The sequence below is a fragment of the Stegostoma tigrinum genome, chromosome 20, assembly GCF_030684315.1.
Source record: "Stegostoma tigrinum isolate sSteTig4 chromosome 20, sSteTig4.hap1, whole genome shotgun sequence".
Taxonomy (NCBI): Eukaryota; Metazoa; Chordata; class Chondrichthyes; order Orectolobiformes; family Stegostomatidae; genus Stegostoma; species Stegostoma tigrinum.
The window spans coordinates 9,195,670-9,339,848 of NC_081373.1; the positions used below are offsets into that span (position 1 = coordinate 9,195,670).

Below are 144,179 nucleotides of genomic sequence, written 5' to 3' on the forward strand. Positions count from 1 at the left end.
TTTTTTTCAGCCGCTTTCAGGCTGGACTCTCTTTGTGAGCCAGCGGTCGACGAGCCTCCCATTTTCCTGACTTAGGGAGTGCGCTTTGTGTTGAGAGATAATGGGAACTGTAGATGCTGGAGAATCCAAGATAACGAAGTGTGGAGCTGGATGAACACAGCAGGCCAAGCAGCATCTCAGGAGCACAAAAGCTTACGTTTCGGGCCTAGACCCTTCATCAGACATCTGATGGAGGGTCTAGGCCCGAGATGTCAACTTTTATGCTCCTGAGATGCTGCTTGGCCTGCTGTGTTCATCCAGCTCCACACTTTGTTATCTGCGCTTTGTGTAGGTGCCTTTTGGTGTTGGAGCTTGAAGTGTACAACTTCTGTGCACAAAGTGGCGCCAGCGGCTGGTTCTGTTGCTGGCAGCAGGCAAAGTGTGCCCCGGTTCTCACTCAGGATCAGCGGCTGGCTCCTCATTATGACGGCAAACTGCAGGTCCCAAACTGAACCCGGACAGTACACACGACAGGCTCCCGTCTCCGGAAGGATATGATAAAGAGAAACTCCAAATGAACTTTACATTATCCCATAGCTGATGACTGCAGGGTGTTCGTTAACGCGTTACCTTACCCAGATCCTATCCCGCATTCCGAAATAGACAGATCTTTGCGGATATCCCTCAATTACATGGGGAGATAGTGGTACAGCGGTAATGTCCCTAACTCTGGGTCAGAAGTTCGAGTTCGACCTACCACAGCGATATAGTATAACCTCGCTGAACATGTCGTTTCGGGAAAGTATCCCCTTCAACTACAATCGCTGGAATTAAAACAAAACTGAAGCATTATTATTCTCTGGGATATTATGGAAACAAAGCACCACGAGCCTATTAAGCATTAAGCAGGCCCTTCAGCCCAACAAGTCCACACCGTCCCTTGGAACATCCCATCTAGACCCATCACCTTATAACCCACACACCCCTAAACACTACCGGCAATTTAGCATGGCCCATCCACCTAGTCAGCACATCTTTGGGCTGTGGGAGGAAACCCACGCAGGCACGGGGAGGATGTGCAAACTCCACACAGTTATCCGAGCCCGGAATTGAACCCGGGTTCCTGGCGCTGTGAGGCTGCAGTGCTAACCACTGAGCCACCGTCCTGCCCAGAAGCGCTCTTTCTTGCAGTTGGATGCTCCTTTTTCCCATCATCAAATCACGCGTGTTTTTTTTTATTTTAATTTATCATCCACCACCAATAAATCAGCTGTGTCTTCTAAGTGATTAATTTACATGCGAAGCTCGTTAGGGGTAATATGGGCCACCAAAGGTGAGGGATTCATCCGCCCCAATTCCCTATTTTATTCTCTACCGCCAATTTTTAAGGATCAACCTTTGCTGTGGGTCTGAAATCACATGTGGGCAGATTCCCTTCCCTGGAGGGCGCACCTGAACCAATGGCATATGGCCATCATCAAACTAGCTTCTCAATTTAAAACCATCACAGTGAGATTTGAACCAACGTCACCAGAACATCAGCCTGGGCTCTTGGTTACTAGAACAGTGCCATTACCAGTCTGCTACCGCATGGGCACATGGAGATTAAAGGAGCACATGGAGAGCCCAACATCACCGCACGCTTTATAGCTATTTTCTAATCGACCTGTTCAGTCCTGGAACAAATAGGATTTAAACCCAGGTCTCTTGGCTGAAAGGTAAAGACACAACGGCATCATGCCATGGAGACAGTAAGAACTGCAGATGCTGGAGTCGAAGACAACAGTGTGGAGCTGGAAGAACACAGCAGGCCAAGCAGCATTAGAAGAGCAGGAAAGTTGACGTTTCAGTTCAGGACCCTTCTTTAGAATTTATTGAAGCAGAGTCCTGACCCGGAATGTCAGCTTTCCTGCTCCTCTGATGCTGCCTGGCCTGCTGTGTTCCTCCAGCTCCACATTGCCCATCATCCCATATTCTTGATATATTGGGCGAGGGATCTCGTAAGCATTGCATCTTGTACTCCAACAGCCCTGACATGGCTTTATGTAAAACGGTTGTGAATGAAGTGCCTCCAGTTTGTAAATAGAATTAAAACAAAAACAGGTTTCCTAATATTTGCAATTTATATCTGCCCTAGGCGTCTCCTTGCGGCTAAACTCTTGTACCATGAGTACTATGTTTGCTCGAATTACAGTCAACAATATTCCGCGCCACGTTTTGCGCGACTCGCACTTCAGAATCATTTGCTGGATTGCATACTGTCTGAGACAACCACATGAAACAATTTTAGATTGCAATCGCTATAAGGAAAAGAAAGCTCCCAGACGTGGAGCAACAGCTCAAACTAATAGTTCAACGTGATTTCTAGTAAGAGATGTCGCTAATTCGTTTTCCTTGTTGTTGTTGGGTGGTGTGCTAACAAAAGTAATATATCAATCTAGACACATTAATTTATTAATAGTCGACTGAAATTAATTTAACGCCTTGGCCAGTCCAGTTAAAAGGGGGAGGGTATTTGAGCATATTTTGTTAGACAGTGCCTCCATTTACTTCAGCCATGAAAAATGGGTACAATTTAGAGTTTATTGCACACGTCTAATTGTCGGAGAGAGATGATGGTAGACCCACTCCCTGAATCATTTTATAGCACGTTGAGAGGATTTCAGGGAGCATTTAAGAATCAGTCAGGTAGAGGTAAACGGATTGAACGCTAATTCTGTTTCTCTCGCCACAGATGCTGAGACCCCCCCCCCAGAAACTTCTGTTTTTGTTTCTGATTTCCAGCATCCACAGTTCTTTGGGGTTTTTTGAGTTGGCACTGGGGTCACCTCTAGTTCCAGACATTCTCTACAGAATTTCAGACAGCAAACTGGATTTTCTTTAAACCAAAACCCCCTAGCCATGTTATGGCCGATGCTTCATTGACAATAACCATCACGTAGGTCAGTCGAGCAATGGCTTAATTGCAATGAACGCATCCTTATTATGCTCAGTCACCACTTCACAATACCGAGTTGTAGATGGGCAAATCATTATCTTATTGACTGACCATAAAACTTTGGAGAAATATCCCCATAGATTGTTCCTGTTAATGTAATTTCCTGCTGCCCCTGTGTGTGTGAACACGCAGCGTCCAAAACTTGCTTTCTGCTGTTGAATGTCCGCCCACTCTTTCGAAATTAAATGAGCTGTTGAATAAACAAGGGCAGCTGGTTTTGTTCTTGGCGATTGAGAAAAACAGGGCTGGGTTCCCATTGTGAAACAGGACACACAATCGAAAAAAAACTTCGCGCAAAATCTATAAATAATTTTTAAAAAATCACGTCAGCAGCAATTCGTGGTGGTTTAAGGGACAACAAAGTATGCGCACTGTAGGATGTGCAAAGGAGAACTTGGTGGTTTGGAGAAAGGAGATGGGGTTAGAATCGGGGAAGGTGTGAAGTTAACAATTTTGCGTTTCTGTCAAATGGACAGATCAAACTTTTTCTTGTACAAAACAGGCAGGAGAGGCTGGAGTTTTAGGAAGGATCGGGTAAGATTGGGAAGCGACCATCCTTATCGACCCTTAGTTCGAAACTGACGGAGAGGAAGTTTTGTAGAAAATCGCTGCGCTTATTAACCAATGCTACTTCAATCGGTTAGTTTTTTTTTAAAGAAATCTTTACAAGGGTTTCATTCAAGGCGCAGTCACACTCCGGAGCCGAACCCCGACACAGGACTGATGTATCGTTTTATTTGTTAAATAAGGCAGGCTGTACCGAAGGGAACAGAAGGTTGAATTTAAGCTCGTGCTCATCTGATCTAAATAGCTGATACACTGACGGGTTGATTGCTGCACGTTGCCCGGACCAGCTCCAGCTGCCTTGGAGAAAACAGTGCTGTTTTCTTCCCGCGAATATCGAGCAGACTGTATTCCGTTGTCGTCCTGGCTCCGTTTTATTTTTTTAAAATAGTATTTTTGAAAAGAGAATGCGCATTCAATGTATATTTTCCGCGCAGCTCAAAAAGAACGTAGGCAGTTGCATAAGATTAAATAAAAATGATACCACTTCTGGTACTCTTTATCTGATATTCAGAGTTGGGAAGTGAAAAGGCTTGATTCAGAGCTGCCAATTCGGTGAAGACGATCACCGAATAAGTACACTGGTTTAACGTTTCGGGTCCGGTGACCCTTCCTCAGTTCTGAAGAAGAGTCACTGGACCCAAAGCGTTAGCTCTGTTTGCTCCTCCACAGATGCTGCCAGACCTGTTGAGCTTTTCCAGCAACTCTGTTTTTGTTCCTGATTTACAGCATCCACAGCTCTTTAGGTTTTTATTTAAGTTTCCTGGTTTGTTTAATCACGGCACTACATCAAAGAAATGGAATTCCTTATGGCTTCGTGTATCAATGATTAATACAAATTACCCCGCCCATCTGAACGAACCCCACAGTTTTGGGGCTCTAAAATCCACCAGTGGGTTATAAATAACTGGATATTTATACTGAAATAATCGGATCCACTCAGAAATTAGAGGGCTATAAGTTTAACAGAATCAGACGTTAGCCAATTTCTGGCGAGACGAGAAACGCCACATTTTCATTCTGAAAAAGAGTCGAAACATTAACTTTGTTTCTCTCTGTCTTTCTCTCTGCACAGATGATCCCAGATCACTTGAGTTTTCTTAAACTTTTCTGTGTTAGCTTCAGATTTTCAGCATTCGTAGTTTTTTTGTTTTTATTTGCCCCACTCTCAAGTCTTTTCTAATCACCAGAATTGATTTCCTAAAGCAAGTCCCTTTTTTTGTTAATCGCTATCTGTCCGTCTGTAGTTTTTTTGTCGACTTGTCTGTACTTATCCGTTCGTGGCCACCTGTTTATCCATCACCAGATCCATTTTACATTAGGATATTGTAGTTGATCCACATCCAATACTTAGAGGTAAAGTTACACACAGTCGAGTTTTAACACGGAAATCCTTTGAAAAACGTGGAATCTGTTTAGTTTTGATCATCGGGGTGTATGCTTACTGCGTAATTAATTACCAAACATTCATAGGCATTTGTTTTCATAAGATATGTTGTGTCTTTTCTTCCAGTTTCATTTAACATATGTCGAAAAATGGTAGAGGGAATCATTATTGGTGCAATAGCAGAAACTCTCAGCCGATCTTCCAGCTCTTTGAAGAGACAGGGAAATTGAGTGAACCTCAAAGCCTCGATGATCATTTATCAGAATATTAGAGTCACAGAGTAATAGAGCTGTACAGCTTGAAAACAGAACTTTGTGCCCAACTCATCCACGCTGACCAGATATCCTAACTTAATCTAGTCCTATTTGCCAGCATTTGGCCAATATCCCACTAAACACTTCCTATTCATATGCCCGTCGAGTTGCCTTTCAAATGTTATAATTGTACCAGCCCCTAGCACTTCCAGTGTGATCTTTGGTAATTATATCAGATTTACAATAACAGATCATTCATGATTTGAACCATACAGTAAGAGAGACTGTGCGGCTCATGTAATTATTAATAATCGCTTCCCAAGGTGGCTCAGAAAAGAGAACTGCCGACGAGATTAAAAGCATATCTTCCACAGGGGGAAAAATAGTTATAACATGATGTAGATAACAAAGTGTGAAGTTGGATGAACACAGCAGGCCAAGCAGCATCTCAGGAGCACAAAAGCTGACGTTTCAGGCCTAGACCCTTCATCAGAGAGCTCTTTGCTGGAGGGTCGAGGCCCGAAACGTCAGCTTTTGTGCTCCTAAGATGCTGCTTGGCCTGCTGTGTTCATCCAGCTTCACACTTTGTTATCTTGGATTCTCCAGCATCTGCAGTTCCCATTATCTCTGATAACATGATGTAGGTTTCTCTAAAGCTGTTATAATACCGTAGCCCCAAGAAAGTGTTAATCTCAATGTTGGACGTTAGATTGTCGGTATCTGCGTATCTGTAAAAGCTTTTCGCCCAGATGTTGGTGGGGGTCTGGAATGCACTGCCTGGGAGGGTAGTTGAGATGAGAGGACTCAAAACGTTTGAAAAAAGGACTCGGATGAGCACTTGAATTGTCATACTGTCATAACTATGGGCCCAGTGTGGGAAAGCGGGACAAGTACAGGCTGTAGTTCATTTTTGATAGTACAGACTCGGTGGTCCGAAGACACTCTTCTGTACACTTTCTATAAGACATACTTGGATATTAGTATGATATGGGGATGGGGTTGGGGGAAAGTATGCGTGAAGTAATGGTATCATGGGGTTCTGTCATTGGTCTAACAATCTGTTAGAGTTCAGGAGAAGGCGTTGGATGCACGAATTCAAGCATCACCATGATAGCTGGGCAATTTAAATTGGAACAAAAATAGTTAGTATGACAATGGTGACAGAGAAACTACTGGATTGTCATAAAACCCCGAGTTTCTCGAGGTTTGTTCTGCAATGAAGTCCCATCAAATTTCGCTGAAGTTCATACCTATGTGGCACCTATTCTCGTTTTGAAATGCTTCAAATCTATTCCCACATTTATTCCCCACTGGAATGCAGAAACTCGAATAATGTGCTTCAGGGAAGGAAATCTGCCGTTACCTGGTCTGGCCTGTAAGTGACTCCAGGCCCACAGCAACGTGGTTGATTCTTAGCTGCCCTCTGAAATGGGTCTAAGGAATTATGCAATTGTTTTAACGAAGCACACTAGCAGCTCGTCCATTTACGAATGTTTTCCGTGAATGAATGTTTTATTTGTGTGCAATATGTGTACGGTTGGACGTGTGAGAGAGCTCTGATTCTGAGTACGTGTGTATATGAGGAAATAAATTGCGGCGTGTTTGTGAGATATGTGGGTAAACCCGTGTGACATATGGGTGGATTCGATCTATGTTGCATTGCACACACACAATTCCAGACTCACTCAATCACCTCAACATCCAGTAGTGAATTGTACCGTCTTCTCGTGCGCTGTAACACGATCTGGAAATTATTTCAACCCAGAGAACCCATCTTTTCCCCCAGACATCCGAGTCTCGACGTCCCAGTGAAGAACGAATGTGCGAACCGTTTTGACTCATTAGCACATAAGAAAGGACGCTGCATAAATGCAGGCATTAGAGTCAGGGAACTTTGACGGGTCTTCATGACACAGTAATTCTTTAGAAACGAGTTATTGCATGCAAGTTTGCTGTCCTTAGCTTCTGTTTTAACATTTGTCAATTAAATCAATGCATATATAAACACGCAGGAATTTAGAATGCATCCTGGCTTCCATACGTTCTCAGATAATTCACTTTTACGTAAAACTACAGACTCGGGCACACATTTACTTTGTATTATAACTGGAAATCTTATGAAAATTATTTTTAACCAAGTACGTGCACGTGTACGAATATACAACACATTAAGTTCTGATATTAAACATAAATCGGCTAAATTGATCCATGGAATCGAATGGGAATATGTACAGCTTTGACCAGACTCGCGAGTCCAGATCAGTTTAGTTACCTGTTTCTACTTGTGCACAAGCTGGAACCCGCTAATCGATAACATTTATGACTGATCCCATTGTTCACTGAATCTGTTCATGTCTATAAACAAACAGGTTACATCTTCCCAGAAATAGAACGAGGAATGAGTGAAAGGAATCGGAAAAAAAAGAAACGCAGAAAATGAAAGCGTTTTAAGCAGCGTCCGCGGGATTGTGAGCTTTGGGTGGTGGGAGAAGAGTGTGTGGGTGAAAACGTGTGAGTATACTGTGTGAACTTTATTAGACTCTCATCCAAATCCCAGGAGAAAAATGGGGCCCACGGCAGATCTGTGAACATGGAGGATAAATGTAACGCGGATGAGCGCTCAATTAAAACTCAGGCTGACTCAGCGCGTTTATTCTCTCAGCAGTGAAGATAAAACCATTCGGCAGAGGTCAGGGTCAGGTTTATGTTAAAACCTACATTCAGCTATTGGTTACCTGAGAACAGCTGGTCGAAATGACCTGTGTCTGAGCCCCGGGAAGGCGAGAGACAAATCCATTCATTGACGAACGCGGCCAATAATTGGCCAATGACCAAGCTATCAATATACCAGGGATATCTAAGGAAGGTTCCGAGGAAGGGTCACTTAACCCGAAGCGTTAACTCTGCTTTCTCTCCACAGATGTTGCCAGACCTGCTGAGCTTTTCCAGCAATTTTCCTGATTTACAGCATCCGCAGTTCTTTCGGTTTTTATATCTATTTCGCTGTTCGGTTGACTGCTGTCCAAAGATAGTGTGTTTGGTGAAAAGTCAAGTTTGACCTGCATAAAAATATTTAAATGAATTGACATTTTAAAGTTCACTGATGCCATTACTGAACAGATATTGCTGCTGAAACTCAGCAGCTCTGCCAATATCGGAGGAGAGGAAGCGGCGTTAACATCCCGGGTCCTGTGACCTTTCTGGGCTCAAGACGCGGATTCTTTTTCTCTCTCCACAAATGCGGAGTTTCTCCAGCAATTTCTGTTTTGGTTTCAGATCTTCAGCATCCGCAGTTCTTTCTTTTGTCCCAATGATGAATGGCGTGGCGATATTCTTCCAATTTAATGGAAAGTAATCTGTCTTGAGGCTAAAACTCATCCCGCTCTAATACCCGGCTTCTAAAGATACGATTGATTATTTACGGGGTGTGGGCGCCACTGGGTCGCCCAGCATTTATCGCTCACATCCTGAACTGCCCTTCAGAAAGAGGAGTTGAGCTGCCTTGCTGAGGCGCCGCAGTTCTTCACAGGTAGCTGTACTCACAGTGTTGTAACGGGGAACCCCAGAATTGACTGCAGGTACAGAGAGTCACAGAGCTGCATAGGACGTAAACAGACCCTCTGTCCAACTTGTCCATGCCGACCAGATATCCCAAATTAATCTGGTCCCATTTGCCAGCATTTGGCCCACATCCCTCCAAACTCGTCCTATTTATATACCCATCCAGATGCCTTTTAAATGTTGTAATTGCACCAGCCTCCTCCGCTTCCTCTGGCAGCTCATGCCACACACGCACCACCTTCTGCCTGAAACAGTTGCCCCATAGGTCCCTTTTCAATCTTTTCCCTCGCACCTTAAACCTATGTCCTCTACCCTTGGACTGCCATACCCTGGGGGAAAAAAAATCCTTTACTATTCACTCTATCTACGCCCCTCATGCTTTTGTAAGCCTCTATAAGATTGCTCCTCAGCCTCCGACTCTCCAGGGAAAATAGCAACAATCTTAATTGTATTACAGTCTGTAATTCAATGCAAATCATGTTTCAAAGCGTTGGGTGTGAAAATGAAATTTGTCTGAATTTTTAGGGTTATTATTTTGGCATCTCGCACCTTCCTCAGAAATCTTCGTAAGGCGCATTTCTACCGCACAGCTTTAAGCTTCCAACCTCCTCCTGGCGTGTGGAAGTCTCAACAGGTGCTGCACAAGAACGACTTTGTGAACGGCAGCTCTTTGGGTTCAACGAGTCTCATTCTTCGAGCCTATGCTCTGCCCATCGCGGGACCCGAAAGCTTTCCCAACGGGCTCAGCGTCGAGAACGACCATGTTGCTTCGACATGTTCAGAGGCTAACTTCGGTTTGAATTTGAGCCTCGCTGTCGACTGCCAATGAAAAGATTCAGTTCAATTAGTTGACTCTCAAGTCACACCAAATTGTGGGGACAGTGAGAAAAGGCAACTGGGTACTATCCAAATGCAAGGCTGAGGATTCAGTCATACACTTCAAACCCATTCACTACTAGGGTCAGTAAGCTTTAAACGATGAGGGTGGCGACAAGTTCATCGAAGGCTTGGCACTGCTTGAGATGGCACAATCACTGGTGATTAAACCGTGTAATGCTCAATATGTATCTCGATATTTCGAGATCCTGTAAGCGCTCAGTTTGATAGAGACTGTAGAATTGAAACGCGATGTTTTAAAGGTACCACCTCCTGGTGCTCGAATTAATACTAATAAATAAAAACATATCAATTAATAACCTGTTAAAAAGATCCATCAATATCAGCTACCGACAGCTCAAGACCTCCCAATATCTCATTGAGGGAAACACGTTACAGATCGAGAAACCTAAACTTTCTCGATTGATTTGAGCATTTCCAGGTCGTTACGGTTTTGCATTAGTGAAACCCATGAAAGTTTAAAATAATTCTTTCAAGTTTTGTTGCAATGTTCGCCTTCGCTACTCTACTGAAACAGAAGAATAGTTTTGGATATATCTGCTGCTTAATGAAAATCAAATGTTTCAGGCACCCATTAAAATGTCGTTAAATGTTGCAAAATGAGTAAGTTGCGTCCCTAGGGCATGACCATCGAGAATGTGATATTCGTAAATGTATGCACGTGGGCCATACAAAACATATCCATGGTCTAGTTACATACAAACCTCACTGTGAAGGGTAACTTCTTCAGGGTAGGCATGCTTAGAAGAGGCTTCGCAGTGGGGTTAAAATTGTTTCAGAGATAGTAGAAGCTGCAAATGCCGGAGAATCTGAGATAACAAGGTGTGGAGCTGGATGAACACAGCAGGCCAAGCAGCATCAGAGGAGCAGGAAAGCTGATGTTTCGGGCCTAGACCCTTCATCAGAAATGGAAGAAGCAGAATCCTGAAGAAGGGTCTAGGCCCGAAACGTCAGTTTTCCCGCTCCTCTGATGCTGCTTGGCCTGCCGTGTTCATCCAGCTCCACACCTTGTTATCTCAGATTCTCCAGCATCTGCAGTTTCTATTATCTCTGCACAATATGAAGTATACTTGTTAGAGAGAGCACGGTTACAGATTACTCAAACTGAGTGCATACGTTAACTCTGGTTTTCACTCCGCAGATTCCGCCAGACCTACCGAGAATCTCTGCCACTTTTTTGTTGTTCGGATCTCATTCAGTTTGCTTTTATTATCGCTATGTTCAAATTGGCCGCTGTGTTTCCATTATTACAACAGTGGTTACGTCTCAAGTCCTTTTTTTTCAGTTGGAAAGCATTGCAGAGTGTACTAAGATAACACAAGGAGCTTTATAAATGCAATTGCTCCTTCCTGTGATGCACTGCCACAAATAATAATGTTTCGATTAAAGTCTATTGGCCCACAATTTATCAAAACATCAGAAAAATTGTCATTTGTAATAAAGCACCCTTCTTCAGGACTGGATGTGGGGCTAGGGGAAGTTGCAGTTAACAGGGGGAGGAAGAAGAGCAGGGAGGCGGAATGGCAGTCATAGGTGGACACCAGCAGTAGGTTCAACCTGGTTGGTCGGTGGGAGAGATGAATCCCAACTGGATTCCTCCGTCCCATTGACCAACCAGGTCGTATCTACCAACAGTGTCCACCTATCACCAGCATTCCGCTCCCCCCCCCCCCCCACTAAATCTGCATCTTCCCCTACCCCCACATTCAGTCCTGAGGAAGGGTAATACCCAAAATGTTGACTTCTCCTTTACTCCAGATGCTGCCTGGCCTGCTGTGTTCTTCCAGCCTCCTGTTTGACTGCCTTGGATTCCAGCTTCTGCTGTTTTTTCCTTCTTGTCGTTAAAGGAGAAGAGCTCCTCGCTGTACGATGGCGCAGGTTCCGCTAAATTTCACTATGTTGCAGGACACTCTGTCTCGTACGCCCAAAGATCTGTGTGAGTGGGAGAATCAGCCTCTTCCGTCATAGGAGGACCCCAACGGAAAACCGTCATTGTCAGTAGATGACAACTTCAAACTGAGTGACAGCCGACGGTGACATTGACGATGAATATGCTGGCATTCCCAGAGCGGTTTGTATGTAACTAGACAATGGACTGGGATTCCCAGAGCAGTTAGTATGTAACTAGCCCATTTACTGGCATTCACAGTGAGGTTTGTATGTAACTAGACCATGGACTGGCATTCCCAGAGCAGTTAGTATGTAACTAGTCGATTTACTGGCATTTCTAGTGAGGTTTATATATAACTAGACCATGGACTGGCATTCCCAGAGCAGTTCGTATTTAACTGGACAGACCACGGACTGGGCTACCCAGTGTAGTTTGTATGTAACTTTACCATATACGGGCATTCCCAGTAAGGTTTGTACATAACTAGACCATGCCAGTGCCGAAGATTTTTTTTTGCACGAGTTCACACAGGCGTTTCTGTTTGGAAGCTAGGCCCACCCACAAAACTGACCATAGGCACAAGTCAAATTAATCCCCATGACGAGTTTCCTTTAGTTGCAGCCTGGCTGCTGGCCTTGGGAGTGATCTTTTTTGTTAGGATGATATAAAGGTTTTTAAATGTCTACTTTTTGAACAACGGCTAAGAAACTGACGCTTACACCTGAGTAAACAGCAACTGTATTTGCAAATGAAAGCAAAATTCGCCGGATGCTAGAGATAGTAAATAACAGGATCAGGAGTAGGCCATTCAGCCCCTCAGACCTGTTCCGCCATTCAGTGAAATTGTGGCTGATCTGTGATCTAACTCAACGCACCTGCGATTGGCCGGTACTTAAACAAAAACAGCTTGCTCAGATTTAAAATTAACAACTGATCCAACATCTTTTTTCACCCCTGAATGAGAGTTCCAAACCTCGATCCTTTGTATGTAGAAGTGCTTCCTAACATCTCTCCTGAACGGCCTGGCTCGAAATTTTAGACTACGCCAGTCTGAAAAACAGAAAGTGCCGGAGAAACTAAACAAGTCTGACAGCACCAGTGAAGAGAGAAACCGAGTTAATATTTCGAGGGGGATATAATTCCCTGTTGGGAAGAAGAGTCATTTTGGACTCGAAACTTTAACTTTGCCATTCTACAGATGCTGTCAGACTTGTTGAGACTTTCCAACAACTTCTCTTTTTATCAGTTTCTTAAAACCAGTTCACTCACAACCAGTGAATTACATACTCCACTTAAAAATACTTACGTATTTTTATATAGTAGGAGCTGCAGATGCTGGAGAATCTGAGATAAGGTGTAGAGCTGGATGAACACAGCAGGCCAAGCAGCATCAGAGGAGCAGGAAGGCTTCAGAGATAGTTGGAATTGGAGATGCATGATAAACTCGTTTTCACCTGTATCAATGGAACTGCACCATATTAGCACGTTTAAGCGCATCAACTAATATTTGCTATTTGTTATTGACAAAGCAAAAAATAGTTCTAAAAGGCTGTCCCAATGGGTTGTGTCATGGGGAAGGTTTATACTCGGTGGTGTGGGAATAAGTGAGCGGAAATTTGAGCAGAACATTTACACTTCGCACTTCATATGAACTGGGGACACGGATTGCACTCAACAGAAACGCTTGTCTGTACCACAATTTGATTTGTCTAAGTTGGTTTGGAAATTTTCTTATGCACAACACAACTTTTATTTTCTAGAAATTGCATTAAATCAGCAAGGAAATTAGGATTGAAAAGTGTATTTGATTTGTTGTGTTCTCCAACGTGTTCTTCATGTTTTGACGAATCTAGCATAGCGGTAAGGAGTCTTTACCGAACACCTTATTTCTAGAGACAACAAGATGTAGAGCTGGATGAACACAGCAGACCAAGCAGCATCAGAGGAGCAGGAAAGCTGACGTTTCGGGTCTAGACCCTTATTTCTAGAGATTTGATTATCATTGGGTCTGCCCCTTGGGTCTAAAACATGCCCTCTCTTTCACGCGTAACAATTAAACAGCGGGAACCAGAACCTAATGAATCGACAGGTGGAAATATCTCCTCTGTGGATATACCCCTGCCTCATCGCAGCGCGATCTGAGCTTGGCCTCTTGACAGTGCTCTGGCTTCTTGGAATCTTGGGCTTCAAAGTTTCATTGTGGATTTGAGTAGACAATCCAGTCTAAGACTTCAGTACGGCACTGCATTGTTGGTACGTGGTTTTTCAGACGAAATGTTAAACTGAAGACTGGCTACCTTGAATAGTATTTCTTCTGGGTCTGGACCAACATTCCCTCGCTCAAGGGACATCACCCAGTGGCCGTCATATATTTCGACTACACAGTAGTGACCACACTTCAAAAGTAATTACGGGCAATATTAAGACACCCAAGGACAGGATAAAGAGCAATAGAAATGAACGTTTGTTTCTTAATAATTCCCTACACAGCCAGCATATTTTCCATATATATTTGACAATGTTCATTCCTGTTGACATTTTAGCAGCCCAGTCTTCTTTACGTTGTTGTAATCTACTTCACAGCTCCAGTTAGTCTTCGTTTTGAGCATTCTATTGCTATTCCTGGAATCTCTTAGACCTTCGAGTGGCTCGGGCAAATCTCTCTCACTAAACACAGGGTGCAAGACAATGTATGGGACCTGGCCGTTAAAAAGAAGAGATTTATTTCAATTTTTACGAATCTAGTAATCACTAAAAATGAAGGGCTCTTGTGGCACAAAGGTAGTGTCCCTATCTCTGAGCCTGGAGCTTTGGGACCATTTGCTCCAGAAGCGTGTGATAACATCTTTGAGCGGTTTGATTAGAAAATATCTATTCAGGAAAAATACGTATTTCCAATTTGCACAAATGAGTTTTGTAATGTTTACAATCAATGTCTTGTTGATTTGGCTTGAGAAGATGTTGCATTTATCACGATTGGCGGTTTTCAGTTACCGTTATATTCTTTGGAATTGCCCATTGCAAAAAGAATATTCGCAATTTCCTCATTGGCTGGTCGATTATGATAAAATTAGTCCCATCTGGTTAAGAAGAAAACAGAGTGAACTTAGTGCTTGATTTCGCTGTTTGTAATTGGTATATGATAAATCACCGTGAAACAAAGTAATTTATTTCCATTCACTCCATTGCATCATCACTTTCTCCATTCTCATTACTTTTAATATCTCATTCCACTGCAAGTTAAACTGAATCTTATAATTCATGAATATTTCTAAATATATCAAAATTAATCTGATATTAAAAAACTAAATCAACTCTTAAGACATTATCAAAAACTGCGAAATCATTTTGGCTGATATCGGCGATTGCATAGCATGATTATTATATTTATCCGTCTGCTGTTTTAGGAGAGGAACTATCACATGTATTGAAATGGAATAAAGCCTCTGCTGAAATATCGTATGCAAGTCTTTAAGCATTCACCAATATCGTTTGCCGTGACCGCTTCACTCAGGAGTAACATTCTGTGTGCCGACTACCAAGCCTCTGCGTGTCTCACTGATCTACGGTACGATCTAAGGTCAAATTTCAGGGCAGCACTGCGGAGTTGAAATGCACGAAAAAAAAGTATACAAGTTATGTCGATGTACGAGCTCCCCGGACTTCTTCGGAATAAAGTACCATGAGACCATGAAGTAACACCATAATAAATAGGAACAGGAGTAGGCCGTTCGGCCCTCAGATTGCTGTACTATTCAGTGGGATCATGGCTGATCTGATACTCCTCGCTTCCCTGTCCCCTTTCCCCATAGCCCTGATTCCCCTACTGGTCAATCATCTATCTCAGCCTTAAATGTGTACAAGGACCCTGCCCCACAGCTTTCTGTGGCAAGTTGTTCCAAAGACTCACAGCCCTCTGAGAGAAGAAATACCTTCTCATCTCAGTCTTAAATTGGCGTCCCTTTATTGTGAGGCTATGCCCTCTGGTTGTAGTCTCTCCCATGTGGGGAAACATTCTGTTAGCATTTGCCTCGTTAATAATCCTGTATATTTCAATGAAGGGTAAATAGGTCTGAAAGTGCATCTCAGAATGTTTTTTAAAAATCGATTTCCAGGCTACAGTATTACATTCCCCACACAATCTTCTGGGGAAATCACACTTCTGCTATCAGATGAAGATTTCTTGTTCCTATCAGTCCTTGTATTCGTGTTGCAACTTTGCTATTAGTGTGAAACTCACCACTTTGCATCAAGGCTAAATTTGGAGTCAATCTCTGGCTCGACTCCAGATCCAAGTAGATTTAGATTCCTTGGAAGGGGCATATCCAATGAACAGTTTAGAGTTGATGCAACCAGAATGCGGGATCTAAATGGGTTTTAAATTACCCAGGGATCTCTTGTAGTTAATGTAAATGTTTTGACAAGACTAAAGCTACTGCTTGCGCCGTCTAAACATCCAACACTTAACAGCCTGGGACAGGAGATGTTGCATTTAAGTGTCAAGCACAGTGCTCCGTCTAAAACAATAGTAATTCAGTCGCTATGAAAGGTTGACTAACTCACCAAAATGACCATTGGCTGTGGGCCAAGCCTGTATTTACAACAACAACCGGGCAAATGAAAGCTGATGGATGGTCTCAAGCGCTCAGCTAACCGAGTTCAGCACTTACTTAAAGCAAAATTGCCTCACAGATTTTGCAGCCTGAGTTCAATAACAAAGAAAACGGTTGACAAGACAACTCCAAACCAGTCACAGGAACATCTGCAGTAACCGGAACAAACTTTCTGGATAATTAGTTCCAATATATTCCAATCCAGAGTAATGCTCAATAGCTGGTTTTGCAAATGCTAATAATTCCTCTTCGGTAATAACGTGGGTGAGTGGACGTGTCAGGTCAGATGTTGTAATCTGTTACCTTAGTGCCAGTAGACCAACTTTCTTAGGAAGACGGTTAAAGGGGAAGGAATTAATCTGTCCAACTCGGAATCGGTTCGGACAGATGAGAAGGGGAGTGGTGCCCCTGACGGAGGAAACACCGTCAAAAACCACGAGGGAGTGCAAAATGAGACAATGAAGGGGAACTGGAAGAATCTCAAATGCGACTTTAAATCCATGCTTAAGATGTACGGAGGACAATGATGAGGCTTCGATCACAGGAGGACGACGTCGGTGAAAGAGTGTGGTGAATGCATGTATTAAGCAATACCTCTGCTTGAATCCTGAAGGTTTTGTTAAATAGTTGGAGGTGGTCACAACAGAAAATAGATGTGGTTTGTTTCTGATGAGGAATTACAACAGCGAAACTCAGTCTCTGTATTTAATCCCACATAATCTCACTTAATAACAGGAGAAGCAATGCCAAACTGCTATTTATAGTGAAAACATTGACACATTCTTTTTGAATACATTTACAATGTTGCCACACATGGCAATCAAAGTAGTTCCACTGCTTCGGGATTTATTCCAATTTTTGACCAAAATATCTTTCTGCCTTGGCGAAAATTTGAAAAGGAAATAAAAAACTGGCTTTTGTATGGCACCTTTCCTGACGTGAGCAAAGCCACTGAAATATTTCTGAAGTGGTTCCGGAGTTTTGATGGAGGAGCATTAACAATTATTTCATGGACAGGGTCCCCACAAACAACAATGTGTGACAGTGATGAAATGGGACGAATGACTATGGCTGGGATGATAAGTAGTCCCGTCATGCTGACCAAACAATGTCATGGAGTCTTTTATACCTATCTGACGGGACAATCAGGACCTTATTCCAAAAGCCTCACCCACCGTCATCACAGCCACACTCCATCAGGAGTTCAACGGAGTGGCAGGCCAGGCTTTAACCTCAGGAGCTTGAGTTGACCTGTGATCTTCTGAGAAGACATTCAAGGGAGGAGCTAAAGTAGGCCATTCAGCCCATTGAACATCTCTGGAATTCAATGAGATCATGGCTAATCTGGTAATCCTCAACAGCAGTTTCTTGCCTTTCCCCAAAACCAACCATAGTGCTACTGTTTTAGCCACAGCTGAGAATGTACCCAATAAGTATATAATACACAGATAAGGAATACGTTTAGGGTGGCACGGTGGCTCAGTGGTTAGCACTGCAGCCTCACAGCACCAGGGACTCAGGTTCGATCCCAGCCTGGGGCAACTGTCTGTGTGGAGTTTGCACATTCTCCCCCTGTCTGCGTGGGATTCCTCTGGGTGCTCCAGTTTCCTCCCACAGTCCAAAAGATGTGCAGGCTAGGTGGATCGGCCACGCTAAATTGCCCATAGTGTTCAGGGGTGTGTGGGTTATAGGGGGGTGGGTCTGGGTGGGATGCTCCAAAGGGCAGTGTAGACTTGTTGGGCTGAAGGGCCTGTTTCCACACTATAGGGAATCTAAAAAAATAGGTATTCTGCTCCTCTGCTCATTTGTCTATGGTTGGCCAACCATCTGTGTTTCCTCTTCAGTTGTGGAAATTGAGTAAAGTTAAGGAGGAGATGGCCAGAGTTTTAATTAGTAATGGGTATAAAGGATTATGGGGAGCAGGCAGGAATGTGGAGTGGGGGCAAAGATGAGATCATGTTAAATGGTGGAACAGACACAAGGGACTGAAATGCCTACTCTGCTCCTAGTTCTGGCATTCTTCTGTTAAAAAAACCTCCAACTCCAACTTCACTGAGCACTGTGAAAAGGGAATAATAAGCAAACAAGATGGTTTCACATTGCTTTCCCTATGGGTGTGTAAAAGAAACACCATTGTTCTTGGTGAAGAATCCTCAATCAATTATTTTCTCCTTTGCTCTTTGGACATGGGTGTCTCTGGGTAGGCCAGCATTTAATGTCCATCCTTAGCTGTGTTGTAGACCAGGCCAGAACCCCCTCAAAATATTTTAAGAAGGTGGCCTAGATCCTAACTTTTTCTCATTTTAAAGGTAAATGTGAAGTAGGTGTTCCAGGTGTGATGTTTCGGGCTTAGACCCTTCTTCATAAAAAATGTGCTTTTATTTCATTTCTTTTCTGAAGAACGGTCTCGGACCAAAATGTCAGCTTTCCTGCTCCTCTGATGCTGCTTGGCCTGCTGTGTTCATCCAGTTCTACACCTTGTTATCCCAGATTCTCCAGCATCTGCAATTCCTACTATCTCTGAAACATCCCATAAACACGCACCTTGCGAAGAAGGTAAATAAAACACAGATTCTTACAGGCAGAGGGTACAATGTCCAGACAGATTTCAGAGAAAGTCAATTAGGAAACATTTACAGAAGCTTGCACCCTTCTGTTACACAAAACCTCTTATGACTGCTCCAGCTAAAAAAAACCTGAACTGGCCACTCATTGTTAAACTGTAACTCCCCAGACTCTTTTCCACCCCTGACTTTACAACCTCTCTTCAAAACAAACCAAGGACAAAATAACAGTTTTAAAGTGACAACATTGCCACAGCTGTCATTGCTGATTGAGGTTGCAGCTCTTCCAACATCAGTACCGAATATTTTATAGTTTTGCTCACGATCATGGCTTGTAAACCTGAAGGTGGGACCACTACCTGGGTGTGGGTTGGCCTGCAAAAAGGCAGAGAGGACCACTGAGGTCTTTAATGATGCTGTTACTGTTATACAAGTATTCATGTGAAGTAGGTTAGTTGTCTTCTCCAATGTATCCATTTTACAATTTTGTTCAAGTATCAGGATCTTAGATCAAAACAAACATGAGTCTTTTCTGTTCTTTTCATATAATTATATGCGAAGTTTAATTTGAGTGGAATACTTTCCTAAGTGTAGTTTTAGCTCCTAATGCTCCACTGAGTCATTGGTAAAGTATTTCAATCACTGGAGACCAATTATATGCCTCCAGTCATGTCTGCAGTGTAAAACCAAGACAACAGGTTTAATACGATAAGCTAATGGCAATGAGATGAGATGTAAATTGAAAAGAATTTTGACTTTATAATTTTGATGGGGAAACTATTTATATGTACATATTAAATATTTGCAAAGGAAATTCAGACATCATTGCATTAACAAAATTCAGCATGTGGGTTATTTATTTTGATCAGGAATTAAGAATATTTTTTAAAAACTTGCATTTGGAAGTTGGCTTTACTATAAGAAATCTCCAAGGTGCTTTGTTGACAGGTATGTGGAAAAACAGGAGTCTCACTCAAAATAGAGAGCTTGCAGATTAGCTCAAAGATGTTGGGTTTGGGATGACTTGTAAACAGGAAAGAGGCTGGAAAGATGAACAGGTTATGAAGGAAGCTTCTAAGATGATTGGTCAAGAAACCAAAAGCTCTGGTAACAGCACAAGGAAAATAGTTGTGATGGTGTTAGTCATGTCAGTTACACATGAGGTTGAAGTCAAAGGCTACTCAGTGAACTTAACTGTTAGCGGAATGAGTAAAGGTCATTCCCCGTTTTTCTCAGCCATAATAAGTATATTTAACTATGACAGCAACACTAGAACTGTAAATAAATTAAGTGGACATTAGTGCTTTGAAAGAATAGAGAGAAACGCAAGTATCCACAGGACTTATTATAAGTTCAACAAAAACCATGCTGAGGAAGGGTCATCAAGCCCAAAACATTAACACAGTTTTTTCCTTCACGGATTCTACCAGACATGCTGAGCTTTCCCAGCAACTTTGTTTTTGTTCCTGATTTACAGCATATGCAGTTCTTTCGGTTTTTACTTATTATAAGTTGTGGGAGACATAGCAGTTTGGATCAGAAATTGGCTTGCTGAAAGAAGACAGAGGGTGGTAGTTGATGGGAAACGTTCATCCTGGTGACCAGTTACTAGTGGTGTACCGCACGGGTCGGTGTTGGGTCCACTGCTGTTTGTCATTTTTAAAAATGACCTGGATGAGGGCGTAGAAGGATGGGTTAGTAAATTTGCAGACGACACTAAGGTCAGTGGAGTTGTGGGTAGTGACGAAGGATGCTGTAGGTTGCAGAGAGACATAGATAAGCTGCAGAGCTGGGCTGAGAGTTGGCAAATGGAGTTTAATGCAGACTAGTGTGAGGTGATGCACTTTGACAGAAGTAACCAGAAGGCAAAGTACTGGGCTAATGGTAAGATTCTTAGTAGTGTAGATGAGCAGAGAGATCTCGGTGTCCATGTACACAGATCATTGAAAGTTGCCACCCAGGTTGACAGGGCTGTTAAGGCGGCGTACAGTGTTTTAGCTTTTATTAATAGAGGGATCGAGTTCCGGAACCAAGAGGTTATGCTGTAGCTGTACAATACTCTCGTGCGGCCGCCCTTGGAGTATTGTGTACAGTTCTGGTCACCACATTATAAGAAGGATGTGGAAGCTTTGGAAAGGGTGCAGAGGAGATTTACTAGGATGTTGCCTGGTATGGAGGGAAGACCTTATGAGGAAAGGCTGAGGGACTTGAGGCTGTTTTCATTAGCGAGAAGAAGGTTGAGAGGTGACTTAATTGAAACATATAAAATAATCAGAGGGTTAGATAGGGTGGATAGGGAGAGCCTTTTTCCTAGGATGGTGACGGTGAGCACGAGGGGGCATAGCTTTAAATTGAGGGGTGAAAGATATAGGACAGATGTCAGAGGTAGTTTCTTTACTCAGAGAGTAGTAAGGGAATGGAATGCTTTGCCTGCAACAGTAGTAGATTCGCCAACTTTAGGTACATTTAAGTTGTCATTGGATAAGCATATGGACGTACATGGAATAGTGTAGGTTAGATGGGCTTCAGGTCGGTATGACAGGTCGGCACAACATCGAGGGCCGAAGGGCCTGTACTGTGCTGTAATGTTTTATGTTCACTTTTCTACTGTTCTTAAGCTTCATTTATGGATCTATTCCAATTCAATTACACTCCACTCTGATGTTTGTAAATTCCTCATCTCAGCAAGTCATCATCAAATCTAATTTGCTACTAACAGTTGTTTGTCCTAATCATAGTAATTAGTCCCTTTCTGCACAGATGTTCTGAATAATGTTGTTTCATAATATTTTTGAATGATATTTTTCTTCTAGTATAACTACTTATTGAACCTTACAATACTAAAGGAAACCATTTGGCCCATTTGCGTCTGTGTAGCTCATTGAAAGAGCTACACAATCAGTCCCACTATTTTCACTCTTCCCCATAGCTCAGAAGTTGCTTTCCTTTCAGCTATATATCCAGTTCCCTTTTGAAAATTACTGTTGAAGCAGCTAATTATTTATTCACTATTTTTAAATGCAACCTGATATCCTCTGGCACTCCTCCTGAACAGTCTAGAATCTGTAGCACTGTTATGATGTTTAGTGACTCACCTGGCCGTTTACTTTTGGATCTTTTGGTCAGCTGAGTCCAGGCAGGAAAGAATCTAAATAGGTTCTAAGGTCATTCAGGGATTAATTGTTCCTGTGAGAGAAAATTTTAAATTGGTGGGTGCTGTAAATTTCAGACTGTAAGTCAGTTAAATAAAACCATGGGGGTGAAATTTTCCTGGGAGTGCAATACACAATGAGCTGGCAGCCTGTTTAATGTTCAGTCCAACTTTCCAATTCACAATGGCAATATGTATCTACATGTGTAATCAGCATGTCTGCCGCTCTTAGTTTGAAGTTAAAGCAGAGAAATAGATATAACCGATGACCCGAAACGTAACCTCTGTTTTTTTCCTTCACAGATGTTGCCAGATCTGCTGAACCTCTCCAGCAACTTTGTTTTTGTTCCTGATTCACAGCATCCGCATTTCTTTTGTTTTTTTTAATAACTCCAAGGAAATTCCCAGCCACATTCGTCTGACTGGCTTTTATGTATGTTCTGAATTCATTGCTGGCTTCTATACATGGGAGATGCTGCTGTTTCAAAATGTATAAATCCAATTTTTTGTGTGTTTAAAACAGACAAGGGGATTCAGCAGATTCCATGAACATTTTTAACCACCTGACTTGACACCCATAATGATAAGGTAATTCATGTTGATAATGAAGGTAATGCCAGTTACTGAGATGTCGGACTCTACTCCATTCTGTGAATTGGTTTGACACCTGAGAACACAATTATTCCACCACCTTTTGCTTCTAATAGTAAAGCATCTGTTACAGCATAAATAGCGGTGCCAACACCCCAAAACATGCTTGAGTCTCCAGGAATCAAAGAATAATCTCCAGTGAGGTGGTAAAATTCTGGTAGCATTTCATTCAAATGCTTTGAAAACTTTTGCCTATTATTATAAAAGTATAGGAAATGAGACGGGGAGGAAGAATGTTTAACTGTACAGAGTGGTTGAATACGGAAGGTGAGGCAATTAAATGTCAAACTTGATAATTATGTTTAATTAAGTATAAATAATTAAGTATTAATGTTGTCCAATGAGGCAATTACTCAGTCTTATCTATTTCTGACGGGTAGTGACCTAACATTAATCTACATCCCCTCTAAGGGAAGTCAAAGCCAATTGGTCTGCTTGCCAGTTGGTGTGCACAGATTATTGAGTGGCTGAGTGGTCACGCATCTTAAAAGGAACATTGGTGGTGATGTCACTAGGCTAGGAATCTAAACAGCAGATTGTGAAATTTCAATTCAATAACAATTCTAGAGTAAAACGCTGCCATAATGACAATCAAGTGAATTGTCATAAAATCCCTGGCTTGCTAATGCCCTTTAAGGAAGGAAATCTGCTGTCCATGATCAGTCTGGCAGGCATGTGACTCTCGACTCATAGCATTGCAGTTGACTCTTAACTGCTCTCTGGGGAAATGAAGGTGGGTAATAAATGCAGGCATACCCAATAACACCAATATGCCACGAACAAATTACAGAAAGGCAACGGTTGAAGGCTCAATGGGTTTCACCATGTTCAGTGCCATTTGCAATGACTCAGATACTGAAGTCATCCATTTCGAAATGCAGCAAAATCTGGATAATATTCATGCTTGCCTTGACAAGTGGCAAGTAATGACAGCAGCACTCAAGTGCCAGGCAGTGACCATTGCCAACAAAGGACAGTCAAACCATTGCCCCTTGATGTTCAATGGAATTACTATCACTGAATACCGCACTATCAACATCCTGGATGTTCCAATTGACTAGGAGCTGAACTACACTGTGATGGTGAGACAATTGGAGAGTATTCTCGCACACTCCAGACTTGTGCCTTAAAATTGGTGGATAGGTATTGGTCAGACAGGAGGTAAGTTGCAAATATAGAAATTTCTGTAGAAATTCAAAAGGTCTTGCGGCATCTATGGAGAGAAAGCAGAGTTAACGGTTTGGGTTCAGTGACCCTTCTTCAGAATCGATTGTAGCTAGGAAAAGGTTAGTGTGTATGCTGACAATGGAGTTGGGGAGGGGGAGGATTAAGTGACAGGTGGAGAAGGAGCCAAACAACAGAACAACAGTTGGACAGACAAAGCATTGGTTAAAGGTCAGCCCAGGAGAATCAAAAAGTGCTAATGGTGACTGTTAGTGGATGACGATGGGTTGGCTATGATAACTGCACATGTGGTGAGAAGGTCTGGTGTGTGGGTGTTGGGGTAAGCACTCGAGAGATAGTTCTCAAGCCTTAAACTATTGAACTTGGTATTGAGCCCACAAAGCTACAGAGTCCCCAAATGGAAAATGAAATGCTGTTCTTCTGGCTTGCACTTAGCTTCTCTGAAGCACTGCAGCAAGCTGGAGACTGAGATGTCGGCCAGGGAACATAGTGATGAGTTGAAGTGGCAGGCAACAGGAATATCATGGTTATTTTTGCAGACAGAACAAAGGTTGCCTTCCCAATCTCTCTCCTTGCCTGAGGTGTGAAGATCCTCAAATTAAACCACCACTGGTCATCTCTCTCTAATGGAAGAGCAGGAATATATTGATTTTGTCTTTAAGATGTCCCACCTCAATTGACTAGGAGCGTGTCTTCTATGAAAGACTGCACTTTAATTAGCGCTGTGCTTCCTCAGAACATGAGTATGAAGACTCCATCAACAGGATTTACACCACAATCTTCTAAGCCAGGCATCAGTTATTGACCTAAGAAGCCACAGAGGTGTTGCGACAAGGCTTATCTTAGCACTCTTAGCATCTTAACACTCAGCTGGTCATAGAGAAAACCAAATAAAAATCATAGTGCTGTGGGTAGTGGTGATCTGAAATTTAAAAAACACAAAATGTGCTGGAGAAACTCAGCAGTCTGACAGCATCTGTGGAGAAAGAAACACAGAGTTAACATTTTGAGTCCTGTCAAAGAGGTCTGCAGCACAGAAAAAGGCCCTTTGGCCCATCAGATGTGTGAGTCAAAAATAGCCACCTAACTATTCTAATCGTATCAGAGATAATGGGAGCTGCAGATGCTGGAGAATCCGAGATAACAAAGTGTGGAGCTGGATGAATGCAGCAGGTCAAACAGCCTCTTAGGAGCTCAAAAGCTGACGTTTTGCACCTGGACCCTTCATCAGCTTTTCTGATGAAGGGTCTAGGCCTGAAACGTCAGCTTTTGTGCTCCTAAGATGCTGCTTCGCCTGCTGCATTCATCTAGCTCCACACTTTGTTACCTAACTATTCTAAGATCATTTTTCAGCACTTGGCCCATAGCCTTATGTGCCTTGACATCACAAGTGGCAGTATGCATCCCCTTCAGAAATATAAGCACACCACTGCATTTAACGTATCAGGCCTATATTTAACTGAAGTCGTCTATTTTTATTAATAATTATATTCTACAGGAGGAAGATAAGCTTTTACACCTGCTTTGTTTCAGGAAATGTGCTCTTAAGTAAATTAAACAAAGCTGAAAATCAAAGGACCCTTTAATATGTGACTTAAATTTAATTTTAAATATTCTTTCATTTGTTTCAAAGGTTTGCTGTACAATATCCCATGGTGTTCAAATGCACATATTTGTATCTGTTTCACTCAGAGATTGGTGTCTTGTAATCCCCGTGAATTTGGCTGATCAAACAACCAAGTTTTGGTGTGGAATGAAAATCAAGAATGAAAACACTGGGACCGAGGCAGTTGGATTGACTCCAAGGCCAGCTGTACTCTGGAAAGAGCAATTTCTACCTGCATCTAGAGACATGTTTGTCACTGTCCTGAGGCAACGAAAAGGGTTTCTTACAGTCCCCAAAAAATCTGGAACCTAGGAATTGGAAGAGTAACTTGACCCCAGCTGTGGTGCAGAACTCACAAATCATAATGGTGTACTGGAAGTCAATAACATGAGTTTGCATTTTTTTGGAAAATTAGGGAATTGCCTCATTTCACTTTCTGGGCACATTTCTTCCTCTTTCAGCAGGCATGTCTTAGGATAACCATTTTGCACTTGACACAGTAACCATTTGCTTCTGCCTAGAATAATTTCTTCTTTCCCTCCAGAATATTTTGCACCACCACCTCCAACTTCGAAAGAAAATCCTTACCCTGGGATATCTGCTATCTGCTACTGAGGATTCCTGCCCCTTTATTGGCAAAGATTTTCATTCCTATCCTTCTCAGGCACTCACTCACTTCCCGTTGTCAGGAATAAACAAAACAAAGAATTGCAGATACTGAGGATCTGAAGCAATGACAGAAATTGCTGGAGAAACTCAGTAACATTCGTGGAGAGAGAAAGCAGAGTTAGCATTTTGAGCCCAGTGACCCTTCTTCAGAAATTCTGAGTTTCTCCAACAATTTCTGCTTTTGCCCAAGTCTTGTCTGTTCCTATGATTTTCAGATTGCTTTCCCTCGGGCACTTGCTCTGTTCCATGCCAAGACTTGCCCTGTCTGCATAATGCCACTGCACTCTCCATTTTTACTCCTTCCCTTTTTCTTGAGATGATGTTCTTCTTTCACTCTCAACCATCAGAATACATTTTCTCCTTTCCTAGATTACACACTTCTCTCTCTCCCCTGTGAAACCTACTTCCCTCCAGGTATGTTGTCAGGATAATATTCTCTTATTGCTTTATAATTAACTACCTGCTGGAATTTCTTTAAAAATCAATAAATGTCGATCACTTCAGGCAGCATCTGAAGCAGCAAGTTGGGTTGAAGATTCAGATATTTTCTCAGAAAACCCATAACATTAATATCTTTCCTCTATCAGCTGACTATTGAGCTGTACTACACTTCTTATATTTCGTGTTTAAACTTACATTTCAAATATTTATCTTTTGTTTTATCTGAAATCTGAATGTGATTAAAAATGTGATAAAAACTATCTTTCTAGAAACATATAAACCAAAAGAACTATTGATGCTGTAAATCAGAAACAAAAAGCAAAATTATAGAGTGAAATCAGAGTTAAATTTCAGAACGAGGAACACTTCCTCGGAACCCCAATCTTTCTAGCACTTTTAATATTAACTTTCCTGTGAGATATTTGATGGGTCTTATTTTTGACTTTAGCACTCCTGGTGTAGAATTTTTGTGTAAGTTGGAAAATTGTCCATACCTACATAATGTTCCAAACATTCATTCAATGGATGGAAAAGTATCCACAGAACCCATCAGCATTCCGACAACGTGCTGCTGGAATGAAACAAGTTGTGCTGAGGAAAACTAAAGGCAATAGTTTATCCCAATGCTCTTTGTTTGTTGCATTTCAAAGTGTGCCTGTGATAATGTGGTTTGTATTCACTTCTCCATCCTTAGTGAAATATTTCCCCTACTTAACCTCCCACAAGCACTCCACATCTATTGTATCTCCTCCAAACTCTTTATCACTCAATTCTCTATCCCCATGTTCTCTCTCTCTCTCTCTCTCTCTGTCTCTATCTCTCTCTCTCTCTCTCTCTCACTCCATCCCACCCTCTCTTGATTCTGATCCCATTCTATGACCCAAACTTGCTTCTCCAGCTTCTGTTGCAGTTTATTGCTATTTATGAAAAGTACTTTCCATTGATATATGCACAGTTTGCTCCCTTTGTAGTCTTCATGAAACCAAAAGCTTCTCATTGTTTCAATATCATTTAATCATTTCTGTTAATTGCTTTAGAACAGCATTGAAAAGAGAACTGAAAATACAGCATCTAAGGAGAGAGCAATAGTGTTGACATTTCATGTCTGTGATCTTTCATCAGTGGGAGAGTGCTTGGCGAGACAGCCAACAAGGAGACATTGGGGAAGACAGAATAGAGAGAAACTTTGAGGGAGTTCCTTCAGACTGACAGTTGAAGCCCACACTTGTCTGCAACAGTTCCAGTGCTAGTTTCCCACTGTGTATTTCTGATTCCACAAGGTTTATGGGAATTAATTCTTTGATTGATACATGCCAGGATAATCTCTTCACTGAACTTGTATCACAAAGTGTTTGATTCACCCTCACAGCCCACGGAGAAACATCAACCCTACACAGGAAGATTAACACTTTAGCTGTCAATTGAAGGATTAATTTGCACCTGGCAGAATGAGGCAATGAACACAAACATCCTTGATCATTTTTAGTGTTTGGACTGCACAGCACTACAGCTGGAGGAGGAGGAGTAGTTTCAGGACAGTTGAATTCTTACTTTGTGTAGCTAAGACTTTTTCACTAATTTAAAAAAGAACATGTCTCCAGAGCCTTTCACCACATCAGGACAACCCAAGGTGCATAATAGCCAATTAAGTACTTTTGAAGCATTGTCACGTTGATAATGCCATGACCAATTCACACACAGCAAGCCCCAGTGAAAAGCAAGGTGATAAACCTTCACATAATCTGTTTTAATGCTGGTGGTTGAATCAGAAACATTTGACAGGACACTGGTGAGAAATCGAGATAACAAAGTGTGGAGCTGGATGAACACAGCAGGCCAAGCAGCATCTTAGGAGCACAAAAGCTGACGTTTCGGGCCTAGACCCTTCTTCTGATGAAGGGTCTAGGCCCGAAACATCAGCTTTTGTGCTCCTAAGATGCTGCTTGGTCTGGTGTGTTCATCCAGCTCCACACTTTGTTATTTCAGATTCTCCAGCATCTGCAGTTCCCATTATCACTGGTGAGAAATCACTTGCTCTCCTTTGAAATAGTGGTACGGGATTTCTTACGTCTATATTAAGAGTTGGTGTAACATCATATGTAATGCCATAACAAGGTGTAGAGCTGGATGAACACAGCAGGCCAAGCAGCATCAGAGAAGGAAAGCTGACGTTTCAGGCCTAGACCCTTCGTTAGAAATGGAAGAAGCAGAATCCTGACGAAGGGTCTAGGCCCGAAATGTCAGCCTTCCTTCTCTTCTGATGCTGCTTGGCCAGCTGTGTTCATCCAGCTCTACACTTTGTTATCTCAGATTCTCCAGAATCTGCAGTTCCTGCTATCTCATATGTATTGCACTCTTTCAGAACTGCACTGAACATTGATCCCCAAATGTTGTAGTTGATATATTCAGCCTTGGGACAAGTTAACAATCTGTTCAGTGTGTGGACTACTTTGCACTGATATTTTGATTTTCCCATGTCTTCCCTAGCAGACAAAGTATAAATGGGGCTTTTAGACTCCACTTGGAATCTGCCATTGCCTGTGCCCAACATCCTGGATTGGATGTCATTATCTGTTCACAACAGACTCAGTAGCACTCCCAGCACCATTAACAACCCAAAATAAAGGCAATGAATTATTGAGCACTGAAGAAGACTTAGGTCCCTCTGCTGTCCTGAAGCTTCCAAAGGGTCGTCCCCTGAAACCCTTACATACACCCCAAACTATTGGTAGATAAGGCATCACAATAACCTAAAAGAAAAGGAAGCCTGTACCACATCTCCTTTCTTTGAGTGAACATGCATCATCCCATCACTGACTCTGTGCCTCATTTGATGGTTCTGTAGTCTTTTGGGAAACGTGGATTGATTATAAGGAATTGGGCCGTAGATCTCACTGGCATTTGATAAAGAAGTGATCTGTCAAAGATGGAGGTGGGGAATGAGATATCTTCTGCTTGAGATGGTCGAGCCAATCCTGTTTCCTTATCCTCTGCTATTCACCTTGCTTTCCAGTGGTATAGTAGAAGAAAATTCATCCGAAATTGTTTGATTTTGAAATGCATTTTGAGCACAGACACTCATTTAATGGCCTATCTGATGTTAAAACATATATTCAGTGTCTGGTCTTTCAAGAAATAAGCTCTTATTTATCTCAATGGTGACTGCATGTTGCTAAAAAGCAGATTTGGAACATGCATGATCTCGTTTTGATTTTAAAACACACCCTTTAAATATAACTAATTACCAAATCCTTACTGAGGAAAAGAAATGCGTGATAAAGTTCCTGTACAATATATTAAGATGTCTTACTTCATTAAAGGTGCTCTATAACTCCAACTGTTGTTAAAGTCTTTTATCTCCTCATTACATTAGCTTATTATAAGTTTTTGCTGCAATTACATTTCTTCTATATTTGTAGCTTATTTTCTTCAAATGATAGAGGAGGGGAGACCTTATGAGTGTATTCGTATTTGCAGAAGATCTAAAGAAGTGACTTAAAAGTATCTGGAAATGTATCAGAATTTGCAGAAGATGCTTTTGAAAACCACTCTACTAAATTAACATGTACCAATTTTACATGAATACATTAATGCGTACGTTTCTATTTTAAAAAGAGATCCTGGAATTCCCTCCCTAATATCCCTGTGGGTGTACCTATACCACATGGACTACAACAAGCAACCACCCCAACGCCCACAAATGGAGCTGCATCAGAACACTACTTAAATGAGCCACAACACATTGCAGCAACCCGGAACTACACAAAGCAAAACAGGAGCACCTATATGGAGTCTTCAAAAGAAACAGATACCCAAAAAGCACAATCCGCCTTTACCTCCGAGACAGACCACAAACGGGAGACATAACTTGACCAGACTCACTAATCACCCTACAATACATCAAAGATATTTCACAGATGACCACAAGACTACACAGACCCCTAAGTATCAGAGTAGCCCACAAGCCAGCAACCACACTGTGACAATTATAGTTCTGGGGTGATGCTATACATGTGGTAGCATCTCAACCAATCAGAATTCACTTGCTGACCAATCAATGCCACTCTCTTTAGCACATGAACGTAAAGGATCCCATACCCAAAACTAGCAAAACTGGGGTAATATACAAAATACCATGTGAGAAATGCTACATACGCCAGACCAGAAGAAAACTGACAATACAGATACATGAACACCAGCTAGCCACCAAGAGACATGACCAATTCTCACTTGTCTAACTACACACGGACAATGAGGGACATGAATTCAACTGGGACAACACATCGATAATAGCACAAGTCAAACAGAGCTATGCTACGGAATTCCTGGATGCCTGTCTTCCAATCAGAACTTCTTCAACAAAGACATTGAATTAGGCCCTGTGTATAGATCCATATAGATCCTGAATTAAACCACTGAGAAATAAAACCAGAAGTAATACCAACCATGCCAGCAAACAGAGGAATATAAATGCCAAGTGGGACAGAACACCGAAGCTTCACGAGAGGCGCACTGACGATGTTACCCAGCAGGGTGACGAAACGTTTGCAACCAAACCCACCAGCTCGACAAGTATGTCTACTCATCCATAACCCAAACTAAAAATCTTCCCAAAAGCTTTAAATGGAGTCCAACAGTTAAAGAAGGCAGCTCACCATCACATTCTCAAGGGCAACTGGGGATGGGTAACAAATGCTGGCCCAGCCAGTAAGGCCCAATCCTCACGAGTGAATGAAAGGAAAAAGCACTGAGCTAATTGAGGTAATTGTAGATCAGTTACTTTAACATCTATGGTCAGGGCAATTTTAAGTTCAACATGGAACTAGCAGCAGGGAAACAGATCACCCTTCCATTCTTCTTCATCTTCTTGTTGACATATGTTTCTAACCTTTTCTCCCTCATATTATTGATTTAAGTGTACCTATGCTGTTTACTCCAGATATAACACTGATTGTGAGTTATACATTGTTATGGACTCATGGTTTTGAAAGGTTTGACACCATATTGCACACAATTCAGAAAATGAAAATATTCATACAGGTTATGGAGATAGTGACATCCTTTCTGAAGAAGGGTCTTAGCCTGAAACATCAGTTTTCCTGCTCCTCTGATGCTGATAGCCTGCTATGTTCATCCAGTTCTACACTGTGTTATTTCATACAGGTTATGTTTGTTTTGAGTGGTTTTCATATATGTACACAGTATGTCACAGTTAGAGGTTTACCTGATGGCTATTCATATTTACTGATATTTACTACTTAAACCCAGGAGATAAAACTCATTAAACTGGCACCTTAAATCCCACTGTATTGACAAATGCATTATACTTAGTTGGACTCAACCAGTCTAATAAGTCCCAGCATGTATTCTCCATTCAGAATTATATCATGCCAAGCTGATTTCCATCAAAGCATGATTACTATGTATCTTAATAAAGATAATTAGCACTGTCTACCATGAACTTACCTACATACAGGTTAAAGTACTCATTAGGATTTCTGCAGTTCCACGCATTGGAAGTTGACTTGATGGGCAATTTTGTAAATAGGGGTCAAGCCATGTTCATCATGTAAGCTTGATGCTAAAATAGGGTGCACCAAAGCTCTTTCTGTAGGATGAAAGTTACCCTAATATACTCATGAATGGGCCTAACGCCACCACTTTTGAACCTGTCCTACAAATTTAAGCAACAGGCGAATTGCTACAATAAGGTAAAAATACAAGTGATGGTGTTTGCACACTTTTTTTAGTTATTTGTTGTATTTTTGGTTGCACTTCACTCCCACAGTCCTGATCTTTGGTCATCTAGTGCAGATGAGTGTGGGCAGATTGGAGGACCTCCTCATGGGTCTTCTCCTGGGCCTGGATAGGCTGGCTATGAGCATATCCAGGCAGTGGGCTGTGGAGAAGGTCATTTCTGCTGACTGTCTGCCCTCTTCCGCAGTTATGTTCATGGTTATAATGCAGTGTCCATCAGTGCTCTTGATCTCTTTAGAAAGAGATGTGCATCACGGGGGGATAGAGTGCTTTCTTTCCTCTTCCGACACCATTTTAATTTCGTCCCTTCCTGCTCTCCATTACCACCTTCCTCACTTTTGATGGTTTGTATTGCCCACTTGGCTTTGCATGTAAACTTCTAGTTGGCAGCACAGGTGATTACTGATGGTGGTTCATAGTTAAAAATAAAAAATAATCATGGTGATTTGGTCATGGGAAGGTCATTTGGCTGTCTGTGGTAACACGCCTAGATATAGACAAAAAATAAAAAGGAGGGAAAGAAAGTGATATGAAAAGAAAGACAGAAATCACTTTGAGCCAGGATGCCAGGGTTCAAGTCCTACATATTCCAGAGGTAAGTCATAACATCCTTGGCCAGGTTAATTAAAGAAAAAAAAAAACACAAGTGCTATTTTCTACCTAAAAAGGGGTTACTGTCAAGAGAACAGTGTGCTGACTACACAACTGATTAATGTAATATATCAATTATAGTTCTGGGGTGATGTTATACATGTGGTAGCATCTCAACCAATCAGAATTCACTTGCTGACCAATCAATGCCACTCTCTTTAGAAGAATAAATTGCTAGCCCCTTGGAAATTTGGTTTTCTTCAAACTGTCCTGATGAGTACAAGATTAGATGCAAAATATCTGTTTTCTTTCAATAAGAAAAAAATATATAAGGCAGGACACATCAATTCAAGAATTCAAGAGAGTAATCATCATTGATAAACATCAAGATTGCATGAAAAGTTCACATAAGGGTGCCATGTACATGAGGAAATGCAGTGGATGTAGTGTACATTGACTTTAAGAAAGTGACAAAACACAAGGGAGATTACTGGAAAAGACTAAAGGATACGGAAATAAGAGCAGAAAGAATACTGGATTAAAAACTAGTTAGATGGAAGCTCTGATGAAGGGTCTAGGCCCAAAACATCAGCTTTTGTGCTCCTGAGATGCTGCCTGGCCTGCTGTGTTCATCCAGCCTCACATTTTATTATCTTAGAGAGATTTAAAAGTAGTTTTTCAATGGCTGAAAATGGGTAGATTGAAGAGTCTCCTCTGGGGCCACTTTAAATGCAGAGTATTTTAATGATTTGGATACAGGGCTAGAACAATAATAACAATTTACTATTCTGTAGTACCTTTAAATGCAGAAAACATGGAACGGGTTTGAAATTTGCAACTGAAACCAAATTGCAGTTTCAGTTAATTTTTGAGATAACTCTGAGCATAGTCAAATGGGTTAAAAATGCCAATTTTAATTCAGTGTCAGTAAGGGGATGCATTCATAAAACAATGACATTTTTACTCCAAATAGAAATAGATTTGGGTTATGGAAGAGCAAAGTGATTTGAAAGTCCAGGTTAACAGATAACAAAAAACATCTGTCATCCTTGAAATGATAATACTGCAAAAGGAACACTCGTGGAATTCGATGATTCATCACAAGCAAAGTCCAGCAGGAAATTATGAAGCTATATGGACCTTCAATAAAACATCAGAGTACCTTGTGCAGTCTTGAAAGTTATACTCCAGTGATAACTGCATTTAAACTGAATTCAAGTCCACACATTTATATGAGAACTCTAGTTCAGTTAGCCAAATTCACATGCCAGTGATTACCAGCTCCCCACACTTATATGAAGCAATTCACTCCCAATTAACTCTTAATTACTATAACCTGTTCCTTCATTCCATTAGATCTCAGGTATTCCTTCAGATCATATAGGAGCAAATTACTGCAGATGCTTGAATCCTTACTGAAAATAGAGCTCTGCTGAAGAGTCATCTAAACTCAAAACGTTAGTTTGTTCTCTCTCCTTGAATGCTGCCTGACCCACTGTGATTTCCAGTTTTTTTTATATTTGTATCCCTTCAGACCATATTCATTGAAAACATTGAACCTCTCATTATCAAAATAATAGTGAGATCTTAGAGAAGCACTGATTCACTGAAGTGTTTCTTATTGTGTGGAAATACAAAGCAGTATTGCATGACAAAGACCAATGCTGGTCGATTAGCACAAAGGTGATGGGTAAACAAGACTGGTGCAAGTTAGTAAAATGTGAGGCTGGATGAACACAGCAGGCCCAGCAGCATCTCAGGAGCACAAAAGCTGACGTTTCGGGCCTAGACCCTTCATCAGAGAGGGGGATGGGGTGAGGGTTCTGGAATAAATAGGGAGAGAGGGGGAGGCGGACCGAAGATGGAGGGAAAACAAGAGAGTTGCAGTGGGAGAGAGATTCCCTGAGGGACATGAATAGTAGAGTTTTAGATAATCTCAAATTTACAAAGTGGAGAATGTGGGAGGCCATTCAGGATTGCATTGGAATCATCAAGTTTAGTGGCAACAAAGGGATGGATGAGAATTTCAACAGCAGTTCACTTTTGGTACGGATAGAATCACTCCCTTTGGAAACCAATTATATTCTCATGGACTCTGAAGCAGAATGTACAAATCCCTGGCACCAGCGCATTCTCAAGAAAGTGAGATAACAAGGTGTAGAGCTGGGTGGACACAGCAGGCCAAGCAGCATCAGAGGAGCAGGAAGGCTGATGTTCAGGCCTAGACCCTTCTTCAGAAAACCTTTTTTGGAAGCATGGTATAGGCCCGAAATGTCCGCTTTCCTGCTCCTCAGATGCTGCTTGACCTGCTGTGTTCATCCAGCTCTAAATCTTGTTATCTCAGATTCTCCAGCATCTGCAGTTCCTACTATCTCTCAAGAAAGTGAGCTTTTTTATTTTTTGTGAGGCAAAGTAATGAGCATTGACATTTCCAAACAATCAATTACATATCCATACATTTGCAGACAAGCAAGTTATACCAGTTGGATAGTGGTCAAGATAGAGAATCTTGGATGATTTCTTTTTCTTAACCCTTGCTTTAAATTAATTTTTGAGGAAGGGTCACTGGACCTGAAACATTAACTCTGTTTTTTCCTTCACAGACGCTGCCAGACCAACTGAGCTTTTCCAACAACTTTGTTTTTGTTCCTGATTTACAGCATCCGCAGTTCTTTCAGTGTTTATTGTTCCACTATCAGCCTAAGAATGCAATGAAGTAACTCAGGGAAGACCCAGGGCTGAAGGGCTGGATCTTACGGTTCTTTGGCTAAGTCTGAGTTGTGTTGAGTTTTTTTGGAGGACTCCTTGCCAGGAGGCTGAATGGGCTTTCTTATCCACATCTTACTAAAAATCCTTCGTTAACTGCCTATGCCTCACTCCTGTGGCACTTTTTACATCCCATAACCACCCCACCTTACCACGTGTCATTCCCAGAACAACTCACCACTCTGATTTGCTTTAATTTATTACTGTGACATGTCCCAAGTTATAGTGAAATGTATTGTTTTGCATGCTAATCATACCTTACATAAGTACATCAGGGTAATAGAACAGAATGCAGAATATAGTGTTACAGCAACGGCAAATGTGCAGAGAAAGATCAACTCTAATATATGAGAGGTTCATTCGGTCAGTTCAGTCTGATAATAGCAGGGATGAAGCTGTTCTTGAATCGATTGGTATGCATTTTCAAACTTTTGTATCTCCTGATCGATGGAAGAAGGTGGAAGAGAGAATAACTGGGGTTGGAGGAGTCTTTGATTATATTGGCTGTTTTCCTGAGGCAGCGGGAAGTATAATTGATTGATTGATCGATTGGTTTATTGTCACGTATACCGGAGTACAGTGAAGAGCTTAGTTTATGAGCACTGCAAGCAAATCACAGTAAGCAAGGATGTACAGACAAAAGGTTGTTAAAAAAATACTTAGGCAGAGACATACAGGTTACATTGCGCAGGGTGAGCGCTAGTCAATAAAAGACAGGCTAGTTTTCATGATGGACTGGGCTGTATTCACAACTCTCTCTAATTCCTTGCAGTATTCGGTGCAGCAGTTGCCATACCAAACTGTGATGCATCTGGATAGAATGCTTTCTACGGTGCATCTACAAAAACTAGTAAGAGTCACTGTGACATATGGAATTTCCTTACTCTTTTGGAGGAAGTAGAGGCATTGATGCACTTGTGACTGTTGCATCAACTGACCAGGACAGATTGTTGGTGATATTCTCTCCTGGGAACTTGATGCTCTCAACCATCTCCACCTCAGCATCATTGAGGCAGACAGGGGCATGTTTTCCATTCCCCTTCCTACAGTCAATGACCAGCTTCTTCATTCTACTGACTTTGAGGAAGAGATTGTTGTCTTTTCAGCATGTTACTAAGCTCTCTACCTTATTCTTATACTCTGTTTTGTTGTTTGTGATCTGACCCAGTACAGCGCTGTTATCAACAAATTTTTAAATGGAAGGGACTCAGCACACTCAATGCATTTCCCAAAATTCACCAATTTGCTTGCATCTTGACATCTTTAAAAGGCTGCTGTGCACCTAGACAAGTCCAGATTTACCCTGCATGGTGGCTGACACCTGGCCTGGACTTGGTAGAAAGGGGGAATTCAGCGCCTGACTTTGCAGTCAGTGTTCCAGGAGGAACTGCCAGATGGAATGGTGCCAACATGGGACTTTCTCTCTCCCCAGGGAGAGCAGTGGAGGCTGTAGATCATGCCGGCCTGACCTGAGGTTCCCACCCATGTTAAAGCAGTCTCAGCCACATGGAGGAATGCCCAGTATTGTAGGAGGATGGTCAATGTCCTTCTCCACTCCAGAAGTGGAAGTGCCACCATCTTCTCTCTGATACCTCACACTCACTCCTTTGTTGGTACTTTAAGCATCTCCCTCAATGCTCCACTACTACCACTATTGTCTGCCATATCTTCTCTCACTCGCTGTCACCCAGCTCAATCCTTGACACCAGTAACCCTACGTGACCTGCCTGCTCACTGACTCATGACACCACCCAACCTGCACCACCGGTAATAGCTAAGCCAATAGCTTTCTTCTTCCACAATACCTATTTGCCTCTCAATCTGTGAAGAAAACAGACCACAATGGGACTGAAAGACTCAAGACAATTGGTGTTCTGCCTGACATGTGGCTCCTTACCCCTCATGAGGAGAGTATCCTAACTCTGACCATGCTGAGCAGACTCTGGATTAGTATCAGAGGCTGCTCTTGACCTCCTGTGTTGAAATTCACTGAGCAAAATTATGCTGTCAATAGCGACAAGCTTCCTGGGGTTTTGTTGGTGCTAAAAGGCAAAGCTGTCAGCAGCAAGGTGGACTTGTCACCTCTGGCTGAGGGTGGTAAAGAACAAAAAAGCCAAGGCAATGCAATGCAAGGCAGGGATGCTGTGAATGTCCAGATAAGATCAAAGTGAGTGAATGCCATGAAGTGAGAGAAGACACCATGCAGCCTGGTCTGATCCACGAACTGGGTATATGCGTCCGAGTGCAAAGTGTCGTTGCTACAGAATTACTACTGAGAGCAGCGCTGAAGCATTGTATAAGTAGATCAGAGATGAGTCATAAGGGTTCTTAGAGACTGACAAAAGTCAGGTGCCAATGTCTGTGAATGTGGGGTGCGAATGGCCAGAGTGAACTGACATGTTGGGGAGGTGATAACATAGTGGTATTACTTAACCCAGAAACCCAGGTAATGTTCCAGGGGCCCAACTCGAATCTCATCATGGCAGATTGTGGAATTTGAATCCAGTGGAAAAATATCTGAAATTAAGACTTTAGTGATGACAATGAATCCATTGCCAGTTGTTGGAAAAACCCACCTCGTTCACTAATATGCTTTAGGGAAGGAAATCTACCACCCTTACCTAGTCAGGCCTATGTATGACTCTAGACCCACAGCAAAGCCATTGACTTTAAACTGCCCTTTGGACAATTAGGATGGGAAACAGATTCATAGAGATGTACAGCACAGAAACAGACCCTTCAGTTCAACTCATCCATGCTGACTAGATATCCTAAATTAATCTAGTCCCATTTGCAACATTTGGCCCATACCCCTTTAAACACTTGCTCTTCATATACCCATCTTGATGCTGTTTAAATGTTGTAATAGACCCACCTCCACCACTTCCTATGGCAGCTCATTCCATATATGCACCACAATCCATGTGAAATAGTTATGTCTTAGGTCCCTTTTAAATCTTTCTTTTTTCACTTTAAATTTATTGCCCTCTAGTTTTGCACTCCCCTACTCTGGGGAAAAGACATTGTCTATTCACCCTATCCATTCCCCTCATGGCTTTATGAATTTCTACAAGGTCACCCCTCTGTCTCTGATGCTCCAGGGAAAATAGACACAGCCAATTCAGCCTCTCCCTGGCACTATCCTTATAAATCTTTTCTGAACTCTTCCAAGTTACACAACATCCTTCCTATAGAATTGGACACAGTACTCCAAACTGGCCTAACCATTGTCGTGTGCAATGGATCTCCCAACTCTTATATTCATTGCACTGACCAATAAGGGCAAGCATACCAAGCACCTTCTTCACTATCCTGTCTACCTGTGACTCCACTTTCAAGAAACTATGAGCCTGCACTCCAAAATCTCTGTTCAGCAACACTCCCCAAAGCCTTATCATTAAGTGTATAAGCTCCGCCCTGATTTGCCTTTCCAAACTGCAGCACCTCACATTTACCTGAATTAAACTCCATTTGCCACTTCTCTGCCCATTGGCCCATCTGATAAATATACCGTTGTAATCTGAGTGAACATTCTTTGCTGTCCACTACACCTCCAGTTTTGGTGACATCTGAAAACTTACTAACCATATCTCCTATATTCACATCCAAGTCATATAATGCTGGCCTAGATAGTGACACCCTCACCCTATGAATGTCATGGTGCCTGGGCATGGGAGGTCAAATGAATCAATTGGCTGTGGTTTCTTTGTCACATTTTCCCAATATCTAGCCTGTTTGGTGAGTTTGTTAAAACGGGAGTCTGAATAATAATCAAGAGAATTGTGACATTAGGAAGGCATGTAACCATCAATCATGAGCCTGAATTGACTGCTGTTTACTGAGGATCTCGCCAAATGCTTGTGAAAAGCATAAAAGTTGGAGTGAAATGATCTCAACTTTGAGATGGGCCTCATCACATTTGTCTATCTCACACCCTACCATAGTCCACATCGCTCAAACTCTTATGGGTTACACTACTAATATTTCTGTCTATACAGATCGATATTGGGCAGGAAATTTATGCTTCCATTGGAAGTTCTAGCAGTTATTTTTGCAAGGAAATAGTAAGACTGAGCTATGGACCCAAAACTGAGGAAACTTTCAGGAGGAATATTTTTAAGAACATTATCTGAACCCTTTGCTACTTCCTTGTCCTGCTCAATTCTAATTCCCTCACTCTCCTTAATCTGCTTTTGCCACCACTGTCTTCCCAATTCCATTGTCTTTCTTTCCTCCATACTCTTTTCTCAACTCTCCCTCTCATAGCTTACATCTCTTTCTCCCTTTCTGGTTGCCTCCTCCTTCCCCGCATGTTTCCTCTAACTCTGCTTGGCTTGAAAAATTCAAACAAGTTGAGATCATCTGTGAATAACACTGACTAGCATTTTATCAAAAAATACTGTGAGCAGCATGCATTGATTTGGCACTAACGATCCTTTTCACTAACGATCCTATATTTAGTTGTATTTTTCTGTCAGCATTTCCCATTCACTTTTGGGAAGCAATTGTCACAATTTACACAAAATTAAGTTTCTGGCTGTGATAATAAAATGTGAGGCTGGATGAACACAGCAGGCCAAGCAGCATCTCAGGAGCACAAAAGCTGACGTTTCGGGCCTAGACCCTTCATCAGAGATGAAGGGTCTAGGCCCGAAACGTCAGCTTTTGTGCTCCTGAGATGCTGCTTGGCCTGCTGTGTTCATCCAGCCTCACATTTTATTATCTTGGAATCTCCAGCATCTGCAGTTCCCATTATTTCTGGCTGTGAGATGGCTTTGAGGTTTCTCTCCAAACTCAATTGGCATCTTGGACACACGTGCGCAATCCATGGTCATGCCACATACAGCTTATTATCAACACAATGAAACTGAAATTATTCTCATTCTTTGAACAATCCTTCCAATCTTACTTATCACCAATCTAGTTTCAATTTCAAGCCTCAGCATCTAGTTGCAAATTTGATTGCTTACCTGGGCTTAAGGGTTCAGTCCCACTAACATCTCTGCCTAAACTAGACTTTGGAAAAGTTACTAGAAACTAATTGTTTCAGAGATAGTAGAAACTGCAGATGCTGGAGAATCTGAGATAACAAGGTGTAGAGCTGGATGAACACAGCAGGCCAAGCAGCATCACAGGAGCAGGAAAGCTGTCGTTTCAGGCCTAGACCCTTCTTCTGAAGAAGGGCCTAGGCCCGAAACATCAGCCTTCCTGCTCCTCTGATGTTGCTTGGCCTGCTGTGTTCATCCAGCTCTACACCTTGTTATTCGTTATTACTGAAAACTAAGCTTGCTCCCATTTCTGGTTTGAAATAGAGGGATTTTCAAACAGGGATGAGAATTTTACAATCAGGATGCTAGCTAATTAGGAACCAATGTAGGTCAGTGAGCACAGGGTGATGGGAGAATGGGTCTCTATGAGGGTTAGTATGGTATACGGTTAGCAGGGTTTTTGAGCAACCAAGTTTAAGAAAGGTACAATATGGGAAATCTGCTGGTTGTGAGCTCGAACAGTTAAGTCTAGGGGCAATATAGGAATGAATGAGGGTTTTTCACCATTGCATGAGCTGAGGGGGCTGTGAAAACAGACATTGTGACAGAGGTGGAACTCATCAGTCTTAGTGATGGCATGAACATCTGGTCGGAAGCCGAACTCAAGATCAAATATGACACTAAATGTTCACGACCCTACAGTGCAGTGGTAGTTGGGACATTGAGCACATTTATGGAGGACATTGACATAATTTAAATTAGTAAAGTGTTGATGGGGTATGGAGAGCAGGCAGGAGAGTGGAATTGAGGCAGAGGTGCAATCAGCCAAGTTCATATGGTGGAGCATGCTCAAGGAGCTGAATTGCCAAGTCTTGCTCCTAATTCTTACATTCTTATATGATGAGGCAAAGGTGAACTTATGGCTCATTAGTATTGTTGTGTTCATCTTTAGAAATTTATAAAGCTATCATTATGGATTGGGATTTTCCTTTGTTCATTCAATAAGTATCTTATTAATGAGAAAGATAAGGCGGGGAGAAGAAATCTGATTAGAAGAACACACCTTCGGGATGACAGAGTACAATGAACTCTATAGAATTGCTAGTCCATTGTGCATCTTATCTTCCTTATCAGTGAAGTCAATGGAAGGGATATTGTGCAGTATGTACAATGTATAATATTTCAATAATATCTGGGTTAAGACATCAAATTAAGTCAAGTTGCTGTCCTTGAATGGGATCAAGCAAAGTAGGAATATGACCTGAGATAGTAGGAACTGCAGATGCTGGAGAATCTGAGATAACAAGGTATAGAGCTGGATGAACACAGCAGGCCAAGCAGCATCAGAGGAGCAGGAAGGCTGATGTTTTGGGCCTAGACCCTTTTCTGAAGAAGGGTCTAGGCCCAAAACGTCAGCCTTTCTGCTCCTCTGATGCTGCTTGGCCTGCTGTGTTTATCTAGCTCTACACCTTTTAATCTAGGAATATGACCTGATGACACCAATTCTTTTCTTGTTATAATATCCATCTAAATGCATCAAATTGTTGGGAATACTGTGTCCAGTTCTGGTTGCCCAGTTAGAGGAAGGATATTATTAAGCTGAGAAGGTTCAGTAGACATTTAGCAGAATGTTGCTGGGTACGGAAGGTTTGAGTTATTACGAAAGGTTGGATAGGTGGGGACTATTTTCACAGGAGAATAGGAGGTTGAGAGGGACCTAATAGAAGTGTTTATTCAATTGTGACAGGTCTCGATAGGGTTAATGGTATTTTCCCTAGGATGGGGGATTTCAAAGGTAAGGACATATTTTTAAGGTGAGAGGAGGGAGATTTTAAAAAAAAAACACGAGGAGCAAAATTTTTAACACAGAGGGTGGCTCGTGTGTGGAATGAACTTCCTGAAGAAGTGTGGATATGGGCATAATTATAACATTTAAAAGATACTTGGATAAGTACATGAATGGGAAGGTTTTGGAGGGATACAAGCTATGAGCAGGCAGGTTGGACTAGCTTAGTTTGAGATCATGTTTGGCATGGACTGTTTGAACAGAAGGATCTGATTCTGTTTTGTACGACACTATAATTCTAAGTGAGGGGAGAATATAAATGAAGGGATTAAAACAATGCAAAACAACGGCAGCATGCCAGACCCTGATGGAGACACAAGTGTGCATGCACCATGCAGTGATGTCCTGATACGGATGGAAAGCTCAGATCAAAGTCACTGTAGTATACCTAGAGGACTTTGTAGCAGCACGGGAAGATTAGGAAGAGTCAGAAGAATTAAACAGTGTGGTGCAATAACTTAAGATGCTATTCTCTTGCCTCTAGGACCAGACTAAAAAAAATCATGAAATGCTGCATGTCTGGTGGTATGTAACAGGCCAATCAGTATCTGGCAGATTAAAGGTTAGAGCATTCCCTCATCAGAAACAGGATGGCTAGACTTCCATCTGTAATGGCAGGCTACATTGAGGAGGCAGCACCTTACGAAGACGAATCAGTTGTTGGAGTTCCCAGGTTGTGCAAGAATTTTCAGAAGCATTTCTAAAATTTGAGAGGAATAAAAGAAACCCACAGGCATTTTTTTAAAGAAACAAAACACCCATGGAATGTGAGTGTCGCTGGCTGGGTGAGTCTTTATTTTCCATCCCCAGCTGCTGTTCAGGAAGTGGTGAGCTGCCTTCTTGAACCACTGCAGTTAGTAGACCCTTAAAATCCTTAGGGAGAGAATTACAGGATTTTGACCCATCATGTTATCCTGAAGAGCGCCGTTAGTAAACTGAAGAAACTCGGATTTGTTGGGCTGCTTCATTGCCACTCAATTTCTTTTTATTAATTCAAGGGTGTGGCTTTTACTGGCTGGGCCAAAATTTATTACCCATTTCGAACTGACCTTGAGAAGGTGGTGGTGAGCTGCCTTCTTGAACAGCTGCCATCTCTTTGGTGTAGATAGACCCATAATGCCATATGGAGGGAACTCCAGGATTTTGACCCAGCAACACTAAAGGAATTTCTTTCATTCCCTGGAACTTTTTAAGCAGTGGCTTGAGAGGTTATTTCAGACAGCAGTTATTAATGAGCCATTGCTGCTCTGGGTCTGGAGTCACATGATAAGGGGAATTTTATTTTACCTCCTGAACTACATTAGTGAACCAGATGGGTTTTCATAATAGGGTAATATGGTAACCACTAGATTTTGCTTCAAGATTTTACTTGAATTCAAATTTCGCCATCTGCTGCGGTGGGATATGAACCTTGACCCCAACATTGCTAGTCGAATGACAATACTAACACCTCTCCGTTTCCTGTTTTGTTGAGTTAAAATTACTTGCTGAGTCTTCCTGAAAACTCTGTTTGTAATGTCAGAAAAGGACACTTGGTGAGAAATGAGGTCTGTCTGATTGCTGCACACTGAGCTCTATTGATAAATTCAACATTACATTTAGAACAGTCTGAAATTATTGCCCATGCATCAGGAATATTATTTTAACAAATGAAAAGTGTGAATGATATCTATGCTGGATAGCAAGAGAAAATGAATAAGGAGGAATAATTTAACTATGGCCTTACTTAGAAAAATGGATATTCTAAGAAAGCAATTCTTTGTCTAAAGCATTATCAGCACCAGAATTAACCACATTAATTCAGATACAGAAGTTGGTGGACAACCCCAACAGGTCTGCATCTGTGGAGGGAAAGTAGAGTCAACAATTCAGGTCCAGTGAGGCTTCCTCAGAATACAGATGCTGCCAGAGTTGCTGAGTTTATCCAGCAATTTCTGCTTTTTGTTTCAAATCTTCAGCATCCACAGTTCTTTGTTTCATTACATTAATTCAGGTAATAGCTGACAAATTATTGATATTAATGGCCAATGATAGCTGCAACACACCATTGGCCTAACATTTAACAAGTTGCTTGGTGTAGTACCAAGCCTACAAACAAAACATAGGAACCCCAGAGGAGCTCGAATAGTTCATCCACTGCACCAACACCTGCCACCCCAACCTTCACTTCACCTGGGCCATCTCCAACACATCCCTCACCTTCCTGGACCTCTCAGTCTCCATCTCAGGCAACCAGCTAGTTACTGATGTCCATTTCAAGCCCACCGACTCCCACAGCTACCTAGAATACACCTCCTCCCACCCACCCTCCTGCAAAAATTCCATCCCCTATTCCCAATTCCTTCACCTCCACCACATCTGCTCCCAGGATGAGGCATTCCATTCCCGCACATCCCAGATGTCCAAGTTCTTCCAGGACCGCAACTCTCCCCCCGCAGTGGTCGAGAACGCCCTTGACCGCGTCTCCCGCATTTCCCGCAACACATCCCTCACACCCCGCCCCCGCCACAACCGCCCAAAGAGGATCCCCCTCGTTCTCACACACCACACCACCAACCTCCAGATACAATGCATCACCCTCCAACACTTCCGCCATCTACAATCCAACGCCACCACCCAAGACATTTTTCCATCCCCACCCTTGTCTGCCTTCCAGAGAGACCACTCTCTCCATGACTCCCTTGTTCACTCTACACTGCCCTCCAACCCCACGACACCTGGCACCTTCCCCTGCAACCGCAGGAAGTGCTACACTTGCCCCCACACCTCCTCCCTCAACCCCATTCCAGGCCCCAAGATGACATTCCCTATTAAGCAGTGGTTCACCTGCATGTCTGCCAATGTGGTATATTGTATCCATTGTACCCGGTGTGGCTTCCTCTACACTGGGGAAACCAAGCGGAGGTTTGGGGACCACTTTGCAGAACACCTCCGCTCAGTTCGCAATAAACAACTGCACCTCCCAGTCGCGAACCATTTTAACTCCCACTCCCATTCTTCAGATGACATGTCCATCATGGGCCTCCTGCAGTGCCACAAGGATGCCACCCGAAGGTTGCAAGAACAGCAACTCATATTCCGCTTGGGAACCCTGCAACCCAATGGTATCAATGTGGACTTCACCAGCTTCAAAATCTCCCCTTCCCCCACTGCACCCCACAACCAGCCCAGTTCATCCCCTCCCCCCACGGCATCCCAAAACCAGCCCAGCCTGTCTCTGCTTCCCTAACCTGTTCTTCCTCTCATCGATCCCTTCCTCCCATCTCAAGCCACACCTCCATTTCCTACCTACTAACCTCATCCCACCTCCTTGATCTGTCTGTCTTCCCTGGACTGACCTATCCCCTCCCTACCTCCCCACCTATACTCTCCTCTCCACCTATCTTCTTTTCTCTCCATCTTCGGTCTGCCTCCCCCTCTCTCCCTATTTATTCCAGAACCCTCTCCCCATCCCCCTCTCTGATAAAGGGTCTAGGCCCAAAACGTCAGCTTTTGTGCTCTTGAGATGCTGCTTGGCCTGCTGTGTTCATCCAGCTCCACACTTTGTTATCTTGGACTCTCCAGCATCTGCAGTTCCCATTATCTCTGATAGGAATTTTAAGACTAGGAGTAGATAATTTGTCCCTTTAGAAGTTCTCTCCCATTTAATTTGACTGCTCTTCAACTCACTTTTCTCACCTTTGCCCCACGTCCCTGGGTGCCTGTATGTGACAAAGATTTATTGACCTCAACCTTGAAAGTTCCAATTATCCCAGTATTCACAGACTTTTGAGAGAGTGAGTGCTAGATTTTTGCCGCCTTCAGTGTGAACAAATGCTTCCTGATTTTGCTTCCCAAATGGCTCAGTTCTAAATTTTAAAAATTATTTCAACTGATTCTTCAATGCCCCACCAAAGGAAATAGGTTCACTTTATCATCTGTGCCAAATAATTTTAATATCTTAAACACATTGATCGGACCCACCTCAAAAATCTACACTGAAAACACTGAGGAAGAACATTATAATATGAGAATGAGTGTAAACAAGCCGAATCTCCGTAACCTGTCTTCATAATTCAGCCTTTTAAACCCTGGTTATGTCATATTCAAGCTGCACTGCATCTACTCCAGTGTATTCTTCCTGAGATTGGTCTCCAACACTGAGCACAGTGTTCCAGATCGGATCTGTTTAGATTTCTGTCTATCCCAAGCCTCTGCCAAGGAGCACAGAACATAGAACACAGAACAATGCAGCGCAGAACAGGCCCTTCAGCCCTTGATGTTGCATCGACCTGTGAACTATTCTAAGCCCATCCCCCTCCACTATCCCATCATCATCCATATGCTTATCCAAGGACTGTTTAAATGCCCCTAATGTGGCTGAGTTAATTACATTGACAGGTAGGGCATTCCACGCCCTTACCATTCTCTGAATAAAGAACCTGCCTCTGACATCTGCCTTAAATCTATCACCCCTCAATTTGTAGCAATGCCCCCTTGTACAAGGTGAAGTCATCATCCTCGGAAAAAGACTCTCACTGTCCACCCTATCTAATCCCCTGATCATCTTGTATGTCTCTATTAAATCCCCTCTTAGCCTTCTTCTCTCCAATGAGAACAGACCCAAGGCCATCAGCCTTTCTTCATAGGGCCTGCGCTCCAGACCAGGCAACATCCTGGTATATCTCCTCTGCACCTTTTCCAATGCTTCCACATCCTTCCTGTAACGGGGGGGGGGACCAGAACTGCACGCAATATTCTAAGTGAGGCCGCACTAGCGTTTTGTACAGTTGCAGCATGACATCATGGTTCCAGAGCACTTAGGACAACGATAACAATTTTCAGGATTATACTACCATTTGAAAGAGTCAGAGAGTAATCAGGCATTTTATTGTCTTCCAGACTCAACACAGATTTCAAAAGTTTCAGATTCTTATGCAGCTCCCATTTTACTGATGAATCTGATGTTATTATGTACGCCTCTATAGGGATTAGATTAGATTCTCTACAGTGTGGAAACAGGCCCTTCAGCCCAACAAATCCACACTGCCCCTTGAAGCATCCCACTCAGACCCATCCCCCTATAACTGACACACCCCTGAACACTACGGGCATTTTAGCATGGCCAATCCACCAAGCCTGAACATCTTTGGACTGTGGGAGGAAACTGGAGTACCCGGAGGAAACCCACGCGGACACGGGGGGAGTGTGCAAACTCCACACAGACAGTCGCCCAAGGCAGGAATTGAACCTGGGTCCCTGGTGCTGTGAGGCTGCAGTGCTAACCACTGAGCCACTGTAATAGATATCGATTATGCATTTACTTGTTGCAAAACCATTCCCTTTTCTCTTGTATTATCACTTCTTGTGTTACTTGATCTCTGGTGTATTCCACCATATCAAAGACCTTCTCTTATACCCTGTATCTTTCTTGTCATATTATTTTCCCGCCTCTGGAATTGCTTCTATTCTTCACACCTTTAAGTTTCCAATTGGTAGTGTAAACCATTGGCCAGATCTCACTCTCTTCATTCTGAAGATTTCCCTCGTTTTTCTGTTTTAAAGGACAACAGGGCTATCACCCTGAGCATTTTCTCACCAGTGCCCAGAAGTAAGATGGGAAGTGGTTTGGGGGAGCATCCTTTGCTCTCTCACTCTGTTCAGCCTTAGATTTTGGACAAATCATTGACCAGTGGGCAAGATGCCGAGGTGCTGCCTAACTCCTATGAAATTCCAATTCACACAAGATAAATCAATCAACTCCACTCTCTGAACTTTGGGCCGCACTAAAGAGACCTTAGTTCAAAATATTGGTGCCCCTATATTAAATCAGTATCTCCCACCCATGTTCCTGTCAAACACAATTTCTCACTGCAGTGCAGGATTTGGTGAATCTAGACCAGTCAGAGTCAAATAAAGTTTATAGCCTTCTCCATACTATCTAGACAACACTGAAAGTACATTGTGTATCTATATGGAAAGACTAATTATGAAGTCAGCCTCCATTAGACTTGATGGGGCATAAATTTGTCTTGGGTGATATCACAGACTTTGATGGCCTATTTTGCATTTCATCTGATTATCATTTCCATATTTCACCTCAGTCCCAATTCCCTAATACTCTCAGATAATCCAGTTAACATGCAAACTGACTTCTCACCAACTCCCTGCCTTGAGCAGGATAGAACTCAGTTGGAAATGAATACTCTACACACAAGAGGTGAGTTTGTCGACTGGAGCCTTGGCTGTTGTTGATCGATTGGGTCATAATTTGCCCAGCTGAAGGAGCCAAATGTAACAAAATATACGCTTTTGCTGGCCATTTATTGGCTGTTATTACATGCATGTGGTCTCTGGAGAGATTGTACAATGGTTTCAGGGTATAAATGGACATTTTGAGTAATGTTTGACCATTCTTCAGAACTGGCAGGAGGTTTGAAGAGTTAACTCTGTTTCTCTCTCCACAGGTGCTGCCCAACCTCTTGAGTTTCTCCAGCATTCTATACGTTTGTTTCAGATTTCCAGCATCTGCAGTATTTTGCTTTTACTAAGCTAGAAGGAGATGAAGCCTTGACAATCCTGTCAGTGAAGCCTCATCCATCATGAGCAGTTGGATAACAAAGTGTGGAGCTGGATGAACACAGCAGGCCAAGCAGCATCTCAGGAGCACAAAAGCTGACGTTTTGGGCCTAGACCCTTCATCAGAGAGGGGGATGGGGTGAGGGTTCTGGATAAATAGGGAGAGAGGGGGTGGCGGACCGAAGATGGAGAGAAAAGAAGATAGATAGAGAGGAGAGTATAGGTGAGGAGGTAGGGAGGGGATAGGTCAGTCCAGGGAAGACGGACAGATCAAGGAGGTGGGCTGAGGTGGTAGGTAGGAAATGGAGGTGAGGCTTGAGGTGGGAGGAAGGTATGGGTGAGAGGAAGAACAGGTTAGGGAAGCAGAGACAGGCTGGGTTGGTTTTGGGATGCAGTGGGGGAGGGGAAGAACTGGGATGGTTTTGGGATGCAGTGGGGGAAGGGGAGATTTTGAAGCTGGTGAAGTCCACATTGATACCATTGGGCTGCAGGGTTCCCAAGCGGAATATGAGTTGCTGTTCTTGCAACCTTCGGGTGGCATCCTTGTGGCACTGCAGGAGGCCCATGATGGACATGTCGTCTGAGGAATGGGAGGGGGAGTTGAAATGGTTCATGACTGGGAGGTGCAGTTGTTTGTTGTGAACAGAGCGGAGGTGTTCTGCAAAGCGGTCCCCAAGCGTCCGCTTGGTTTCCCCAATGTAGAGGTAGCCACACCGGGTACAATGGATACAGTATACCACATTGGCAGATGTGCAGGTGAACATCTGCTTGATATGGAAGGTCATCTTGGGGCCTGGGATAGGGGTTGAGGGAGGAGGTGTGGGGGCAAGTGTAGCACTTCCTGTGGTTGTGGGGGAAGGTGGCGGGTGTGGTGGAGTTGGAGGGGAGTGTGGAGCGGACAAGGGAGTCGCGGAGAGAGTGGTCTCTCCAGAAGGCAGACAAGGGTGGGGATGGAACTTCACAAGCTTCAAAATCTCCCCTTCCCCCACTGCATTCCAAAACCAGCCCAGTTCTTCCCCTCCCCCCACTGCATCCCAAAGCCAGCCCAGCCTGTCTCCGCTTCCCTGACCTGTTCTTCCTCTCACCCATCCCTTCCTCCCAACCCAAGCCGCACCTCCATTTCCTACCTACCACCTCATCCCGCCTCCTTGACCTGTCCGTCTTCCCTGGACTGACCTATCCCCTCCCTACCTCCTCACCTGCACTCTCCTCTCTACCTATCTTCTTTTCTCTCCATCTTCGGTCTGCCTCCCCCTCTCTCCCTATTTATTCCAGTTCCCTCACCCCATCCCCCTCTCTGATGAAGGGTCTAGGCCCGAAACGTCAGCTTTTGTGCTCCTAAGATGCTGCTTGGCCTGCTGTGTTCATCCAGCTCCACACTTTGTTATCTTGGATTCTCCAGCATCTGCAGTTCCCATTATCAATGAGCAGACGGATCCAGGGATGACCCAAGTTGCTTAATCAGGGTGTCTTAGCATTTATGCTGTGATGGCCTAATTGTGTTATTGCTGAAATGCTCATCCAGAAAACCAGGTAATGTTCTGGGGAGCTGAATTCAAATCCTGCCATGGCAGATGGTGGAATTTGAATTAAACAGAAAAAAAGTCTGAAATTAACAGTCTAATAACGACTGTGAATCCACTATCAATTGTCAGAAAAATCCATCTAATGTTCTCTAATGTCCTTCAGGAAAGTAAACTGCCATCCTTACCTGGTGCTGCTTATATGTGACTCCAGTTCCACAGCAACATTGACTCTCAACTGCCCTCTCGGCAATTAGGGATGGTCTTTAAATGCTGGCCTACCCAGCGATGCCCACATCCCATGAATGAACTTTAAAAGTCCATTATTTTTACCCAAAAGGTCATTGATCTGAAATGATAACCCTGTTTCTGTCTCCATGGATGCTGTCTCACCTGCTGACTATTTGCAACCTTTTTTTGTGTTTTTCGTTGGGATTTTCAGCAGTCAGAGCATTTTGCTCCTGCATTTTGTCTAGTTTGTTTTAACAGGGAGTGCAAACATGATAATTGTATCCCATTCAGTGAGAGGAAGCAGTGCTTTTAATGGTTCTGTTGTGGAATGTAAATTAAGAAAGATATTTGCGAGTTCAAACACAGCCAATGATTTTACATCCACAATTGACATTGACACAAATGCCTATAGTGTTGTGAAGTTTCAGAGGATGGGAGGAGACATTACTGTTTCAAAACAGAAAAGCAACAAACAGTCATTTAGTCTTTTTCTGAAATATGATAAGATGAAACCCAAAAGAAAACTGAAATATTTTCAAGGTCTAAGTAAAGGATTAGTGCTCATATTTTGCAATTGTGTAGTGAATTGTGCCCAGTTTCACGCTGACTCACTGCACAATTTTTGTAACATTGTTAGACATCCTCAGTTAATAGGACCCAGAAGAATCTCCACCGGTTGCCTGGAACATCACATGACAGAGGCTTGATAAAGATGCCTTGCTAAATGCCTGATTGCTTGGGATGTTTGCATGAACAAGACAAAAAGGAAAAAATGCCAATCACCTGGCTCTTCAAATAACTACTAACACCCACACTACTCAACATTTTAGTGCATACTGGAATTTAATATCATTTAGACTGTACCATAAGTACTCGCAAATAAAGTTAAGTATTTTCATAACTTATAAGAAATTAGAAGAACAGCAGGCCATTTGGCCCTTTGGGCCTGTTCTGCCACTCAGTAAGGTCAAGGTTGATGTTTTACTCAGCTATACGTTCTTGCACTATCACCATATTTTTTCATCGCCTCAGTATCCAAATGTTTTTCCACCTCTATCTTGAAAATATTCAATGATTTATCATTCTCAGCTCTCTGGCGTAGAGGATTCCAAAAGATTCACAACTCTTAGAGCAAAGGTATTTCTTGTCCTCTCAATCCTGACTGGCCGGCCCCATATTCCGATACTGAAACCTGGTGTTTCAGCCTTCAGGGAAATAAATGAGACAGGAATGGACCTGTAGTTATATATCACCTTTCACATCCTTCAGATGTCCCAAAGTGTTTCACTACAGATTAATAACCTGGAAAGCACAGCAAGATCCCATAAACAAGTGAGAAATAACGGGTTCATTTGATCTAATGACCATGTATTCAGGAGATGCTTCCTGGGCAAGACACCAGGAGACATATCATGCTGACTTGAGCAATTCCATGACTACAAATTGGCAGGCTCTCAGTTAGTGCTATGTAAAAGGATAGCACTTGTGATAATGCAGAATTAGGTATCTTCACACCAAGGAAATGCCAGCACAGCATGTGGGCTTGAACTTGCAACCATCTAAATGGAAGGTCAGGGTGCTACTGGTAGACAGTAATTATCCCATGATTTGGGAAACAGAATGCAAGGCAGTCATCTTACATGGGCCAAAAAGCACAGAAATAGGCCCTTCAGCCCACTATCTCTATGACAACCAACAAAACGTCAAACTACACTAATCACATTTACCTGCACTTAGTCCATTGCCTACAGTGCTTTAGCATTTCAAATGATTGTCCAGATACTTCTTAAATGTTGCAAGAGAACCTGACTCCACCTGCCCGTCAGGCAACACCTTCCATATTTCTACCAACAACTCAGATCTCCTCTAAACCATTTACTCCTTACCTTAAACCCCTCATCTTTGACATGTCTGCCATGGGGAAGAGATTCTCACGAACCACCCTGTCTATGTCTCTCACAATTTTGTATATCTCAATCAGATCTTCCCTCTGATCCAAGGAAAACAAACCCAGTCTCTCCTTGTAAACTGAGATCTTTCATCCCAGGCAACATCCTGGTGAATCACTGCTGCACCCCTGCCAGCGCAATGACATCCTTCTGATAGTGTCACTGAGCTGCAGCGCTGCACACAGTATTCCATCTGTGGCCCAACCAGTGTTTTACAAAGTTTTACAGAAAGGGCATAGAACCATATCAGTGTTCATTGTGAGTGCAGTTGGTGAACCTATTTTCAACCATCATCTGTTGCATTGCTCTACTTCATCCAGCGGTTTTTATATTTGGAATAGAGGTAGAGGTATTATTTTCTATATGGCTCACAGTACAGGCATGTGATTAACTAATTGACTCATTTAGCAAGTACTCTCATCAGGTGCAATACAGTTATAGAGTTATAGTGGTGTCGGGCCCAGAAGCAGGATTAAGTGGGATGTTGGCAGATCATAATCTTGGCAGCATACCACATTTGTCTGAATTAAATTCTAGTTGGGAAGGCCCAAACTCCATCTCCCTGCCCTACTGCCAATTGAAGCTCTTATGTCGTTGACCAGTTAAGGGCCTTATCACGCCTTAACTGCAATCACTTCAGAATGTGAAAGTCTACCTGTTTGGTTGACTAATGTGGAAATGTTGCCAGTTGTGTTTGGGTGCGTGGACCTGGGGTGGCACTCAGTAGAGTACAATTGAAGGATTGGACGTGGAGTACGAGGGTGGCCACAGAGAATTCTGGCTTCCAACTGCATGCTCCACTCAACCCCCAACTCCTGAGGCAGCTACCCACCTGAATCTCTCCTAAATGACACTGACCTTGCCAGTGGACAACCCTTCGACCTGGGAGCCTGGAGGGTGTTGTAATGGCAATAGCTGCTGGGTTTCTGGTTGGCTGGCAGCTCTTGGTAGGGCTTTCTTGTGTCTGGTCGTAATTCCAGTAGAAAGCTTGCTAGTAGCTAATCAGCTGCCTGATGGGTGAAAGATTTGATGGGATTTTCCATCCTCATTCGCTTTAGGTTTCCCTCCTCCAAACTCGACAAAAAGGGGAAGATCCCGACTATAAGTTTTACTTTTCCACTGTTCTTCCTTCCATTCCAAAGGAGATTGGCGCATGTTCTGGTTATGCTCAGGCCCTGTCACATAAAATATTCGAATAGTGATCCTATATATAGGAGCTTCAGAGACAACAGCAAAAACTTGGATTTATGTAGCACCTTTAATATAATAAAGCATTGCACAGCACTTCTTAAATCATAACTTGACACCAATTCACCAAAGGAAATATTGCAAAGAACAAAGAACAATACAGCACAGGAACAGGCCCTTCGACCCTCCAAGCCTGTGCTGACACATTTTGCTCTTCCATGCTAAAACTATCTTCAAAAGCAGGATCCATATCCCTCTATTCCCTTCGTATTCATGTATTCATCCAGGTGCTTCTTGAATGCTGCTAATGTGCCTGCTTCCACCACGTCCTCTGGCAACGTGTTCCAGGCATTCACCACCCTTTGTGTGAAAAATGTGCCTCGCACATCTGTTTTAAACTTCCTCCCCTCATACCTTGAAACTTTGTCGCCATAGTCATTGACTCATCCACCTTGGGAAAAGCCTCGTACTTTCCACTCTATCCAGGCCATTCATAATTTTACGAATTTCCATCAGGTCGCCCCTCAACCTCTTGTGTTCCAGTGAAAACAAATCCAGTCTGAAGAAGGGCCCTGACCTGAAATGTCAACTTTCCTGCTCCTCTGATGCTGTCTGGCCTGCTGTGTTCCTTTAGTTCCACACTGCTATGCTAAAATTCCCCAATACCAGGCAACATCCTAGTAAACCATTCTGTATCCTCTCCAAAAACTTTATTGAATAGGTAAGTTTTAAGTTCTTAAATGAAGGAAGGGAGGTAGGGGGCAAAGATATTTAAGGACTGAGTTCCAGAACTTAAGCCCCTGGCAGCTGGAGATGCAGACCTCCAACTGATGGACTGATTAAAACTGCTCAAGGAGCAGGGGTGCGGATATTTCAGAAGATTGTGGGTGAAACATGAAGGCAAAGCGATGGAGGGATTTCAAAGTAAAGAAACAGGGCTGTGTCCACATATATGTACACACACACACACACACACACACACACACACACACACACACACACACACACACACACACACGCACACACACACACACACACACACACGTGTCCACCCATACTTATACACGCCCATGCTACACGAGAAAGGAATATTGACTCAATTTCCTCTTTCTCAACCAAAGAGAGCTGAATCCAATTGTACTGCTCTGACTATGCTGAGCTACCAAGCATATAATAGGCATCAAAATGCAATCTTCCTCCTCTGTGTGGCTCAGAAAAAAAGCACTGAACTTCAGGGAGCACAGTCACGCTTTAAGCAATTAATTCACGTAGATCACAGCCTCACAGCGCCAGGGACCCGGGTTCAATTCCCGCCTCGGGTGACTGTCTGTGTGGAGTTTGCACATTCTCCCCGTGCCTGCGTAGGTTTCCTCCGGGTGCTCCGGCTTCCTCCCACAGTCCAAAGATGTGCAGGTTAGGTGGATTGGCCATGCTAAATTGCCCGTAGTGAACAGGGGTGTTTGCGTTATAGGGGTGCGTCTGGGTGGGATGCTTCAAGGGGCGGTGTGGACTTGTTGGGCCAAAGGGCCTGTTTCCATACTGTTGGGAATCTAATCTAATCTAATCACAGTTTATGTATGTTAGAATACCATAGGAACCTGAGCAACACGGGTTATGGCAAGATGAGTACAAATGTTGGGCAAGAAATTTGGCGAAGTTTATCCCAATGTTAGGAGTAACTTGGTTTTCTACTTCTGTTGAACGATGAGGTAAGTTTCCCGTGGGCAGTGGCAAGTTCCCTACTGAAGGGGATTATTGATGCTAAACATCTTAATAATATTGTGATTCACCTTACTGACATTCAGCTTCCTATCTTTCCAAAAGCACTGAACAAGCAAGGCTTGGAAAATTCTCAACCTGGAAGTCCAAGCATATTCCTGGTGAGGACAGCTCACCTCTGACTGTGAGGACCAATCATGTTGGTCAGCAGCAAACAGTGTCTCAGGGTACGCTCCATGAGCACCAGCCATATGCATTCCTCATCCACGGATTTTGGAAGCGGACATTTGCCAATTCCTCACAATCCTGACAATGCCGCTCTGACAACCCCCCCAACCACCCCCTCGCAGGTTGCTGAGGAAGTAGAGACCTGCACTGCAGGGTGCACGAGTAATCAGCATTGAAAGGCTGTTGCAAGGACACTCCGCGCAGGAACAGGCCCTCAGCTCATGGGCTGGGCCAGGCTGCAGCTCAGGGCTGCTTGCTTACTCTCTTGGCGCTCAATCACTCTGCACCGACCTGCCAGCTTGCAGCATCCCTGTCTTGCCATGCCACCCCATGCCTGTTGGTCAGAGCCAAAGTATCACCATATGGCTATGCTGTTTAGTGCAGATACACAGACAGGATACTTGTTATTTGGGATTTGGCTAGGGCTGGGGAAATGGGAGAATGGAGCTGTTTTTGTGAGCAGTACATCGAGACGTCAATCTAACGCCTACAGCATGCAACACACTGCTGCACACATTTATTCAACCACAAAGCTCTGTCAGAAAGTGGTTGGGGCCAGGCCTCAGTCTCCTCAAGGGGGTACACTACAGTCTGTCGGAGGGTCCTGGTGCCATCAGACACAAGCACAGCCCATACACGATCCAGGGCTGGGCCATGGCCAGTCGTCCACTTGGGCCACTTACGGCCAGACTTTTCTGAGCACAGTCTGGGGAGCAGTTGGTCCTGTAGGGTCAGCAGCAGCAGTGTGGGCAGTCATCACTCAGGGGCCTGCAAACACGGCAGTAAAGGGTCTGCTCACAGGTCTAGGGGCTGCTTGTTGAAATCAGTCAGAAAGCTGGGGACAAGTACACTCTGGCTGTTAATTGTAAGGAAGATGCGAAGGGCAGCAGGCAAGTCAGGGCCATTCGTGTTGAGGGGAGCAAAGGCTGGGGTTCAAAGTAAAGGCACTTGTAGAGGTGAGGTCAAAGACGGTGATGGGAAATATTCAAGGAGGTGTAGGGCACGAGGAACAGCAATGTTAGGTTTCAGCAGCGGGTGATATTGGCAGGGACCACAACTGTGGCCCCAAAAGGGAAAACATGGAGAAGCAAACTGGGCATTAATAAGGTGTAACAACAAAGTTCATATAACATAGAACATTACAGCACAGCACAGGCGCTTCAGCCCTCGATGTTGTGCCGACCTGTCATACCGATCTCAAGCCCATCTAACCTACACTATTCCATGTACGTCCATATGCTTGTCAAATGACGACTTAAATGTACTTAAAGTTGGCGAATCTACTACCGTTGCAGGCAAAGCGTTCCATTGCCTTACTACTCTCTGAGTAAAGAAACTACCTCTGACATCTGTCCTATATCTTTCACCCCTCAATTTAAAGCTATGCCCCCTCGTGCTCGCCGTCACCATCCTAGGAAAAAGGCTCTCCCTATCCACCCTATCTAACCCTCTGATTATTTTATATGTTTCAATTAAGTCACCTCTCAACCTTCTTCTCTCTAACGAAAACAGCCTCAAGTCCCTCAACCTTTCCTCGTAAGACCTTCCCTCCATACCAGGCAACATCCTAATAAATCTCCTCTGTACCCTTTCCAAAGCTTCCACATCCTTCTCATAGTGCGGTGACCAGAACTGTACACAATACTCCAAGTGTGGCCGCACCAGAGTTTTGTACAGCTGCAGCATAACCTCTTCTTTCCGGAACTCAATCCCTCTATTAATAAAACCTAAAACACTGTATGTCTTCTTAACAGCCCTGTCAACCTGGGTGGCAACTTTCAAGGATTTGTGTACATGGGCACCAAGATCTCTCTGCTCATCTACACTACTAAGAATCTTACCATTAGCCCTGTACTTTGCCTTCTGGTTACTCCTACCAAAGTGCATCACCTCACACTTGTCTGCATTAAACTCCATTTGCCACCTCTCAGCCCAGCTCTGCAGCTTATCTATGTCTGTCTGCAACCTACAGCATCCTTCGTCACTATCCACAACTCCACCGACCTGAGTGTCGTCTGCAAATTTACTAACCCATCCTTCTACGCCCTCATCCAGATCATTTATAAAAATGACAAACAGCAGTGGGGCCCAACACCGACCCTTGCGGTACACCACTAGTGACTGGTCTCCAGGATGAACACTGCCCATCAACTGCCACCCTCCGTCTTCTTTCAGCAAGCCAATTTCCGATCCAAACTGCTATATCCCCCACAATTCCATTCCTCCGTATTTTGTACAATAGCCTACTGTGGGTAACCTTATCGAACGCCTTGCTGAAACCCATATACACCACATCAACCGGTTTACTCTCATCTACCTGTTTGGTCACCTTCTCAAAGAACTCAATAAGGTTTGTGAGGCACGACCTACCCTTCACAAAATCGTTCTGACTATCCCTAATCAAATTATTCTTTTCTAGATGATTATAAATCTTATTCGGGGTAGGTGAGTACAGCAGGAGGTGAAATTCAACGAGGTGAGTCTCCAAATGGAGGACAATGGGTGGAAATGGTCCACAGGAGTTGTATGAGTTAAAAGGGACACGGATGCTCAGAAGGGGGTTGGGGAAGGTTGAGGAGTGTTACCTGGCAACTATGCAGGGACCGGAGCTGACAGTGTACAGCATGAGCTTCATTCCCTGCATCACTTCCTGTTCTCTGGAAGCAAAATGCACCTGGGAAATGGCTGGGATAATGCCCAGGCTGAGCAGAGTCAGTGTCACTTTGATGGGTACCACATCTGCTGAATGCTGGCACATTCTGACAAACTCCAGCTTTGGTTCATTTGCAACCACTTCAAGCCCATGACCACTTCCATCTAGAAGGACAAGGGTAGCAGATACATGGGAACACCACCAACTGCAAGTTCCCTTTGAAGCCACTCACCATCCTGACTTGGGAATACATCGCTGTTCCCCCACTGCCACTGGGGCAAAATCCTGGAATTCCTTCCCCAATAGCATTGTGGGTCCACCCACAGCAGGAGTACTGCAGTGGCTCAAGAAGGCAGCTCACCCCCACCTTCTTAAGGGCAACTAGAGGTGAGCCAGCCAGCGACGCCCACATGCCACAAAAAATGAATAGGAAAAAAACTTCATCACCTACTTGTAATGCAGGGACAGTGTGAACGTGCTTAGGGCTCAAATGCTGGTCAAAGGAACATTTCACCACACCACTGGGGCTTGCAAATTGAATTCTGGCGCCTCAATGATGGTGAAGTTAGCAGCAATGACTCAGAAAATGGAGAATGCTGGCCAAAGGTGACCCAGTACTTTGTGCAACTTCCAAGGTCCTGAAGGAAATGGCGAGCATCATCAGTCATGGATGTTTAATGATGGCCTGATTGATGTGGGTTTGAGATGAGATTTAGTGCAGAGCGGGTACTCCGATCTTGATGGCATGTGCTGGCCCCTTGGCCAATGCAGCTCCTTCTTGAGATTGGTGCCCAAGCTGAGGCTGAAACTGAATGAATAGTGGGGGACCTTCCCCCCCACCCCACCCCTTAATGGAGTGCAGCCTGTCACACAGTGTGGAGGAGAGTGTGAGGCTCTTATCTGCAGGTAATGCCACCCCTGACTGATCTGCGGTCAAGAGTTTCTGCCGCTCCTCATGTTCCCAACAGAGGTCATTTCCAGCTGGAGCCTTGCACCAAGCAACTGGTCAGATATTGGTTTTTGTGGCTGCCTTCCTCAGAAAGTGATGCAGGAGGGTGTGGGCCAACAGTATGCCCAGGAGCAGTGAGGACCACCCAGCTCAGCGAAATGGCGTAGCGGCATGGCCCCTCAGGGTCCACAATAGGGCCAAAGTTTTTCAACCCCAACTTTGGCTCAGTGTTGACATAGACTCCGTGCATCCTAGGACAACATGATGGAACTGTGGTGGATGGACAGTTGGAGCTGCAGCAGGACCAAGAGGCTGCAGGAGTGGGAGGCCATCGTCTCCTGATGGCTATGAAGGTGACAGTTACTCCAGACTCTTTCTGAGGAGTGATGTGTGACCTGTGTGGGATCTTGCAGTCATGCACCTACGGATGAATCAGCACTGAAGGGCCATGTCACAACCCTGCAGACTTCATCAACAGAAGGGATTCCATTCAGTTATTGTACACATGATCTGGGATCACCGTTACCACTTCCTTAGGGTGTGCACCCACTACCCTGGCAGCTGCTATGACTGCTACTTTCAGAAGCATTCTTGTGTACCTACTATGTTTGAGGGTCCAGATACCTTACAAGACTAGTTACTGGGGTACAAGGGCTGCCCATCGTTACCACGATTCATGGCTCCACTGAGTAATCCCCTAACTAGGGCATCGCACAGGTACAATACTGTCCCAGATAACAAGGTGTAGAGCTGGATGAACAGGCCAAGCAGCATCAGAGAAGCAGGAAGGCTGAAGTTTTGGGCCTAGAACCTTCTTCAGAAATGGTGAAAGAGACAACACTATCCCATCCTTGACTAAGTCTGTAGTGGGGAGGGCAAAAGGCTGCTGAAGGGCCCTCCAGTACATCCCAGTACACCATGCTCTGCCTCATTGGAACAGGCAACATGGTGGTATACTAGATACTGAGGAACTAGGGGACCAAAAGAAATCTTCCAAGGAGGAGGAGGAGGAGGAGGAGGAGGACCCTGGGCGGGTGAGGAGGAAGCTCTGCTTGTTTGTGTTGAGAGCTACAATGCAGACAGGACCTCAGCTCCAGTCAATGAGAGCTGAGTGAAGCAGACTGTCATTGAACGTCAAATCTCTGTTGGTCATGATGCCAGAATTTGGTTTGCATTGTGGGAGAAAACTGGAGCCTCTACTTGTTTTATTTAAGCTCACTTTTGGTGGCTGCAAGTAAAAGCCCTTGTCTGAAATTGTCCAAAAGCTTGCCTTTATGTGACATAACCTTGCTAGACAAGCATTGTGCAATGGAAATTGAAGACAGAGTAATATTGACTTAATGACATTGTCTAGATGGGTTGTAGCTACAGAAGAGGTCAAACTGTGTGACCTAGTGTTTTAAAAGTGATGATTGTGAGGGAATGGGGTTGTATGTGTAAGAGAGTGTCAGCCATGCTGGTTACGTGCTGGGCGCAGCCTGGCTTCATGACTGCTGCAACGACAATGCTATGATATTGCCAGTGAGGGCCAACACCTGATTGCCAACACTTGTCTGGCACAGCATCCATTCAAAGATGGCAGGGACAGAACAGACAATGGATGCCCACAGTTTGACAAGTTGTTGTGGTCATGGAATGTGGTAACTTAGGGATAGAACTGTGTGAGAGAGACATCATGGGGGCAGGATAGGTCGTTAACGCTGGCCCTGGAGGAAGATGTTGTCCTGTCTGCACATCACTACATTGACCAGGACCACCAGGTGCCCACCCAGAAAGCAGGGTGCCAATTTCACCGAGTGCCACATGTGGGCCAAATGCCAGGAATCATGCAGTGCAATCTGGACTGTCAGTGCTTGCCCCAGTACACATTGGCTTCAAAACTTAGCATAGGCACAAGGGATGCCAGTCTTTCACAGATCCACTGAATGGCAAGTTGTTCTGAGAGTGACAGCTGGTAAGATGGTTTAGGCATGGATGAGAGGTAGTTTATGAGGTGAGTTTGGAAAGGTATGCCAAGAAATCTCACTGGAATGTTGGAAAGATGTCCAAAAAACCCAACGCACCTCTCACTTAGCCAAAAACATATAAGATTTGTCTGTTGTCTTATGGACAATGTTACAGTCTAAATTACCAAGTTTATACGCTAAAGTCTCCAGGGTAGGGATCAGACTCTCTAGATGTTAATCCCTTTTAATATAAAAACATTTCTTGACCATCCTGCATCATATTCATAGGAAGTTAGATGGCCCAGTCTTCACCCTGTGTCAATAATAAGTTTCAAACGATGAGGGCCTGGGAAATGCCCAGTGACAACTTTCTACTTTATCTCCCTGATTTATTTGGGAAGGTGCCTGCCCTCCATTTTCTCCTTATGCTTCCCACAGACAAACAATGTCATTTAAAAACATCACTAATCTTTACCTATCTTGAAGAGTACTTTCTTCACAGCAATTGAAAGTTTAATATCCTGACATGAGGTCAAACAAAAGTTCACCAGATTAAATCCTGGGATAAGAGAACTGTCTTCTGAGGAGGAGATACAAGCCAGAATGGGCTGATCATCTCTGAAATTTAGAAGAATTACAGACTATTGCATTGAAATTTATGTAAATCTTGGAAGACTTGTGAGGGTAGATGCTGCGAGGTTGCTTCCCCCAGGCAGAGACTCGAGAACTAAGGGAAATTGTCTCACATTAAAGGGTCAGACATTTCTGATTGAAGTAAGGAAAAATGTCTTCAGTCAGAGGGTTGCAAATCTTTAGAAGTCTCTTGTCCTGTCCAGTTGTTGAATATATTCAAGACAAAGAATGGTAGACGTTTGAACACTAATGTAATCTCGGCATGTGAAGATCAGGTATGAATTTATTGAGGCTTAGGATAAACCGTGAACTTGTTAAATGATACGTTGTAGCCATTTGGCCTACTCTTGCCTCCCTTTCTAATGGTCTTATGAAAATCCGGCCGTTGTTTTAAATTTCCTGGCCAATTTCCATTTCTCGCTGTGGAAACAATGAACAGTCTTCATTCTGTGCTCAAGGCTTCAGATTGAGAACGCAACAGTCTAAGCAATGAAAGATACAATTCATGTCATACTCCTCAATATTCCTGCACATCATAGTACCAGCTTAGTTCACTTCGAAACACTGTCACCTTTTTGTCACAAGGTTATGCATTCAAGTCACAGTGTAGGATTTTCTCTGATAATGCTTCAGTGCTGGATGAGAGTCAGTGTTGTCCTTCAATTGAAATACTAAACTGAGGCCCCATCCAACTGTTTCCAATATCTGGAGACCATCTCATGGTTTGACTTGAAGAGAAGGAAGATCACCTGGTGAACAATGCTTTCAAGAAAATTTTGATCAAAATTAGTTCATTCCATTACACGGCACTCTCAATGTAAGTACTTTTCAGTTAAGGCAGCATTGGTGTAATATAATCACAACTCCCAGGTGGGAAAACCCAACAGCCAATTTGGAAGATACATTAAATTGAGGATCTAACTGTCTTCTTTCTTGTTGTAGCACTGTGTGAAGAATAGTTGAGTTTTCCTAGTGGCCTAACCAACAGTAACTTCTCCTTTTGTTTGTTCACTCGTGCAATGTGGGTGTATCTGGCTGGGCCAGTGTTTATTGCTCACTCCTTGTTGCCCAGTCGGCAGTTGAGAGTCAACCACGTTGTTGTAGGTCTGGAGTCACATGTAGGCCAGACCAGATAAGGATGTCCCATTTCGTTCCCTGAAGGATATTAGTGAACGAGATGGGTTTTTTTCCCTGACAATTGACAATGGTTTCACGGTCACCAATAAACCTTTAATTCCAAATTCTTTTTATTCAATTCAGATTCCACCATCTGCCATGGCAGGATTTGAACCTGAGTCAGAGAACATTAGCTGAGTGTCTGGATCAATAGTTTAGTGATAATACCACTTGGGCATTGTCCCTCCATTAAAAATTGCCTCCTCATCCAAAATGAATTATTTGTTTGTGGTAACATGTCATGTACAAATTGGCTGCCACTTATCCTGCTTTTTAGCTTTGATTAAGATTTTTAAAAAGACACTTTCTTGCCCTTGAAGAGTTTTGAGATATCCTGGCATGGTCTAAGGAGCTATATAAATACATATCATCTTTTCTATATTCTAAGTACTGAGCTAGGGTTTAATTGCAAAGCTTTCTAGTTCAGAAATGAGGTGATCATTTAGCCATTCAGTAGCAATCCTTTCAATGTTCACTGGAATAGAAAGCCATCAGGTTGTTTCTTTAAAAAACTTCCTAATCAGTGGCAGACTTGCGATACCAGATATTCTGCCACCAACATGCCCCATCAAGACACGCAATGCCCTTTCAAAAGAAAAGTAGCCATGCAGATTATTTACCAGGGTGGTAATTTGTGGACTGACTGCTTTTCCTCTTTTTATAATTTTCATTTTAGAGTCTGTGCACAAGCAGTACACCACCCTCAAAGAATGAAATTGTAAACCTTTACTGTCTCTGCATTGATGATAACATTCTTGTACTGGCCTGCCTAGTGACGCTGTAATTATAACACATTCATGCTGTTAAGTGCAATTTAAGGAGCCAACTTGTTCTCCTGGCTAGCTGCATTAATCCCTGCAATCTTCTTTCTTAAAGCTTTTGAAGAGTTCCTTAAATTATGTTTCTGTAATCACATTTGATTTTTTTTCATTTAAAAACTAAAATACCTAACTGTATGTGTACGGAGATAATGATGTGTTACCTTGCAGGAGTCAGCTGGGGCTCATTGTTCAATGGTGATTGCATCGATTGCAATGAGAGAGAATGGCTTCCGCTCGCGAAATCAAAAATTGAGATCCTGCTAGAATTTAATGCTGCTCTCAATTTTCTCCTGATCACTCCTAAAGGTGTTGGCTTTTGCTGACCTCTGAGAGCCCCCTTAACAAGTCGCCATCCATTAGCTGCGAGCCTGGCCAAGCAAAGGATGGCAAGTCTCTGACTGGAGGGTCTGAGATCTTTGCATGAAAATACAAATGTTCAGCACATTTAAGGGTAAAATCACCACAGTTCTACTGGACAACAGGGTTGTATCACATTAGAAAAAGATGAGTGGTAGTGGTTTAACTTGAGGGTCACCATGCCTCAGGCGAGGGGTGACGTTGAGAAGGAGAGTCGATCATACTGACCTCAGCTGGTGCAGACATTGAACCCACAATGATGGTATTATTGCTTATCACAAACTAGCATCTGCCTAACTGAAGCCCCTACTGAGGCCTACAAAGGGTTCCACAGTCAAACTTGTTCTTTGGTTTGTGCATGAAGAGTGGATTTTAGAGAAAGTGTAAAGAGAAAGCTTAAAGAGCTCAGGAACAGTATCTTCAACAGGGGAGAGGGTTAGAAAAAGAACTGATTTTACAGTGATGCTTTTACATGCCCATTTGACTGGTGAAATAGTTTCACAATGAAACATTTAACCGTGCAGCACTCTCCATTTTTATGTCTATTATCTACAAACTTGGCATGTTTTTCAACAACTCACAAATAAACATGTAATACAGTGCTCGTCTTTGTTGGAGAATTATCTAGAAGCTCGATATAAAACTAATCTTTTGTTTGGAACTAAACCGTGACCGAAAGAGATACATCAAGCCAACTGTTACATTGTTGACTTGCAAAAAGATGCAATATTTAAGAGAATCTAGAATTAAGGGCTCTACAGTGCAGTGAGTAATCACACATAGATTACACCAGCATTTACACAAATATCGCAACTTGTTAAGAAACAAGATTGCCTGCGCAGGCCTTGATTCTAAACAAGAAGACATTTGTAAAGGTACTTTTTTTTTAAAAACATCAAAACCTTATCAGACATATCTTGTTGAAACTTGAGGAAAAAGAAACAGGGCGAGTGCTGAAGAATTACATCAGGTGACGAGGTTAAAAGAATCTGTGAGAGTAAAGGATCAGTTGTGCCACAGACCCTCAATGCTAGCACCTTCTATCTTTGGACCCTTCCCATATCAACGATTTCCTACAAATTAAGTTAATTTTGATTCAATCTGGTAAAAGATTAAAGAAGGAACTTTCATTCGTACCGCACCAAGTATAATCTTTGGACCTCCCAGAATATTTCAGAAGCAATGAGCATTTGAAGAGTTCTTGCTCTTATAAAGTAAAAAAAATGCAGCAGTTAATTTGCACACAGATGTTACCCTCAGACAACAATAAAATAAATAATGGTAATAGATAAAGTGAAATAAATTGCCAGATTCAATGGTGTTGGTTAAGGATAGACATCAGCCCAAACTCCAGGGGATCTTCAGAGGGCAGAGGGGATTGAGACAACGTTTGAAACTTTTGAAAGACAGTGCACCTGATAGTATAGCACTCATTCAGTACTTCACTGGAACGTCAGCTTTCATTTTGCTCTCTAGATTCTGGAGTATGATTTGAACCCATGACCTTCAAGGCTTCAAAGCAAGAGTGCTACCCAATGAATGCATCACTGGGAGAGTGATGCTGTCTTTAGTATGGACAACACTGGTTACAAAAGACAAAGAGCAACCAACAGCAACACTGAAACTAATATAGTATGTAAGGAATGTTGCTTGTCCTTGTGACGACCAAACTATTGCCCCGGCTACTGATCTTGCATCCAATGGAAATTATTTCTCTTTATTTACACTATCAAAATCTCTCATATTCTTATTAAATCTCCCCATAAATGTCAACACTTTTGACCAATAAAGTCACATTCTCTCCACATAACTGAGTTTCCTCATCCATGGAATCATCATATTCTGCTTCTCCAAGTCTTGACATCCTTCCTAAAGTGTGGTGCCCAGAATGGGACTTGTTACTCCAACAAATTGTAGTTCTGATTGAAATTGAATTTCTGATCTACACCTTCCAAAGTGCACTAAATGGGAGATAGAAGAGGATTTATTTTGCAAGAGATTGACTTTGGTAAATATTAACCAAAGTTGAAAATTATCCACTACAGGAGGTCCAAAGGGTTTGTTTGTTCAGAAAACTGTGGTGTCCAGATTCTGCGTTACCATGGGGACTGCACTCTGAATTGATCTCTAGTTTTCAATCCTCAGTGTTAATATTATGAGTCCAATTCTTCTTCTCTGTCTCTTCCTCATGTTTCCAGCCACCACTGGCAGTGTAATCCACTGTCAAGCTCAGAACCCAGCACGCTATGCTCTCCAATTCCTGGCAGAGTGGAACAGCTTTTCCTTTCCAAAGCAATATCCAACATACAGACCTCCAGCCCAGTGGTCTATGCTTTTCGGTGAGTCTTGGCTTTTGTTGAATTGTTGATCTAAACATCCCACAGTTTGTCGGGATAATACAACTCTTACTGCAGAAAACAAGAAAGTTGTATCAAACCAATTAGTCGATGACGAATGAAAAGAACTTGAAGAGAGAACCATATTTTCTCTGAATCCGCAGGCCTAGATATTAAATGGTGCTGTGGCAAATTTAGAAGTGCAAATTGAGTGTCCACCTTAACAATGGCAGGGTTTGGATGAGTCACCTCATTACACTCCATATGTGACTGTCTACTGTATTCATTCAGGCCAAAACAGAAGTGCCCAAAGCCCTTGCATACATCAGTTATGGGTCTGGCTGTGAGTTCCCCATGCCTGTTGAGGCCTCTTTGAAAATTTGAGATTCCCTGAAAACTGATGGTGGTGTCTGCATTTAAGAAAACCTGGTCCCTTATTCCAAAGGGATTGACTCAGTGGAATGTGAGTTCAAATCCTGTTAATTCAATTGGAGCTCAAACTGGGGTGGCACGGCTTAGCAGTTAGTGCTGCTGCCTCACAGCGCCGGGGACCCTGGGTTCAATTCCACCCTTGGACGACTGTGTGGAGTTTGCATGTTCTCCCTGTGTCTGCGGGGGTTTCCTCTGGATGTTTCAGTTTCCTCTCATGGTCCAAAGATGTGCGGGTTAGGTGGATTGGCCATGGGAAATACAGGGTAGTGGGGTGATCTATGTGGCATGCTCTTCAGAAAGTTGGTGTGGACTTGATGGGCTGAATGGCCTTCTTCCATGCTGTATGGATTCTATGAACTAAAAACCTGGTATTGATAAAATGACCATGAAGCCGTTCGATCATTCTAACATTCCCAATGATTCACAAACATGAATCTGGGAGCCAAAACATTGCCGTCAATGCCTGAATCTCCAGTCTCATTCTGAAATGGTTAACTCTTACAGTTTTCTGAAGAGTACTCGGAAGTCACTCGGTTGAATAAGTCCAATAACAACAGCTGATAAACGAGGCTCTATATCTCCATGGGCAACTGGGGGTGGGCATTAAAAAGCTGGCCTTTCCAGGAATAGCCACTTTCTAAGAAGGATTGCTTTTAAAAAAGAACATTGTAATTAAAAAGCACTGAGTGCAATGGTATAAATATCATTGAGCTGCATCATGGTAACCCATAAACATGTTTGCACAGTGTAGTGCCACCTTGAATTTATTAATTGCAATCATAAATTCTTGTTTGCTTACACCCATAATGTTTCAAAATCTTAACAGTTCGTGTTTGCGCTGCTCTCAATCCACAGCAGTGCTGAGAATTAAATGACTCAATCAAACTGTTTACGCTTTGGGACACTGTGCCACGACAATTTGTTTAGAAAAAGGATAGGAAATTGTGCTGCAAAATGTGTTAGCTATCCTTTATTCTGAATTGTTGCTAAGTAGTCCAATTAAATAAAGGAACTTATTGTATCAGTGGGATTAAAAAAGAATGGCAGCACTAGAAGGGTTGGAAACAGATACCGTTCTCAGGATTAAGTAACATGAAGAAATGCTAGCTAATCGTTTTGCTTACATATGTGTGGGGACAGTTTGAAGTGCAGATGCTGAGCCCCACTGTGGCTGGTGTCAAGGGGCAAATACTATTCACACTGAACGATCACAATGAGAGGCCATTTGATTGCATGTGACCAAACTTTTAAAAAACTCTACCATGTTGCTTCATTCTTGATGCTTTATTCTTGCAGGTTGTGTTCACAGCTATGACTTCACTTTGTGGGCAGAAGGGGCCATGGCTTCCTTTGGCGTTAAAATGTTTGCAGAGGATGGAAAGCCCGAACTCCTATTAGAAGAGGTGAATGCCACACAGGGTGTTGTGCACGGCTGCTTTCACAGTAATCCCATCACGGCAGGAGAAGGGAATTCCAGCACAACATTCACTGTCACTCCCTCACACCCTCTTGTAAGTTACAAGGCATTATTGGCTGTTTTTTCACTTAACATGTTTTTCATGCCTCGTTCGGAAGATGATGTATATTTTAGTCCCTCTCCACTTTTTAACACCTCCCCTACAGTTCTTAAAGAAGCAACTCTTGCCGCTGTATGGCTAATGGATACAGTACAATTATCAGTATCTGGAGGTCAGTCCTCACCCATGAGGCTTGATCATATGGCATTCAAGAGCTCCACAGCCAATAGTATCAACAAGCAAAGTAAAGAACAGCTCAGGAACATGCCCTTTGGCTCATCAAGCTTGCGCCAACACATTGATTAGATTAGATTCCCTACAGTGTGGAAACTGGCTCTTCGGCCCAACAAGTCCACACTGCCCCTTGCAGCATCCCACCTAGACCCATCCCCCTATAACCTACACACCTCTGAACACTATGAGCAATTTAGCACGGCCAATCCACCTAGCCTGCACATCTTTGGACTGTGGGAGGAAATCAGAGCACCCGGAGGAGCCCACGCAGACACGGGGAGAATGTGCAAACTCCGCACAGACAGTTACCCGAGGCTGGAATCGAACCGGGTCCCTGGCGCTGTGAGGCTGCAGTGCTAACCACTGAGCTACTGTGCTGCCCAAAGACATCATGCCTTTCTAAATTAGAAACTTTTTGCCCCTATGTGGCCCACATCCCTCCATTCACGTAGCTATCTCTTAAACACTGCTATTGTATCTGCTTCTACCATCTCCTCTGGATAAGAATGACTGTCTTGTAGACATAAATAAGAGAATGACAACATACAACGATATTTTTAAGGGAGTGATAGATAGATTCTTGGTTACAAAGGGGATGAAAGATTATCGAGGCTAAGCAGCAACATAGAGTTGAAGTCAAAATCAGATGAGCCCTGATCTTATTGAAAGGTGGAGCAGCCTCATAGGGATAAGTGGTCCACTTTTGTTCCTTGTTCCTCATTGATGTATGCCATTCCCTTATACCTAAGATTTCTAGAAGTCAATCTGATGATTATCTGAACGTGCAAAGACACTAACTAGGAGGAGAAGTCAACCACTCTGTCTCCCATGACTGCTCTCCTGTTCAATAAAATGGTAGCTGATATGTTTGTATTTCTAATTCCAAGTTCTGATCTATCCCAAAAACCTGGCCTACCAAGAACCTAACGATGTCTTTGTTAAAAGAACACCCATCTCCACCACATTCTGAGGCACAATTCTCCAAATTCAGGACGGCAGATTTTTTCCGAATCTAGGAGAGGTTATGTGGCCATCATCTCATTATTACCAGCAGAACATTGCTGCCACATTTCCGGCATAACAATCACACTTCAAAAATATTTCATTGGCTGTAAGATACTTTGGAAGATCCTGAGGTTGTGAATGATGTTATAGGAATGCAAGTTTATTTTCTTTTTTTTTAATCAGGATCAACAACACTTTAGATTTAGGTTTTATTGTCGTGTACTCAGGTACAGAAGTACAGTGATAATTGTATAATGTCGCCACACAGAGCATCTTCTTAGGTACCAACACAAAGTAGTAAGAGAAGCAAGAGTTAAAAAGTTAAACATAACTTCAAAGAATGGTAGAAAAGTAAAGAAATAGGTAATAGTTTACATTAAAGTCTTTTGTAGTTTAAACTAGGAAAATAAAGATATAAGTTAAAAATTCAGCAGTCTTTGATGAGTCCTCCACTTAGCTCACTCTCATGGGGAGACCTCAGCTCTCTGTTTTTGATGCCATCGCCACAGATACTGTCACTTCTGCTGGAACTACTGCCTCTCTGATCTCCCTTGGTACCTCGGGAACATGCCCAGGCAGGATCCACTCGCACACTGAGCCAAGACGCTGCCAGCAGCCACTGAGGCACTAGGCTGAGAGCCGCCATGAGGCCTGGCTGGGATCCACGTGAAGTACCAAGGGACCAGGCTGGGGCCCACCAAGAGCTGCCAAGAGACCAAGCCAGGATCCACCACGAGCTGCTGAGAGACTAAGCCAGGATCCACCGTGAGCTGCTGAGAGACCAGGCCGGGATCCACCACCAGCTGCTGAGAGACCAAGCCGGGATCCACCACGAGCTGCCAAGAGACCAAGCCTGGATCCACCGCCAGCTGCTGAGAGACCAGGCTGGGATTCAGCACGAGCTGCTTAGAGACCAGGCCAGGATCAACCACGAGCTGCTGAGAGACCAAGCTGGGATCCGCCATGAGCTGCTGAGAGACCAGGCCAGTATCCACCACGAGCTGCCGAGAGACCAAGCCGGGATCCGCCATGAGCTGCTGAGAGACCAGGCCAGTATCCACCACGAGCTGCCGAGAGACCAAGCCGGGATCCGCCATGAGCTGCTGAGAGACCAGGCCAGTATCCACCACGAGCTGCCGAGAGACCAAGCCGGGATCCGCCATGAGCTGCTGAGAGACCAGGCTGGGATCCACCGTGAGCTGCTGGGAGACCAGGCCGGGATCCACCATGAGCTGCCAAGAGACCAAGCTGGGATCCGCCATGAGCTGCTGAGAGACCAGGCCGGGATCCACCCCGAGCTGCTGAGAGACCAGGCTGGGATCCACCCCGAGCTGCTGAGAGACCAGGCCGGGATCCACCCCGAGCTGCTGAGAGAACAGGCCGGAACCCACCACGAGCTGCTAGATCAGCTGGTAGACCAGGCTGAGGCCTGTCACAGGGGAGATGAACACCAGGATGGGGAAAACACCAAAAAGAGAACGAAGCGAGAACTAATAGAAGGAGCAGAGGATCTCGGGTTGGAGCACTTTATTCTGATACCATCTTGACAGGAAAGTTATGATTCTTTCTCTCCTTTGTTTGTTAATCATTGTGGTTAATCCACTGTTAACACCTAATTAAATGAAACCAGTCATCATGTTTGACACACGATGAACGAGTGAGTGAGTGAATGAATGATTTATTGTCGTATGTAACTGGAAGATACAGTGAACAGTGTTTTGTTGTCACAATCTGGTGCCATTTTGAGTTACAATAAGCATAAAAAGAAATTACTTCATTAAGAGTTCATTTTCTTTTCAAATTGGGGTTTCAGACATGGCTTCAGGGCATCTGCAAGGTCTCTGCTAGGTGTTCTGGTCCTCAAAGCGTCCTTGCTCTGGGAACAGAAATGATGACGTGGATGCCCAAATGAGTGAAAATCCTAACTCCCTTCAAGTGTACTTTGTGTTTGTTTGATATAGAAGCATATCTTGGAGAACACGCTGCATTTACCTAAACCCAGAAAACTGGTTGAGACAGGTCAAAGTTTAGACTCATCTTTGCTGTCTTCCTCCACCCTACACTATCACCTCCGTGAGTAATAATGACCCTAGTCCAACAATACTTCCTCTTAAAAATTCTCATGCTTGTTTTCAAATTCCTCCATGGCCTCGCATCTCCCTGTCTCTCTAATGTTGACCAAGCCTCCGAGATCTTTATATGAGGGTCCTCCTCTGACCCCTTGTACATTCCCTATTTTCAACATCGGCAGCTGTGCGATCGAATACCTTCTTGTTGCTTTTTTTGACCTTGATAATCTGATCTCTCCCCAGGTGAGGAACTGGGATTTTACAAGCAGCTGCCATTCCCAAGAATCTTCTCTCTGCAATTAACCTCTAAATGACCTTCGGATATCCTGACTCAGGCTAGTTCCCCACAGGGGAAACCAAGGCCAGCATTGGGCAAATGAGATTAAATTAGATTTGTTTATCAGCTTTTAAGTATCACAATTACGGTCTAAAACTCCAAACTGCCACCCTGTGATGCTGCTACAGCATTAATAAAACCTTAGCAGCAAAATGTTAAAGAGTATGACGCAAAAGTGGTTGAAACAGACAGGAAGGGTCATAGGCTTTATAAATGGAGGTACAAGAATACTGAAGCAAGAAATTTGGATTAATGTTATTGAAGTTCATTATCTACGTGTTTAATTTATTAATTATATTATTTGTTCATCCCTAAATAGAATTTTGTGTCCAATTATGGACTTCACATTTCAGGAAGAATGCAAAATAACATTTACAAAAATGGTTTCAGAGATGAGGACTTCAACTGACAGATGGATTGGAGAAACTAGTGTCATTCTTTTTAAGGAAGAGAAGGTAGGGAGGACATTTGAACAGGGTATTCAAAATCATGAGCTGTGTAGACAGAATAAATAGAGAGAAATTGTTTCTGTTGGTGGAAATGTTGAGAAACAGACAATCACCCATTTGAGGTTAATTCTGCAGTACGAGGAGGGGAAAGTGAAATAGTTCTCCTCATAGAGAGGTTAGGTTAGGATTTGAAAAATACAGCTTGAAACCATGACAGAGATGGTTTCAAGTGGACCTTTAAAAGAGCATTAGACAACCAACTGAAAAAAGCTACAGGGAAAGGATTTGGGATGTAGAACAGCAGAGTTGTTTTTGCAGGGAGCCGGCAGAGCACAATGGGCTGAATGGCTTCCTTTCAGTGCTTAAATCATTCCATAATTCTCTAGTTCATTCTTATTCTTCACCGTGACTTGAGAATAATGGACAAGGCAAGCATTTTCTGCCCATCCCTAAACATCCCTGTGAATACGGTGGTGACTCAACTTCTTGAAATGTTGTAGTCCATGCGGTGTAGGTACACCCACAGCTTTGATGGCCCAACATTTTGACCCGGGGCAGTGAAAGAATGGCAAAAGTGTTGGAAACTGATGGTGTGTGGCTTGGAGAAATCTTGCAGTTATGCATCTGCTGTCTGTGTCCTCCTTAATGGTAGGGGCTGCAGTTAGCCTGGATGGCTGGTTTGCAATGCAGAACAACAGTAACTGCACAAGTTCAGTTAATGAACTGGCTGAGGTTACCATGCAGGACTCTCCTTCTCAACATCTCCTCCTCACCTGATATGTGGTGACCCTCAGGTTAAACTACTACCTGTTATCTCTCTCAAATTGGAGAGTAGGGCTATGAGGACATTATTTTTGAGATTGCAGGTTTGGAAAGTGATGCTAAAGGAACTGCAGTAAGTTACTGCAGTGTATCATTATATGACTGCTGCCATTACTTGTCTATGGTGGTGGGAGTAAATGTTTAGGTCGGTGAATGGGGCTTGAGCCAGTATTTAGCTTGAATGCTATTGAGCATCATTAGTGTATTTGGGGCTATACTCATCCAGAAAAGGCAGGAATATTTCATTACACCCCTAGGTTCTTTTGAAATATAAAAGGTGAGTTATTCACCTCAGATTTCACAATATTTGTACGGCTCGTCCATTGAATTTCTGTTGGTAGTGAGAGAAACTCAGTGATGGTAAGACCATTAGACATAGGATCAGACCTAGGACTCAATCCACTGATTCTGCTCTGCCAAATGTCATTGAATGCCAAGGAAAGATCTTCTTTTGTTGGAGATGCTTACTGACAGACATGTATGTGGCATGAAAATGCCCCATGCCATTTATTAGCTACAATGTTGTCCAAGCCTTGCTTTGTATGGACATACATTGCTTTAGTATCTGAGAAGTTGATCATCATATTGAATGTTAAATCTTCCTAATAGCACAAATGTGGAATTGATGTTTTACTTGATCGATAAACACAGAATCCAATTTTCCTAGCCTAACAATTTGAGTAGGGGAGGAACTGTAAGTTTAGTTTCTCTGGTGTGGCTGTCAGCCATGTTGAATGTTTTACACTTTCTACAAACAAGGAGATAAAATTTTTTTTTACCTTCACTGGCATGTTTGAAATGTCAGAAAAATGTGCCAATTTAGCAAAAGTCAAAAGACAATGAACTCCATAGATGCACTGTGTCTGCATTTTCTCATGAGCCTGCAGTGGAATTAAGAAGGGTATTTATGAGATGAATGACCTGGTTCAAAGGTTGTGGTTTTATCATAAGATTGAGGTGAGGTCACATAACTCATGAGTACTTAGCACAAACATCATCTGATAAGAAGCTTCAAGTCAACTGTGGTCTTGTTCTTATCCCTGATATTTTTCTGTTATTCAAGGTAAGAAATATGTCAATGTTTGAAGTGAACACTTCCCACATTTTGCAGCTGGGATCACTAGTAAGCTTATTTTTGTCACAAATTTGACATGGTTTTGACCAGCACTTGACATGCACACAAAGGTAAATTTTATCAGGTTTGGTGCCAGCGATAGGGGCTCACATGTAGTCAGTAAAGTTCCAGCTGGTTGGAAACTTACATGAAGTGTGCAGGGCTCAAATGGCAGCCTACCGCCATGCTATCTTTAGTTGTTAATGCATTCATTTTTAATTTCTCAGAAACCTGTGGATAATAAAACAGAGAATCTCAATGCAGTTCCCTGTAAATTTCACTGTCCTAGGTCATCTCCATACTTAGCTATCTATATTGGGCAAACAGTACTAATGATTTACTTGGCCCATTAGTATAGGCACTACTAAATGAAACATTGCTACGTTGTGCAGTTCAATGTTTGCTGGCTTACTTTTTCAGGCCAATGCAAAATTTCTTTTGTATTTGTGCCCAACTAACATCTCACTTTACAACATAAACAGGAAGATATTCAAAGCAGAGGGAGACAGAAAAACAGGAAGATATAGATAGAACCACAAATGTTGCAGAAGAGGCTTGCCTGACAGTATATTAAATACATCAGCCAACAGAAACTGCCAAAAGTCTCCCTTACCAGTTCAGAAGGGGAACAGTCAGAAAGTGGGGACTTTGGGGATCAACAATAAGTTAATGTGTTCAGGCCAACCTCTACTTCAACAAACTTGCATTTGTATAGCATCCTTAACATGCTAAAACACTTCCCAGACTGCTATCAAATGAAATTCAACTCTGAACCACATTAGGAGATATTAGGCAGCTATTAAAAAGGTATGTTGTTGTAAGAAGAGAGGGTGGGACAGGTTGAGTGGTTTAGCAAGGCAATGCAGAGCTTCTGATATTTTTGCAATTCCCGCTTAGGTTTTAAGCTCTGTAACTGCCTCCCTAAATCTGCTTACAGTCATGCTGGTTGAGGAATAAATCTTGGCTGGAAGTCAAGGGCAGCCAGTTCTTCTTTGAAATAATGCCTTTGGCATCTCCTGCATCAAGCTGAGACAGCAGGCAGGGCTTTCGTTTAAATTCTCATCCAAAAGATGGCACTTCCTCAGAACTGCACTGAAGGGTCTGCCTGCATTCTGTACGCAAGTCTGTGGACCAAGATTGAATCTGTAACCTTCTGACTCAGAGGCGAGTCACAGTTACTGATCTAGGCAAGTTTTTAACCTTAAAAATGTGGTTACAGTCATAGAAAGAAAACTATGCTTAAATAGCCTCAGCTCACACACTCAGGACATCCCAAACAGCTTTATAGTGAATAAAGTACTTTTAATTATCTTCACTGTTATGATGTAGAAAATGCTGTACAGTTTACATAATATTCTTTCGGTTATCACTTTGTATGAACCTCAAATAGTGTCATAGAGTTATACAGCACAGAAACAGACCCTTTGGCCCAACTCATCCTTGCTGACCAGATATCCTGAACAGATCTATTTCCGAGAAAGTGGGAACTGCAGATTCTGGAGAATCTGAGATTAGGTCAGCTTTCCTGCTCCTCTGATGCTGCTTGGCCTGCTGTGTTCATCCAGCTCTACACCTTGTTATCTCAGATCTATTTCCATTTGTCAGCATTTGGCACATTGAGAGAAAGAGGGAGGGAGACAGAGGGACAGAGAGAGAGAGAGAGAGAGAGAGAGAGAAATCTGCACAGATATTTACCATTTCTACTAATTTCTTCTAATCTTCAACATCAATCAAATATCAGAATAAATAGGAATCAGAATTATCAAGATCTGACATGAAATTAGCCAACTGCCAAACACCAGTCCCTTTAAACTGTCCCATTTATACTGTTATCCAGGCCAGGTTTTTCTATTGACTGTTCTCACTTGTCCAGAGGTTTCTCGAATTCTGTTTTATTTTAATGAAAAAAAGGAAAGTTAGCCAGTTAATCTCCTCATCTCCTTTGAAATTCAGACATAAATACTGATGTCAAGCCCAGTCAATCAGAACCGTGCATTCCAAGTATCAGACATGAATCTTATTTTTACTTTTAAGATTACATATTTTGATAGTAGTCATGCATGCCCAACAGTGACATTCCACTAAGAGGATAAAGGCATGATGGAACCTCTACTGACATTGTGGTTGTCAAGAGCAAATGAAAACATGTTACCTTAAAACCACACAACGCTTGCATTTATTATAATATTCAAAATTTCACAAAATTATTCTTCCATGGAGTGCAAACAGAACAGTATCATCCCCCAATGTGCATGAAAATCAATGGCCAATTTAGTTGCTTTAGTGGTGTTGGTTACCTGAGGAACAATTGGCCAAGATACACAGAAACCACAGCTTCAGTGCCATAAAATTCTTTATAAATATGAGGTTATCCACTTTGGTAGCAAAAACAGAAAGTCAGATTATTATCTGAATGGCGACAGATTGGGAGAAGGGGAGATGCAACAAGACTTGGTGTCCTTGAACAAGTTGCTGAGGGTAAGCGTGCAGGAGTAGCAGACGACCAAAAAGGCAAATGTACATTGGGTTCATAACGAGAGGATTTGAGTACATGAACATAGATGTTTTGCTGCAATTGTACAGGTCCTTTGTGAAACCACACTTGGAGTGTTATATGCAGTCTTGGTCTCCTTAACAGAGGAAGGATGTTCTGGCTATGGGGGAAGTGTAACAAAGGTTTACCAGACTGATCAGAGTCCTATAGTCACAGAGTCCTACAGCATGGAAACAGGCCCTTTGGCCCAAACTGGTCCATGCCGTCCAAAACATCCATCCACACTAACCCCATTTCCCCGCACATGGCCCATTTCTTTTTACATCTTTCCTATCCATGTGTTCACCCAAATACCTTTGAAATGTCGTTAATGTACCCACTTTCACCACTTCAGCTGGCAGCTCATTCCACATGTGTACCACCCTCTGTGTAAAAAAAGTTGCCCCTCAGTTTCCCATGTGTTCTTTCTCTTATACCTTAAACTGATGTCCTCAATTCATGGGATGGAAGGATTGCCATATGAAACAGAGACTGGTTAGGTTAGGACTATATTTACTGGAGTTTAGAAGAATGAACAAGGATCTCAAAGAAACCTATAACATTTTAACAGGATTAAATGCAGGAAGGACATCTTTGATTACTGGGAAACCCAGAACCAGGGGTCACAGTCTAAGGATGTAGGGTAGGCCATTTGAGACTGAGATGAGGAGAAATATCATCATCCAGAGGGCGGTGAGCCTTTGGAATTCTCTGTCACAGAAAGTGATTGAAGTCAAAACATTGAACATTTTCAGGAAGAAGTTATATGTAGTTTTTAAGGGTTAAATGAATCTCACAGTACAGGGAGAAAATGGAACAGAGGACTGAATTCGATGATAAGCCATGATCATACTGAATGGCAGACCAGGCTTCGAAGGGCTGAATGGCCTACTCCTGCTCTTATTTTCTATGTTTCTATGTTTTCTACCTCTCTTAAAGTGGAATAGAACCCCCCCCCCCCAAATGAATGGTGGAACAGGCTCAACAAGCTTACTTGCCTACTTCTGCTAATACAGCCATAGAAGAGGCCCTTCAGCCCATCGAGTCTGCACAAACATAAACAACACACACACATAGACACACAGACACACATGCACGCGCACACACACAGAGATAAACACACAGAAAAACACACACACACACACACTCAGATACACCCACATGCACACACACGCGTGCACACACACACATGCCTACACTCACACAGACACACACACAGACACACATGCACACGCACACAGATAAACAGACACACACACACACACACACACACACACACACACACACACACGCCAGCACTCACACAGACACAGACACACAGTGTTACAGTAAATCACCAATGGCACCCACCCAACATGGCAACCAGGTGAACTGATCCACTTTTAGATCCAGATAGGACAGGTGTTGGCTGGGGCGGGGTTAAGGAGCAGGAACAATTGGCAATAGGCTGGAGGGTTTTTGTACGGCCCTGAGGAGAATTCATGCTATTTCTGATCCCACAGAAACTCTAAATGTTTTTCATGAGGTAATAAGGAAGGTTAATGAGGGTAATGCAGTTAATAATTTTTTTGTGGACTTTCAAAGGCATTTGATGAAATACCATATAATAAGCTTGCATCAAAGATGAAGCCCATGGAATAAAATGGGCAGTGGCAGCAAGGACATTAGGATGGCAGAATGACAGAAAACAGAGTCGCAATGAACTGTTGTTTGTTAGACTGGAACGGGGTTACATAGTGGAGTTCCCTAGTGGTCAGTATTAGGATCACTGCTCTTTTTGATTTATATCAATAACATAAACTTGGATGTATAGGATAGAATTGTGGAATTTTTAGATAACACAAGGCTTGCAAGTATTGTGAAAGGCTTCAAGAGAACGCAAGCAGACTGGTGGAATGCACATCCTCACAGAAGATGAAATGTAACAATGAGAATGTGCAGTCTTACATTTTGGTAGGAAGAATGAAGAAACACCAAATAAAGGGAGCACTTCTAAAGCAGGTGCAGAATCAGAGGGTCCGGTGGGTGGTATATGCATTCAATCCACACATTGCAAAGCAACTACACTCCAGAAATACACTGAAATATCTAGTGGCCATGAGAATAAGTGGAATTTTTTTTCTTTTTCTCAATCTGTATTCTCGAAGCATTTGAAGGTGGCGCAGCAGATTGAGAAAATGTTTAAAGAGGTATAAAGATTCTGGGGCTTTAGAAATAAAGACATGGAATAAAAGCAAAGAAGAACTTTTAAGAAACTCTGACTCAGCCTCAATTGGAGTACTGTGGGCAGTTCTGGGCAATGCTTTTTAGGAAGGCTTCAGGGCAAAAGTTAGGAGACTGGCTTCAGGGAGGTAAGACTTTGGTTACAAAGATAGATTACAGGAGCAAGGGCTATTCTCCTTCAGGAGGTTAAGGGGAGCTTTGATAGAGCTGGTAAAATGAAGAAGCTCTAGACAGAAAGACAAAAGCTGTTATACTTGGTAGAAGGGTCAAAAACATTGATATAAAACAAAAGACCGAAGAATTAATGGCGACACACATTAAAACTCTTCACACAGAAAGTGGATAGGATCAGTAATGCGCTGCCTAAGAAAATAGTGGGGATTGATATAATCAGGGCTTTTGAAAGCAATTGAATAAGCACCTGCAAGGACAGATTGTAGAGTAGCACAGAGAATACAGGAGATCAGAGAGAATGAGTAACTGAGTTGGTCTTACAAAGAAATGGTTCAAACTTAACAGGCTGTGCTGTAACAATTCAATGATTCTGTATGATAATCCCAAAAGGAGACCTAGTCAAGATACTTTAAAAAATATGATGAGCAAATAGGGAAAAACTTCTTCACCTTGATTGTGATGAGTGGCTTAGATAGATTGGAAGATGATGAGAGGCATAAATAGAGTGAAGGGTGATGAGGGCGTAGCCAGAGACTTTCTCCCAGGGTGAAAATATTTTAAAGTGAGCGGAGGAAGGTTATCGGGAGAGGTCAGAGCTAGGTTCTTTACACAGAGTGCGGTGGGTGTGTGGAATGTGCTGCCAGGGGTGGTAATAGAGTCAGATACATTAGGGACATTTAAGTCACTCTTGGATAGGCACATGGTTGATAGTAAAATGTAAAGGTGTGCAGAGTAGTTTGATCTTAGATTAGGATCATAGGTCAGCACAACATCGTGGGCCGAAGGGCCTGCACTGTGCTGTACTGTTATATGTTCTATGTTGATTGTGTTGGTCAGTAAGCAGCAGTCATAAGTTTTAAATTATTGGTAAATTATGAAAAATGAGGAAATTTTTTTGCAGCTAACACCCTACCCCGGCCGTGGGTAGTTAATATATGATAACATGGTAGAATAGGATTCCATAGGAATTTTCAAAAGGTATTGAGAGATATTCAAAGTGGGTTAGTTTGCAGGATTATGGTGGGAGGTGAATGATAAAATGGACAGTTTTTTCAAAGAGTTGACACTGCCGTGATGAGCTAAACAGCTCCTTCAATTCTTTTATAAATTCTAGTCATGAATCCTGATTCCTCGCTTTAAATTATGCAATACCAATAGCACTTCACATTGTAAGTTACTATCAATAGTGAGATGGGCCATACTATTAACAGCCATCCCACTGTCTCAAGCAGTGGTTCCGATAACTATCAGAGATAATGGGAACTGCAGATGCTGGAGATTCCAAGATAATAAAATGTGAGGCTGGATGAACACAGCAGGCCAAGCAGCATCTCAGGAGCACAAAAGCTGACGTTTCGGGCCTAGACCCTTCATCAGAGAGGGGGATGGGGGGAGGGAACTGGAATAAATAGGGAGAGAGGGGGAGGCGGACCGAAGATGGAGAGCAAAGAAGATAGGTGGAGAGGGTGTAGGTGGGGAGGTAGGGAGGGGATAGGTCAGTCCAGGGAAGACGGACAGGTCAAGGAGGTGGGATGAGGTTAGTAGGTAGCTGGGGGTGCGGCTGGGGGTGGGAGGAAGGGATGGGTGAGAGGAAGAACCGGTTAGGGAGGCAGAGACAGGTTGGACTGGTTTTGGGATGCAGTGGGTGGGGGGGAAGAGCTGGGCTGGTTGTGTGGTGCAGTGGGGGGAGGGGATGAACTGGGCTGGTTTAGGGATGCAGTGGGGGAAGGGGAGATTTTGAAACTGGTGAAGTCCACATTGATACCATATGGCTGCAGGGTTCCCAGGCGGAATATGAGTTGCTGTTCCTGCAACCTTCGGGTGGCATCATTGTGGCAGTGCAGGAGGCCCATGATGGACATGTCATCAAGAGAATGGGAGGGGGAGTGGAAATGGTTTGCGACTGGGAGGTGCAGATGTTTGTTGCGAACTGAGCGGAGGTGTTCTGCAAAGCGGTCCCCAAGCCTCCGCTTGGTTTCCCCAATGTAGAGAAAGCCGCACCGGGTACAGTGGATGCAGTATACCACATTGGCAGATGTGCAGGTGAACCTCTGCTTAATGTGGAATGTCATCTTGGGGCCTGGGATGGGGGTGAGGGAGGAGGTGTGGGGACAAGTGTAGCATTTCCTGCGGTTGCAGGGGAAGGTGCCGGGTGTGGTGGGGTTGGAGGGCAGTGTGGAGCGAACAAGGGAGTCACGGAGAGAGTGGTCTCTCCGGAAAGCAGACAGGGGTGGGGATGGAAAAATGTCTTGGGTGGTGGGGTCGGATTGTAAATGGCGGAAGTGTCGGAGGATAATGCGTTGTATCCGGAGGTTGGTAGGGTGGTGTGTGAGAACGAGGGGGATCCTCTTGGGGCGGTTGTGGCGGGGGCGGGGTGTGAGGGATGTGTCGCGGGAAATGCGGGAGACGCGGTCAAGGGCGTTCTCAATCACCGTGGGGGGGAAGTTGCGGTCCTTAAAGAACTTGGACATCTGGGATGTGCGGGAGTGGAATGTCTTATCGTGGGAGCAGATGCGGCGGAGGCGGAGGAATTGGGAATAGGGGATGGAGTTTTTGCAGGAGGGTGGGTGGGAGGAGGTGTATTCTAGGTAGCTGTGGGAGTCGGTGGGCTTGAAATGGACATCAGTTACAAGCTGGTTGCCTGAGATGGAGACTGAGAGGTCCAGGAAGGTGAGGGATGTGCTGGAGATGGCCCAGGTGAACTGAAGGTTGGGGTGGAAGGTGTTGGTGAAGTGGATGAACTGTTCGAGCTCCTCTGGGGAGCAAGAGGCGGCGCCGATACAGTCATCAATGTACCGGAGGAAGAGGTGGGGTTTGGGGCCTGTGTAGGTGCGGAAGATGGACTGTTCCACGTAACCTACAAAGAGGCAGGCATAGCTGGGGCCCATGCGGGTGCCCATGGCCACCCCCTTAGTCTGTAGGAAGTGGGAGGAGTCAAAAGAGAAGTTGTTGAGTGTGAGGACGAGTTCCGCTAGGCGGATGAGAGTGTCGGTGGAGGGGGCCTGGTCGGGCCTGCGGGACAGGAAGAAGCGGAGGGCCTTGAGGCCATCTCCATGCGGAATGCAGGTGTACAGGGACTGGACGTCCATGGTGAATATGAGGTGTTGGGGGCCAGGGAATTGGAAGTCCTGGAGGAGGTGGAGGGCGTGGGTGGTGTCACGGACATAGGTGGGGAGTTCCTGGACCAAAGGGGAGAAAATGGAGTCCAGATAGGTGGAGATGAGTTCGGTGGGGCAGGAGCAGGCTGAGACGATGGGTCGACCAGGGCAGGCAGGTTTGTGGATTTTGGGAAGGAGATAGAAACGGGCCGTGCGGGGTTGGGGAACAATGAGGTTGGAGGCTGTGGGTGGGAGGTCCCCTGAGGTGATGAGGTCATGAATGGTGTTGGAGATGATGGTTTGGTGCTCGGGTGTGGGGTCATGATCGAGGAGGCGGTAGGAGGTGGTGTCGGAGAGTTGGCGTCTGGCCTCGGCGATGTAGAGGTCAGTGCTCCATACTACCACTGCGCCACCCTTGTCTGCGGGTTTGATGGTGAGGTTGGGGTTGGAGCGGAGGGAGCGGAGGGCTGCCCGTTCTGCGGGGGAGAGGTTGGAGTGGGTGAGAGGGGTGGAGAGGTTGAGGCGGTTAATGTCTCGACGGCAGTTGGAGATGAAGAGGTCGAGGGAGGGTAGGAGGCCTGGGGGTGGTGTCCAGGAGGAGGACTTGTGTTGGAAGCGGGTGAAGGGGTCAGTGGAAGGAGGGTTGGGTTCCCGGTTGAAGAAGTAGGCATGGAGGCGAAGACGGCGGAAAAACTGCTCTATGTCCGACCGTGACTGGTATTCGTTGATGTGTGGTTGTAGGGGGACAAAGGGGGACTGTATCGGCGCCGCCTCTTGCTCCCCAGAGGAGCTCGAACAGTTCATCCACTTCACCAACACCTTCCACCCCAACCTTCAGTTCACCTGGGCCATCTCCAGCACATCCCTCACCTTCCTGGACCTCTCAGTCTCCATCTCAGGCAACCAGCTTGTAACTGATGTCCATTTCAAGCCCACCGACTCCCACAGCTACCTAGAATACACCTCCTCCCACCCACCCTCCTGCAAAAACTCCATCCCCTATTCCCAATTCCTCCGCCTCCGCCGCATCTGCTCCCACGATAAGACATTCCACTCCCGCACATCCCAGATGTCCAAGTTCTTTAAGGACCGCAACTTCCCCCCCACGGTGATTGAGAACGCCCTTGACCGCGTCTCCCGCATTTCCCGCGACACATCCCTCACACCCCGCCCCCGCCACAACCGCCCCAAGAGGATCCCCCTCGTTCTCACACACCACCCTACCAACCTCCGGATACAACGCATTATCCTCCGACACTTCCGCCATTTACAATCCGACCCCACCACCCAAGACATTTTTCCATCCCCACCCCTGTCTGCTTTCCGGAGAGACCACTCTCTCCGTGACTCCCTTGTTCGCTCCACACTGCCCTCCAACCCCACCACACCCGGCACCTTCCCCTGCAACCGCAGGAAATGCTACACTTGTCCCCACACCTCCTCCCTCACCCCCATCCCAGGCCCCAAGATGACATTCCACATTAAGCAGAGGTTCACCTGCACATCTGCCAATGTGGTATACTGCATCCACTGTACCCGGTGCGGCTTTCTCTACATTGGGGAAACCAAGCGGAGGCTTGGGGACCGCTTTGCAGAACACCTCCGCTCAGTTCGCAACAAACATCTGCACCTCCCAGTCGCAAACCATTTCCACTCCCCCTCCCATTCTCTTGATGACATGTCCATCATGGGCCTCCTGCACTGCCACAATGATGCCACCCGAAGGTTGCAGGAACAGCAACTCATATTCCGCCTGGGAACCCTGCAGCCATATGGTATCAATGTGGACTTCACCAGTTTCAAAATCTCCCCTTCCCCCACTGCATCCCTAAACCAGCCCAGTTCATCCCCTCCCCCCACTGCACCACACAACCAGCCCAGCTCTTCCCCCCCACCCACTGCATCCCAAAACCAGTCCAACCTGTCTCTGCCTCCCTAACCGGTTCTTCCTCTCACCCATCCCTTCCTCCCACCCCCAGCCGCACCCCCAGCTACCTACTAACCTCATCCCACCTCCTTGACCTGTCCGTCTTCCCTGGACTGACCTATCCCCTCCCTACCTCCCCACCTACACCCTCTCCACCTATCTTCTTTGCTCTCCATCTTCGGTCCGCCTCCCCCTCTCTCCCTATTTATTCCAGTTCCCTCCCCCCATCCCCCTCTCTGATGAAGGGTCTAGGCCCGAAACGTCAGCTTTTGTGCTCCTGAGATGCTGCTTGGCCTGCTGTGTTCATCCAGCCTCACATTTTATTGTTCCGATAACTATGTTCATTTAGCAATCTGGTACTGTAAATTTTAAAAAAAGCTTGTGAAAGAAGTGGGTAGAAAAGATTACATGGAAAGGCTGGGGAAGTTTGACTGGACTGGGCTGGCTTTGTTTGAAGACCTGACATTGGCATAGGCGCAATGAGCTGAACAGCTTCCTGTGATGTATTTTGTTTATGGCGGTAAATTCAAACTGACCCCACAGTCAGGAAACCTCAAATTTCAAGTAGATTGTTAGTTTTATAACTTCGTCCATTCCATTAAAGCCAATGATAAAACCCAAGACAGTGAAATAGGCAACTCTCTACAATCATAGAATCCCTACAGGGTGGAAGCTGGCCTATTGGCCCAACAGGTCCACACTGACCCTTAGAGCATCCCACCCAGACCCTTCCCTGTATAACCCACCTGATCTACACATCCCTGGATACTATGGCCAATTTAGCATGGCCAATCCACCTAGCCTGCACGTCTTTGGACAGTAGGAAGAAACCCACACAGACACGGGGAGAATGTGCAAACTCCACACAAACAGTTGCCCAAGGGTGGAATCGAGCCTGGGTCCCTGGAAGTCTGATGCAGCAAGGCTAACCACTGAGCCACTATACCACCCAGGCTTTTTGTGATAAGATGGAGGAAAACAGGAAGGGCACAGGAGAAGGTCAGACAACTGTAATGTATACAAATTTGTTGTTAGTGACTCAGCAAGCCCTATTGGGCTCTGCCAATTTTGTTTTTATTTTGGTGGAATTTAATCCCAAGGAATTTTCCATAATGTTGGGTTGAGATTCTTCAGTTCTTTACCCTTGCAAGTCAGGTTTTTTCTTTCTAGGTTTTGAATTTATACAATTCTGAAGATCTGATGATTTTCACTTTGTTGTCCAGGTATCGTTTCTAGTGCGTATAATTCCCAGTCCAGATTGGTTTCTTGGAGCTAACGGCATCAACCTATGTGAGAATAATAATTGGAAAGAATCCTACAACTTGGATCTATTTCCTTGGGATGCTGGGACAGACAGCGGATTTACATTCTCATCTCCAAACTTCGCCACCAACCCTCAGGAGACTATATCGCAAATAACCGCAAAACATCCATCCCATCCTGCCAATTCTTTCTACTACCCACGTCTGGAAACATTGCCCAGAATGGGCCACTCAGAGTTCGTTCTGCTTCCCACAGTATTACCCAGTCAGGCACCGGACAAAGGGCTTGAGCAAATAGAACCAACCCCAGGAACAACACAAAACTGGACAGAACTTCCACAAATCAACTGGACATACACTGAGGGTGGGACAATGGTGGAAGTTGGACTCAAGGCTGAGGATGTCGTCAATGATGTGCTTGAAAAGCCATTGGGAAAGGAGCCTAGAAGTAGGTACAACATATGTAGAAAGAGTAAACTGGTATTCATGGACAACGCTGAAGGTGTATAAGAGTAGGGAGGTCTTACCATGGCTGTACAAGGTGCTGTTCCGATGAGACCACATCTGGAGTATTGTGAGTAGCTCTGGTCACCTTATTTCAGAAAATACATTATTCTATTGGAGGCAGTTCACGGAAAGGTTAATTAGGATCCATCCCGGGATGGAAGAATTTTGTTATAAGCAAAGGCTAAACTGCTGTTTGAAATTCTATTCATTGCGGTTTAGAAGAATGAGAGGTAATCTCATTGAAACATTTGGTATTCTTAAGGGACATGACAGGGTAAATGCTGAGAAGATGTTTCTCCTCAGGAGAGTTTAGGACCAGAGGACATAGTCTCAGAATTAAGTGACACCAATGTAAGATTGAGATGAGGTTGTGGGTCTTTGGAACGCCTTGTTATAGAGGGCTGTGGGGGCAGAGTCCCGGTATATATTTAAAGCTGAGGTAGATGGATTCTTGATCAGTCAGGGATTCAAGGGTTATGGAGAAAATGCAGGAAAGTAAACGCATAGAATGTCAGATCAGCCATGATCCTATTGAATGGTGAAGCAGGCTTGAGGGGCTGAATGACCTACTGCTGTTTCTATTTCTTATGGTATACGTCCATTAACTGATGAGTTGATGGCCTAGCAGTATTATTTCTGGACTATTAATCCAGATACCCAGGTCCATTCTGTGGGATCAGGGTTCAAATCCCACCATGGTAAGTGATGGAATTTGAGTTCAATAAACATCTGGGATTAAGAGTCTAATGATGACATTGATTTAAGGAAAACCCATCTGGTTCACTCATACCTTTTAGAGAAGGAAACTTGTCCTTTCCTGGTCTGGTCTACATGTGACTCCAGACCCACAATATGATTCTTAACTGTCCTTTGGACAATTAGGGATGGGCTATTAGAGCTGGCTGGGCCAGTGAGGCCCATGTTCTGTAAATATTTTTTATATATTAAGGAGACAGATCACACCCTTCTCTGTTTGATTAGATCCTAGCCTATCTGCTTCTCAACTCCATTGATCCACCTTACCATTATCTTCCTTGGTATCCTTAACCAAACAAAAGTCTATCACAGTCTGGAATGTTTCATATCTCAGGAGCCAGGGCCTTTTCTGGGATGGATGGAGTGGGCAGAAGTCATGTGCAGAGAGAATCACAAGATTCATGCTCCCCTCTGCGAAAAGATTTCTTCCTGATTTTGCTCCAGAACAGCCTGGTTCTAATTTAAAGATTACTCCTCCTTATTCTTAATCTACCTCATCAGGGTAAATAGTTTCTCCAAATCTACCATGTTGGATTCATTGAATATTTCAACTACATCAATCAGACCACCCGGTCAATTTGAAACTGTAAGATAAATTGATGCAATCAGTCCTTATAATTTACCCTCAATGCCTCTGAAGGACTTCAATTTTCACTATTCCTTGGATCTTTCCCTGCTGTTAGTCTGCTGGATTTTGCCACACTCCTAGGGAAGTGATGAAGTAGGAGCAGCTCCAAGGAATTCCCTGGCGAAACTGTTTTGTGCTGTGAGTCAACTCATAACTTTTCATTTATTTTATTCTCCGGAGGTGGTTTAAGGCACCCCTGGTGCAAATCCTACCCACTGGGATCACAAATTGGAAATGCAGACACAGGATTCCTAAAATTTTCTTAGTTAAGTTATGAATCAGGAGGGTCAACAGTTAAGATTATTCTATTGACTATGAGAGCACATAGGCCTTGATTTTGGGACTCCTTACCTCCTTTTCTCAGACCATTGACTACAAGAGTTGGGCCATCATGTTGCAGTTGTACAGGATGTTGGTGAGGCCACTTCTGGAGTGCTGTGTCCAGTTCTGGTCACCCTGTTAGAGGAAGGGTATTGTTAGTAATTATTTACCAAAATTCACTGGACTCTGGGGTGGTTCCCAAAATTGGCAAACAGCCAATGCGACGCCATTGTTTAAAAAAGAAAGTAGACAAAAAGCAGGTAACTATAGGCCAGTGAGCTTAACTTCGGTCGTGGGGAAAATGCTTGAACCTATCATTAAGGAAGAAATAGCAAGACATTGGATATAAATTGTCCCACAGTAAACACCCAGCATGGGTTCATGAAGGGTAGGTCATGTTTAACCAATTTGGTGGAATTCTTTGAGGACATTACTTGCATGGTGGACAATGGGGAATCTGTGAATGTGGTGTATCTGGAATTCCAGAAGGCATTTGACAAGGTGCCACACCAAAGGCTGCTACATAAGATAAAGTTGCACGGTATTACAAGTAATGTATTGGCAGGGATGGAGGATTGGTTGACCAGTAGAAAGCAAAGAGTAGGGGTCAATGGGTGTTTATTTGGTTGGCGGACAGTGGCTAGTGGTGTGCCTCAGGGATCAGTGTTGGGACCAGAATTGTTCATAATTTACACAAATGATTTGGAATTGGGGACTAAATGTGGTGTGTCAAAATTTGCAGATGACACTAAAGGTGAGTGGTAGAGCAAAGCGTGCAGAAGACACTAAAAGTCTGCAGAGGGATATAGATAGTCTAAGTGAGTGAGCAAAGGTCTGGCAGATGGAGTACAATGTTGATAAGTGTGAGGTCATCCATTTTGGTAGGAATAACAGCAAAATGGACTATGTTTTAAATGGTAAAAAATTGCAGCACGCTGCTGTGCAGAGGGACTTGGGTGTCCTTGAGCATGAATCGCTGAAAGTGGGATTGCAGGTGCAGTAGGTAATTAAAAAGGCAAATGGAATTTTGTCTGCCATTGCTAGAGGGATGGAGTTTAAAAACAGGGAGCTGTACAGGGTCCTGGTGAGGCCACACCTGGAGTACCGTGTGCAGTTTTGGTCTCCTTACTTGAGAAGAGATATACTAGCACTGGAGGGGGTGCAGAGGAGATTCACTCAGTTGATGCCAGAGTTGAGAGGGTTGGATTATGAGGAGAGACTGAGTAGACTGGGATTATACTCATAGGAATTCAGAAGAATGAGGGGAGATCTTATAGAAACATATAAGATTATGAAGGGAATAGATAAAGTGGAGGCAGGGAGGTTGTTTCCGCCAGCAGGTGAAACTAGGACTAGAGGGCATGGCCTCCAAATAAAGGGAAGCTGATGTAGGACTGAGGTCAGGAGGAACTTCTTCACCAAAAGGATTGTGAATCTGTGGAATTTCCTGCTCAGTGAAGCGGTTGAAGCTACCTCGCTGCATGTTTTTAAGGCAAGTCTGGATAAATTTTTGAACAGCAAAGGAATTAAGGGTTACGGTGAGTCGGCGTGTAAGTGGAGATGAGTCTCAAAAAGATCAGCCATGACCTTATTAAATGGTGCAGCAGTCTGGAGAGGCCGGATGGCCTACTCCTGTTCCTGGTTCTTATGTCCTTATGTCTTATGTCCTTAAGCTGGAAACGGTTCGGAAAAGATTTCCCAGGATGTTGCCATGTGTAGAGGGCTTGGGTAATAAGGAGAGGTCGAATAATCTGGGATCTTTTTCGCTGGAGTGTGGAAGGCTGAGAAGTGACCTTAAAGAAGTTTACAAAATAATGATGGGTGTAGATAAGCTGAATGGCAGATCTCTTTTTCCCAGAGTGGGGGAGTTCAAAACCAGAAGCATATTTTTAAGGTGAGAGAAGAAAGATTTTAAAAGGATATGCATGGCAACTTGTTTACACAGAAAATGGTTAGTGCATGGAATGAACTGCCAAAGGGAGTTGCCAATATAGGTATAGTTGCAATGTTTAAAAAACATTTGGATAAGTACATGACTAGGAAAGGCTTGGAGGGATATTACAAAATGCAGGTAGGTGGGACCGGTTTAGTTTAGGAACATGGACGGCATGAACTGGTTGGACTGAAGGGCCTGTTTCCATGCTGTATGACTCAATGATTCTATAAGCCACAGCTGCAACAATGTTACTGCTCCAACTCTGACTCTTCAGAAATGAATTCTGTGCTGGAAATGTATATTTATAGAATAAAATCAGAAATTTCTGGAGAAACACAGCAGGTCTGGCAGCATCTGTGGAGAGAAAGCAGAGTTAATGTTTCGGGTCCAGTGACCGTTCTGATTTTAGTTCGGAAAAGGATGCTATTTATGCTAGAGAAGGGGTGAGGGAGGAGTAAAGAGGAAACAATAGGTGGAGATGGAGACCAAAGAGAGAGAAAAGCAGTTGGGCAGATAAAGGAATGGGTAAAGGTCAGCCTGGGAGAATGAATAGCTACTATTGGGGACCATTAGTGGCTGATAATGGGTTATTTGTTGTAGCAGTCCATGTGATGACAGGGTTTGGCTTATGGAGATGGAAGAAGGTGCTCAGACCCTAAAATTATTGAACATGATATTGAGTCCAGAAGATTGCCAAGTTCCCAAGTGGAAAATGATTCACTGTTCTTCCACCTAGTGCCAGGCTTTACTGGAGCACTACAGCGAAAGTGAGACAGAGATGTTGGTCAGGGAACACAGTGGTGTGTTGAAGTGGCAGGCAACTGGAAGTTCAGGGTCATTTTTGCTATGAGTTTTTTTCTCTCTATGGGGTCTATCTTGACCAATCATGTACTCTTGCTCCGTACCTCCCAGTTCTTTTCTCGCATTTACACCAACAATACAGCTACAACCAGTTCTGAAGAAGAGTCACTGGATCTGAAACATTCACTCTGTGGGGAAAAAAGCAAAGTTAATATTTTGAGTCTGGTGACTCTTCATCAAAACTGCTAGCAGCTAGGAAAAAATGGTATTTATGCAGAAGATGATGTAGAGGTGGAAGGGGAGGTGTGAGTGGATAGGTGGAGGTGGAACCTCGAGGCAGAAAGAAATATGAAATGAATAGATGAACAAGGAGATTATGGATAGCAGGTCAGGACAGAAGAAAAGCTGAAGAAGTAATAATAAGAAATTTTATTCATAATACTAATGAGAATGTTATGAATGGAGGACCAGGGTGGACTAGAATGTGCTGGAGGCAACAGGCCCTGCAGAATGCTGACAAGGAAGGGGAGGAGAATATAGGTCTGGTCATGGCATCCTGTTGATGATGATGGAAATGGTGGCTTACAGTCCTTACAAAATGAGTAAGCTTTAGTGTAAGCTCAGAGAACAACTTCTCATTTTCCACTTGGAAACCCTGCAGCCCCCAAGCCTGACCATCAACTTTCAACACTTTAGCACCTGATTCCATCCTTCCATGTTTATTATACATAGAACATAGAACATAGAACATTACAGCACAGTACAGGCCCTTCAGCCCTCGATGTTGTGCCGACCTGTCATACCGATCTCAAGCCCATCTAACCTACACTATTCCATATACGTTCATATGCTTATCCAATGACAACTTAAATGTACCGAAAGTTGGCGAATCTACTACCGTTGCAAGCAAAGCGTTCCATTCCCTTACTACTCTCTGAGTAAAGAAACTACCTCTGACATCTGTCCTATATCTTTCACCCCTCAATTTAAAGCTATGCCCCCTTGTGCTCGCCGTCACCATCCTAGGAAAAAGGCTCTCCCTATCCACCATGTCTAGCCCTCTGATTATTTTATATGTTTCAATTAAGTCACCTCTCAACCTTCTTCTCTCTAACGAAAACAGCCTCAAGTCCGTCAGCCTTTCCTCGTAAGAGCTTCCCTCCATATCAGGCAACATCCTAGTAAATCTCCTCTGCATCCTTTCCAAAGCTTCCACATCCTTCTTATAATGCGGTGACCAGAACTGTACACAATACTCCAAGTGCAGCCGCACCAGGGTTTTGTACAACTTAACCATAACCTCTTCTTTCCGGAACTCAATCCCTCTATTAATAAAAGCTAAAACACTGTATGCCTTTTTAACAGCCCTGTCAACCTGAGTGGCAACTTTCAATGATCTGTGTACATGGACACCGAGATCTCTCTGCTCATCTACACTACTAAGAATACTTACCATTAGCCCAGTACTTTGCCTTCCGGTTACTCCTACCAAAGTGCATCACCTCATACTTGTCTGCATTAAACTCCATTTGCCACCTCTCAGCCCAGCTCTGCAGCTTATCTATGTCTCTCTGCAACCTACAGCATCCTTTGTCACTATCCACAACTCCACTGACCTTAGTGTCGTCTGCAAATTTACTAACCCATCCTTCTACACCCTCATCCAGGTCATTTATGAAAATGACAAACAGCAGTGGACCCAACACCGACCCGTGCGGTACACCACTAGTAACTGGTCTCCAGGATGAACATTTCCCATCAACTACCACCCTCTGTCTTCTTTCAGCAAGCCAATTTCCGATCCAAACTGCTATATCTCCCACAATTCCATTCCTCCGCATTTTGTACAATAGCCTACTGTGGGGAACCTTATCGAATGGTCCTGTTATGGTATGAGTTCTTTTAGCACAGTCATGCATTCTCATGTACACATAGGCCCATTTTCATATATGGGTTGCGTTAAGTAGAGCACACCCATTTTCTCCTACTCTCAGCTCTTACTTTCATTTTGGATGTTCTAAAGAAGGGTCACTGGACCCAAAACGTTAACTCTGCTCTTTTTCCACAGATGCTGCTGAGATTTTTTTCCAGCAATTCTGTTTCTTAATATCATTTATTCACCTTTTCTTCAATCCTGGCCTGCTATCCATAATCTCCTTGTCTATACAATCCCTTTCCTGTCTCTCGCTCTGCCTGGTCTCCATCTCCACCTATCTACTCACCTCTCCCCTTTCATGCACGACCCCTTCCCACTCCCACTCCTACTTCATCCTCAGCTTAAATACAAAATTTTTACCAGCTGTTGAAGTTCTGCTGAAGAGTCACTGCCCTCAAAACGTTAACTCTGCTTTCTTCCCAGATGCTGCCAGACCTGCTGAGTTTCTCCAGCAATTTCTGTTTTTGTTTCAGATCTCCAGCATCCAGTTTTTTTTTGTTTTATTTTATTCCATTTGTGCTCCCCCTTTTACCACTGCAGTCAGCATATTCAGGGGCTTCCCTGCAGTGTTAGGATATCAACGCACCATCCTCCCCAGGGATGTCTACTTACTAATTACTCATTGTGCCAAAAATTACACTCATCAACTTTTCTATGGATGACCATCCTGGGGTCTGTAGTCTGTACATCCTTGATGTTGCTATGACAGTAAACACAGAATTGGAGAAATCACCAAATTGAACGTCCAGGGTACATTGTGCAAGATACCATTCAGGGCATTGGCAGTAAAAGGAGGAGTTAAAAGGTCACAAAAACACAATGCGCTGGAAAAGCTCAGCCGGTCTTGCAGTATCTGTGAAGAGAAATTAGAGGAAACCTTTCGGGACGGGTCACCCTTCCTCAAATAAAAGGTGAATTGGCTAGTTTTGCTTGATGAAACTAAGATTGAATTTTAAAAGCTGGGAAGACTGTAAAATTAAGGAAGGTTACTGGGAATCCAGAAGAATAGACTTCACTGGATTTCCTTTATTCCCAGTGCTGTACACTCCAATGCACATAGCACTGTTGCTGGACTGAATTCTAAACCTGCAACTTTGAACACAAAAGATCTGCTGGTGCCAAAGAAAAATTCCTCAGCAACTCCCACTGTTACTTTCTAGAGGTAACACAAACCAGAGATTTATTGACTGCTGATGATGATGACAGAAGCATTTCTTTCTCTCTCTTTGGCTGGGACTGTCAGTTTCAGCATTCCCGGTTCAGAACTGTATGAACCAAGGAGGATCCAGGCTTGTACCTTCCATTGGAGACAATCATGACCCCCAGTTCATGTTGCAGGCTCCCACAAAGTGACAATCTTTGGCAGGAAGACCAGGAATTCAAACTTCACCCTTTCATTTTCATCAGCATGAGCAGGGACCATTGCAAAAAGTTCGATGCATAGAAATTTGACAAGTGACTCTGGCTCAAATTTGGTACCCTTCACTTAGTGTTTACTTGGCAGGAAAGTCCTTAATTTGGGGTCAATGGCCTTCTGTTAACACTTGCTATGTAGCAGTCCCCATCATTGAAAGAAAGATTTAAAGCTGTTTGTGTGAAATGCCCATCCTATTTTGGCCCTAATTTCCTTTTAAGATATTAATCAAGGTTGTATGACTCAAGTAGGTTCCCAAAGCCATTTCAGTCAGTCAATAACATCCAAGGTTACAAATTGTTCAATGGACATAGGAGAAGAAGAGGTCCTACTGATATTGGATTATTTGTTAGAATCATAAATAGAACTCCCACAAGTACAGAAAGAGGCCATTTGGCCCACAGTAACCCTCCAAAGAGCATCCCACCCTGTCCCAATCCTATCACTATAATTATCACCTGGCCTACACATCCCTGGATACTACTGATAATTGAAGGTGGTCAATCTACCTAACCTTTACATCTTTGGACTGTGGGAGGAACCGGAGCACCCAGTGGAAACCCAGTCAGACATGGAGAGTATGCAAACTCCACACAGCCAGTTAACCAAGGCTGGAATTGAACCTAGGTTCCTAGTATTGTGAGGCAACAGTGCTAACCACTGAGCCACCGTGCCACCCACATTGGGCCCCGGAGAAGCCTCTGATGATCACAACAATATCATTAGCCACTACTGTGAATCTGTGATCATTTCCACCTCAAGAACTGAATCACCACTTAGAGAAACATCTTTTCCAATTGTATCTTGTCCCATGTGCAACACCTCAAACACACCTTAGGTTCCCAATGGCAGCTCAAGCCTGGTTTCCTTGACCAAAACTGTGTCTTTCGGGGTGACGAATATAAACGAGCCCCAGACACAAAATTTGCAGGATTGTTGGTGAGAATGGGGTGGGCACTTCAATCTGAGACTTGATAACTTTATGTCAAAGGAGATGCCTCTATGCCTGAAAGAGTTGCAAATTTTGGCTGGTGATGTTTGTTACATGATCGCATGCCTCCCACTACTCTAAGCTCCTACTAAACCTTCCTGCCTTCAGAGCAGCCAGTGTTGCACAAAGTGGATTTGGAATAGTCCTCATGTAATTCTTGACTCAGTCCAACTACGTTGCTCCCCTCATCACCAACATTTTTAGAATTAATACTTCAAAATATTCAAATCAATTGAAAATATCAATCCTCTTGTTACTTGTAGAAGTATCTTGGAAATTAATTTGCATTTTATTCACTTGTGGAACATGGGTGCCGTTGGCTGGGCCAACATTTCTTGCCTGTCCCTAGCTGCCCTTGAGAAGGTGGTGGTGAGCTACGTTCTTGAACTGCTGCAGTCCACATGCTGTAGGTTGACCCACAATGCCCTTAGGGAAGGAATTCCCAGATTCTGACCCAGCAACAGTGATGTAACTGTGATATATTTCCAAGTCAGAGCAGTGAGTGACCTGGAGGTGACCTTGCAAGTGGTGGCATTCCCATGTGTCCGCTGCCCTTGTCCTTTCAGATGGAAGTGGTTGTGGATTTGGAAGGTGCTGTCTAAGGATCTTTGGTGAATTTCTGCAGTGCATCTTGTAGATGGTACACGCTGTGCGACTGAGCGTCGGTGGCGGAGGGAGTGAATGTTTGTGGATGTAGAGCCAATCAAGTGGGCTGCTTGTCCCAGATAGTGTCAATCTTCTTAAGTGTTGTTGGGATGGCTCCCATTCAGGCAAGTGGGGAGTATTCCATCACATGCCTGACTTGTACCTTGTGGATGAAGGACAGGTTTTGGAGAGGAGTTACGAGGTGGGTTATTCATCACAGTATTCCTAACCTCTGACCTGCTCTTGTAGCTACTGTGTTTATGTGGTGAGTCCAGTAAAGTTTTTGGTCAATGGTAGCCCCCAGGATGTTGATAGTAGGGGATTCAGTGATGGTAACACCATTGAATGTCAATGGGCCATGTGGCAAAAATATTACTTGTCACTTGTCAGCCCCAGCCCACATATCATCAGACCTTGTTGCATTTGAACATGGGCTGCTTCAGTATCTGAGGACTAGCAAGTGGTGCTGAATGTTAAGCGATCATTGGCGAACATCACCACTTCTGACCTTATAGTGAAGGGAAGGACATTGATGAAGCGGGTGAAGATGTTTGGGCCTGGGACAATATCCTGAGGAACTCCCGCAGAGACGTCCTGGAATTAAGGTGATTGTCCGCCAACAACCATAAACATCTTCCTATGTGCAAGGTATGACTCCAAAAAAACCAGAAGTTTTCCCCTGATATCCATTGATTCCAGTTTTGTTAGGTCTCTTTGATGCCACACTCAGTTGAATGCAGCCTTTCACTTTTGCCTCACCTCTGGAATTCAGTTCTCTTGTCCATGTTTGAACCAAGGCTGTAATGAGGTCAGGAGCCAAGTGGCCCTGCTGGAACCCAAACTAGGTGTCACTGAGCAGATTATTGCTGAGCAGGTGCTGCTTGATAGCTCTGTTACTGACACTTTCCATCACTTGACTGATGATTGGGAGTAGATGGGGTGGTAATTGGCCGGGTTGGATTTGTCCTGATTTTTGTGCATAGGATATACCTGGGCAACTTTTCACATTGTCAGGTAGATGCCAGTGTTGTAACTTTACAGGATCAGCTTGGCTAGGGAAGAGGCATGTTCTGGAGGACAAGTCTTCAGTACTATTAGCAAAATGTTGTCAGGGCCCGTAGCCTTTGCAGTATCCAGTGCTTCTTCCAACTATTTCTTGATATCATGTGTAATTGGCTGAAGACTGGTATCTGTCATGCTAGGCATTACTGGAGGAGGCCAAGATGGATCATCCACTTGGCACTTCTGACTGAAGATTGCTGTGACTGCTTTGCCTTATCTTTTGAACTGACATGTTGGTCCCTTCTATCATTGAGGAAAGGGATACTTGTGCAGACTCCTCCTCCAGTGAGCTGTTTAATTATCCACCACCATTCACAATTGGATGTGGCAGGGCTACAGAGCTTAGATCTGATCCATTAGTTGTGAGATTGCTTAGCTCTGTCTATCACTTGAATCAAAGAATTATAGAATCCCTGAAGTGCAGAAAGAAGCCATTCAGCTGCTTTTCTGTTCGATGTGCAAGTCACCCTGTCTGGTAGCTTCACTAGGTCCACACCTCATCTTCAGGTATGTCTGGTACTACTGCTGGCATATGCTCCTGCACTCTCCATTGGACCAGGGTAGATCCCATGGCTTGGTGATAATGGTCGAGTGGGGTGAATGCTGGGCCATGAGTTTGAAGATTGTGCTACAGTACAATTCTGCTGCTATTGCTAGACTGTGATGCCTCATGGATGGCCAGTCTTGAGTTGCTAGATCTGTCCAAAGTCTATTCTACTTAGTACAGTGGTAGTGCCACACAACACCATGTAGGGTTTTCTCAATATGAAGGTGGGACTTCATCTCCACAAGGATTGTGCAGTAGTCACTCTTACTGATACTGTCGTGGACAGATGCATCTGCAGCTGACAGATTTGTAAGGGTGAGGTAAGGTATGTTTCTCCTGTCTATTGGTTCCGTCACCACCTGCTCCAGACCCAGTCTAGCAGCTATATCATTTAGGACCCAGCTAGCTCAATCAGTAGTACTGCTGCCAAGCCACTCTTGGTGGTGGATATTGAAATTCCCCACCCAGAGCATATTTTCACCCTTGCCACCCTCAGTGCTTCCTCCAAGTGTTCTTCAAGATGGGGGAGTACTGATTCTTCAGCCAAGGGAGGACGATACATGGTAATCAGCAGGAGGTTCCTTGCCCATATTTGACCTGAAGCCATGAGAGTTCATGTGGTCTAGAGACAACTTGGAGGACTCCCAGGGCAACACCGTCCCGACTGTATACCAGTGTGCTGCCCCTTCTGCTGGGTCTGTCCTGCAGGTGGGACAGGGCATATCCAGGGATGGTGATGTTGTTTGGGGCACTGTCCATAAGGTATGATTCTGTGAGTATGACTATGTCAGGCTGTTGCTTGACTGGTCTTTGAGACAGCTCTCCCAATTTTGGCACTAACCCCAGACGTTAGCAAGGAGGACTTTACAGGGTTGACAGGCCTTTTCTGCTATTGTCATTTCCAGATAATGTCGGGTGATCCATCTGGTTTCAGTCCTTTGTTGAGACTTTGCAGTAATTGAGAACTGAGTGGCTTCTGGGGCAATTTCAGAGGGCAGTTTAGCATAAACCACATAGTTGTGGGTCTGGAGTCTCATGTAGGCCAGGCCAGCTGAGGATGGTAGATTTCCTTCTCTTAAGAACGTTAGTGAGCCAGGTGGTTTTTCCCAACAGTCGGCAAAATTTTCATAGCCATCAGCAGATTCTTAATTCCAGACATTTTTATTGAATTCATATTCCACCATCTGCCATAGCGGAATTCAAACCCAGGTTTCCTGAACATTGGCTGAGCTTCTGGATTAAGAGTCTAGCAAGAATATCATGAGGCCATTGCCTCCCCTAATCTACAATTCCCATAGAATTTCAGGACAATCATCATGAATGTCAAAAATAAGGGGATGTGGATGGTGTTGGCTGGATCAGTATTTATTGTCCATTCCTAATTGCCCTGGGGAAGGTGAGGTGCAGTCCTTGACATGTAGGAATAGCCACAGTGATGTTAAGAAGAGAATTCCAGAATTTTCAACCACTGGCTGTTAAGGAACTGTAATATAGTTCCAAGTCGGGATGGTGTGTTGGCTGGAGAGAACCTGCAGGTTGTGTTGTTCCTATATGCCTGCTGCCTCTGTCCTTCTAGTTTCCAAAGTTTGGATTGGATTATGATGTTGAAGGAGTCTTAGTGAGTTGTCATCGTGTATCTTGTAGATGATACACACCTTCCCATCCAGTGTGGATACATACTATGGTTAAAATGACGTCCCCCTTTTCCACAACCATTCTGTCACTGTCTCTACTCCCAGCTTCGAAATAGCAGGTGAACTCCAGGAGGACAGAAGAAGCAAATCAGTGATACCCTCAAGGTCTTGCTGGTGAAGTGCAGCATTTCCACAGACACCTGGGAATTATTGGCCCAAGACTGTCCAAAGTGGAGGAGGGACATTTGGAAAGACGTCATGCACCTTGAGACATGCCATCGACAAAATATGGAAGCCAGGTGAAAACAGCATCAGGAGCATGTTGCCACACCAAGGTTACTCCCAACGCTTCCCACAACCACCTTCTGCCCCAAGTGTAACAGAGCCTGTGGCAAATTTGGTCTGTACAGCCACCTATGGACTCACCCTGAGAGTAGTAGCGAGTCAGTGATAATGGGAACTGCAGATGCTGGAGAATCCAAGATAATGAAATGTGAGGCTGGATGAACACAGCAGGCCCAGCAGCATCTCAGGAGCACAAAAGCTGACGTTTCGGGCCTAGACCCTTCATCAGAGATGTCAGCTTTTGTGCTCCTGAGATGCTGCTGGGCCTGCTGTGTTCATCCAGCCTCACATTTCATTATAGTAGTAGTGAGTCATCCTTGTCTGCAGGGAACCACCAGTAAAGATGATGTGTCGCTGGCAGAGGACATGAAAGTTTGAGGTGGTCTGGGGGTGCTAATCAAGCAAGCTGCTATGTGCTGGATAGTGTCTGGTGTTTTGAATGTTGTTGGAGTTGAACTCATCCAAGCTAACCAGGCATATGCACAGATTAGGATTGTGATTGAAATGTAGGTGGTGGACAGGATTTGGGGATTCAGTATGTGAGTTACTTGCTGTAGGTTTCTCAGCCTCTGAGATATGGTTGGTCTAGTTCAGTTTCTGGACAATGGTGGTGCCCAGAATGTTAATAGTGAGAGATTTAGCAATGGTAATACCATTGAATGAAAAGGGGAGATGGTTAGATTCTCTCTCAGTGGAGATAACAATGACCTGACACTTGTGTAGTGTAAGTGTTGATTGTCACTGATCAGCCCAAGTTTATCTATATACAGATTCAGGTTGCTTCAATACCTGAGGATTTTCAATTGGTGCTGAACAATCATATTCCCGCATATGAATCATAGAATCCCCGCAGTGTGGAAGCACACTATTCAGCCCATCAAGTCCACACTGATCCTCTGAGGAGCATTCCACCCACACTGACACCATCACCCTATCCCTATAACCCTGCATTTCCCATGGCTAATCCACCCGCATATCATAAACACTATAACCTTCCCTTTTGAGAGATAAGGTCATTGATGAAGCAGCTGAAGATATTTGGGTCTCAGACACTCCCCTGTTGAACCCCTACAGGGACGTCATGGGACTGAGAAGACTGACTTACAATAATCACAACTATCTTCCTTTGTACCACGTACACCTTCAACCAGTGGGCAGTTTTATGCCAATTTCTGCTGATGTTAGCTTTGCTTGGGCTCCCTGGTGGCGCACTTGCTCAAATCCATTCTCAAACCCATCCATGTTAAGAGCTATCAATCTCGCCTCAGCTCTTTTGTTCATGTGTAGTGAGGTCAGGAGTTGAGCGGCCCTGATGGAACCCAAACTGGGCACGTTATTGCTGAATAATTGCTGTTTGACATCCCTGTCAACGACACCTTCCAGCATTTTTGTAATGATTAAGAGTGGACCAAAGGTATCGTAATTGGTTAGATTGGATTTTACCTTTATTTGTGCAAAAGGACAACCTGGGAAGTTTTCTACAAAGATGGTGGATGTCAGTGCTACAGTGTCTGCAATTCATGATTGGATATGGCAGGACTTCAAAACCTAAATCTGATCCATTCATTATTGGATCACCTAGCTTTGTTTAATATATGGTGCCTCAGTTGTTTGGCATACAAGTAGTCCTATTTTGCAGTTCCACCTCATCTTTTTATATATTCTTGATACTTTTGTGCATGCTGTCCTTCACTGAACCAAGGTTTTGTTTTCCTAGTTAGCTGGTAATGGTGAAGTGAAGGGTATGCCAGGGTATGAGGTTACAGATTGTGATTGAATATAGCTCTGTCATTGAACGCACTTGATATCCAGTTTTATGTTGCTAGGTCTACTTGAAATCTACCCTATATTGCATGGTGAAGGTGCCATACTACATGATGGATTGTATTCTCAAAGTGAAGGTGAGACTTGTCTGTCGTGTCAATACTGTCACAAATGGATGCATTCGTGATGGATAGATTGATTAGGATGAATTCAAGTAGGTATTTTCCCTAATGCTGTCTCCCTCATTGCCAGCCAAAAATCGACTCTGGAAGTTTTGTCTTTAGAGCTCGGCCAAATCAGTCAACAAATGGCACTACTGAATCACTTTTGGGAATGGACTCATCCGGAATACATTCTGTATTTATTACCCTCAATGCTTTTTCCATTTTTTAAACATTCATTGGATAAGGCTAGGCCAGTATTTATTGTTTATCCTAATTTCCCAGAGGCCAGTTAAGAGCTATCCAGTTGTGGTATGAGGAATGGTCACTCGACCCATAACATTAACTCTGATTTCTTTCCACAGATGTTACCAGACCTGCTGAGCTTTTCCAGCAATTTCTAATTTTGTTTGTTATATGTATGAGAAGTGATTCCTAAGCTGAGGGGGGAGGTGGGTCATAATCAGCAGGTGGTTTCCTTTCCCGTGTTTGTCTTGAGATTTTGTGCCTGTGGAATTCCCACTTACCTCTTCACGCTATGGGAATGGTGGCAACGGGAGAAGGTGAGCAGTCGCCAATCTAGAGGAATATCCAACCACAATAATGCGTGTAGAATTCATTATCACAGAAAGTGGTTGAGACCAAAACATTATGTATTTTCAAGAAGGAGGTAGACATAGCTCTTGTGGCGAAAGGGATGAAGGGATATGGAGGGTGGGCAGGATTAAAGTATTGAACTCTATGATCATTAATGGTGGTGCAAGCTTGAGGGGTCAAATGGCCTACTCCTGCCCCTATTTTCTGTTTCTGTGTGACATCTGAAGTCAATGTTGAGGGCTGCAAGGGAAGCTCTATCCTGATGGTATACCACTGTGCCACACCCCTGCTGAGTCAGGGATGGCCATGGTGATGTATGCTTATAGCAAGGTCTGTATGGTATCACTAGTTCTATTACCTGACTGGGATCAATTCCACACAGTGCAAAACGGAGTGTTAGAGCAGTTCCATTCTTAAAATTTGAAAACTGATGAGTACAAAAAAAATCACCAAAAAACAAGCACTTATTCCCTCTGACAACTCTTATCTCTTCATTGATGTTGGGCAGCCTTACATGCTTTCTGCTGTACTAGTATCTGTACTGCACCACTAATGGTGGGCTGTCTAAAGCCAGGGATTACCAGACAACTTGCATAAACCAATACATTAACACAAGGTTATCAGCAAACAGCCTCAGCAGGCAATTAATCTACCAGCAACAACCTCCAGGAGAACCAAATGATTTCTTTTCTCCGTCCCCATTCTTTGATTTATATTAGGTTCTCCACCTTAACCATCCTGTGAGTACCAGATGGGCCAGTGATTTATCAATCCCCTTCTGCTCACATACAGCATTGACATAGGAGCATAGGAACAGGAGTAGCCCTTTTAACTGTAATAGTCTGCTCCTGCCCCATAACCCTCACCATTCAGTGAGATCATGACTGATTTGTGAGCTAACTGTATATACCAACCTCTGCTCAATATCCTCAATACTGGTGGTTATCAAAAATCCATCAATTTCAAAGTTAGGAACATGGGGATTTAACATCTGACCCAGCATTAACTGATGTTTGTGGAACAGAGTTGCAAATGTCCACCATTCTTTTTCTGGAATATTTGCAAAACACTCTCTGAAGACACGGATCTAATAGTTAGGCGTTATCCCCTAGAGGTTGGACACTTGACCCTTGTGGGAAGTCACAGTTTGGAGAAAATTCACCACCCACCCCCCCACCGCCACACCCCCCCCCTCCCCGTCCTTATTTCATGGACCGATGTGCTGCTGCACCAATATGCTTTGACAGTTCACATAAAATCAATAACATTGTTGTAATGCAAACAAGCGTAAATCAAATATAAATCCTCCTGATTAAAATGGAAAATCTGCTGTCTTCTCAACCCTATTCCCAGATCCTAAGCTCCCTGATCCCACCCAACCTGATTTCCACTGATTTCTTTATACTGTGGCAATATTGTCAAAGTGACTGAAAACAAAAAATGCTGGAAATCACAGCAGGTCAGGCAGCATCTATTGAGAGAGAGCGAGCTAACGTTTCGAGTCTAGATGGCTGTTCACCAGTGCTGACATGAAGTATGGAGGGGGAAGCATTATGCAATGGTGTGTGGGGTTTGAGTGCTGGGGGAGAGAGGCTATTGATAGCTCCGATGAAGTGATCTGAATGTAAGAATGGCAGAACAATGGTGTGTCTAACTGCCAAACAGGAAAGAACAAAAACTCCCACTGGAGTGGGAGGTGGGGAGAGAGGACATGGTGACAGAGAATGCAACAAGTAAAGCCAAAGGAAAGGGAAGGAATTGGATTGGGTTCACAATCTGAAGGCGCTGAACTCAATGTTAAATCCAGAAGGTTGCAAAGTGCCTAGACTGAAGATGAGATGTTGTTCCTCCAGTTTGCACCATGATTCACTGGATCACTGCAGCCTCCCGAGGACAGGTAAGTGGGCATGTGAGCAGGACACTGTGTTAAAATGAGTAGCTACGGGAAGGTCAGGGTCTTGCTTGCACATGAACTGAAGGACACACTAGCCCTGGAGCGCGTCCAGTGGAGATTAACACGGATGATCCCTGGAATGGTAGGTTTAACGTATGATGAACGGCTAAGGATCCTGGGATTGTACTCATTAGAGTTTAGAAGGTTGAGGGGAGATCTAATAGAAACTTACAAGATAATGTATGGTTTAGAAGGGGTGGATGCTAGGAAGTTGCTTCTGTTAGGCAGGGAGGCTAGGACCCGTGGACACAGTCTTAAAATTAGAGGGGGTAAATTTAAAACTGAAATGAGACAACATTTCTTCAGCCAGAGAGTGGTGGGCTTGTGGAATTCATTGCCGCAGAGTGCAGTGGAGGCCGGGATGTGGGATGCCTTCAGGGCAGAGATCGATAAATTCTTGATCTCAGAAGGAATCAAGGGCTACGGGGAGAGTGCAGGGAAGTGGAGTTGAAATGCCCATCAGCCATGATTTAAATGGCGGAGTGGACTTGATGGGCCGAATGGTCTTACTTCCACTCCTATGTCTAATGGTCTTATGGTCTTATGGTGTTCTGCAAAACGGTCACACAGTCTGCAGTTGGTTTCCCTAATGCAGAGTAGGCCACACTGGGTGCAGTGAATACAACAGGCCAGATTGAGGAGATGCAGGTGAAATGCTGCTTCACCTGGAAAGACTGTTTAGGCCCTTGGATTGTGAGCAAGAAGAGGTGAAGGAACAGGTCTGTTCATGATCTAGAGCAATATCAAACAATAATAATAATTAACCTCTAATTGAATTGAAGACCTATTCAAACGAACAGTCCATACGAATATTGAATCATTGGTCTTAAAGGAGCACGATAATCAAGCAATATTCATTTGAGCAAAAGCACTGGTGATCAGTTAGTGGAATAGAATGTAAAATTCCAGTTTTGGACCATTTTTACCACATATTTATGAGCATGTTTCCATGTAACAGCCTATTTGATACAGAACTGCGATACTTGTGCATTATATTCATGATATAGAAATTATAAATACCCTTAAAAAAAGATTGAATTGTTCCAGTGCCACACCTATGCATACCATATTGCATGTTAATACCAGCAATGACAAACAGCATTAATCACAACTTACAAGGGCACAGTCAATGCATTATATTCCATTCCTTACATGGATTAAAAGTTATGCGCTGACATTAAATCAAGATGCAACTCTTGCTGTTCGATATGAAAAGAAAGGTATAGCTGCAGTGGCTCTGTTTTAGCATCATGCAAATTTTTAATGCCTTTACAAACTCTTAGAGCAAATTAGACACTTAAACAAAACAAGTAAGTGAAGTTTGCATGAGCAACTGTCACCATTCAGTGACCAAAGATGGAAAGCATTCACAGCTATTAAAAAAAACAGAATTTTAAATTTCTCCACATATACGATAAAGGTTTAAGTTTAGATGCAAGTGATTTACAAATGAATACTGAGATTACATACCTGACTGCGGTGTCTATGGCTTGTTTTTAAATTTGGTAAACAGAAATCCAGTCAGCTTATCTGGATTCCCAATTGAGCACATATGGTTTATGTATTGAACAACCTGGATCAAACTACGCTATGTGGATTAGGTATTCAAGTAATGATTCTACATAGCGTGGTAATACTTCAACATTCATTGGCAACAAGTTAGCAGTTTATTGGAAAGTGAAGTCAAAATGCTCACTCATGCACTAAGCAGTAATGCCTTAATATAATTATGTTGAATTGTACTAATAAAGTTTTCATTTTTGTTATTCCTCAGACTCCCAGGAAAAGAAATTCACTAGGACACCTCTAGACTGCGAAGTCTCTGCCTGGTCTCCCTGGGGCCTCTGCAGCCACAGTTGTGGGATTGGCATCCGAGAAAGGACACGGTTCATAATACAGCACCCTGCCAATGATGGGGAGATCTGCCCAAGCTTGCTGACCCAGGAGGAGTGCAAGCGTTCTCCTTGTCAGACTCTGTCAGCAGATATCAACATCTCTGTTTTAGACCCAGCAGAAGCAACTGCAATGTCATTCTCAGAGCCAAAGCTGAATGAAGGAACAGACTCAAGCTCATTGGAAGAACCCCTGTCACAACACAACGAAACAGACGATATCATAGCACCATCCCATCCTGATGATATGCAAGTCCAAGAAAGCGAACAGCTTCTGAAATTCACAAGTATGTTACCATTTCTCTTCTTTCCTGGAGCTTTTTGTTCTTGTGCCTGCTGAAAGATCACTCACATGGCTAATGTAGGAATGGGAACATGAGAATGTTCGATCCCAAAGCTGTGACAAGGTAGCCAACCCCTACAATTTTCCCACCAAGTCCAGAACAGCATTACAATAAATGTCATAACATCTGTTCTATTGATTTAGAGACTTTAATCCCCCACCAAATACATCCATCTGGGAGGGCAGGCAGGGCCTCAATTTAATGTTCCAGCCGCGAGACAACATTTCTGACTACATAACACTCTCTTTGAACTGCACTTCAGTGTTAAAGTTTTGTTTTCAAGTCTCTGGAGCAGAGTTGGAAACTTCAACCTTCTGAATCAAAGGTCAGGGTGCTACATCCTGAGCTACAGCTGCCATGTTGAGATTTACTATTTCCTTCTTCACATTGCTCACTGTGTCTACTGTTCAACTAAATTCCAATTTTACCAGTCTCATCAACTTTGACCAAATAGCCATCCTCCATGCCCAGGTTTTGCCAATGAGTGGAACCAAGCTATTCAATCTCTGATTAGCTATTCAGCTAATACTGAATTTTCCCTCAACTGATATCTGTGCAATTTCACTTTCAACAGAGGTCATTGTTGAGCAAAGGGACATATAGGGACCACAGGAATCTGGGGTGACCTATTAGCACATAATAATTGCAGTTGACTCACTTATCAAGGACTAAGATTGAAACAGGGTGAGTTTGATTTTCAGGGTTAGATTCCACATTGGGAAATGTATTAACTTGTTGAGAATAGATGCACAACAGAGTTTTCAATAAACATTTCCCTTTTACAATTTGACTGCTTATCTAGACAATTTATGAACTAGAAACTGGGTGGGAATCAAACAAAAAAATGAAAATAGCTGTTCAGAAGTGAAAAACTTGCATTTTGCTGAACAGGTCAGATTTTGTTGAAGCTTTTTATCTTGCAGTCAGGACAATACACAGGAAATATCAATGTAATTTCCTGAGAAATAATTTCATTAGTAGTTAACTTTCAGTCATCATCAGCTGGTGCATTTTCTATGGCAATGTCTCTACCATAATAAGACATAGAAGCAGAAGCAGGAAGTTGCATCTGCTCTGTCATTCAACGAGATCATGGTTGATCTGATAATCCTCAATTACGCTTTCCTGCCTTTTCCCTAAACTCTTTATTCCCTTACTGATTACAAATCCATCCTAACCTTAACACCTGGCCTGAACCGCCCTCTGCAGTAAAGAATCCCATAGATTCACAATCCTCTAAGAGAAAAAAGCCTCCTCCTCAACTCTGACTTAAGTGGACAGCCACTTATTCTGAGATTATGTTCTCTGTCTGACACTCTACCACAAGGGAAGGCAACTCCTCTGCTTCTACTCTATCAAGCCCTCTAATAACATGATATGCTTTAATAATGTCTCCTCTCATCAAAATTCAAACGAGTACAAGCCCAACCTACTCAACTTCTTTTCATAAGAAAATTCCTCCATTCCCAGGATAAACCTTGTGAACCTTTTCTGGGAGAGGGGTAATAGGAACTGCAGATGCTGGAGAGTCCGAGATAACAAGGTGTAATCTTTTCTGGACTGCCTCTAATGCCAGTGATAATCAAAGTTCACTCGCTAACCCATCAGTACAATTTTCTCTATAATTGTGGTTTCCCTTTACTTTGGCATTTCATGTGAATTGACCTGATGGGGACAGAACAAAAACTTTGACAAAAAGTGTATCTTTTCCAGCAATACTCAATACTAAAAATGTCAAGAAAAATCCAAAAGGTAAAAATCCAAATTGGTAAAAATACACAGTGAATTTATTAGCATCTGGAAAGGTAGACAAGGAAAGTGCTTGTTATATATAACATGTGGATAGAATTTAGAGTACAAGATCGAGGGGCTAGAATCATTGAGTCCCTGCAGGGTGGAAGCAGGCCATTCAGTCCATCGAGTCCTCACTGACACTCCAAAGGGCATCCCACCCACACCCACGCCATCTCCATAACCCTGCATTTCCCGTAGCTTATCCACCCAGCCTACACACTGAGGGGCACTATGGGCAATTTAGCTTGGCCAATCCACCTAACCTGCACATCTTTGGACCATGGAAGGAAACCGGAGCACCTGGAGAAAACCCATGCAGACAAGGGGGAAACATGCAATCTCCGCACAGACAGTCACCCAAGGATGGAATTGCAGCCAGGTCCCTGATGCTGTGGGGCAGCAGTTCTAACCACTGAGCCACCGTACTGCCTGGCTGGTGGAAACAATTGAAAACTCTTTCTCATGATATGGGGCGGAGGGATCATTTACTAGGGGACACAGGTTCAAGATGCTGGAGGGGGAGTTTGAAAGGGATGTATGAGGCAAGTATCTTATACAAAGGGTGGTGAGTGTCTGGAACATGGTGCCAGATGAAGTGGTGGAAGCAGACACAGTATCAGCATTCAAGAAGCGCCAGGAAGAATACAGGGAATAGAGGGATATGGATTCTGTGAGTGAAGACAATTTTAATACAGAAGGGCAAAATGTATCAGTGCAGGCTTGGAGAGCTGAAGGGCCTGTTCTTGTGCTGTACTGTTCTTTGTTCTTGGCATTGGTACAGTCCTAGGACTGTTAGGGAGTGAGTTCCAGGATTTTCCTGAAAATATATTTAATTGTAGCCTACAAAGGAGTTTGGATAAATAATTAAAACAGAAGAAGTTACAAGGATTTGGGGAAAGAGCAGAGGAGTGGGATGATTGGATTGTTCTAAGTAAAAGCTGGCTACCTCCTTCTGTGCTATGCTCAATGACTGTGTGAAGTATTTTTTGTGCCCTAGTATAACCTACAGTTCTTAGTGCCTCTGAACTCATACATCACCTCAAATATGGCTGGGAAAATTTCTGTTGACAGGTATAAATCAACTTCCAGTGGGTGCAACATGGTGCAAGTTTTACACAGCGTACCAAATACGAACAGCATTTGATTCTCTCAAGTAGGGTTATTTGTTTAACAATTGAAATGGATGTACGGAGCACACTAGAGGGATAATGCTGACCATGATTATTATTCACTCGGCCACTCACTACCCATGTCATCAAAACCAGCTACCTGAAAGGAACGTGTCCCCTCATCAATAGTACCAAACTATTCAGTACTTTCAGCATAAAAACCAATAACAGGCAGCCAACATTTCAGAGCTGTTTATCACTTTAAGGTTTTTAAAAAATATATTTCATAGAATATTTGTATTGTTGTCTTTGGCTGCCCTTACCCAGTTGAGAGACAGATTTAAGTTAGCAGACTTTCTTCCCTAGAGGACAGCATCAGCAGACCAGATGGATATTTTAACAACAAATAACTGTGATGGTCAACATTACTACTGACTGGCTTTACATTCCATATTAACGTAACCAAATTCAAACTCCCAGCAGCTACAATGATGAACTTTGAACCCAGTCACCACAGCATCAGATTGATTCTTTGGATTATCAGCCAAGTTCTAGTACCTTTATGTCACCATCTCCTCTAAGGGAAGCCCAGCTTATCTGACACTTGATTCTATTTGCATCTCTTTCTCTCACCTTACAGATGAAAACCAGTGGATCTCCAAGGCTGGAGTTCAATTCAACGAGAGTATGCCAGCATTCCAAAATGCTTCTGGTGATCAATCCTTCAACTGAATTGCAGCACCAGAAGAGGATGGATAAGAAGTAGTTCACTCTTCAATCCCCAGATCCCATGTTGGTTCTGATTAATTATGTTGCTAAAAGGAATAAAATTGTTTATCAAGCATTTGCTTATACTCTGTGATTATGTGTTGGCTTATGAGGAGAGATTGAATGGACTGGGACTATTCTCATAGGAATTTAGAAGAACAATGGAGGATCTTATAGAAACATATATAATTATGAAGGGATAGATAAGATAGACGCAGGGAGATCATTTCCACTGGTGGATGAAACTAGAACTAGGGAACATAGCCTCAATATAAGAGGGGGCAGATTCAGGACTGAGTTGAGGAGGAACTTCTTCACCCAAAGAATCTGTGATCTGTGAATCTGTGGAATTCCCTGCCCAGTGAAACAGTTGAGGCTATCCCATTGAATGGTAATAAGGTGAAAATAAATAGACTTTTGAACAGTAAAGGAATTAAGGGTTATGATGGAACCAATGGGCCAATTGACCTACTTCTGTTCCTTCTTTTTATATTCTTATGTGATGTTACTTGAATGAGAGAAGCAAAGCACATGGCAATATAATATCCACGAAACATCAAACACATTGTAGAGATACTTCATGAGATTTTACTCTCAGGTTATAGTTTTACTGAGCAGGTTGAGAGCAGTGTATGGAGCTACATAAATAGTTAAGAAATAGTAAAGTTAAATCCAAAATGCTGCTTTCAAATTAAACTACAAACATAGGATGAGGGGTCACAGGATTAAACTATAAATTTGGACTGAGATCAAGAACTTCATCACCCAAGGCAAGGACAATAACATCATTTAGCAGTTGGACCATCAGATGCTTCTGGCTGAGTAGATCTTTGGTTCACTTGGAACAAGCAAGAAATGCTAGCCAGCCAGTGACACCAAGATAACAAGGTGTAGAGCTGGATGAACACAGTAGGTCAAGTGTTCATCCAGCTCTACACCTTGTTATCTCAGATTCTCCAGCATCTGCAGTTCCTATTATCATTGACACCAATGTGCCATGAGTGAATAACAAAAAATTCTCTTGCAGTTTTAGGCACTTGACACTGGAGAACAGATCTGAAGAAAAGCCTTGTTAAGACTCAAAATATTAACTGTTTCTTTTTGCAGATACTGCCAGGCCTGCTGCGTTTCTCCAGCACTTTCTGTCATAATTTCAGACCAGTGTCGGCCAGATTTTATGTTTATTTATCGTAACTGATGTAACTAAAGTTAGTAGAGCCATAGAGATGTACAGGATGGAAACTGACCCTTCGCCCATGCTGGCCAGATATCCTAAATAAGTCTAGTCTCATTTGCCAGCATTTGGCCCATACCCCTCGAAACCCTTCCTATTCATATACGCATCCAGATGCATTTTAAATGTTGTAATTCTACCAGCTTCTACCACTTCTCTGGCAGCTCATTCTATACATTCACCACGCTCTGCATGAAAAAGTTGCCCCTTCGGTTCCTTTTAAATCTTTCCCACCTCACCTTAAACCTATGCCCTCTAGTTTTGGACTCCACCACCCCAGGAAAAAGACTTTCTCTATTTAACCTATCCATGCCCCTCATGATTTTATAAACCTCCATAAGGCCACCCCTCAGCCTCTGATGCTCCAGTGAAAACAGCCCCAGCCTATTCAGCCTCTCCCTTTAGCTCAGGCCCTCCAACCCTGGCAACATCCTTGTAAATCTTTAGTCTTGGAGTTCCACTGAAGACTATTAAGTTTGATAACAAAAGTATCTACCTGATATTAAAAAAAACAAATGGATTATTTAAACAGCTGAAGAAAATAAAACCTTCAGGAATACTCAAATCTTTATATAAACTACATCTGTAATTACTGTGTAATATTTAGCAAAGATAGAGAATTGTGCAGAATTAGGATTGTGTGAGAGCATCATATAGAGGTTTGATAGAATCGAGGTCATGGTGCTGAGGTTAGACGAGTTGGAGATGACTTTTAGATATTTTTCCCAAGTAACCTATTTGGATAGGTTATGACACACCCCTGAAGCAGGTGGGACTTGATGCCAGGTCTCCTAGCCCAGAGATAAGCTGCCACTATCAATGCCTCACAAACACCCACTGGATACTTTCTATTTCAACCTGTTAGTACACACCACTGGAGCAGGTGGGACTTGAACATGAGCTTGCTGACTCAGAGGTAGGAACACTACCATTAAGTGGTCCAAGCTATGGTGGCATTAATTGCAAATACTGTATAGGATAATTGTAGAGTTTGGATGAATTTTCAAGGCTTCCATGAAGGCCTCTCCTTCTCAACATTGCAAGTAGCCTCAGGTATGGTGGCCCTCAGGTTAAATGACCGTCAGTTCAATCTCGTCAATAAGACACCAGCCTCACGGTCCTCTGGGACTATGTTTTAAATTGATTTTGTGGAGGCTGCTGTTGCAGTGAGGATGAAATGAAACCTTCTTTAATTTATTCATTTCGTGGGACATGGGCATCACTGGCATTTATTGCCCGTCCCTAGTTGCCCTTGAAGTGGTGGGAGTGAGCTGCCTCCTTGAACCGCTGCAGTCCACCTGCTGTGAGTTCAACCACACTGCACTTGGGGAGGGTATTCCAGGATTTTAACCCAGTTACAGTAAAGGAACTGCAATATATTTAAGTCAGGACGGTGAGTGGCTTGGAGGGAAACTTGCGAGCAGGGCTGTTGTCATATATCTGCTGCCCTTGTCCTTCTAGATGGAAGCGGTTGTGGGTTTGGAAGGTGTTGTCTAGTTATTTACACACCATAGCGATGATTTTGCACTAACACAGTACAATGACAGACACTTTGCTCTAGACTGTTTCATTAAATGTGCAGTACACGGCTGGGAGGTGCTGGCCCACAGATTCACTTTGGTGCTCTTTCACATGAAGGTTGTGTAAAAATAATTAGGCCATTGAATTGTGGCAACTGTTACTCAGAATAAAAACGTCTTTGTTCTACGCTGTGTGAAGAAACATGAGCTTCTTCTGTGGTTCAGAGGGGAAGCAGACTGACTTCGGCAGTTAATTTGTCTCTGATATTCTGGCGTGTAATTGCTGCTAATCAGGTCACAGACACCAGGTTGCTGGGCTGCTCCCCATTCCGAGGGTAGCCACCAGCTGGGAGCAGTGCGCTGTTTTGATACCGGAGCCTAGCCCCTATAAATCATGTCACCAAACGAACAGTCATCATGAGGATTCCACACATACCGAGTAAATCAGCTCGCAGTGTGATTGTTCGTTCTCAGCAAGGGCTGACTTATCTGTTGGGGTGTCCACTCACCCTTGGCACCGCGGTCAGAATCTCATGGGAGTAATTAACTTGCCTTTACAGAGTTCAGATTGGACCAGCTCTCTCAATGTGCAGTGAGAACACTGTGAGCTTTCACTAACCCCTCCTATAAATGTTCCTTTGTCTGTATGTGGCCATGGTCTCAGAGGAATGCCCTGTCATTGGACAGACCACTGGTGCCAAGCTTAACCTAAGGGCCACCATTGTCTCAGATTATGGGCAAAGTTAAGAGGGCAGGGCCTTCACTGGAATTGAATCTATGCAGTTAGCATCACTCTGCCTCGCAGATCAACCATCTAGCCAACTGATCCAACTGAGCCCCTAAGTAAATGCCCGGCCTGTACCCGTTTCATGATGCATTGATTATTCATGACACAACCAATTAGCCAACAAGTGTCCTGTTCAAAACTCATGTGTTGGTGCCTCTCTGGTTTCTACTCAACAAGATCTCTGGTCCAGGACTTCTGTTACATTCATAAAACTGGCTTCTACCATCCAGAAAGACAAGGGTAGCAGACACAAAAACAGGTGTAGCTGGGAAAGCTCAGCAAGTCTGACAGCATCTGTGAAGAAGAAGGCAAAATTAATGTTTTGCATCCAGTGACCGTTCCTCAGAACTTCTGAGTTCTAAGGAGGTGTCACCGGACCCGAAACATTGACTCTGAGTTCTGAGGAAAGGTCGCTGGGCCCAAAACATTAACTCTGACTTTTCCTTCGCAGAGGCTGGCAGACCTGCTGAGCTTTTCCAGCAACTTATGTTTTTGTTCCTGATTTACAGCATCTGCAGTTCTCTCGGTTTTAAAGGGTAGCAAACAGGTGGAAATATTGCCATCTACAAGTTCACCTCCAAGCCACTCACCATCCTGACTGGGAAATATATTGCAGTTCTTTCAGTGTCACTGGGTCAAAATCCTGGAATTTCCTCCTCAATGGCATCATAGGAGTCTCTATAACACGTGAAACATAGAAGTTCAAGAAGACAGCTTACCACCACCTTCTCCAGGACAATTAGGAATCAGCAATATATGCTGGCCCAGGCAGCAATGCCCACATCCCACAAACAAGTTTAAAAATGTGAGATGTTGAGGTCCTCAGCCTTGATTTTAACCACGTCGCTCTGAGCGGTGTGGGAGGGGAGGTTCAGATTGGATGCTGAATTGACTCTCTTCCTCAATTCATGCTCCATCGGGCTTCAATTTGTATGAAATGTTCATTGCAACTTCTGTCAACATTGTTGCTTGCAACTGAAAGGGAATATGGCTCCAGGGAACATCTGGAGTTCTGGCTGTACTTTTACATGCAAGAGGCTTCATTCTTCATGGGTTAGCAGGTTTCCCTCAGGCGTGGAGTAGATGACGTTATGTTTCTGAGTTAGTCTCAGCAACGCCTGCTTGTGTTCCAAACGCATCAATGGCTACACACAAAGAATTGGGTGGATACAAACTGAAAAGCACAGGGTGAGGAAAGGAAAAAGCTTGCAATATTTTGAAAGGTACAGTCGTAGTTTCACTTCTGGCCCAGATTGTTTCCAAGCAAAATCCATCAACAGAAACTTCAGACAATACAAAATAGCAACTGCCAGAACCAAAGCAAGAAATTTCATTTTTGTAGCTTCTCTTGAAATAATCAGGATGCCCCAAGTGCTTTACTGCCAATGAAGTACTCCTGAAGTGCAATCATAGTTGGAATGTAGGAAATGCAGTAGTCAACTTGCACTCAGTGACTCAGATATCTGTTTATGGTAAAGTTCGTGGACAGATAAATACAATATTGCAAATATTGTAACAATACGATACAATCTGAAGAAGGGTTGCCAGACCCCGAAACGTTAACTCTGTTTTCTCGTTCACAGATGCTGCTAGACCTGCTGAGAATTTCCAGCAACTTTGTTTCTGTTCCTGATTAACAGCATCCGCAGTTCTTTTGGTTTTTAGATAAATATTGTATCCTTCCTAGTTCTGGTTTTAGTCACCACACTCCTGTGGACTGTGTATCAGTAACACGTTAGAATGCTAGAGAACATCCACCAGAGCTGTGTCCACTGCATTCTCCAGATTCAACGAGAACCATTTGCGAATGACCTTCTTGAAGGTGGCTATCCAAGCATTCAGGCAAGACTCCAATAAAAGCTACTACAATGAAGTGGACACTGCGTCTGGAAGGTTAAAACATAGAAGCATAGAAAATAGGAAAAGGAGTCTGCAAGCATGCTCCACGTTCAAAATGATCATGGCAGATCATCCAACTGTGTAACCTATTCCCACTTTTACACCAAATCCTTTGATCCCTGGTACACCCCACCAGGCATCACCCCAGCAGATCCTCTTTTCTGAACTCTTAGCTTGGCCCACAGTCCGGGGGAGGACAAAGCCAACTCTACAAAGATGCTCTGAAGCTCTGCTTGAAGCTCAGCAGAATTGACATTAATGGCTAGCTGCATCACACTTTGTGTCACAACACCTAAGGATCAAGAAAAGCAATGGCAGGAACGAGAAGAAGCAAATTCTGCAGTCTGGATCCCACAGCCTCGTGGGACATCTTGCCTCATCTGTCCAAAGATTTGTACGTCAAAAAATGGTGCGTTCAGTCGCATCCTCTAATCGAAGCAAAAACAGAAGTTGCTGGAAAAGCTCAGCAGGTCTGGCAGCATCTGTGAAGAGGAATCTGAATTAAAATTTCAGGTCAGATGACCTTTCCCAGCGGGACAGGCGCAGAAATAATGAATCAGGACATTGAACCTGTGACCTTTTGACTCAGAAAACAAAGTGTTTACTGCTGACCCAAATCCATTACCTTATTATAATATCACCAGGTTCCAGGCAGTTTGCTTCCTCAACTCTCTACACAGCTCTGCCATTGAAGTCCCATCTGCCAATTACTAACACAGGAAATGTTGTATTAAATATTCTGCTGTGCTTTATAATGGATGTTACACAAAGAAGGTTATGACTGAAGTGTGTGTGACAGGTTATTAAAATACTGAGCAGGTGAGGTTTGTCCATTTAGTTAACTAGTGGTGAGTGATTTTAATTAGGGCTATTGTTCACCTTTCATTCTGGCCCTTCAGTGAGGCAAGAGAGGGATAATCACAGCTTTGAAATGGAAAATCGTCCCCAATCAATATTAGTCAAGCAAACAAACACCTTGGCGTCCAGAGCTGAATAGAAAATTGTATGTTTTCACGGGCAATAGCTCTCAAATAGTGAGTGGCTTGCAGCAGCTTGTGACTGAAATGCCTGAATACAGATCCGTCTGGAAAACATAGCATCATGATTTGTTCATCTCACAGTGCAGCGTTTAACGAGTTGCTTATAATATGATGAGTGAAAGATTCACATTTCACTAATGTCCTTCAGGGAAATAAATCTGTCTATACTTGGACAGATCCATATATGAATCCAGACCCACAGCAATGCAGCTGACTCTGATAGCTCTCTGAAGTGTCCCAGCAATCCGTTCATTTGTATCAACCCACTACAAAGGCAATAATGGGAGGGCTGTCTATGTGGGTGTCCTCCCATTTTCCATCAGGGACCGGGGTGGAGGGTGTTGCATGCAGCAGTCCCTTGAAACCGCAGATTGAGGTGATTCACTGACTCTTAGCTCAACTGTTTATGTTGCAGCATTATCGAGTCCATGGGCCATGTGTATGGCAGTTATGGGTGATTGTATCCTTGTTTTAGTTATTTGAAAAATCTTTCTTGTTGTGCTTTTGCTTGCACATCAACACCAGATCCAGATCTTGGGGCATCCAGTACAAATCAGAGAGCCTCATTGTGGGTCTGCTCCTGAGCCTGGCCAAGTTGGCTATTAACAGGTGCAGGCAGTGGGCTGTGATGGGGCTTACATCTGCTGACTGTCCTCCCCTTTTCTGCGGCTACTGTCATGCCTGGGTGTCCTTGGAGAGAGAACAAGCAGTGTCCACCAATTCTGTCTAGAATGCTTTTAGACAGCTGGGCACATCAGGAGGTAGAGTACTTTATATCTCCCTCCATTTTAATATTGTCCCCTCCCGCCTCCCTATGTCCCCTCAGCTTCTGATGGTTTGGTTTCCTCTACACAGGCCTTACACAAACCTATTTGCATTATTCATTTGGAAATACAGGTGATTTACTGGTGTAAATAGATTAAAAATAAACAGGTAATTTAATGATTGGGGAAAAAATAGTTCAGTTCTGTGTAATTGTACTTCTGCCTATATATGGAAAAACAAAGACAACATTACAAGCAATAACTGGTTGTCTGATAAAAATAACCGATGCACTGGGCAGAATAAAAGGAATATTTAGTCCAGTCAGTCTTATAGAAGCCACTCAGCTAACATCTAAGAATTTGTAGTGAAATGGGGAGGGTTGTCCTTTAGCTTGGTCACGCAACTGTTGGCATAGTTGGAACAAAACATCTCAGACTTCTCCATCACTGTTTCTGGGGAAGTCCTGTCCCAGCAGCAGGATAGACCTATCAGAGGTGGCACAGTCTAAAGGATACGACCCTAAAATTCTTAAAATTGACCTTGGACACTATAAGGTCTCATGGTCACAGATCCAACAATCCTTCGACTAGCTATTTGATCAATCAGTACTCATTCATGTTAAACACCACTTTCAAGAAGCACTGAGGTGCACAGAATTTTTTGACAGTTTACACTCTCATTCTCATCACAAACAATGACTTTGTAGCACTAAGCTAGCCAAGTCTTGAAGTACATAGTTGCAAGTTGGGCTTGTGGCAAGAAGTGAAGGAACCAATAAAAGGAAAAATCCTACTTAACCTCATATTCTCACCAATGTAATTATTGCAGACGAATCTGTCCATGACCGCATTGGCTCGAATGACAACCATCCACTCCTTATCAAGACAAGGCACTGTGCTGAACAATTCAGAACAGACATAGAACAGGACAGATGGACAGGAAGAATGTGATTTAAAATATACCATGCAGAGACTGCACAAAACACTACATGGGACAAACAGGTAGACAACTAGCAACCTGCATCCTCGAACACCAGCCAGTAACTAAACAACACAACCAGATTTCCATGGTTTCAATACACACACACAAGAAAAACCATACTTTCAACTGGGAAAACTCCACAATCATTGGACAAGCCAAACAGAGGACAGCCAGGGAAGTCTTGGAGGCCTGGCATTCATCCGTGGAATCTAACAACAAACACATTGAATTAAACCCCATACGTCGACCATTATAAAGCACAGCTGGAACCAGCACCTACCGGAAACAGCAAAAGCTGGACCATGTAAATTCGAATCAGCACAAGACAACAGCACTTCACAGGAAGCTCCACGGCACTGAGGATGTCACTTAGTAAGGGGATGAAATGTCTGCTTTCAAACATCCCAGCTCGGCAAACACACCAACACCTGCAGACCTAGAACTTCAGAACTAGGCATCCATGAGATGTGGTGTGCCAGGAGCAGCAAGAATTGTTATTCAACTGCAATCTATAGCTTCAGCACCCAGAGTATCTGTCACTCTAACATTAACTTTGGGCCAAAGGACTAACCTTGATTCAGTAAGGAGTACAGAGGAGAATGTCAGGGGCTGTACCAGGAGAATTGAAAACGAGGTGCTGATGTTCAAAGTTGAAATGCAGAACCTTTTAAGGCTCAAGCAGATCAGCTGTAGAGTTAAGAAATGGGCATTTCAGCAGCTAGGGTGGATGACTTTCTACTCCGACTCCATTTTAATTTAGTTCTCTCCCTCTCTTCCCACCCTTCCATATTTTTCTCCTCAGCAAGGGGGGGAGACAATGGCCTAGTGGTATTGTGTGCTGGATTGTAATCCAGAAACCTAGATAATGTTCTGGGGACCCAGGTTCAAATCCCAGCACAGCAGATGGTGGAAGTTGAATTCAATTTTTTTTAAAAATCTGGAATTAAGCATCTAATGATGATAATGAATTGATTGTTGGGGTAAAAACCCATCTGGTTCACCAATGTCCTTTAGATAAGAAACTGCCATCCTTACCTGGTCTGGCCTACATGTGACTGTAGACCCACAATAATAATGTTGGTCTCCAAACTGCCCTCGAGGCAATAAATCCCGCCTGATCAGTGACACCCTTATCCTTTAAATGAATAAAGAAAAAAAATTGCACTGCCTCCGGTGGGTAGAGATTGCTAATTGTTTAATCCAACAAACAGTTGATTTTTGGTGGATGTTTTTAAAGCAAATAAGAGTCGGTTTCTGGGCACTCTTGTGGTACAGTGGTGATCTCACCAGTGGTCCGTCAGCCAGAAGACCTGCATTCAAGTCCCACCTGCTCCAGAGATATATAAGATCATCTCTGACCTTATTGATTAAACTTCTTCGCCAAAGCTAGCCATAGCTCTAGTCAAGTTGTTCTGATACAACCATTATTACATCATTTAATAATCAAAGTGAAAAGTTGCCCAAACATGTTCTATTTACAAAAATCAGGAAAAATCAAATTTGGCCATCAGTCTACACTCAGTTTTCAGCAAAGTGATGTAAAGTACCACTGACAGCATTGTCATGTGGCAATTACTCATCAATATCCTGATCACTGATGCTCACCTTGTGTTCCAGTTCATTCCAAACTTGGTCTAAATCTAACTAAAAGATTTAAATTGCAGAGATGGCCGTTTGAGGATTTGTAGCAATCTCGCAACAATCTGATTGCTCACTTTTCTTTTTAATTTCTATCCCTGCAGCCTCAGTTGAAGAATTATCTAAGATATTGTGTCTCCTTATTTGCGGTAGTTGACTCTTTGGTTTCAATACACATTGTAATATTGTGACAGCACCTCCTCTTTTACACCTGCCTCAAGATTCTATATTCTGGAATATTGAGCTGACAGTCCTCTCCCTCAAGCATGTCTCTGTGAAAGTAGTTATATCATATCCCTGTATGTCAATCACAGACACAGATTATCTGTCTATACTCATGTTACTGCAGGAGTTTGCTGTGCACGAATTGGTTGCTGTGTTTCCTACACTTTAAAAAGGAATCAGTTGGCCATTCACTTTTTATGACATTGTGGGGCTGTGTGACGGCTATAGAAACGCATATAGTTTCTTTGTACTGCTTTCAGCAAATTGACAAATTGTTGTAATCTATAGTGTTGTGTAGGCTCCACTTGGCATTTTCCGAACAAATCACGCAACCAGCTAATAATGCAGTTGCAGTTGCATCTGATCTTAAAGTCTTCAAGACCCAAACAGGAGGACTGCTCTTGACATCTACGGAGAAAATCCTCAAAGGATTAAACAAAAAATACAGTAACATGGCTGACACTGTACTGTACCTTGATTTTTCATCACCTTCAATTCTTCTTCATTGGCTGAAGCCTTTGAATATATTCAATTGGGGATGTTGAGTCATGTTGTTCTGTCAAACAGTTGCTATTGTTAATTCATTAATATATCTAATTTTTGTTAAAATATTAAATGATACAAATTGTGAGTATTTACACAGCAACAACTCAATTCGCATTTATATAAAGTCAGAAGTCACACAACATCAGATTGTAGTCCAACAGGTCTATTTGAAATGATAAAGTGTTGGATCGCAGCTCCTTTGTCAAGTGAAGCGAGCATCGTCATACAGAATGGAAGTGTACCACAACTAAACAACCAGGAACACTACATACATCTACCTGGTGATCTGACCAAAGAGCACACTTGTCAACTCAACAGACTGATCAAAACCTTTGATCCAGACCCGAAGAAGGAGCAGAGCTATGAAAGCTTGTGTTTTCAAATAAACCTGTTGGACTATAACCTGGTGTCATGTGACTTCTGACTTTGTCCAGCCCAGTCCAACACCGGCACCTCCACAGCGTGACATTTATACAGTATCTGTAATGTGTAAAGATAAAGTAAGTTATGTGGCAGATGTATTATCAGAAAGAATCCAACACTGTGACATATGAAATATTGGAAGGGGTCATCAAAAATATTGTCAAAAGATGTTTAAATGCTACCTTAAAGAATTGGAAGGGTCTTGGAAAGCGATGCTGAATAGGGAGATGGCATAGTGGCAATATCACTGGTGACCTTATAGGTGACCTCTCTGATGAAGGGTCTAGGCCCGAAACGTCAGCTTTTGTGCTCCTGAGATGCTGCTTGGCCTGCTGTGTTCATCCAGCCTCACATTTTATTATCTTGGAATTTTCCAGCATCTGCAGTTCCCATTATCTCTGACCTTATAGGTCCAGTTTGCAGGGCATAGGTTCAAATCCCCCAATAGTAGGTGGTAAGATTTTAAATTCCATAAACCTAGAATATTAGTTAAACCTCGGTAAGGGTAACCATGCAATCATTACTGATCTGATTTTCTAATGCCCCTTTAGGGAAAGAAATCTGCCATCCTTGACTAGTCTGGCCTACATGTGCCTCCAGATCCTCATTGTGAACTGCCCTGTGCTGTTTTCCCAGCTAGACAATCAGTTCAAGGGCAATTAGAGATGGACAACAAATGCATGCCCTTGTCAATAACAAGAATATTACCAACACCTACATATCTAGAAAAGAGTAAAGACTTTGGAGTAAAACAAAGAACTGTGGTTGCTGGGGATCTGAAACCGAAACAGATATTGCTGGAGAAACTCAGCACTGCTGACAGAATCTGTGGAAAAAGAATTACCATCTCCAGGCAAGTTAATGACCTAGTGGTATTAAAGCTGGACTATTAATTCAGAAACCTAGGTAATGTTCTGGGGATCAGATTCAAATCCTGCCATGGCAGATGGTGGAATTTGAATTCAATTTCAAAAAAATTGGAATTAGGAGTCTAATGGTGACCATGAATCCATTCTCACTTGTTGGAAAAACCCATCTTTGCCTTCTGGTTCACTCATGTCCTTTAGGGAAGGAAACTGCCATCCTTACCTGGTCTGGCCTACATGTAACTCCAGACCCACAGCAATGTTGTTGATTCTTAAATGCCCTCAGAGCAATTCGGGATAGGCAATAAATGCTGGCCTAGCCAGTGATGCCCACATCCCATGAATGAATTAAAAAGAAAAGAAGTGGAGTTAATATTTTTGGGTCCAGTGACACTTCTTCAGTACTTCAGTTAGTCATATTGCTTATAGGCAGCTATCTTTTTGGGAAATGGAAAGCTCTATATGGGGTAATAGTACAATAGGAGTTTAGTGGTACATTGACATGTTTTCAGCAACAGAATTATGCATCTTACTAAAACCATGACACTTATCAATTTTATAACATGCTTCCTGAATACTGGTACCTCTGCTTGGTCAAAGTTTGTTCTATCTGCCACATCCCCAGCATTGAGTAATGCACCATTGGGTAATACGAATCATCAAATATACACTGAGCTTACAACTGCATGAAAATGCTGCTATACGCTGAAAACAATTATTGCCTTGTCTAAACATGGGAGGCAGGAAAGAAGGAAAATGAGTTACAAGTTTTAGAAAATATATGTAAGGAACTTGGAGTAACACTTAATGGAGAATTAAGATTAACTGTACAGATCTCAGCAACAATATAACATCTTCAATGCAGTCAAACATAACAAGATTCTTCATCGAGTCATAGATGTACAGCATGGAAACAGACGCTTTGGTCCAACTCATCCATGCCAACCAGATGTCCTAAATTAATTTAATCCTATTTGCTGACATTTGGCCCATATCTCTCTAAACCCTTCCTATTCATATACCCATCCAGATGCCTTTTAAATGCTGTAATTTTACCAGCCTCCACCACTTCCACTGGCAGCTCATTCACTACACGTACCACCCTCTGCATGAAAAAGTTGCCCCTTAAGTCCCTTTTAAATCTTCCCCCTCTCACCTTAAACCTATGCACTCTAGTTTTGGACTTTCCTACCCTGGGGGAAAAGATCTTGGCTAGTCACCCTGTCCATGCCCCACACAATTTTGTAAACCTCTATAACGTCACCCCTCAGCCTCCAATGCTGCTGGGAAAATAACCCCAGCCTATTCACTTGATGATAATCAGATTACAACTCGGTCAAAGATGCAGAGACTTAAAGAAGAACAGAAAAGTAGAGTTAGGGGTAGAAATTTAGTGAAGGAGTGCAGAGCATTGGGAGGATTGCAAAACCACAGGATTTGATTGAGATCAGGAAATTTGAGGCCATTGTGGACTTGAAAGCAAGGAAAAGAATTTCAAAATTAAGTTGTTGCCAGAACAGAAGCCACAAGGTTTGGTGAATTGGGATCTCTGTATTGTCTTATCAGGCTTTTGGATGAGATGTTAAATCAAGATAACGTTTGTCATTTCATGTGGATGTAATAAACCTCATGGCACTATGTTGGAGGAGAGCAGGATGAATCATCACTGGCATCCTGGCCAATCCTTATCCATCAATCAGTTTCACAAAAACAGATAATCTGGTCATCATCACATTGCCGTACGTGGAATCGTGCTATGTGTAAATTGGCTATTAATTTGCCTGCGATGGAACAATGTTTCAAAAATACTTTGTTGGCTGTAGAGTGCATTAGGATGTCCGGATATCGTGAAAGGCCCTAGATGAATACAGGTCTTTACTTCTTTCAAAGGATGGGCATGGGTAGGATGAACAGTCAAGGTATTTTCCCTAGGGTAGGGGAGTCCAAAACTAGAGGGCACAGGTTTAAGTGGAGAGGGGAAAGATTTAAAAGGGACCTAAGAGGCAGTTTTTCTCACGCAGAGGGTGGTGCGTATATGGAATGAATTGCCACACGAAATGGTGGACGCAGGTACAAACATATCATTTAAAAGGCATCTACACTGGTATACGAATGGGAAGGGTTTAGAGGGATATGAGCCAAATGTTGGCAAATTGGGACTAGATTTAGGATATCAGGTCAGCTTGGATGAGATGGACTGAAGGGCCTGTGTCTGTGCTTTACAGTTCTATTATTTTATGTAGCAGTAAACTCTGAGCCCTGGCTTAATTGACTGGCCCCTGCGCTGGATTAACTGAATCTGACAAGGACAGGATCTGCAAAATCGGACTTGATGAGGCTGAATTTCTTTGAAGAGTTTGGGGGTGGCAGTCGGAAGCCCTGGCAAAAAAAGTTCCAGATCTCCAGCTGGTGGAGTTCAGGCAAACAACCAGGTGAAATCCTGTGTAAATTCAAACCCTAAAACTCCAACCTAGAGAGAAGGAAAATCAGTCTAAATTCTTGCCTCTGATCACTATGTAGTTACTCGACGGTGTATCAAGTGAAAGCAACATCGAGCCTGATTGTTATTCACCCCACAGTAAAGAGCTTGCTGACATTCACTAACTACGCCCAAAAATGAAGACCTTTCTAGTGTAGCAGAAGGTAATTTGTGACACTGTGCTTGTGCCAGCTCTCAGAAAAAGAGCAATTGAGTTGTCTAGCTGTCCCTTAATCAAAAATTGACCCCTCTCTCCTTGTTACGAATAAACACTGTGAGCACTGCAGTCATCAACTTTCCTAGTAGAGCATCCATGCTGTAGAAACCTTCTGGCAATATATCTGTACTTGTAAAATCTTATCATTCCTTTGATGTGGGGCATGTGGAGGCTGCTAGCATAACTGGTGTGAAATCAAGTCCTCAGGATTTGTAAGTAAAAAGTTGATTAGAAAAAAAACACTAGTCTTCCTAGTTTCAGTGTCTGCTTCTTTGTCCCATGATGTCATGAAGTATCTTTGCCTGTGCATATTTTTCCAAAACAAGCTGTAAACAATGTAGAAGAGATAAGATTATCAGCTGATTATATTGAATTTGGTGTGACTAACAGGGGATATACGCTCACAACATAGCTTCTACATCCCTACCAGTATAAGAATCCACCCAGGTGAAGCCTTATCACTTACAGCTACTTGATACAGGGCAGAAGCCTGAGGCCTACAGTCAGTCAGCTATTTAACAAGGATTAAGCCCAGTGAAGATTAATCTGATAATTGATCTGATGTTAGCCAGCACACAGATTGAAGCAACAGAGACTGGGAGAGATAGAGAGATGCCATCTAGGGCCTGCACGCACAATCTATCGGCCTGCTTTTGTGAAGACAAGGTTGTCTTTAGTGTCTTGATGGGAATTCGACAGGTCAGAAGCCAGAGGTCAGTTTATGAATGCTTATCCATTTGATAAAACTATAAAAGAGTGTGTGGGGGAGGGAGGCAGAGCAAAGGGAAGCGATTTAGATTTTGTTAACCAAATTCTCATCATCAGGAGTTATATTGAGAAGTTGAAAAATGGTGTCTTCTGTTTACACTGTTTGACATAAGAAATTAATCAAGGATAGGTAATCATAATCTGGAGTAGTGCAAAAATCTGTGTTTCTCCAGAAATTGTGCTATTAATAACATTGTATAAACCATAAAACAATTCTAAATACACATCAGCAATAATGTTCCCCTGTTTTGGAGGCCCCAAGTTTCAAACACAGACAGAGCTATCTTATGTTTGTAGACCCTAACAAAACATTTCTTTAAAACTGCAACTTAATGATTAATTCATGAAATTGCAGAATCAAACTTTCTGAGTGATTTAATGTGTTTCCTTTCCTGATAACGTCTCCTTGTGATAGTTAACGTAAATGCGTTTTGCAAGTATTTTATTTCTCTGAGCCAGAATGGAGTGTTAGTGCTGATTTTCCTAACCTTTATCCCCCAGGACTCAGCCATTTAGAACCAGGCACAAAGATTGCGAGAAGGCGTGCAGATTTAAATTGCTATAACTGCAAATACCAGTGCTTCTGGGCCTAGAAAGGAACAGTGTTCCATTCCAGCTCCAGATAAGAGTGAGACAAGAAAACTGCCCGTGATGTCTGTAATGAGGAACAAGAATAGGCCACTTTGCCCCTCTCTTGAAAGATCCATTTCCCCAGTATACACAATCTCTGGGAAGCATTCCAGATTTCCACTACCTTTTCTATTAAAAACTCCAAAAAACAAATTCCCCTTCTAAATTACCTGATTTTAATTTAAAATATTATCCCCTCCGACTCCCTTGTCGTACAAAATAGTTTTCTCATAACTACTTAATCAAATCTTCTTAACTCGTTAAACAATTAGATCAGATCACTCCTTAATTTCCTATACTTCAGGCAAGACAAACCAAATTTATGTAAGCTATCCTCATCTTTCAACATTTCTGTTGAATCACCTTCATCCTCCTGAGACATTGTGCATGCCGAGAATCTCATGGTGTTTGATGAATTATGGCGGACAAAGGAAATTAAGGATTGTATAAAATTAAAAGAAAAGGTGGCCAGAAATAGCGATACCTCTGAAGTTTGGGAAATGTTTATAATACAAGTGGTCCTCAATTTATGGACGTCTGACGCATGAATGCTCATACCTATGAATGTGTTCCCACACAGAAGTATAATTTAAAAGGTCCAACATGCAACATTTCTTGTGCTCATGAATGGTTACTATGTATTGTCCCACATTGTGATCCAATTTGAGTACAAATTGACTCATGAACGGACTCAGGAGCTGAACCTGTTCACAACCTGGGGACTGCCTGTACAGCAAAGGAGTACTAGGAAACAGATAAGTAAATAGAGAATTGAATAGAAATACAATCTAACAAAACCTAAAAATGGACTGTAAAAGTTTCTAAATGTATGTAAAAGGGAAATGTTTTCATGAGACAAACGTGGCTTCATTAACAGCCAAGTCAAGACAATTTATAATGGGGAATAGAGAAATGGCAGAGAAAGTAAATGAAATGTGAGGCTGGATGAACACAGCAGGCCAAGGAGCATCTCAGGAGCACAAAAGCTGACGTTTCGGGCCTAGACCCTTCATCAGAAAAGGGGGATGGGGAGAGGGAACTGGAATAAATAGGGAGAGAGGGGGAGGCGGACCGAAGATGGAGAGTAAAGAAGATAGGTGAAGAGAGTATAGGTGGGGAGGTAGGGAGGGGATAGGTCAGTCCAGGGAAGACGGACAGGTCAAGGAGGTGGGATGAGGTTAGTAGGTACCTGGGGGTGCGGCTTGGGGTGGGAGGAAGGGATGGGTGAGAGGAAGAACCGGTTAGGGAGGCAGAGACAGGTTGGACTGGTTTTGAGATGCAGTGGGTGGGGGGGAAGAGCTGGGCTGGTTGTGTGGTGCAGTGGGGGGAGGGGATGAACTGGGCTGGTTTAGGGGTGCAGTAGGGGAGGGGAGATTTTGAAACTGGTGAAGTCCACATTGATACCATATGGCTGCAGGGTTCCCAGGCGGAATATGAGTTGCTGTTCCTGCAACCTTCGGGTGGCATCATTGTGGCAGTGCAGGAGGCCCATGATGGACATGTCATCTAGAGAATGGGAGGGGGAGTGGAAATGGTTTGCGACTGGGAGGTGCAGTTGTTTGTTGTGAACTGAGCGGAGGTGTTCTGCAAAGCTGTCCCCAAGCCTCCTCTTGGTTTCCCCAATGTAGGGGTGCGGCTTGGGGTGGGAGGAAGGGATGGGTGAGAGGAAGAACAGGTTAGAGAGGCAGAGACCTTCCCCTGCAACCACAGGAAATGCTACACTTGCCCCCACACCTCCTCCCTCACCCCTATCCCAGGCCCCAAGATGACTTTCCATATTAAGCAGAGGTTCACCTGCACATCTGCCAATGTGGTATACTGTATCCATTGTACCCGGTGTGGCTTCCTCTACATTGGGGAAACCAAGCGGAGGCTTGGGGACCACTTTGCAGAACACCACTGCTCGGTTCTCAATAAACAACTGCACCTCCCAGTCACGAACCATTTCCCTCCCCCTCCCATTCTTTAGATGACATGTCCATCATGGGCCTCCTGCAGTGCCACAATGATGCCACCCGAAGGTTGCAGGAACAGCAACTCAAATTCCACTTGGGAACCCTGCAGCCCAATGGTATCAATGTGGACTTCACCAGCTTCAAAATCTCCTCTTCCCCCACCGCATCCCAAAACCAGCCCAGTTCGTCCCCTCCCCCCACTGCACCACACAACCAGCCCAGCTCTTCCCCTCCACTCACTGCATCCCAAAACCAGTCCAGCCTGTCTCTGCCTCTCTAACCTGTTCTTCCTCTCACCCATCCCTTCCTCCCACCCCAAGCCACACCTCCATCTCCTACCTACTAACCTCATCCACCTCCTTGACCTGTCCATCTTCCCTGGACTGACCTATCCCCTCCCTACCTCCCCACCTATACTCTCCTCTCCACCTATCTTCTTTTCTCTCCATCTTCGGTCCGCCTCCCCCTCTCTCCCTATTTATTCCAGAACCCTCACCCCATCCCCCTCTCTGATGAAGGGTCTAGGCCCAAAACATCAGCTTTTGTGCTCCTGAGATGCTGCTGGACCTGCTGTGTTCATCCAGCCTCACACTTGATTATCTCAGATTCTCCAGCATCTGCAGTTCCCATTATCACAGTAAAAATAAATGGATCATTCTCACATAGCAGTCAGTGACTAGTGAAATGCCACTAAGATCAGCACTCGGCCTCAGCTGTTTACAATATATATCAATAATTTGAATGTGGAGGCCAAATGTAATATTTCTAAATTTTCAGATGATACCAAACTAAGCAGGAATGTGTGTTGTGAAGAAGATGACAAGTTTTCAGGGGAATTTAGGCAGACTTATGATTGAACAAGAACATGGCAGTCGGAATATAACGTGAAAAAATGTGAGGTTATCCACTTTGGCAGAAGAAACAGATGTATAGAGTATTTGAGAAGTTGGAAAGTGTGATGTCCAAAGAGACTTGGCTGTCCTTGTTAATAAATTACTGAAATGTTAACATGCAGGTGCAGCAAAGCTAATGCGAGAGCTAATGGAATGTTAGCCTTTATTGCAAGTGGATCTGAGTAGAGGAGATCTTGTAGAGGAGCTTGGTTAGATCACACCTTGGTCTCCTCGACTTAGGAAAGATATTATTTCTTATTTTTGTTTCAGATTTTGAGCATCCACAGTTCTTTGTTTTATTTAAGATATTAATACCATACAGAGAGTGCAACAAAGCTACACCAGACTTGTTCTCAGAATGGCAGGGTTATTCTACAAAGAGACATTGCGACAACATGGCCTGTTTTTTCTGGAGTTTTGAAGAATAAGAGGTGATCTTATTGAAATCAACAGAATATTAAAAGGGTCAGGCAATGTAGATACAGGTAAGATGGCTCCTCTTGTTGGAGAATCTAGAACTGGGGGCTCAATTTAAAAATAAAGCAAATTCCATTTAGAACTGAAATGAAGAGAGATTTTTATTACTCAGAGGGCAGTGGCTCTTTGCAACTTTCTACCCCAGAGTCCTGTGGAAGCTCAATCTTGCAGTATATTTAACGTAGAGGTTGATAAACCTTTGGTTATCAATGGTGTAACAGTTATAGGGATAGTTCCCATCTTCCTACATTCCTCTGAGGAGAAAATAAATACTCCTCATCTCCATCTTAAATGGGAGACCCCTTTTGTTTTTAGGTCACGTCCCCTAGGTATAGCCTTTTCCATAATGGAAACCTGTTTTACTGAGGTTGGATCATCAACTCAGGAAATAATTGCCCAACATAATTGGTCAATTGTCAACTGGAAGACATGCTCAGTATCCAATTAAAGACTGAGGGCTGGCTTCCAATGCTGGGAGAGCCAATAAGAAGCCTTCTAATATTGAGAGGACAACAGCCTACCTGGAGAGGGAGGGGTTCTTAAAATCAACACACCCTCTCAGCACTCCCAAACAATTTAGAAATCAAAGTGACCGTATCTGCCAGATCGTCATAGAGGTGGATTTAAATTACTTTGGCGTTGTAGTCTCCCTCCTGGCCTGTTACTGGGAAATGTCCAGCATTCTACAGAACTTTCGGCCTGCCAGTGGGAACAGAAGTTGGCCTGAGAAAAAGACCTTACTGCTTCAGTTGACCAGCCAACACTTGAAGACAGGATAGCCTTTGTGTCCCTGACCTGGCCTCATTGAAAATCAGCATATCACTCTCCCACAGTGATTTGTATGGTCTGGTGGTCTCTGGTTCCTCTTCCTTTGCCACTGGTAGCTGTGGCCCCCGATTAAAGAATACCACAATCAATTCCTCCAAACACTGGGTGATTAAGTTGTGAGTTAAACAGCTACACGATTATGAAGCATATACTGGCAGTATAGTGCAACACTGAGTGAATGTTTCACTGTCAGAATAGGTGTCATTCAAATGCCATGTTAAACCAAGCTTCTATCAATTGGTGTAAGTGTGTGATCGTCCACACTGCTCTTTGAACAGAGCAGGGAAGCTGTGACCAAACATGCTCAGGTTTCACTTAACAAAATGCAGACATACATTGGCAGTGATACACCTTGGGATGTTCTTCAAATGCAAAAAGTGCATGACAAATTTGCGATCTTTTTATTGTGAAGAGAAAATATCTAAAAGTTACTTAGAATAATCGTACTAGATAAGTGAAATAGCGAAAGCTCCAAAGTGGAAGAGCTAAACAGAAGTAATGACTTTGTTTTTTTTATGTGAAGTGCTCTCAGAAGATAGGAATTTTCATTAAATTCACACAAAAGGAGATTTGATGATAATCAGGTCTAACTGGTGCCAATGGAATGTGCCTAATCCACTTTATGTTTGAATTTTATGGACTGATGTGATATTGGTTATATGGTATACTTTTCCTCCCCTTGCCTTCTATAGTTGAGTGGATAGCCCTCTCTGCTGGAAGGTTCTGAGGTCAAAACCCCTCCAAATCGAAGCTTATGCTTGCAAGGGAACAGTGCATTCTACGAGGAATAACCTTCTGGATGAAGTGTTAAACTGAGGCCCACTCAAGATGTATAACAAAGCCTGTGGAACTAGTTTGAGGAAGGGCAGAACTGGTCTCCTGAAAATCCTGGTCAACACTTGCCTATCAGTCAGCTTGGCTGCAATCTAATTATGTGGCCATTATCAGAGGGGCTCGTGGGAGCTTATTGTGTGCAATATGGCTGTCACAGCCCTTACATTATAACAGTGTTTTCACTTGCGTAGGTCATTCATTCGCTGTGAACTATTTCATGCAGTTGTTAAAGGTACTATATAAATGCAAGTTGTTTTTTTTGTAGCAGTCTGAAGAAATAAACGCTGATTGAGTCACAGCTTTCTGTTGCTAGAAGTGATACCACGAGGTTATCCCTTTCACAACACCATACCTGAAGCCAGGCCATTGATCATGTACACTTCAACCCTACCCACTCGTCTGCAAACTGCCTAGCTTGCCTTTCATCATTGACATTCTGCATTCATTTCAATTTTCGGCATCTGATAAAAGCTACTTGCTGGTTGTCGTGGGTGAAAATAATGTAGAAAGGTGTTAATATATGTGTAAGTGAAAACAAGAGATAGATGCTCACTGATTAGAGCAATGAGGGCGATGACAGGACAGCCTTGACATTACATCTTTTCAGTTACGTAACAGCGCTTTACCTTATCAACTGTCAACACTTCTGTTCATTACTGACAGCTTAAGGGCATGAATTCTCAGTTTCCTGGCATGGCTCTACAATGTTGGTGCAGTCTGACCGGGAACTGTCCCACCGGCTCCCACTTCCTGGATCCCCAGAGGACGTGACAGTGACCTACGAATATGGGGCAGGTGGACTGAAATTAAGCATTAGTTTTCCCCCTCTCTGATTCACGCTGAGAAATTGGTCAGTTTGACTCAGCTGGTGGCAGTTTCACCTCCAGCGACAAAAGTTGAGGCTTCACATGGATTCTAGCGTTTGTTAGCAAGGTGTCACTGATCATCATTCTGGGAAGATGTTGTTGACCATTACAGGAGCATAGTGATAATGGGAATTGCAGATGCTGGAGAATCCGAGATAACAAAGTGTAGAGCTGGATGAACACAGCATCTTGGGAGCACAAAAGCTGACGTTTCGGGCCAAGGCCCTTCATCACCCTTTTCTGATGAAGGGTCTAGGCCCCAAAAATCAACTTTCTGCTCCTAAGATACTGCTCAGCCTGCTGTGTTCATCCAGCTCCACACTGTGTTGTCTCAGACTCCAACATGGGCAGTTCTTACTATCTCAAAGAAAGATGCCAATAGCATTTTATAACAAATGAAATTCTTTTGAAGTGCAGCCTCTGTCAGAGAACAAGAAGCATGCAGCCCATTTATTCACAGACTGTCCCCGCAGGTTGTAAGTAGGGAGGTAGCAGGTAAGTATATAGCAGCAAATGGTGTGTGGTGTGGTGGCTCACTGGTTAGCCTTACAGCACCAGGGACCTGGGTTCAATTCCACCCTTGAGTGACTGTCTGTGAGGTGTTTGCGTGTTTTCACTGTGTCTGTGTGGGTTTGCTATAGTTTCTTCCCACAGTCCAGGTCAGGTGGATTGGCCATGCTATATTGCCCACTGTGTTCAGGGATGTGCAGGCTAGGTGGGTTAGCCATGGGAAATGCATGATTATAGGTTTGGATGCAATGGTTTTGGTGGGTTGGTGTGATTTGACGGGCTGAATGGTCTGCTTCCACCCATAGGGATTCTACAACTTGAGAAAATAATGGCCAGCTTGCCTGCTAAGGTGACTGTGATTGAGGGCCATATGCTGGCTGTGATACCAAGTAGACTACTCATGATGTTTTGCAAAATAGGGTCATAGGATCACTTGCATCCTCTTGAGAAGGAAAATGGACATTTGGCTTTGAGCTCCATCCAAAAGACAGTGCTTCTGATAGAGCATCACTCTCTCAACACTGCACTGAAGCGTCAGCCTAGGTTTCATGCTCAAATCTTTGGGGTGGGACATGATATTGTCAACTTCTGACACAGAGGAAAGTCTGCCATCACATAAGCAGGGCTGGCACAATCCAGGTCGTACCAGCCAGGTAGGGCATTGGTGAAACAGTTGGGTTTTAGAACATTAAGCAAAATAGGAGCATTAGTAGGCCATTCAGTCTCTTGTGCCTGGATTTACATTCAATAAGATCATAGCAGACCTTCTATCTTGATTCTGCATTGCTGTCATATCCCATTCATCTAGATTCCCTTAGCTTTCTAAAATTTGTCAATCTCAGATTTGAACATAGTCATCAAGAGAGCTTCCACAACTGGGCTGGGCAGAAAATTGTGGAGATTCACATCTCACTGGGCTGAAACAGGTGGGCAGTTTTCCTGACCCTTCTTTCCTCCCGGCTGGTGAAAACCTTTCAGAATCTGTAATGCTACGATGCAAACTGAAGTCTGGGCTACATGGTCACCACTGGGCCATACGCAGGTTTACAACTACAATGAGCAACAAATAGACAATTAGTAGAATATCTCATCACCTATGAACCGATTCCACTTCCAAAACTGACCTGTCTGCGTGCAATGTAGGTGAATTCTGAACCATTTGCGTTCTGTGAAATAAAATTATTTTTAAAAGTGCTGACACTGACACAATATCCTCCATTTGTGCAGATTCTTAATGGATTAGTTCAACCATCTACACAGATTGCCAGTTACTGTACATTATCTTCAATCAGGCCAGAGATATTTGACCCGGAGAACCCTTGTCATTTTATCTTGTTGTTTACAGAAGTAACAAAGAGCTCAGTATTTTACCTTGCACTTTCTGAGGGAATCTCCATTATTTATCAGAGATGTATAAGCTCCATAAGTTATCTGCAGTCTTCTCTGCCTGGCTACCGCCTCATAAATTTTAAACAACATTAGACCAGTTTTGGGTGGTCTAGAGTATATGAATATCTCTAGCAAATACCAGCTCTTCCCTACAATAGGCAGTTTCTTCTTTCAAACAGCTACATGTGCCAGGGAAATGAAATCTCTTTCACTTAGCTGCTTTGTTACTTCAAGTTTTAGTTTTGCAATCCATTCGAAGGGCTGCTTTATCTTTCCATATTGATTCCTCTTGCTCCTGTGTAATGAGACACATTAGGTCTCATTCATATTTCCAGATCTCTGTTCACCCAAAAGCTTCCATGATGTCTCCTCACACCTTTCTAAATGATTATACTTAAGGTGTTCCCCTGTTTTTATTGGACAAATGTATCAAAGGATATCAAAAGGAGATAAGATGGAATTGAAAGACAGATCAGTAACGATATAATTCACTGAATGGTTATCACTCAGAAGGTGTCCATTAAGACCATAAAACCATAACACAGCAGAAGTGGGCCATTTGGCCCATCAAATATACTCCACCCTTCAATGAGATCATTGTTGATCTAATAATCTTCAACTCCAATTTCCTACCTTTTCCCAATTTTCCTCAATTCCCTTATTGATTAAAAATCAGTCACTCTCAGCCTTGAATATACTCAATGGTTCAATCTCAACGGCACCTTCTATAAAGAATTTCACTAACTCACAATTCTCTGAAAGAAAAGAAATCCTCTGCATCTCCGTTTCAAATGTGAGTCCCCTTGCTCTGACACTATGCCCTATGGATGTGAGTTTGCTCACTGAGCTGGAAGGTTAGTTTTCAGACATTTCGTCACTTTTTTTTAATTTGAAAAAATATACTTTATTCATAAGATGTACAAAAAATAAAACATATTTATACACCTACCCAGTCATGCAAGCCGCTCTGGGTTACCCAGGGGGTACGTTCACCAACTAAAGGAAAAAAACAAACAAAGAAGAAAAGAAAACAAAGCAAAGAAAATACCCCGGCAGTCGTCACCCCGCACAGTCCCAGTTGGCCCCCTGACCAGTTGGGGAAGGCGCCAGCTGGGCCCAGTTACCAGATAGGGCCCTGTTTCCATTCTGGACGAGGGGTTTCATACCGTGGTCTTTCCCCACCGCGCCTCGGCGGCGGCTGCCCCAAGCTTTAGCGCGCCCCTCAGCACATAGTCCTGGACCTTGGAGTGCGCCAGTCTGCAACATTCAGTCGGGGTCAGTTCCTTTAGCTGGCAGACCAGCAAGTTGCGGGCAGACCAAAGAGCGTCTTTCACCGCATTGATGGTCCTCCAGGCGCAGTTGATGTTGGTATTGGTGTGCGTCCCAGGAAACAGCCCATAGAGCACGGAGTCCCGCGTCACGGAGCTGTTCGGGACGAACCTCGACAAATACCACTGCATTCCCCTTCAGACCTCCTGCGCATAGGCACACTCCAGAAGGAGGTGATCGACAGTCTCGTTCCCCTCCGCAGCCACCTCGAGGGCAGCGTGCAGTGGCGCAGAGATTCCGGGCGTGCATAAAGGATCTCACTGGCAGAGCCCCTCTCACCGCCAGCCAAGCAATGTCCTTGTGCTTGTTTGAAAGTTCTGGCAATGAGGCATTCTGCCAAACGACTTTGGCAGTCTGCGTGGGGAACCACACGACGGGATCCGCCCTCTCCTTTTCCCGAAGGGTCTCGAGGATACTACGTGCTGACCACTGCCTGACGGCCTTGTGGTCAAAGGTGTTTCCCTTCAAAAACTTCTCCACAAAGGACAGGTGGTATGGGACAGTCCAACTACTCGGAGCGTTCCGCAGCAACGAGGCCAGGCTCATCCTTCGCAACACCAGGGACAGGTAGAACCTCAGTAAGTAGTGACACTTGGTGTTTGCGTACTGAGGATCTACACACAGCTTGATGCAGCCGCACACAAAGGTAGCCGTCAGGGCGAGGGTGGCGTTTGGTACGCCCTTTCCCCCATTTTCCAGGTCTTTGTACATGGTGTCCCTGCAGATCTGGTCCATCCTCGACCCCCAAATGAAGTGGAAGATAGCCCGGGTGACCACAGCGGCACAGGTCCAGGGAATAGGCCAGGCCTGCGCCACATACAACAGTAACAAAAGCCCCTCGCACCTGACAACCAGGTTCTTACCTGCAATGGAGAGGGACCGGAGCGTTCCACCTGCCCAGCTTCTGCTTCAGTTTGGTGATACACTCCTCCCAAATCTTAGTACACGCCCCAGCTCCACCGAACCAAACGCCCAGCACCGTCAGGTAGTCCGTCCTGACGGTGGAGGGGATGAAGGAGCAGTCGTCCCAGTTCCCGAAGAACATGACTTCGCTCTTACCCCTATTGACTTTGGCACCCGAGGCCAGTTCAAACTGGCCGCAGATGTCCAACAGCCTACTCACCGACTGACGATCGGTGCAGAAGACGGCAACGTCGTCCATGTACAGGGAGGTCTTGACCTGAAGGCCTCCGCTGCCTGGGATAGCCACGCCCTTCAGGCTCACGTCCTTCCTGATAGATGCGGCAAAGGGCTTCACACAGCACACAAACAAGGCAGGAGAGAGCAGGCAGCCCTGCCCGACTCCAGATCTGACGGGAACTGTCCAATTCCCACCCGTTGATCGAGACTGCGCTAACAATGTTGGTGTAGAGCAGCTGGATCCAATTGCGGATGCCCTCCCTGAACCCCAATTTGGAGCGGACGTCCCTCAAGTAAGCATGAGAGACCATGTCGGAGGCCTTATCCTGGTCCAGGCTGACAAGGCAGGTGTCCACCCGCCTGTCCTGTACGTAGGCGATCGTATCCCTGATGAGCGCGAGGCTCTCAGCAATCTTCCTGCCTGGCACAGCACAGGTTTGGTCAGGGTGAATCAACGACTCCAGGACAGACCTGACCCGGTTGGCTATGACCTTGGCCAGGATTTTGTAGTCCACGTTCAATAGTGAAATGGGACGCCAATTCTTAATTTCTTCCCTCTCCCCTTTCCTCTTGTAAATGAGGGTGATGATGCCCTTCCTCATGGACTTGCACATTTCCCCTGCCCGAAGCGCACTATCGTACACCTCCAGCAGGTCCTGGCCGACCAGGTCCCACAGAGCGGAACACAGCTCGACCGGTAAGCCGTCGCTCCCGGGAGTCTTATTCCTCTCCAAGGACTTGAGGGCTCTGGTCAGCTCGTCCAGGGATATCGGCCAGTCCAGCCACTCCCTCGTGCCGTCGTCTAAGACCTCCGTGATAGACGACAGGAACGACTCGGAGGCCGTGCTGTCTGTGGGCTTCGTGTCGTACAGTCCGGCATAGAAGCATCTGCTGATCCTCAAAATGTCGGGCCGAGACGACGTCACCGAGCCGTCGTCCTCCTTCAGCCGGCTAAGCACAGAGCTCTCTTTGTGCACCTTCTGAAAGAAGAAACGGGAGCACGTCTCGTCCTGCTCCACGGAGCGGACCCTGGACTGGAAGATTATCCTGGAGGCCTCCGCGGCGAAGGGCGAGGCTTGCTGGCCCCTCACCTCGTGGAGGTCCTCCGTGACATCGACACCCATCAACTGCAGAAGGAGCAGGTTCTGCACCCTTTTCTGGAGTCGCGACAGCTTTCCCCGCCTCTCTCTCGCCTTCCGAACACCCTTGAGGACAAAGAACCTCTTGACGTTCTCCTTCACCGTCTCCCACCAGTCGCCCGGAGACTCAAAGAGGGGTTTCACGGTTCTACAATCGGCGTACTCCCTCTTAAGCTCCTCGACGTTCTCTGGGGTCAACAGAGTCGTGTTGAGCTTCCACGTCCCCTTGCCGGCCGGCTGGTTGTCCTGTAAGTGACAGTCGGCCAGCCGGAGGCAGTGGTCAAAGAAGAACACCGGCTTGCGCCAGTGGACCTGACCGAGAATGCCCCTGACACAAACAGGAAGTCTATCCTTGAGCGAATAGACCCGTCTGGCCGCGACCAGGTGTACCTCCGCTGCACTCCGTCTGCAGGGGTGCTGAAGACGTCGAGCAGCTTGGCGTCCTTCACTGTGCCCATCAGGAATCTGGACATGACGTCCAGTTGACTCCCCCCACCCGCTGTCCCCACGCCGGATCTTCCATCTGCATCGATGAAGCAGTTGAAGTCTCCGCCTAGGATGACCGGCCTGAACGTAGCCAGCAGGGGTGGAAGCCACTGCAGGACGGCCAACCGCTCACTCCGTACCACTGGGGCGTACACGTTGATCAGCCTCAGGGGAGCGTTCCTGTAGGTGACGTCAGCCACTAGGAGGCGCCCCCCCGACACCTCCTGAACTTGAGAGATGGTGAAGTTGCGCCCCCGCAGCAGAATAGCCAGGCCCGAGGACCGACAGTCGTTACCCCCCCGACCAGATCGAAGGCCCACAGGTCCAGGCGCCGGACCATTTCCCATACCTGCTGAGGTGCGGTATCCCGCACGCCTGCAGAAACAGGAGGTCCGCCTTGACGGTGGTCAGGTAGGCCAACGTGGACACACATCTTGCGGTGGACTTGACGCTGCGCACTTTAATGCTCGCAACTCGTACCCCCATTGTGGGCAGTGACCGCAGTACCCTCCCCAAGTCCAAGGTCCAGCCCCTCCATCTGTCCCTTCATGCCCATTGCCCGGGCTAACTGCTGGACGCCCTCCGAGCTCAGGAAACAGTCCGTGCTGCCTTCCAGGTGGCATCCCCCCGTCAGGGGTACAGAGGCAGGAGAGTCCGGCTCTGGGTCAGGCTGGGGACACGCTGTTTCCTCCTTCCCGCCTGGAAGTTCCAGGGGGCCCTTCAGTGCCCCAGCGGCACGTGACTGGGTGTCGGAGGGAGCCTCAGGAGGCCTCCCGTCACCTGGAAGCGGGGTGCTGCTTTCCTTCTCCCTTGAGATCTTTAACTTCTGCTTTGGGCGGGCCCTCTCTGAATCTCCCTCATCAGAGGAGCTCTTATAGCCCCCCTGTAGCTGCCTCTTCCCGCCTGATGGTTGCGGTTCCTGGGCCCACCGACTCACCTTCCTCCTCGCTTTCCGGACTGTTGTCCACTCCCCTGGGTCGCCTGTCGCCGCCTCCATCGACTCCGGGTTGTCGGGGGGAGCGGAGCCTGGAGGGGTGCTTTGCTGGCCTCGGGCCCATCCTGCGGGGCTGGGCCCTCCTGCACGGCCTGGCCCTCCTGCACATTAGTGGGGTCCTTGCAGGGCCCTGGTGCCTTCCTCTCCTCCGTGGGGGGGGAGGCTGGCCTCGCATTGCCCCTGCCGGCGACCTGGGCGTAGGTGGTCCCCCGCTGTGGGCATGCCCTATAGAGGTGGCCCGCTTCCCCGCAAAGGTTGCAGCTTTTTCCTTGTGGGCAATCCTTTGCAAGGTGTCCCTCCTCCCTGCAGTTCCTGCAGATGGTGGCTTTGCAGTCAGCTGCCACGTGACCTGACCTACCACAGGCATGGCAGACTTTAGGTTGCCCTGCGTAGGTCAGGTAGCCCTTGCTGCCGCCGATTGCGAAGCTGGACGGTGGGTGTATGATGTTCCCGTCTGCGCCCATCCTCAGTGTCACCTTGACCTGTCTCTTACTGGTCCAGATGCCAAAGGGGTCCATGATGTCACTTAGGTCCCCTTCCACCTTCACGTACCTTACAAGGAAGGTCAGGACATCAACTGCTGGCACATGCGGGTTGTACATGTGTACAGTCACCATACGGCTCCTCTGCACTGGCATCACAAGCAGCGGGACAGCGGTCAATACAGAGAGGGGGCTCCCACCTCCTTTCTCCTTGAAAACCTCCAGGAAGCGCTCGCAAAGCTTGGCACTCCTGAAGGTTACATCGTAAAAACCTCCTCCGGGGAAATCCTGCAGGCAGTAAATGTCCGCAGCAGTGAACCCACAACAGTTCAACAGGACCCTCTTCACGAAGAAGGTGCGGTCCACAGGTGCACCTTCATCCACCTTCTTCACGGAAACACGGATGGTGTTCTGGAACCCCCGACCTGGGGCACGAGCCAACGCCAGGATTAAGATCCATCAGTTGCAAGGGTGCACAGCCAACCCGACGTCTTCCTTCCACCTCCAACACAGCGCTCTCCTCCTCTCGGTCCATAAGAGAGTGGGTCTTTATTTTGTTCCAGATGTAAGCTGGTTCACTGAGCTGGAAGGCTTGTTCCCAGATAATCAGTCACCATTCTAGGTAACATCAACAGTGAGCCTCCAATGAAGCGCTGGTGTTATGTCCCGCTTTCTATTTATCTGGTTAGGTTTCCTTAGGTTGGTGATGTCATTTCCAGCATTAGTGATGTCATTTCCTGTTCTTTTTCTCAGGGGATGGTAGATTGGCTCCAAATCAATGTGTTTGTTGATGGAGTTCCAGTTGGAATGCCATGCTTCTAGGAATTCTCGTGCATGTCTCTGTTTGGCTTGTCCTAAGATGGATGTGTTGTCCCAATCAAAGTGGTGTCCTTCCTCATCTGTACGTAAGGATACGAGTGATAGTGGGTCATATCGTTTTGTGGCTAGTTGATGTTCATGTATCCTGGTGGCTAGTTTTCTGCCAGTTTGTCCAAAGTAGTGTTTGTCACAGTTCTTGCAAGGTATTTTGTAGATGACGTTTGATTTGTTTGTTGTCTGTACAGAGTCTTTTAAGTTCATTAGCTGCTGTTTTAGTGTGTTGGTGGGCTGATTGGGACAACACAATTGTCAGGGGCATTCTCGGTCAGGTCCACTGGCGCAAGCCGATGTTCTTCTCTGACCACTGCCTCCGGCTGGCCGACTGTCACTTACAGGACAACCAGCCGGCCAGCAAGGGGACGTGGAAGCTCAACACGACTCTGTTGACACCAGAGAACGTCGAGGAGCTTAAGAGGGAGTACGCCGCTTGGAGAACCGTGAAACCCCTCTTTGAGTCTCCGGGCGACTGGTGGGAGACGGTGAAGGAGAACATCAAGAGGTTCTTTGTCCTCAAGGGTGTTCGGAAGGCGAGAGAGAGGCGGGGAAAGCTGTCGCGACTCCAGAAAAGGGTGCAGAACCTGCTCCTTCTGCAGTTGATGGGGGTCAATGTCACAGAGGACCTCCATGAGGTGAGGGGCCAGCAAGCCTCACTCTTCACCGCAGAGGCCTCCAGGATAATCTTCCGGTCCAGGGTCCGCTCCGTGGAGCAGGACGGGACGTGCTCCCATTTCTTCTTTCAGAAGGTGCACAAAGAGAGCTCTGTGCTTAGCCGGCTGAAGGAGGATGACGGCTCGGTGACGTCGTCTCGGCCCGACATTTTGAGGATCAGCAGATGCTTCTATGCCGGACTGTACAACACGAAGCCCACAGACAGCACGGCCTCCGAGTCGTTCCTGTCGTCTATCACGAGGTCTTAGACGACGGCACGAGGGAGTGGCTGGACTGGCCGATATCCCTGGACGAGCTGACCAGGGCCCTCAAGTCCTTGGAGAGGAATAGGACTCCCGGGAGCAATGGCTTACCAGTCGAGCTGTATTCCGCTCTGTGGGACCTGGTCGGCCAGGACCTGCTGGAGGTGTACGATAGTGCGCTTCGGGCAGGGGAAATGTGCAAGTTCATGAGGAAGGGCATCATCACCCTCATTTACAAGTGGAAGGGGGAGAGGGAAGAAATTAAGAATTGGCGTCCCATTTCACTATTGAACGTGGACTACAAAATCCTGGCCAAGGTCATTGCCAACCGGGTCAGGTCTGTCCTGGAGTCAGTGATTCACCCTGACCAAACCTGTGCTGTGCCGGGCAGGAAGATCGCTGAGAGCCTCGTGCTCATCAGGGATACGATCGCCTAGGTGCAGGGCAGGCGGGTGGACACCTGCCTCGTCAGCCTGGACCAGGAGAAGGCCTTCGACAGGGTTTCTCATGCTTACATGAGGGATGTCCTCTCCAAATTGGGGTTCGGGGAGGGCATCTGCAATTGGATCCAGCTGCTCTACACCAACATCGTTAGCAAAGTCTCGATCAACGGGTGGGAAGCGGACAGTTTTCCCATCAGATCTGGAGTCGGGCACGGCTGCCCGCTCTCTCCTGCCTTGTTCGTGTGCTGTGTGAAGCCCTTTGCCGCATTTATCAGGAAGGACGTGAGCCTGAAGGGCGTGACTATCCCAGGCAGCTGAGGCCTTCAGGTCAAGACCTCCCTGTACATGGACGATGTCGCTGTCTTCTGCACCGATGGTCGGTCGGTGAGTAGACTGTTGACGTCTGCGGCCAGTTTGAACTGGCCTCGGGTGTCAAAGTCAACAGGGGTAAGAGCGAGGTCATGTTCTTCGGGAACTGGGACGACCGCTCCTTCATCCCCTTCACCGTCAGCACAGACTACCTGAAGGTGCTGGGTGTTTGGTTTGGTGGAGCTGGGGCATGCACTAAGATTTGGGAGGAGTGTATCACCAAACTGAAGCAGAAGCTGGGCAGGTGGATGCTCCGGTCCCTCTCCATCGCGGGTAAGAACCTGGTTGTCAGGTGCGAGGGGCTTCTGTTACTGTTGTATGTGGCGCAGGCCTGGCCTATTCCCTGGGCCTGCGCCACTGCGGTCACCTGGGCCATCTTCCACTTCATTTGAGGGTCGAGGATGGACCGGGTCCGCAGGGTCACCATGTACAAAGACCTCGAAAATGGGGGAAAGGGCGTACCGAACGCCACCCTCGCCCTGACGGCTACCTTTGTGTGTGGCTGCATCAAGCTGTGTGTAGATCCTCAGTACGCAAACACCAAGTGTCACTACTTACTGAGGTTCTACCTGTCGCCGGTGTTGCGAAGGATGGGCCTGGCCTCGTGGCAGTGGAACGCTCCGAGTAGTTGGACCGTTCCGTACCACCTGTCCTGCGTGGAGAAATTTTTGAAGGGAAACACCTTTGACCACAAGGCCGTCAGGCAGTGGTCAGCATGTAGTATCCTCGAGACCCTTCGGGAAAAGGAGAGGGTGGATCCCGTCGTGTGGTTCCCCACGCAGACTGCCAAAGTCGTTTGGCAGAATGCCTCATCGCCAGAACTTTCAAACAAGCACAAGGGCATTGCTTGGCTGGCGGTGAGAGGGGCTCTGCCAGTGAGATCTTTTATGCATGCCCGAAATCTCTGCGCCACCGCACGCTGCCCTCGAGGCGGCTGCGGGGGGGACGAGACTGTCGATCACCTCCTTCTGGAGTGTGCCTATGCGCAGGAGGTCTGGAGGGGGATGCAGTGGTATTTGTCGAGGTTCGTCCCGAGCAGCTCCTTGACACGGGACTCCGTGCTCTACGGGCTGTTTCCCGGGACGCACACTGAGACCAACATCAACTGCGCCTGGAGGACCATCAATGCAGTGAAAGACACTCTTTGGTCTGCCTGCAACTTGCTGGTCTGCCAGCTGAAAGAACTGACCCCGACCGAGTGTTGCAGACTGGCGCACTCCAAGGTCCAGGGCTACGTGCTGAGGGACGCGCTAAAGCTTGGGGCAGCTGCCGCCAAGGCATGTTGGGGAAAGACCACGGTATGAAACCCCACGTCCAGAATAGAAAAAAGGGCCGTATCTGGTAACTGGGCCCAGCTGGCGCCTTCCCCAACTGGTCAGGGGGCCAACTGGGACTGTGCAGGGTGACGACTGCCGGGGTGTTTTCTTTGCTTTGTTTTTTATTCTTCTTTGTTTGTTTTTTTCCTTTAGTTGGTGTACGTACCCCCTGGGTAACCCGGAGCGGCTTGCATGACTGGGTAGGTGTATAAATGTTTTATTTTTTGTACATCTTATGAATAAAGTATATTTTTTCAAATAAAAAAGAGGTGATGAAATGCCTGAAAACTAACCTTCCAGCTCAGTGAGCAAACTCACATCCAGAACCTCAACCTGAGCTACAAATCTTCTCAAAACTCGCTACTATGCCCTATGGTCTAAGATTCTCCCACAAGGTGAAACAGGCTCCCAGTATCTACTTTGTCATGCTCCCTTAAGAAGCTTATATTTCTCAATAAAATTTCTTTCTAAACTCCAGGGAAAATTTAGCCAAAATACTTCACCTCTTGTCATAAGAAAATCCTTCCTTACCGAGGATCGACTGTGTGAATCTTCCCTGGACATCCTGCAATGCCATTCTAATTTTCCTTTGGTAAGGGGAAGAAAACTGTTCACAGTATTTGAGCTGTGGAAATATTAATGCCTTACATAGTTTTAACAAGAGTTCCTTACTTTTGTACACCATTCCTATTGAAATAAAGCTCAATACTGCATTTGCCTTCACTATTATCTATTGTCCCATTCAACCCATTGGGGCTGTGTTAGCTTTCTGAAGGAACTAATCATCTTGTCCAACTCCCCTACCTGTTCCTATAAATGTCCTTACTTTTATTTTTCCTAATATTTCACATTTCAAAAGCTCTGCTTATCTAGGACAATGTTGGATAGGCTGTCTGAAGAGTTGAGAGTAATAGTGGTGAGCCAGTATCCATGAACTGTATGTAACCTAATGCTCTATTTTCAATGAGAAACAGGAGGAGCATTAGGATAGATAGATCCTTGAGACCCACCAGGGCTAACAGTGTAGAAAGGGGACACAAAGCCATTGTAGGTGATTCTCTGGTTATATTTCGATAAATAAGAATTGAGCCAGGAAGGCAAAGCCCCGTCCAACTGGGCAGCAGTGAACAGGTATTGGGCAAGGATGCTGTGGTTAACTATGTCAAAGGCTACAGATGGGTCAAGCAGAATTA

The 144,179-nt window shown here is 44.2% G+C and overlaps 1 protein-coding gene and 1 long non-coding RNA gene across 4 annotated transcripts; one reads left to right on the forward strand and one right to left on the reverse strand.

Annotated features, from left to right (window-relative positions):
* Positions 1-14,499: 14,499 nt before the first annotated feature.
* On the reverse strand, positions 14,500-105,369 carry LOC132210780 (uncharacterized). 3 transcript variants are annotated; one of them, XR_009446959.1, is made up of 4 exons: positions 105,292-105,369; positions 90,876-90,959; positions 88,065-88,169; positions 14,500-14,611 (listed from the first exon to the last, which is right to left on the reverse strand). It is a non-coding gene; the product is annotated as an uncharacterized LOC132210780 (long non-coding RNA). The 3 variants fall into 3 exon arrangements; XR_009446960.1 differs by lacking the exon at positions 14,500-14,611 and adding an exon at positions 53,531-53,795; XR_009446961.1 differs by lacking the exon at positions 90,876-90,959 and having other exon boundaries at positions 105,292-105,362.
* Positions 66,378-109,780, forward strand: LOC125461945 (spondin-2-like). Its single transcript, XM_048551340.1, has 5 exons — positions 66,378-66,629; positions 68,355-68,569; positions 85,784-86,270; positions 105,596-106,000; positions 109,601-109,780. The coding sequence occupies exons 1-5, from the start codon at positions 66,446-66,448 to the stop codon at positions 109,690-109,692; spliced, it is 1,383 nt and encodes a 460-aa protein (XP_048407297.1). The 5' UTR covers positions 66,378-66,445; the 3' UTR covers positions 109,693-109,780.
* Positions 109,781-144,179: the final 34,399 nt, after the last annotated feature.

Coding starts and splice junctions, on each gene's coding strand:
- LOC125461945 (XM_048551340.1), top strand. CDS start 66,446: ATGAGTCCAATTCTTCTTCTCTGTCTCTTCCTCATGTTTCCAGCCACC. Junction 68,570..85,783: donor TCACTCCCTCACACCCTCTT/GTAAGTTACAAG, acceptor TTTGTTGTCCAG/GTATCGTTTCTAGTGCGTAT. Junction 106,001..109,600: donor ACAGCTTCTGAAATTCACAA/GTATGTTACCAT, acceptor CTCACCTTACAG/ATGAAAACCAGTGGATCTCC.